Source organism: Schistocerca americana, chromosome 2 (genome assembly GCF_021461395.2).
Source record: "Schistocerca americana isolate TAMUIC-IGC-003095 chromosome 2, iqSchAmer2.1, whole genome shotgun sequence".
Lineage (NCBI taxonomy): Eukaryota > Metazoa > Arthropoda > Insecta > Orthoptera > Acrididae > Schistocerca > Schistocerca americana.
This window is the reverse complement of record NC_060120.1, coordinates 921,606,623-921,746,982: the sequence shown is the minus strand read 5'-3', so window position 1 is coordinate 921,746,982 and position 140,360 is coordinate 921,606,623. Positions and strand designations below refer to the sequence as shown.

The 140,360-nt window shown below is 40.5% G+C and overlaps 1 protein-coding gene across 1 annotated transcript; it reads right to left on the bottom strand.

Moving 5' to 3' along the window:
• Positions 1-32,440: 32,440 nt before the first annotated feature.
• LOC124593868 (N6-adenosine-methyltransferase non-catalytic subunit) lies at positions 32,441-95,761 on the bottom strand. The gene is made up of 7 exons (XM_047132216.1): positions 95,603-95,761; positions 95,019-95,195; positions 75,844-75,987; positions 65,367-65,540; positions 49,548-49,757; positions 38,103-38,275; positions 32,441-33,203 (listed from the first exon to the last, which is right to left on the bottom strand). Exons 1-7 carry the CDS (start codon positions 95,666-95,668, stop codon positions 32,945-32,947), a joined length of 1,203 nt encoding a protein of 400 aa, XP_046988172.1. The 5' UTR covers positions 95,669-95,761; the 3' UTR covers positions 32,441-32,944.
• Between the last annotated feature and the right edge of the window lie 44,599 nt (positions 95,762-140,360).

Sequence of the window (140,360 nt, the reverse complement as noted above, 5' to 3'; positions counted from 1 at the left end):
TACTGGGTTGTCCCTGCTAATGCCACTAATTTTGCCATGGGGTGAATGGTACCTTTGAAACAAAGAATATTTACATTGTAAAGCATGGTAGTGTAGAAAACTCGAAACATTTAAAAATTTATGCCACTATTCAATTTTTTTTCAAAACTGTATCTTCAAATTGAAAATTGTGACAGCGCGCTCTGAGGCATCGAAGGCCCGAACGAATTGTCGGCTAACTGTCCCCCTCCCGTTCCTATACGAATTTTTGGCAATATTCGGTTCATTAAAGTACCTCATCGCTTCTGCATTTGACTAAGGCAGCACTAGAAGTATCTTGAACCCATTGCAGAGTTCACTGAGAGGCTTATGTTTATTTTCATCCTTATATTTTGTATTTCAAAAATCCAACTGTGTCTGTCACGTTCTCCTATTCCACAAAATTTATTTTTTGCCTCCGGAATTCTACGTCAATAAGGATGGCCGATCTGATACCTATTTGCAAATGTAATGGTGTATTGTCTTTTACTCTTCTTAAACAGTTTTCTGGTGCAATAGATGATACCTTGGGGAGCACTTTAATATTCTTCAGGAGACAGATTGGAGCATACTGACAAGACGTACAATAAAGTTAACGCAAATTTTTCGAATTCTCATTTCATTATCCACAATGACTCTACCGTTGGTGCGCTAAATTCCTACTTGGGATGAAGAAAATTCGTGACTCGTACAAAAGCAGATCCTGTTGACTACCTTTTACGATTACCGTTTGTACAAGTATTTTGATTAAAATAGTGAGATCTTGCAGCAGCTTGGCGAAGTCAGCAGACCTAGACTGGAGCTCTTTATCAACTACTTTGCACTCTCGCAAAACCTATCGTAGAAATACACTCCTGGAAATGGAAAAAAGAACACATTGACACCGGTGTGTCAGACCCACCATACTTGCTCCGGACACTGCGAGAGGGCTGTACAAGCAATGATCACACGCACGGCACAGCGGACACACCAGGAACCGCGGTGTTGGCCGTCGAATGGCGCTAGCTGCGCAGCATTTGTGCACCGCCGCCGTCAGTGTCAGCCAGTTTGCCGTGGCATACGGAGCTCCATCGCAGTCTTTAACACTGGTAGCATGCCGCGACAGCGTGGACGTGAACCGTATGTGCAGTTGACGGACTTTGAGCGAGGGCGTATAGTGGGCATGCGGGAGGCCGGGTGGACGTACCGCCGAATTGCTCAACACGTGGGGCGTGAGGTCTCCACAGTACATCGATGTTGTCGCCAGTGGTCGGCGGAAGGTGCACGTGCCCGTTGACCTGGGACCGGACCGCAGCGACGCACGGATGCACGCCAAGACCGTAGGATCCTACGCAGTGCCGTAGGGGACCGCACCGCCACTTCCCAGCAAATTAGGGACACTGTTGCTCCTGGGGTATCGGCGAGGACCATTCGCAACCGTCTCCATGAAGCTGGGCTACGGTCCCGCACACCGTTAGGCCGTCTTCCGCTCACGCCCCAACATCGTGCAGCCCGCCTCCAGTGGTGTCGCGACAGGCGTGAATGGAGGGACGAATGGAGACGTGTCGTCTTCAGCGATGAGAGTCGCTTCTGCCTTGGTGCCAATGATGGTCGTATGCGTGTTTGGCGCCGTGCAGGTGAGCGCCACAATCAGGACTGCATACGACCGAGGCACACAGGGCCAACACCCGGCATCATGGTGTGGGGAGCGATCTCCTACACTGGCCGTACACCACTGGTGATCGTCGAAGGGACACTGAATAGTGCACGGTACATCCAAACCGTCATCGAACCCAACGTTCTACCATTCCTAGACCGGCAAGGGAACTTGCTGTTCCAACAGGACAATGCACGTCCGCATGTATCCCGTGCCACCCAACGTGCTCTAGAAGGTGTAAGTCAACTACCCTGGCCAGCAAGATCTCCGGATCTGTCCCACATTGAGCATGTTTGGGACTGGATGAAGCGTCGTCTCACGCGGTCTGCACGTCCAGCAAGAACGCTGGTCCAACTGAGGCGCCAGGTGGAAATGGCATGGCAAGCCGTTCCACAGGACTACATCCAGCATCTCTACGATCGTCTCCATGGGAGAATAGCAGCCTGCATTGCTGCGAAAGGTGGATATACACTGTACTAGTGCCGACATTGTGCATGCTCTGTTGCTTGTGTCTATGTGCCTGTGGTTCTGTCAGTGTGATCATGTGATGTATCTGACCCCAGGAATGTGTCAATAAAGTTTCCCCTTCCTGGGACAATGAATTCACGGTGTTCTTATTTCAATTTCCAGGAGTGTATGTCTTTACACATTTCGTATAGTGTCAGAGCGGTATAGCACTTTTCATTCACAAAGGCTTCCCTGAGATAACTCTGTTAGAACATCTACTGGTTAAGTACGCGTTCATAGACGGTCGCAATTGAGATCCATCGTGTTACGGCGATTTGCAATATCTTCAAAGGATCCTCATCGGACGAAGCATTATACAGATCATTGTAGGTCTCCTGACATCTACGAGCATGGCACCAGTCGTGTGTCTCATAAAAAACGAATTCTAAATGAGCTGGCAATTCGTCTGTACAAGAATGAGAAATATCCAACTCGATGGAGTGAGAAGAACATAGTATGAGGATTAGGTGCGGAATGTCTTGCTTAAGGACAGGATAAACTCCGTTGTCTTTGCCGGCCGTAACAGATGCGTTATCTGTACCTATACCACGCACTTTCTGCAAATACAGTTCAGTCAGATTGTACAGCTTTCACACCTTCAATAACTGTTTTTGCATCACCTGAGGCGCTCTCTTAACAGTTTTGTTTCCTGATTAGTGCACAATACAAACACCCAGCTGTTTCGTAAAAATTTCGGTGCTCCACCACTATGATATATGAACTATCACCAACATCATTTTTCAACAAAACTTTTGAACTGTGGATATATGAAATTTTTATTACTTCACTGCATCTTGTGCGATGTATTTTCGGATCATGTATTTGTTCATCTCGCTGTGATGACCAACATCCTGTATAGAAAAATGCATACTCAAAAATAATGTTCCAGCTGGAACTTTAGGTTGAAAATTCAGTTTAAGCTGTCTAACACAAGAAAATTGTTTAACCACTTTCACATGCTTGTCGAATTTTGAATGAGCTCTCAGTCCCAAATACTTGCTGTTGAGAAGGCGTTAACAAAATCGACATAGCACCTTTGTTTTATCCGTCGGCACCTTTCGAATCCAGTCTTTCAATTCTTCATCTTTTAACGATTCTCTAAACTGTTGTATACGGAGGTTTCTTCGGCATTTTTTTTTAACAAAACGTACACACGTCTAAGAAAACTGACCTCTTATTCTAATTGAAAAGACTTAAGTAGATACACAGAGAACGATTAGATACTGCTGCCAGTGAATTGCTGTAATAGCCCTACAGACTGTATTGTAGTAAGCGCGAGAGTGTTCATTCAGGCAATCCACTGTTGTCCTGCCGCAGTCTGTTACTGCGTCAGGCGTCGAGTAGTAGGCAATACCAATCTTAATTCCGATTGTTAAACAATGTCTATTGGAGGCGCCCTTCCGAAATGTTAATTCCATTATTGACTCAATGGAATTTCTTGTTTGACCGTTAATATTTTAAGAACAACATGTATTAAGTTAATCATTTAATTGTGTTTATTGTTATTATTATTATTACACATTTTGACTCCAGGAAAGCAGTTAACTTGAGTGTTACATGGGTATTCATTTTTTTCCTCTATCCTTCTTCTCCTCTTCCCAAAACCTATTCATTGTTTGGTTGTGTTCCTGTTCCCTTTATGTCCATGTTTCGCCTGTTTTCTTCCTTTCTTTTGCTTTAAATTTCGTATTCATAATCTTGTTACTGAATTTCTCTCTTTCAGTTATCATTTCAATACTGATCCCTGTTTGTTTATGTCGTCTTCTATTTCTTGAAACCAACTTTTTCTTTTTTTTTCTTTTGGTTGAACTGTTTACTACATTAAAAATCCCCTTTGTGAGTCTTGTTGTTCATTCTGTATAAGTGTCAATAGAATGTTAGTTGGCGTTTTCTAATCATGTCTGTGAGTTTGTCAATGCGTTCATATAATTTTTTTGTTAGTCTCTGTTATCCATATACCATCTCTGTGTACTATTCCAAATATTTTTCTGGGGATTTTACGTTCCATTTTTTTCTGCCTCTGTTATGCCTGATGCTTAAATTGTGGTCGTTTCTTGCGCGTAGAGTGCTTCTGGTAGTACAGTGGTACCGTACTGCCTGTACGCTTTCTTAAGTTCTGTTCTTACTATGTTGGATGCCTTGTTTGATCCTCCTATTTGCATATATTCCCCGCAATATTCAAATTTTTCCACTCTGTTAACCTTTCCATATTTTGTGTACATGGCTTGATTGTTGTTCTTTCTTTCCATGTACAGCGTTTTCTTATACAGTATATCAGTAGACCTGTTTTAGAGAGACTTCAAGTATTCCAGTGGTTTTTGCCTATTGTTGCTGAGTACAGCCAGGTCACCTATAAGTGCCTGACAAGATGATCGCCTTGTTTGCACACGTTCTTCCTAACTGAATTCGTTTTACTTTTTCTTCCCATTGTTTGATAATTTTGCCCAGGAGCACGTTGAAAAAGGGTAGTGAGAGACTGTTTTCTTGTCTGACCCCTGCAGATATCTCGAATGGGTCTGACATTTCTCCCATAAATTTTATTTTGGATGTTGTGTCTGTTGTATGAGTGTCCTAGTTTTTCTGTCTATTTCATATTCTTCTAATGTGTCAAAGAGAATCTGCCTGTATATGGAGTCGTAGCCCTTCTTCAAGTCCATGAATGTGACTACATCGTTGTTCGTCTGTCTGACCTTCAGAAGCGTTCGCAGGTTCCAAATCTGCTCAATACAGGACCTTCCTTTTCTGAAGCCTGCTTGGTATCTTTGTGTCAGGTTGTGGTTCTAGTCTGGGTAATGCCTTGGAGAGAATCTTGTAGGTAAGCGGTGATTATGAGATACCACTGTAGTTGTTAGGGTCTGTCTTGTCGCCCTTTTTGTGAAGTGGGTGAACCTACACACACTACCATGCCTGTGGAATGTTCTCTGTGTTCCACATTTCTGTGAGAATTTTATGGATTTTCTTTGTGATGCTTTGGTCTGCAGATCTCAGAAATAATTCCATCTTCTCCTGGAGCTCTGTTGTTTTTAGTTGTTTCATAATCTCCTCTACCTCTGTTACTGTGGGTGGTTTCGAATCTAGGTTTAGTACAGTTTACGTGAAGTGTAATTTTTCTTTAGGCTTTTCGCAATTGAGGAGCTTATGAAAATAGTTTTTAAGAATTTTTCAGGTTTCTTTAGTGTCTGTTTCCAGAAGCAAATATTTGGAGGATGATAACCCTTTATGTTTTCCCTGAATATTCTGTACAAATTTCTCGTATTATTTATTCATTTAATCCAGTTTCGTCGTATGTTCTTTCACTCTTCTAATATCTTTTGAAGATTGTGTTTAATTTATTAAAATACAACAATATGAGAAGTCTGCCATATTTTCGGCAGTCGGCTGAGAAGAATATTTTCCAGCTTTAAGGAATACAAATCTGCCAGAATCAGCCGTAAATCGGCTGTGTTGGCAACACTGATCGGCCGTCTTAAATTATTAAATCCAGAAAACGAGAGGGGTTAGCATGTCAGAATGGGAAATTACTTACACAGCTGAGAGGAGCAATCACTGTCAGGGCAAGAGGAAATTTCCATGTTGTTAACATGAATCGAAAATTGTTGCAGAAAGTCTAGAGTGAGTTATGAGGCGCCAGAAGCGTGTAGCCGACAGCCGTTCGAGAATAAGGTTGCCACTAAAGAATCTGCCGGTGCAAGAAAAAAGATATGAAAAAATATGTTGAAAAAACGTTCTGTTCAGTTCGCATCCGTTTTGTGAATTCCTGATTATCTTTACCGCGCCCAGCCTGATAGACAGTGATTTATAAATGTCATGACTGAGTGTACAGGCTTAGTTAATGATTTGAAGTGGCGCCTGGTCAAACATATTATGGGAAAACACTGCGGCATGAAAATTAATATTTGCTGGAAGTGATTCTTGTAGCTTTGTTCTGGAGGTTTTACTCAGCTGAACAACAGTGTTACTGTATGACTAATTTGGATGGTTGGATTGATTAGAGTTGGTTTTGAGTAGAGGATTGACAGTTGTTGGAAAATGACAGTTTATTTATTCGGTGCAAGTGAGTTGCTCTTAGGAAGTTGTGATTTTACTCAAGATTCATAACATTCAAGTTGACCCTCAGAAATTTCTGAATAGTCAGGCAAATTATTAATACAGTGCTGGATTTCTATCGTGAGATGATAAAACATATGGATATAATTATACAGGACCCATATTCATGTGGTGTCTCCCTAGACCCATACCTCGTACTTGGTGCATCTAGGTTCGTACTAGCCAGTTGGTTGGAAAATAGCTTACCCTCAGCATAGTAAGAGCCAGAAGGATACAAGAGAACCACCATAATGGCGCCCCTGGCAGATGTGACGTCTTTTATATTGTGGACAAATACCGTAACGTAAACATTGCTGACACCGCGATTGTGTTGAACTGTTCTGTTCTGTGCCGACAGAAAAATGGCATACCACAATGCTAAATGCTGTATTGGTTACTCCCTAGATGCACCGGGCAAAGCCGAGACATGCCCAGCCTCTGTCCACATGCGGTCAATACATTGTCCTCACGTGCAGTTTTTCACACCATAGCCAATTCTGATCTATAGCAATTTTTTAAAATGTTACATAGACTTAACGATTACCCTGTAATGTCAACAGACAAGACTGTCATAGGTCCAAACGGCCCAGATCTCAATAAGTATATTCTCCACATGTACAGTACTGGCCATTAAAATTACAACACCATTAAGGCAGTATGCACCAAATGTCAAATGCGAAGGAAGAGTGCTACATGCTTGGACATAAAAGTGATCGTCATTTCAGCGTGTAGGGCTACGGGTCTTTTGATTTGCCACCACACAGCTGGACATGTGGTATTCTGGCAATGTTAGGGGTGTAGCTACGTATTTTCAACTGTCAATGACGTGAGCGAGGGAGTTGACAGAACAGCATGGCGCACATTTGGCTGCACATGGCTCTTGGTAGCCTTCTTGGGTGGAATGTTGTACAATGACCACTTCTTGGGACAGGTAGTGAGAGCGAGACCATTAAGTTAAAACTTGGAAGAGAAGATAGAGATACTGTCAGTCGCTGGCCTCGGGCCAAATCCCCCCTACCAGGAAACTTAACAGATACAAATTCTTCAGTCCTTCCAGTGGGAGGAGACTGCTTATGACACCAGTTGCGTTGGCAACTTTCAAAGATTTTCAGAATGGAACAAAAGCTCACTTCTAGATGAACAGTGTGTTGTGGTAGGACCCCTTTACCAGTCTCTGCCAGTGGCGTCTGCAAATTTTCCTCCATACATTTGATTTAGAAATTTTGAGAACATTGTTACCTGCCCTGTATTTGCCCCTATTGGTTTCCACAGTGCACATTCAGTACTAGGTCAATGCTACAAACATATACAACCTAACAGTCCAATTGTACCATAACCTGTTTATACACTACCAAATTCTATGTTTTCCACCATTCACATTATTTTCTGTCGGTGCCATCATAAACCCTATTCTCTGAACTGCATTCCTGCTATTAAAATTTTCAGGTGGATAACATTTCCCACATTTTGCACTTTTGACCACTATCATATGCTTCAACATCGATTTTATAAATGATTAACATGGAAGCTACACTGTGTTCCCACTTACGCACAATGTTATGATAATGCATATATTTAGAGTTTATATCATTTTGGGCTCTGTAAGAAATATAACTGTGCAGTTTTACGGGCATTTTCAAAGTGTTTCTGCAATGTTTCATCACCTGACTGCAGTCTAAACTGCAAATAACCAAAAACAGCATTTGAATTGGTTTTTCCTCTTAAAAGCAAGTCATGTAATGCACAACATAGTGTTCAAGAAACAACTGATATCAACTTTGACTGATAAGATCATACTGACTCCCCAAGCTTATCACTGACAAGTTCTTCTACACTCTTAGTTTTGTTTGTCATTACATTAACAAAATTCATGAAATCCGAAATGCATCTTTATGCCATTTGGAATACATATGCAGTTTGGCAGAATCTGAATTTGGTCAATGGACGGCAGACTGCCTACACGCGAGGATAACTGCATGACATAATCAATTACCTTGAATGCATTTTATCACTGAGATGGTGGTGTGCAGAAAATTTAAAAACCCAAGATGGTGCTGGCCAAAAATTTAAAAATTGCAAGTTGGAGGTGGTGGGTAATTTAAAAATATGCAAGGCGGCATCGAGTAGGAGAATTTAAAAGAATGTGACATTGTTCAGTGTGACCTAAGAAAGGTGGTACACTAGGACATTGTATATTATGAAAGCCCACTCATACCAATCTGTATTTATAGACAACTAGTTGCCACCATCCAGCACAAACAAACGGCATTCCAAAGACACTGATTCTGTGAGCCCATACTATTTCAGATGATGACGACCTTCAAGCAGACTTGGCACATCTCCAAACTACGTTCACGAAAAATGGATATTCATTTCAGCAGATATAGAGAGCGATACAAACTTATGATTGGCACAACGAAGAAGAGGATGATGCCCTCAGGCAACAGCTTACCTGCCATTTACTGAAAATGTTTCAGTGAAAACTAGTCAAGTAGCAAGAAAGCATATGGTTAAAGTGATCTTTCATCATTGATTAAAATCTTGGTGCTTCTGGGATAAGTCAAAAATGACAGCTGTGCAAGGCAAATGCTTATAAGATTCTGTATGGTTAATCACGGAAAATCAGTGATACATCTCCTCCAAAGCAGCAAAACTGCTATCGTAGAACTGGTATCACAGTTAAACATTTCTACTGGTCATTCAGTGAAATACAACTAAACAAAAATTTTGGTCCATACTTTGGGCTTTTAGAACTCTGTTCTCAATAAATCAGTGGAGATGTGGCTACCCGAGGCCCTTATCAGTCAGGTCGCATTTTCCAGTTAAGTGATGCATGGACTCCTGCTTTGTGTAGCTGGTGCCGTTCTGTAGTTTTAGCCTGTGATCCCCCTGATAGTAATGAAGCAGTTTTTCATTTTGGAGGGTACTCACAGCAATGCACAGACTTGCAGCAGGTGCACAAGCACTCCAGCAGTAAAAATGCAGCGACAGCTAAGTACACCATGGACGTGCCACTAGGGTCTTAAATAAGGGAGCTCACTGTACTTTCGCCAGTACACACCTGAACATGGAAAAAGACTCTGCATTGAAATATGCGGCAGCAAATTTTGGACATCCAGCATTTCACCTGGAATTTAATGGAACAATCAGTATGCTGGAAATTTTAAATTTCAAAATAAGAAAATTATGTAGAAGCCTTTCTAAGGATATTGGAATTCTTACATGCATTTCCCTAATTGTTTTTGATGCAGATAATGAAACTCAGTTTCAACTGAATTGTGATTTATAATCACAACACAAATACCTACATTGCTTTCATACAGACATTGCCTCTCTGTCCAGGCTTCAGAACGGAATCAAGTACTCTGTGGTAAGATATTCAATATGGAAATGGAAATGAAGTCCCATGCTTCTTTACAGAGCGTAGGGGAACGATGCGGGAGAACCGCACCGCCGTACTAGGCAAGGTCCTACTGGAGGTGGTTTGCCATTGCCTTCCTCCGACCGTAATGGGATGAATGATGATGATGATGAAGACGACACAACAACCCCCAGTCATCTCGAGGCAGGAAAAATCCCTGACACCGCCGGGAATCGAACCCGCGACCCCGCGCGCGGGAAGCGAGAACGCTACCTTGAGACCACGAGCAGCGGACAAGATATTCAATAAGCCCCTGTCTAATATTAAGCAACTGAGAATCCTTACCAATTAAAAAGAAAATGAAAAACGTACCTCATAAGCCATTCTTTTATCTACATCTACAGCTACATGGATTCTCTGCAAATCACACTTACGTGCCTGACAGAGGGTTCATCAAACTACTTATCTGAATATCTAGGTTCAGGAAAAGTTTTTGTTAACCACATAGCGAGCAGCAATATTTGATATAAAGCTGTATGAAAGGTAATCAAGTACTATAAATAGTGTTCAGCATTTAAGGATGAAAAAATATTTTCTTTCAAAAATACAATTGTGATCAGGTAAATATCAAGCTACTATACTCCGTTCATCATAAGAAGAAACCTGGTGTAATCATTAGACCACGTATTCTTTCACGTTTCCTTGAATCGCATTGGGTTTAATTTCACGTGGAATGGAAGCCAAGCTGTGTCTAGTACAGTCAAGTACGATCATAAGGATACGTTTTATGGAGTGTTCACGCATACGAACTGAGCAATAATACGGGTTCAGAATGGTTCAAATGGCTATAAGCACTATGGGACTGAACATCTGAGGTCATCAGTCCCCCTAGATTTGGAACTACTTAAACCTAACTAACCTAAGGACAGCAGACACATCCACGCCCGAGGCAGGATTCGAACCCGTGACCATAGCAGCAGCGTGGTTCCGGACTGAAGCACCTAGAACCGCTCGGCCACATCAGCTGGCAATAATGCGAGACAACAGATTTACCCGCGCATTTAACTTGGACAGCACTGGCCAGTCAGCTGGCCCAACTAACTTGCAATGATGTGAGCAGTTGCAGAGACGAGCAGGGAAACAATATAGCTTCGAATGCTATTTAATTTTTAAAGAGAATGAAATAATACTCGGCAAAACAGCATTAGAGTACGCTTCTCAGTCAGAAAGCATAAAACGCTCTCATTCTCACCTGACATAGCATTCTGATTACAAACAAGAGTGATGAAAATTCTTAACTTAAACACAGGATAATTTTTCTGAGTGAGGTATGTGAGACGCAAAAGCATACTGTAGGGATTTCACCATATTGTTGAATGTTGAAGCCACTGAAGATATTAATTCCAGTCAGTCGTCTGGTAATCTCTTAGCTCCTTCCTTATCTGAATCTCATAAAGACATTTCAGTTCTGGAACTGTCACTACTACGTTGATAATGTGTCGATCAACAACAGAAACCGCAAAGCCACCCAGGCACCGCATTTTTTCCTTATTTCTTATGACGTGCCGTACTATATCCCGCCAGCGTTCGGCTGTGACTTGTGAGAAAGCTGCATACGTGAGTTCCAGTACATCTGGTAGCGTAGCCGTCTTATTTCTTGCGACAAATCCCGTAACTTCGCTCCGGATCAGTTATGTGGAGTTCTTATTGTAATGGTACAATGGCAAATGTAAAAATGCAGCATTTGTGTGGTGTGCTCGATCATGCGAAAATGATTGTGATGATGGTTTATATTTGAAATTAAGACAGGAATTTTGCGTGCAATGTGTAATTAGAAACATGAAAACGTGCATTATTCGCAAAAAAAGATGATTAATTTTACAATTATGAGATGTAGATATTTCAAATCGAATGAAAAAACAGAATGACCAAGGCGAGACTTGAATCATTGATCCACGAACTGCACTAGGGTGTCAGTCTACCACACTACCGATTCCGCGATACATACAACGTATATCTATATCTCAACTCTGTTAAATAAAGCTCCTTGGAAAATTTCAAATACGATTTTTTTTTAATTTATGAAAAACATTAAGAACGACCTGTTTCTTGGCACTTTTTAACCGTGTTCCAAACGTGTTTTTCACTATGGAGCAGGAAGCAGCCTCAGCGATTTTCATACTGTGTATTAACAGCACAATCAGAGAGCAATAATAAAGAGACTGTGACTGTACACGATTTTTTACATAAAAACCACACAATTAAAATGTGATAAACAAAAACGTTGATGGATGTTAACAAATTAGAATATCTTAAGTTTCATTTAATGAAACTTAATAATAACATAACACTGATGCGCCAAAGAAACTGATATAGGCACGCGTATTCAAATGCGGAGATATGTAAACAGATAGAATACAGCACTGCGGTCAACAATGCCTATATAAGACAAGTGTCTGGCGCAATTGTAAGATCGGTTACTGCTGCTGCACTGGCAGATTATCAAGATGTGAGTGAGCTTGAACGTGGTGTTAGAGTCGGCGCACGGGTGATGGGACCCAGCATCTCCGAGGTAGCGATGAAGGAGGGGGGTTCCCGTACGACCATTTCACAAGTGTACCGTGAACGTCAGGAATCCAGTAAAACATCAAATCTCCTACTGGAAACATGTTGCCTGGTCGGACGAGTCTCGTTTCAAATTGTAAAGAGCCGATGGACGTGTACGGGTACGGAGGCAAACTCATGAATCCATGGACCCTGCATGTCAGCAGGGGACTGTTCCAGCTGGTGGAAGCTCTGTAATGGTGTGCGGCGTGTACAGTTGGAGTGATATGGGCCTCCTGATACGACTACATACCACTCTGACAGGTAACAATATGTAAGCATCATGTCTGATCACCACTGTCCACTGTACATTCTGACAGAGTCAGACAATTCCAGCAGGACAATGCGACATCCATAATTGCCCCCCCCCCCCCTCCCCCCGGAACCAAACACTTCCACTGGCCGCCAAACTCCCCAGACATGAACATTTCTGAACATATCTGGGATGTCTTGCAACGTGCTGTTCAGAGGGGATTTCCACGCCCTTGTACTCTCACCAGTATATGGATAGCCTTGCCAGGTTCATGGTGTCAGTTCCCTCCAGCTCTACTTCAGACGTTAGTCATATCCACGCCATGTCGTGTTGCAGCACTTCTGCATGCTAGCAGGGACCCAACACAATATTAGGGAGATGTACTAGCACCTTTGGCTCTTCAGTGCACTTCCAAGAGCTAACACCACCAAGGCATGTGCACTATGGCGTCTGACCAGTCATCACATTGTGTTTGTACATCAGGTTTATTCTTATGATGAACAGATTATAACAGCAGATAAACAGCAACTACATACTGTATCAAAACTGAAGCAGCAGCAGCTTTTTCCAGAGTAGCATCTACCTTACTAATTTACTCAAATTTAGATGACCTAAGTGTGAATAGCACTTAGCAGAATAGAGATCATTTATTGTTAGATTAGATTTTTATGATGTCTTTGTTTTGTGTTAATATATTGACTTGTCCCACAATCCTCAAGGCTCTCCTTCTTGATTGAAGCTATGGAAAAAGACAAATGAATGAATCTTGAACTATCCATTTAAAAAAATTATTCATTTGCATAATTTTCTCTCTGTTTTTAGTTATTCTGCCATATTAAGTAATGAAATGTGAAGTATACCCATGATAATCTCATGAGGTGAATTCTTCATACTCTTTTTGTTTTCAATCATTCCTCCAATCGAACTCTCATTGTATCTTCTCTCAAAGATAATTTTGTTTTCATTCAGCATACTCTACATTATGCCTATTGCAGATCACTTGAAGTTCCTACTTTATCTTCAAAACTTGCCTTCTTCCACTTGAGATTTTCTTTTATCTTACTTGTGCCTGCAACATCCAAAGCTATTTGGCTTACCTTTGCTACGTATCTGCCTCTTTCATCATAGTGATGAACTCATTGCTTACTTTAATCTGGCATAAATTCCTACCCCTAAATGAATTCTCGCAGTCTATGTTTCTGCTTCTCTGCTTGATTGGTTTGTTTCTTCTAGTTTTGTGTGCATTGCTTGCTCAGCATCTTGCTGTTCTGTGACCACTTGAAGTTCTCAAGTGATTTAGGACTGTCACATTTTGCACAGTTTCTTTACTTGTTGATAGTCAATTCCATTTTTAATCTATTTGGTAATTTCCAAGCTCATTTCAACTTTTTTTCTGAAAGAATTTGTTAAGGACAAACTAATTTATATACTGACTTTGTACACAAATGTGTATCCTTTACGTGAACACACAATACATACATTATATCAATGAAAATAATCAATTTTTTAATATAAGAAGGGGGACTCAAGCATAAATGGAATCGAACTGTTGTGCATGCATGTGTTATAGTTAAATGTGTCACTAGGTAGTATTAATTTGATGTCTCCTACATCACTCAGTAAGCTGATGTCAGTTGGAGCTAAGTCGTTTGTTTGTGGTGCTGTGTTGTTTGCATTCCTATTTCAATCTTTCAGTTATTAATGACATGGACAAGAAGAAGGAGCAAAGAGTCTGTGAGAAATCTTGTCTTCTGTTAGGAAAAAGTGCACCAGAGACTATTGGCATGCTTCAGCAAGCTTTAATGTTGACACTTTGCAGGAATCACAGTTGTACAAGTGGTTTTCTCATTTCAAATCTGGCAACGTGTCAACTGAAGACATGCCATGCCCCAGTCATCCTTCAACAGCAACCAATGACAAAAACATTGCCACAATCAAATGTGCAACTGATGAAGGTCGTCCAAGGATCACTGACCAAATTTCTGAGGAAACAGAAGTGTCATGAACCACAGTCCAGTGAATTTTAAGCAAAGACTTGCAGATGAGATGGGTGTCTCCAAAATTTGTTCCTTGTATGCTCACAGATGACCAAAGAGATAACTGCATGAATGTTTGCCGCAACTTGAAGAGTGAAGTGCAGAATGATCCAAATATTCTTAAAAGAATTGTGACTTGGGATGAGAGCTGGTTCTACAGGTATGATTCACAATCGAAGCAAGCACTGAGCCAGTGGAAAACTCAAATGTCACCACAACTATAGAAAGCACAAGTCCAATCCAATTTGAAAACAATGTTGATTTGTTTTTTTTATGTCGATGACACTGTCCACAAGGAATTCATCCCTCCAGGACAAACAGTGAATGAACTTTTTTAGCTGGATGTGTTACAAAGATTACGAGATTGTGTGCAACAAAAATGGCTGTAACAGTGGAGAAATGGGAATTGGTTGCTCCACGACGACCATGCTCCAGTCCACACAACTCTGCCAGTCTGATAGCTCATGGCAAAAAACAACATGGTGCTCATGCCTCATACAACCTACTAAACTCAGTTTGGCTCCATCTTTCCTTTTGTCCCACAAATAAAGCTGACTGAAAGGAAAGAGATTCAATGATGTGGATGATGTCAAAGAAAAAAAACTAACAGTTCTGAACAATGTCCTGCTTCAACAGTTACAGAACTGTTTTCAGCAGTGGCAAAAGTGTTGGACGAGTGCATTTATGCACATGTACAATATTTTGAAGGGGACTAAAGTACTGTTAACGTAGAATCAATAAAAGTGCAAAGTAACAAAAATTCTGGTTATTTTTGGTTCTTTCCTTGTACAATGTAACGGGGTAGGTAAAAAATGTACTCACCAAGTGGCAGCAGGAGAATACACATATAAAGTTATTTAAATTTATATTAGTTTGTCTTAACACATTCTTCTCAAAAAATAGACAGAAATGGACTTTCCAAGGACCAAATAAAACTGAAGTCAAACGATGAAAAACCCAAAATGGAATAACAATATGAACTGGATAAAGTGTTGCTCACTCCAAAGATGACATGCTCCTCAGTGTGCTAAGTAGCAATCTAAAAAGAAACTTTACATATTTTATCACAATAATGCAATTGTAGATGATGTGGCAGTCCTAAATCAATTTATTATTTCAAAGTGACCACATAACAGGATGATGAAGACTAAAAGGCAGCCATTAAGCTGGAAAGGAACAAACCCATCAACTAAGGAATCAGAGACATATAACTATTGTTTTTGTCATGGTTTCCAGTCTGAAGACGCATTTGAAGCAGCTTTAAAAAGCACTCCGCCTTCAGGCCACAAGTGGCCCATCGGGACCATCCGACCGCCGTGTCATTCCTCAGTGAGGATGCGGATAGGAGGGGCGTGTGGTCAGCACACCGCTCTCCCGGTCAGTATGATGGTTTTCTTTGACTGGAGCCGCTACTATTCGGTCGAGTAGCTCCTCAATTGGCATCACGAGGCTGAGTGCATCCCGAAAAATGGCAACAGCACATGGCGGCTGGATGGTCACCCATCCAAGTGCCGGCCACGCCTGACAGCGCTTAACTTCGGTGATCTCACGGGAACCGGTGTATCCACTGCGGCAAGGCCATTGCCGTTTGAAGCAGCTTTACATGTTAGCATATCCCGTGCAATTCCCTTCATCTCTGTACACCTACTGCAATGTATACGCACTTAACACTACTTACTGCAGTCAAGCTTAGGTCTCTCTTTATAATTATGCACCTAGCCCCCACCACCTCCTGACACACTTCCCATCATTTCCAAACAAATTATTCCTTGAGGTCTTGAGACGTGTCTTATGAAGTTACCTCTTCTTTTAATCACATTGTACTATAAAGCTTTTTTCTCCCCCAACTAGATTCAGTACCTATTATTTAGTTATCCAATCTACCCAACAATCTTAAGCAAACTGTTGTAATAGTACATCTCAATAGCTTCCATTGTCTTCATGCCTGTACTGCTTACCAGTATACAATATGCTTCACTTTCATATATTGCTACAATCCAAACAAATACTTTCAGAAAAGAACTTCCTAACACTTTTATAGGGCAAATGTAAATAAACCTCTCTTTTTTGGCAATGCTTTTCTTGCTATTGCTATTATGCACTTTACTTTTCCTATTGTCAGTTATATTATTTTACCACACGCAAGACTCCTCCACTACTTCTAGTGTCTCATTCCCTCATCTAATTCCCTTAACAACATTTGATTTAATTCTTCTGCATTCCATTACCGTTATATTACTTTTCTGATGTTCCTCTTAAAAGTTTTTTTCCAAATGTGACTGAATCTGTTCAGCTGACGCCCCAAGTCCTTTGTTGTCTCTCACAGAATTAGAATGCCATGGCAAAGCTTAACGTTTTGATTTCTTTTCCCTGAAGTTGGACCGCTTTTATAAATTTCTCCATTGTGTCTGTTACTGCTTGCTCTGTGTACACATCACTTGCCCGGTGAACACTTTAAAACCCTTTCAACCTCCCTTCTAAAATAATGCCTTCCTTTTATGTCCTTTCCCTCTAATAACTGCAGTCAGGTTTCTGTACAAGATGTACGTAACCTCTTGCTTCCTCTATTTCATCCCTGACAACTGCAAAATTTCAGAATGTATTCTGGTCAACATTGTCAAAATGCTTTTCTAATCTATGAATGTACATTTGCCTTTTTTTGAATCTTTTAAAATTTGCTGTAGGTTTAGTACTGCCTCATGTTTTCCTTCATTTCTTTGGAACAGAAACTGATATTCTCCAACAACAGCTTCTGACAGTTAATCAGTTCTTCTATAGATGTTTCATGTTACTATTTTGCAATCATGACTTATTAAATGATGGTTCAATAATAATCACAGCTGTCAGAATCTTCCTCTTTTGTACTGAGGTTATTCCATTTTTCTTAAAGTCTGCGTGTATTTTTCATGTCTCATACACTATCTGATAAATAATATCTAGACACCTATTGTTGTTGTTGTTGTTGTTATGGTCTTCAGTCCTGAGACTGGTTTGTTGCAGCTCTCCATGCTACTCTATCCTGTGAAAGCTTCTTCATCTCCCAGTACCTACTGCAACCTACATCCTTCTGAATCTGCTTAGTGTATTCATCTCATGGTCTCCCTCTACAATTTTTACCCTCCACGCTGCCCTCCAATACTAAATTGGTGATCCCTTGATGCCTCAGAACATGTCCTACCAACCGATCCCTTCTTCTAGTCAAGTTGTGCCACAAACTTCTCTTCTCCCCAATCCTACTCAATACTTCCTCATTAGTTATGTGATCTACCCACCTAATCTTCAGCATTCTTCTGTAGCACCACATTTCGAAAGCTTCTATTCTCTTCTTGTCCAAACTATTTATCGTCCATGTTTCACTTCCATACATGGCTACACTCCATACAAATACTTTCAGAAATGACTTCCTGACGCTTAAACCTATACTCGATATTAACAAATTTCTCTTCTTCAGAAACGTTTTCCTTGCCATTGCCAGTCTACATTTTATATCCTCTCTACTTCCACCATCATCAGTTATTTTGCTCCCCAAATAGCAAAACTCCTATTAGTGAACATTAATATGGGATTTGTCAACCCTTCACCTTTATCATGGCTTGAGCTCTGCTGAGAACACTTTAAATTTAGTGTCTGAATGTCTGTGGGAAAAGGTAGCCCATTTTTCCTCAGGAGCTAAAACCAAGACAAACTAGTGATGTTGGACAATGGGGTCTGGAGTGAAGTTATCATTCTAACTCATCCCAAATGTGTTCCACTGAGTTCATGTGGTATGTTGGGCAGCCCAGTCAATTCAGGAATAGTATTGTCCATTAACCATTACTGACAGATGCTGCTTTATGGCAGGGGCAATGACTTCCTTATAGAATCATTGTCTCTGAACTGTTCCTTCACTGTCTGCAGTACACAAGTTGGTAATATGCATTCACACACTTCCACACTAAGGGGACCACACATGAACCACAAAAAACATCCTTATAATGCAATACCATCACTTCCACACTTCACTATTGGCACTACACCTGATGACAGGTAATGTTCAGACCCTTCCACTCACTTGCTACGGGGTATAATGTGAATCACCACTCCAAACCCCACATTTCCACTCATCCATTGTCCTGTAGCATTGTTCTTTACACTAACTCAAGCACCATTTAGCAATGATTACAGAAAAGTGTGGCTTATGAGGAAGTGCTCAATTATTGTACCTCATTTTTTGAAAATTTCTATGCACTTTCATTGTGATAGCTGGACTGCTGGCGGCAGTTTGGAACTTGTGAGTGATTTCTTATGCAGACTTCACAATTTTTTAAAATATTTTTTACTACCAGCCTCAGCAAGCTTCAACAGTCCATATCAGTCAGTACATTAGGTTTGGCTAACCTTGGTTGTTGCTTTGTTTTTCCACTTCTGAATCACATCACCAACAGTCAACTAGGACAACCCTACAAGGGTTGAAATGTCCCTAATGGATTTGTTACTAAGGTGACATTCAGTGACTGATTGATTCTGCTGTTACTGTTTCTCTACTGCCAACAGAATACTCTTGCCTCTTTTCATACTGGGAGATCAACCTCTCATGACTTCTAGCGATCAATTCTGCATTACATGGAGGTGTCCAATACTTTTGATCAGATAGTGTATGTCACACAAAAATAAATCCTGCACATGAGGTGAAACAGTTTTTCCATGGTTGGTTCTCCAAAGGATCTTAATAATTCTTCGGGAATGTTGTTTGCTCCAGGTGCCTTGTTTTGACAGTGGTGTTTCATAGCTCTGAGGAACTCTTCTCATAGTACCATCTCCCCCTTCTCAGCTTCATCCACTTCCTCTGCTATTTCCATGATATGGTCTTCATGTTACTTTCCTTTACATAACCTTCTCCTACATTCTTTCCATCTTTCACCCTACCATTCTTTGCCTGTTAGGAGCATAAGGTTTGTGCTCTTGATGTTCACACAGCTGTGTCCCTCATCTCCAAAGGTTTCTTAAAATTTTTCCACATCAAAACAGAAAATACCGATCTTGGCTTTTGACAAGATATTTACAGAATGGAAAGAAGACTAATGCAAATGTTATTATAAAAAAGTATTAGGTAAGAAAAATTTATTATTATTATTATTATTATATTATCATTATTATACCCCCCCACGAACCATGGACCTTGCCGTTGGTGGGGAGGCTTGCGTGCCTCAACGATACAGATAGCCGTACTGTAGGTGCAACCACAAGGGAGGGGTATCTGTTGAGAGGCCAGACAAACGTGTGGTTCCTGAAGAGGGGCAGCAGCCTTTTCAGTAGTTGCAGGGGCAACAGTCTGGATGATTGGCTGATATGGCCTTGTAACATTAACCAAAATGGCCTTGCTGTTCTGGTGCTGCGAACGGCTGAAAGCAAGGGGAAACTACAGCCGTAATTTTTCTCGAGGGCATGCAGCTTTACTGTATGATTAAATGATGATGGTGTCCTCTTGGGTAAAATATTCCAGAGGTAAAATAGTCCCCCATTCGGTTTTCCGGGCGGGGACTACTCAAGAGGACGTTGTTATCAGAAGAAAGAAAACTGGCGTTCTACAGATCGGAGCGTGGAATGTCAGATCCCTCAATCGGGCAGGTAGATTACAAAATTTAAAAAGGGAAATGGACAGGTTAAAGTTAGATATAGTGGGAATTAGTGAAGTTCGGTGGCAGGAGGAACAAGACTTTTGGTCAGGTGAATACATGGTTATAAATACAAAATAAAACACAGGTAACGCAGAAGTAGGTTTAATAATGAATAAAAAAATAGGAGTGCGGGTAAGCTACTACAAACAGCATAGTGAACGCATTATTGTGACCAAGACAGACACGAAGCCCACACCTACTACAGTAGTGCAAGTTTATATGCCAACTAGCTCTGCAGATGACGAAGAAATTGATGAAATGTATAATGAGATAAAAGAAATTATTCAGGTAGTGAAGGGAGACAAAAATTTAATAGTCATGGGTGACTGGAATTCAAGAGTAGGAAAAGGGAGAGAAGGAAACATAGTAGGTGAATATGGATTGGGGCTAAGAAATGAAAGAGGAAGCCACCTGGTAGAATTTGTGCAGAGCATAACTTAATCATAGCTAACACTTGGTTTAAGAATCATGAAAGAAGGTTGTATACATGGAAGAACCCTGGAGATACCGAAAGGTATCAGATAGATTATATAATGGTAAGACAGAGATTTAGGAAACAGGTTTTAAATTGTAAGACATTTCCAGGGGCAGATGTGGACTCTGACCACATGAACTGTAGACTAAAACTGAAGAAACTGCAAAAAGGTGGGAAATTAAGGAGATGGGACCTGGATAAACTGACTAAACCAGAGGTTGTACAGAGTTTCAGGGAGAGCATAGGGGAACAATTGACAGGAATGGGGGAAAGAAATACAGTAGAAGAAGAATGGGTAGCTTTGAGGGATGAAATAGTGAAGGCAGCAGAGGATCAAATAGGTAAAAAGACGAGGGCTGGTAGAAACCCTTGGGTAACAGAAGAAATATTGAACTTAATTGATGAAAGGAGAAAATATAAAAATGCAGTAAATGAAGCAGGCAAAAAGGAATACAAATGTCTCAAAAATGAGATCGACAGGAAGTGCAAAATGGCTACGCAGGGATGGCTAGAGGACAAATGTAAGGATGTAGAGACTTATCTCACTAGGGGTAAGATAGATACTGCCTACAGGAAAATTAAAGAGACCTTTGGAGAAAAGAGAACCACTTGTATGAATATCAAGAGCTCAGATGGAAACCCAGTTCTAAGCAAAGAAGGGAAAGCAGAAAAGTGGAAGGAGTATATAGAGGATCTATACAAGGGCGATGTACTTGAGGACAATATTATGGAAATGGAAGAGGATGTAGATGAAAATGAAATGGGAGATACGATACTGTGTGAAGAGTTTGACAGAGCACTGAAAGACCTGAGTCGAAACAAGGCCCCGGGAGTAGACAACATTCCATTAGAACTACTGATGGACTTGGGAGAGCCAGTCCTGACAAAACTCTACCATCTGGTGAGCAAGATGTACGAGACAGGCGAAATACCCTCAGACTTCAAGAAAAATATAATAATTCCAATCCCAAAGAAAGCAGGCGTTGACAGATGTGAAAATTACCGAACTATCAGTTTAATAAGTCACAGCTGCAAAATACTAACACGAATTCTTTGCAGACGAATGGAAAAACTGGTAGAAGCTGACCTCGGGGAAGATCAGTTTGGATTCCGTAGAAATGTGGGAACACGTGAGGCAATACTGACCCTACGACTTATCTTAGAAGAAAGATTAAGGAAAGGCAAATCTATGTTTCTAGAATTAGACTTAGACTTAGAGAAAGCTTTTGACAATGTTGACTGGAATACTCTCTTTCAAATTCTGAAGGTGGCAGGGGTAAAATACAGGGAGCGAAAGGCTATTTACAATTTGTACAGAAATCAGATGGCAGTTATAAGAGTCGAGGGGTATGAAAGGGAAGCAGTGGTTGGGAAGGGAGTGAGACAGGGTTGTAGCCTATCCCCGATGTTATTCAATCTGTATATTGAGCAAGCAATAAAGGAAACAAAAGATAAGTTCGGAGTAGGTATTAAAATACTTTGAGGTTCGCCAATGACATTGTAATTCTGTCAGAGACAGCAAAGGACTTGGAAGAGCAGTTGAACGTAATGCGCAGTGTTGTGAAAAGAAGGTATAAAATGAACATCAACAAACGCAAAACGAGGATAATGGAATGTAATTGATTTAAGTCGGGTGATGCTGAGGGAATTAGATTAGGAAATGAGACATTTAAAGTAGTAAATGAGTTTTGCTATTTGGGGAGCAAAATAACTGATGATGGTAGAAGTAGAGAGGGTATAAAATGTAGACTGGCAATGGCAAGGAAAGCGTTTCTGAAGAAGAGAAATTTGTTAACATCGAGTATAGATTTAAATCTCAGGAAGTCGTTTCTGAAAGTATTTGTATGGAGTGTAGCCATGTATGGAAGTGAAACGTGGACGATAAATAGTTTGGACAGGAAGAGAATAGAAGCTTTTGAAATGTGGTGCTACAGAAGAATGCTGAAGATTAGATGGGTAGATCACATAACTAATGAGGAGGTATTGAATAGGATTGGGGAGAAGAGAAATTTGTGGCACAACTTGACTAGAAGAAGGGATCGGTTGGTAGGACATGTTTTGAGGCATCAAGGGATCACCAATTTAGTATTGGAGGGCAGCGTGGAGCGTAAAAATCGTAGAGGGAGACCAAGAGATGAATACACTAAGCAGATTCAGAAGGATGTAGGAAGCAGTAGGTACTGGGAGATGAAGAAGCTTGCACGGGATAGAGTAGCATGGAGAGCTGCATCAAACCAGTCTCAGGACTGAAGATAACAACAACAACATTATTATTATTATTATTATTATTATTATTACTATTATTTCCCAATATATAACTTAAATTTTCTAGTCCTCTCAAAAACAAAGCGTCTATGTTACAGGTTCATAGCAAACCTTTAAAAATTGTCCATAGCCAAACAGCAAAAGATGTTTACTATATGACAGCTATTTCATCAGTTAAAGTAAATTGCTCAAATATGGTGCAATAGTGTTATTATTATTACACATTAATACACAGAATTTTGCTGTTGCAAAAGGGTGCAGTTGTGCTTATACATTAACCATGATACAGAGACTAGTTTCGTAAAGCTAATACTCCACATAAATATTTCAAAATACCTTGTTTCTCAATTCTACAAAGTACCAGGTGGTTATAATTAAATTTTCCCTATTTAACACATTAAACACGGAAAGTGATTACTATACGTGTACCAAACTTGGTAGCATTAATGTCCAGAGTATGAGGTGCATGATTTCCATGTGTTACAGCTCCACTGTCCAGTTATACGAGGTGCATGATTTCCACGTGTTACGGCGCCACTGTCCAGTTATAACTATGGCCACCAGGTATCATGATCAGTCATTGTGATTTACCGTATTTACTCGAATCTAAGCCGCACTTTTTCCGGTTTTTGTAATCCAAAAAACCGCCTGCGGCTTAGAATCGAGTGCAAAGTAAGCGGAAGTTCTGGAAAATGTTGGTAGGTGCCGCCACAACTAACTTCTGCCGTCGAATATATGTAGCGCTACACAGGCATGCTTTGCAGGCACAAAGATAAATACTGGCGCCTAACCCTCTGCGTCAGTAAATAAATTTAAAAAAAAAAAGGTGGAAGACGAGCTTTTTTCTCCGACTGCATTTTCATACATTATCCAATGAAGTAAATACAAATTCCGCATTGTGCATCTTCGAATGTAGCAGCATTTCAATGTACTACGAAAATCCGACTGGCAAGACTGTTTGAGATGTTTGTCAATATGGCCAACTCTACGTTCTGAATTTTTTCCTACCTGTGAGAAGAGATGGTTCCTTATAGGAAATTTTATGAATTGTGAATTGCATGCCGTATTCTCTTCATCATAAGAATAATACGAATATAAACATTTTGCCATGTATTCTTTCGTGTTTGCTGCTAACTCATTTAAATCCTGTCGGCCTAATAAACTACAAAACTAGAGTGAGATAATAGCAAACGTGGAAAAATATAGATATCATCCCATGTTTACATTCGTATTATCCTTATGCCTAATAGTGATACAGTCAGAAATGAAGCACGGCAATTGACTAGATTTTTAAATCTAAGATGACTCTAATTTCAGTGCAGAATGTAATGTACTAAAGAGGCATCTGCAAAGACTTTCAAAAGGAGAAAAATTTTCGATAAACTCTCGTTCAGAACATCTTCTATCATACGCTGTCTATTATTTGGTTCTTGTTGATCATTATCAAAGAAAGCAGGAGTGCAGGTAACAGCAAATAGCAGTTTCTTGCCATTGTTTCGCTAATGAGACGATTCCTCTCTCTCTCTCTTTTTAATTGTAAGCGGCAGTAGCGCCCACAAAAGCAAGGCATGCCACGAGCAGCGACAGATCGTAAACACTCATTATCAGAATGCGACAAACAATGCATGACACAGTACAGTAATGCATTTTCAGCTTAGTGTGACGTAAACACCTATAACAAAGAGAATGGCACTTATCAGATCAAAGAAAAATAAACAATCAATTCAAACCAGAAGAAGTATGCGAAAAAGGAAGGGTACTCGTATAAATACGGACGGAGTACCTGACGCATAGCAATGGCTACCTGGTAAAGCTTGACTGCTAAGCTTACGACTCGAACCAAACTACTGTAGCTGTATCATCATTCATTCGACGTAAATTGTGTCTCATATTACAATGGACCAACTCTGTTTCGATTTGGAGGTGCGGCCTAAAACTTTTCTCTCCCCTTGAATTTCGAGTCTCAAATTTTAGGTGCGGCTTAGATTCGGGAATTTTTTTTCCTTGATTTCGAGTCTCATTTTTCAGGTGCGGCTTAGATTCGAGTGCGGCTGAGATTTGAGTAATTACGGTAGTCTCACACACCTGACCAGTTGCAGTGCACTTGTTGACATGTCAACATGAGATGGACAAAAGGTGCAGGGCATTATTGGTGAAACTCTATTATCAAAACAACAGTAATACTGCAACTGCTCTTTGAACATATTGCTGGCCGAAAGGATTACAGAAGGGTTCTCTTTCTCCATCTGCTGTGCAGAGCATGATGAAGAAGTTCAAATCAACTGGAGAACTCAGTGTCGCTCCAGGAAGGAGCTGACGACCGGTTGCACCAAAGGTAGTTGATAAAATTGCTGTTGCTATGGCAGACAACGCTGCGCTCAATTCCCGATCTTCAGGCAGTGTGTGTGCTGTCACAACCGTTGAAAATCGCGTGGTTCACTGTATGGAAGGTGCTTTGAACCATTCTCCAATGGTATTCTTATAAGATCCATATCATACAGCAGGTTACACCATAGGGTGTACAATGATGTGTTGACTTCACTCCCCACTTTCTCACAAGCATTGAAGTTGATGAAAGCTGGCCCTGGACCATCCTATTGACAAAGCTAATTTTTCTCTGATGGATGAGGTGAATTACCGAGTGTGGGGATTTTCACCTCCAAAGACTGTGCATGAAGTTCCTCTGTATGGTGAACGTGTCACCGTATGGCGTGGCTTAACAGCTACGTTCATCATTGGCTCATTCTTTTTTGAACAGTTTGGCACTCAAATACAAAAAACGTGCAGTGTGACTGGCTAGTATTACTTTCATATGCTTCGACAGCATGTCGTACCCACCCTTCAGAAAAGAGACACATTGTCTCAACAGTTTTCATGCAAGATGGGCTCCCACCATACATCGCTCGTGAAGTTCACCTTCTTCTCTGAAACACGTTTGGAAATGATCGAATGATCAGGCAAACTTTTCCAAGTGCTTGGACACTATCACCTGATCTCACTCCCTGTGATTTCTGGTTGTGAGGCTACCAGAAAGCAAGGGTTTACCAGGGTAACATTCACACATGTGCTAATCTGAAGTGCATCATATCAAGAGAGGTAGCAATCCTGCACTTTCAGGCTGTTCTGGGCACTGATGGGCACCATATTGAGCACCTTTTGGAGCAGTAATGGTATGGGTATGCAGGGTGTTACAAAAAGGTACGGTCAAACTTTCAGGACACATTCCTCACACACAAAGAAAGAAAATATGTTATATGAACATGTGTCCGGAAACGCTTACTTTCGATGTTAGAGCTCATTTTATTACTTCTCTTTAAATCGCATTAATCATGGAATGGAAACACACAGCAACAGAATGTACCAGTGTGACTTCAAACACTTTGTTACAGGAAATGTTCAAAATTTCCTCCGTTAGCGAGGATACGTGCATCCACCCTCCGTCGCATGGAATCCCTGATGCGCTGATGCAGCCCTGGAGAATGGCGTATTGTATCACAGCCGTCCACAATATGAGCATGAAGAGTCTCTACATTTGGTACCGGGCTTGCGTAGACAAGAGCTTTCAAATGCCCCCATAAATGAAAGTCAAGAGGGTTGAGGTCAGGAGAGCATGGAGGCCATGGAATTGCTCCACCTCTACCAATCCATCAGTCACCGAATCTGTTGTTGAGAAGCGTACAAACACTTCGACTGAAATGTGCAGGAGCTCCATCGTGCATGAACCACATGCTGTGTCGTACTTGTAAAGGCACATGTTCTAGCAGCACAGGTAGAGTATCCCGTATGAAATCATGATAACGTGCTCCATTGAGCGTAGGTGGAAGAACATGGGGCCCAATCAAGACATCACCAACAATGCCTGCCCAAACGTTCACAGAAAATCTGTGTTGATGACGCGATTGCACAATTGCGTGCGGATTCTCGTCAGCCCACACATGTCGATTGTGAAAATTTAAAATTTGATCACGTTGGAATAAAGCCTCATCCGTAAAGAGAACATTTGCACTGAAATGAGGATTGACACATTGTTGGATGAACCATTCACAGAAGTGTACCTGTGGAGGCCAATCAGCTGCTGATAGTGCCTGCACACGCTGTACATGGTACGGAAACAACTGGTTCTCCCGTAGCACTCTCCATACAGTGACATGGTCAACATTACCTTGTACAGCAGCAACTTCTCTGACACTGACATTAGGGTTATCGTCAACTGCACGAAGAATTGCTTCGTCCATTGCAAGTGTCCTCGTCGTTCTAGGTCTTCCCCAGTCGCGAGTCATAGGCTGGAATGTTCCGTGCTCCCTAAGACGCCAATCAATTGCTTCGAACGTCTTCCTGTCGGGACACCTTCATTCTGGAAACCTGTCTCGATACAAACGTACCATGCCACGGCTATTGCCCCGTGCTAATCCATACATCAAATGGGCATCTGCCAACTCCGCATTTGTAAACATTGCACTACTGCAAAACCACGTTCGTGATGAACACTAACCTGTTGGTGCTACGTACTGATGTGCTTGATGCTAGAACTGTAGAGCAATGAGTCGCATGTCAACGCAAGCACCGAAGTCAACATTACCTTCCTTCAATTGGGCCAACTGGCGGTGAATCGAGGAAGTACAGTACATACTGACAAAACTAAAATGAGCTCTAACATGGAACTTAAGCGTTTCTGGACACATGTCCACATAACATCTTTTCTTTATTTGTGTGCGAGGAATGTTTCCTGAAAGTTGGGCCGTACCTTTTTGTAACAACCTGTATAATGGTATTATGTACCGTAGGAGCACATTAAAAGTGTTTCAATTAAATTGATTCTGCATTATTTCTCTTCCCCTATGTCCTTGGCATTGATGGTAGCAAGTTTGGTCCTCATGCAGTAATTAGTTTCTGTTTTATAATGTGTTAAATAGGGAAAGTTTAATTACAACCACCCGGTACTTCTGTTCTTTGTAGGTTTTGCAAGTCCATTATACAAGTGCCCTACTTTATATATTTAAAACAAAAGAAGTAAAAATAACACTCTGAACTGAACAGAAAATTAAAAGTTACTCATCAACAGCTGTGGAAGATTAAAATGTTGTCTACCAATATGTATGGTACAAAGAAATTATTTGAATGGTCCACTGATAGGGGACAGTAAAAGTAATGATTCAAAGCACTGTACACCAAACAGAGTAAGAACCAGTACGAGGATGAAAACGGTGGCCACATAAAATTGGTTGTAACACTGGCCAACAGTGCAAGAACCTGTTAACAGATGCCTTCAGAAAATATGTCAAGAAGCCTGTGTGAAAGTCCCATTAGTTACAAGTGCATTTCACTTACTGAGAGATTTTCTGCCATTTTCAGCATACTTCTGGAACATTGAACAAAATTTTGGATGTGATGTATCAACTGTGCATCAGTGGATCAAGAAAAGTGAATATGCTTTGTTTAGGTACCAGGTGGTAGCTGTACATGATGTCATGAGAGGACAAGCTTATCAGACCAGCAGTTATTGCAGATTACATTGGGCCCATAACACAATTTAGAACTGTGTCCCACCGGAAGTGTCTGATGTGGCAAGAATTCTTCACTGGAAGCTGGAATAAGAGAGAAGGTGATGTCAGTGCATTAGCTTTCTTTCACAACTCATCAATGTACAGCTCACCTCCAAGTAAAAGACACATTCCTAGGAATGAATGCAGCAAAATTATTTTAATAATGACAGGAGATTCTATTGCACTGCCGGTGACTGTCATTTTGTGGTGTAATGTCGACCATGACAGTGGCAATTACTGATGTGTATCAGATACTAATGAACTCTGGAGAGCATGGCGTTCAGAGCCATAGCCTATAGTGACCAAATACATTTCGTGTTTCTTCAGGGAACGCTGGAAAGTACAACATACATCGCTAATAACATCCTCCCCATTCTGCTGCTGTTCCTACAATGTCGCAGAGATAGCTTCTGGCGTGAGTGGCAATACCCAAACACATGCATCCTGTACTACCCAACTCACTCTCCAAAATGTCCATCACAATCAACTGACCTAGGCCCCTTTAAGTATGTGAGAGAAGTGATGGGGCAGTATCCCTTGATCATATGAAACAAAAGGTGCAAGCTGTGTGAAACACTAAAAAAGGAAGGAAGATGACAATTTTAACATCTTGTCAGCAACAAGATCCTTAGAGACTAAGTATAAACTCAGAATGGGGAAGGATGGAACAGGAAATCAGTTGTGTCGTTTTCAAACAAATCACACTGGCACTTATCTTTCGCAATTTTGGAAAAGAACAGAACAAAATACTGAAATTGGTATCCACAACATTCTACACATACCTTTCAGAAAATTGCTGGAAAGCTTTCATTTTTTTATTTTCCACTAGGGTATTAAGCATCATATTTTGTAGGAAACTCCAAATCTCTAGAAATAATATGTAATAACCCATCAATATTGAATGAACTTTACAGATCAAATCTGTGAATTAAACTCTTTATGTAGAGTATGACATCACTTATGGTTAATATTAAAACTGAGTCAGACATTGCAATATAGATGTATGTACATAAACTACACCTGTATCATTTTGACACAAAATATTAGAGTTTTTGAGTGCATATGATGTACGAGTGTCAGCAAAACTTAAGATATCTGAGGATGTTATTCGTTGATTATTTTAGCTAATAAGGTTGAAAAACAATAATGAAAGAGAGTTTATTTACACTGTGCTTTACCTAATGAACTATGAGGTGTATACAACATTTAAGCTCTTTTTCCTAAAGTTTTCATTAAGAAACCTGACTAACAGCCACAAATTTAATGTATTTTTGGAACTTACAAACAAAAAATACCAAATTGTTACAATCTATGTCAAGTAGTAATTATACAGGGGTACTATAAATGACCATTCATTTTCAAAGTTTTATATTTTCCACAGCATTATTAGTGCAAAAATATGACTGATGCACGAGTATAACAGTAAACTCAGTGAATCTGCATTGTGTGCACTGGTTGGCACTACGAGTGCAGTGTCTTGACAAAATGGCAACAAAGCAAGAAAAGATTTTTCATGTGTTAGAGCATGCAAGATGTTTATCTGTTGAAACAGAGCAGTGTGCATTCATAAGGAAGTATGGAAAAGAACTGCCATATACACAGAGCACTGTGCACTGGCATTGACAATTTAGGGACACAGGTTATATCTGTAAGTAGAAAATTACCGGTCAGCCAAGTGTACTGGATACAATTATGGAGAGTTTGAGAGAAAGTTTTGTATGCAGTCAAATATTCAGCAATGTAGCAACCTTCCATTTATCTGGAAAGGTTAATCGCCACAACGTGAGAATGTGGGGCACTAAAAATCCTCAGGAAATTTTGGCACTTGAACAAGATATGTGAAAGGTTAATGTTTACTGTGCAATGTCACAGACAAAGCTGTATGGGCAGTTTTTCTTCCGTGGGAAGGCTGTGACGGATACCTCTCAACTTGGTACGTAGCAGTTGTGGTTGTTTTCAAAGTCGACTGCTGATACCAAGAACGTCATCTTCCAACATGACGGGGTACCCCTCACTGGAGCTTCGATATTCATTGCTACCTGAACAATGAACTTGCTGAATTGGGCATAGTGGTGAAGATGATGTGACTATGTTTCTTTGGTCCCTAGGTTGCCTGACCTCGTGCCTTGCGAACTTTTTTCTTTGCAGGTACATTAAGGACCACGTTTACTTACCTCCACTGCCCAGAACACTGGAACATCTTAGAGAACACATCAACGATGCTGTGATGACCACAGACAGACCATTACTGCATAAGGTGCGTAGCGAACTTGACTACCACTTGAACATGCGTCATGTGACCAGAAGGGCAATTGCAGAACATTTTTAGAGTGTAAAATGTGGCCCCCTGAAGAAGAAAAGTTAATGCAGTTTTTTCATCATCTTAACTCCATCCATGAGAATATTCGATTTACTATGGAACTAGAGAAAGATGGCTGCCTTCCATTCCTCAATGTTTTGGTTAAACGGAAGAGTGATGGCTCGGTGGGACATTCTGTCTATTGTAAGCCCACTCACACTGATTTGTACTTGCATTCTTCAAGTTGCCATCACCCATCCCAGATCATGAGTGTACTTAAAACCCTTGTGCACAGGGCACATACAGTGTCAAATGCTGAGAATTTGCTTAAGGAACTTGCACATTTGAGGACGGTGTTCAGAGGCAATGGATAGTCGACCCGGGAAATTAACTGGGCCTTCTCAACAAAAGCCAGGAACCGAGAAGTGGATAAAGAGGAGAACGCGCCAGCCAAGTCCCTAGCTTTTCTTCCCTTCGTTGGAAATATCTCCTTCAAGATAGGGAGGATTCTTAATAATTTTCATGTGAAAGTGGTTTTTTGGCCACCTTTTAAGATTTCCAATTTGCTGGGATCGGTGAAGGATGACTTGTAACTGCAGAAGGCAGGAATTTACAAAATACCATGTCAATGTGGTATGGCCTATATAGGACAGACAATGCGTACAGTGGAGGAGCGTTGTACAGAACATCAACATTGCACTCGCCTACTGCAACCCAGTAAGTCTACAGTTGCAGAACATCATATTTCTAACAGACATTCAATGGAGTACGACAAAACTTCGATTTTGGCCACAGCAACAACTTTTGGGGACTCCATTATCAAAGAATCCGTTGAAATACGCATTGTGGGAAATCTAATGAACCGTGACAGTGGTTACCAGTTGAATAATGCATGGAATCCCGTCATCTCCGAAATTTGCTCGAGATGAAGACCCCAGAAGACTTCGATAGCTGCGGCCAGCAACAATACCGATGGCAGCTGAGTATTGCAGTTCCACCAGCGGGAGCGCTGCCGCTGGGCAGTGTGGCCCTTCTGTCTCCGCGACTGCAATGCATGCACGGCAGTACTATCAGCACACTATAAAAGACAGAGTGGAGAACATCTTCGTCAGTCCTCGTTCGGCTCACCTGAAGATGGCTGGCAGTTGTCCAGCCGAAATATTGTGCAATGAAGTTTATGATGACCAGCTGCAAGCCCGAAATCTTTTTGAACAAACTTGGTGAGTTTACTGCTCTATTCATACATCAGTCTAATTTGCATATGTAATACTTTGTAAAACACAGAGCTTTGGAAATAAATGAATCATTTATAGTAGCCCTGTGTGTAGTAATACACTGCATGTGTGCAATGGAAGATATTTATGCTATTCCTATTCTAAGGACTTATGAATTAAGAGATACTGTTTTGGTTGTCGGAACACACTGGTAGCACAGTATAGCATCCAGCTGTTCTAGCATTTCCCTGTTCTTTAACTGTTTCCTACAGAGAAAACTGTGATGATTAAGGCACAGGATTTTTGGATGATTTTTTCAGAAGTGAGTAGTTTGACCCTTACTGAAACAGTTCTCAAAATGTTATTCAGTATCACTACAAATTTAAAGAACTCAACCATTTACCACCTTGTAAATCATTATTCTCCATTACTCTTCACCATCTCACAGACACACAAAACACCGATGATAAAATTACCATCATAGTCTTAATACCAAACAAGAAGTTTAATTACTTATCCTGTCTCTCATGTCACATTCAATGCTAGTTATATTTCAGACAAGAAGTTATACACCAGTTTTATAACACATCATCTTTCATAGAAAGTTAATCATAAAATAATTTACAGTAAAGTCTTTAGGAAGATCATTATAAAATAAAGTACTAAAGCAGAAACTGACAAAATTATTAAATTTGTCAAATATCTGCAACACATGAAATCCATGTTAAAATCTCACTTGTATTTACTACAAGTCATGTGGGCAGTTAAATCTTGGTTTAGGATATATGCACATTAATAAAGTATTATACATTGCAAATTAGTAATTAAAACTTTAGAATCATGTTTGCTTGCTTACTACATGTATAGTCAACACACATCGCACATTCTTCTAAGTCACAGTTTTCATTATTTCCTGGTATGTTTCATTTCTGATCTCTGTGTGGCACACACATTGTTATTATATGAGAGAAGGTATGAACACAAATATTATTATCTACCCCTGCCCCGACCCCGTGAGAAACCACCCCTAGATGGCCCTCCTCTGCCTCGTCCACCAGATGATCCTTTGCCTTTTGGTGGAGGGGATTTTGGTCTCAGTGCTTCTATTCTTTCTGTACAGCCTGTTGTTGTCTGTCCATTGGCAAAATAACTAGCATATAACTCAGCATTAAAATTACTGTTAGTCAATTCAGGCCCTATTGTAAGCCAACCTGGTCTGATTGTACTATCTCGTCCAAAGACATGCAACCTGGAACACAAACACAAAAAAGAAGTACATCAGTGATTGCAGTTGATTTAGTGTAGTGTAGTCCTATCAATAGTCTAGATGAAACATTAATTTAAGAGAAAATAAAACAATTAAAATACTGTAATTTACCATAAATAAAATAAAATGTGTCTTGCTTTATGATATTTTTACATATGGTTGCTCAGGAGTTCAAAGCTTTGTCACAAGATACCACTTATATCACACTCAGAAAAGCTTACTTATAAAGTGGGTCATAAGACCTTATCTTCACTTACTAGTCAGCATTTTTATTCTTTCTTTCTTTGTTCATGTACATAAGTAGTATATTTAAACCTGATATCTAACTTGGTGGTTTTTGCCACTTATTCTTCCAAAATCTTTTCACAAATTTACTAAGTTCTTTCTTACCATTTCTTGCTAGCCTTCTTTTTAAGTTTCTTCATAGTCTTTGCTTCATTACTAGTGTTCGAGAGGCTAGATCATTTATTATAATTTCATCTGTGATGTCCATGTCTTATAAATCTTCCATAGAGTGTTCTAATCAGCTGATTTTGACTTCTTTTGAATCAAAAATACTGAGTTGTATTTTGATGAAGCTATTGTTGAGTATAATACAAAAACAATCATATACACTGAAGTGAAAAAAGTCATACGATAGTGATATGCACGTATACAGATGGAGTAGTATCATGTACGCAAGGTAGAACAGGGCAGTGCATTCGCAAAGTTGTCATTTGTAATCAGGTCATTCATGTGAAAAGCTGTCTGACACGATTATGGCCCGTGACGAGCATAAGAGACTTTGAATGTGGAATGGTAGTTGGTGCTAGATGCGTGGAACATTCAGTTTCATAAATCATTAGGGATTTCAGTATTCCGAGGTCCACAGTGTAAAGAGTGTGCCAAGAATACCAAATTTTGGACATTACCTCTCACCATGGACAACACAGCAGCCAACAGCCTTCACTTAAGGAATGAGAGCAGCAGCATTTGGGTAGAGTTGTCAGTGCTAACAGACAAGCAATGCTCCACGAAGTAGGAAAATATCTGCAGAAATCAATGTGAGTCGTGCGACGACTGTATCTGTTAGGACAATGTGGCAAACTTTGGTGTTAATAGGTTACAGTGGCAGATGACCAACACAAGTGCCTTTGCTAACAGCATGATATCACCTGGGCTTTCGACCATATCGGTTGGACCCTATACTACTGGGAAACTCTGGCCTGGTCAGGTGAGTCCCATTTCAGTTGATAATGGCCCAGGTTAGGGCCTGAGTGTAGCACTGACCCTATGAAGCTATGGACCCACATTGTCAAGGCACTAAGCACGCTGGTGCATGATGGTGTGGGCTGTGTTTACAGGGAATGGACTGAGTGCTCTATTCCAACTGAACCCATCATTTATTGTAAATGGAAATGTTCAGCTGCTTGGAAACCATTTGCAGCCATTCATGGATTTCACGTACCCAAACAATGATGGAATTTTTATGAACAATGTGCCATGTCACTAGACCACAACTGTTTGTGACTGGCTTGAAGGCTACCCATATTGCCAAATGTGAATCCCATCAAACATTTATGGGACATAATCTAGAGGTCACTCATGCACAAAATCCTGCGTGGCATAGAATGACCTTCAACAATTCTCTCTGATGCATAAAGTGCTTCTGATAAAAGAACTTTCTTTTTATGTAGTAATTCGACATTGCAAGATAATACTTTTTTGTTTGGTTCCATGTGATACTAAATGCCTTCTAAAGTTGATGGCTCCTACTGAGTTTGCGTTACTGTCCAGCTACAAAGGCATTTGGATTCATCCAGAGTGTTTGCAGGAAGATACCTGTCAGATCATCCCATATTTCATGTTTAATGGCACTGCCTTGCTGTTTTCATGAAGATTTTCTATATAATGGGTTTTCTTGTTAGATATCTGGAAGACTGCCTTTGTCGCAATCTAGTGTAGTTTTTCCATGGCATATTTAGTTTCTAGCCTGGCGATTTCAGTCAGAACAAAAACCACCAAGGAAATGAACGCTGACCATGAAATCCTGTGATATTTAGTTTCTTCTTTGGTCTTAGTGATAACTGCTAAACCCTCATCCAAACGTAACCACTTAACATTCATTTTGCATCCTGAATTTCGGATGTTTATATCTATGATATCTTTTTCCCAATCTCTTGCAATTTTGTTTAGAACCAAAGTAAAGAGCAGGTGGGAGACACTGTCTCCCTTTTGAATGTAAAAAGGCTCAGAGATTTCACCAAAGACATATAGATATAACACTGCATTTGTAAGACTGGAGTAAATTAGTTTTCTGGTCGCCCTATCCACTCTAAGTCTTTCTGGAATGTGAAGAACAGTCTCTCATTCGATAGAATGTAGGACATTTGGAAGAGGACATACAAAAATATCACTTTCTTTAAACATAAATTTAAATTTAACTACACTGTTAGTCCTGAGTTTAAAAGAAAAAGTTGGCATACACTGCTTAAAGACTCATGACATTCACAGCTTTCATTAACGACTATTATATAATTGAGGGGCCTAGTGCCAGAAAGAGCAATGGCATGCATGGCTAAATTTGAGAAAACATGGACTTACTAGACATTAAGTTTTACTACAAATTGATTAACCAAAAAAATTTTATTCCCACTCAATTTTTGGATGTTAATGTGTCTGCCACATAAGCTAACTAGCCACAAAATACAATAAACTGAAAAACAGTTCTTCACTATTTATATCATCTACCACACATTGTTTGGATAATTACATTTTTTACATTTGTCCAGCAAGGCATGGTATTTTTGTAGAATGATACTCTGTGTTCTTACCGATACGGTTCTTTGCATTTCTGTCTCTTCTCTTTGTCAGACTGAATGACAGCACACACAATCTGCACAATCAACTGGCACAATATAACTATGTGAAACAGCTGATCTGGTATCTGTGCGCATTGTTTCAACAAAAGGATTTATGAATAGCAGCAGCACCTGTCAAGTGTCGACCAGGAGAAATGCACATATGTTTTGGAGCACTATGGTCCCAGGATATCACTGAAATTCATTTCTTCATGTTCATAGTAAGGGTGATTTTTTATCTTCACTGTTATGACAACAGCTTCACATTCTGCCCCTAAGCAACATATACAGCTCTGTATACTCAAAACGATACATTCCACCATAAACAGGAATACTTTCCACCACCTTATCAGTCCCTTTCACTGTTACAGGCACATTGTAACATGCCCTAGTTCTCTCAGATAGCACCAAGAAATACTATACAGAGTAAAATCTGTGATATAGGATAAAGGACATATGTAACAATGAGTTTCTATTGGAATGAGTACTTTTAAGTAGGCATCTGCAAATCACTCTGACAAGTCAGTCAAGTTAGACACAAAACAGATTTTTCCCCTTTTTTGTAAAGCAGTTACACAAAAGTTTGAAGCATAATGATGATACGCCTTACATAGTTCACTTTTCTATACCTCTGTGAGCCATTTTGCATAAACTGGAACTTCTCCCAAAGCCAGAATCTGACTTTTATGATGACCAAGAGGACACACTGTAGCTGGTGGCTGGTCTTGCCCCCCTTTCAGGCTCTCACTTGCATTTCATTGCAATTCAATGGACAAATGCTAATTGCTGGTTTCCCTCACAAATGTGCAACACACATATTCTATAATAAATGCCCAGTAGCTATGAGCAGAATGTCTACATTGCTTTGTATCGAAACACTGAGATACAGCTCTGTTAGATGTGGTACACCACAATCATCCACTACTGACAAATCATTAATCATTTTACTTTCAGAACTACATTACTTTCCTTTTTTCATTGCTACACAATGCTCTTTTTCTTTCTTTATTTACGGTACAAGATATGAACTGTAAATGAAGCAACAATGAATTTTTATTTTTCCACCTCTCCAGCCTATGTATGTGTTCACATAACTGCATGCAAGAATCACTTGGTGCCTGTCTCCCTATTCCCCCCCACCACCACCACCCCTCTCTCTCTCTCTCTCTCTCTCTCTCTCTCTCTCTCTCTCTCTCTCTAATAATCATGTGCCTGTTCAGCAGTTCCCTTTACCTCACTGTAAATGAAGGAAAAAAGATGTTGCTACTGGACACAATAAGGACTCAGATGAAGCCTTTAAATGGAATCTTGCACAGATTTGACATAACTGATTTAGACAGAGCACAAAAAAATCTAAATGTGAAAAGCCAGATAGTGATATGGGCCCACTCCAACCAAATTTATAAAGCAACAAAAACTTAGAAATGGACTGAGTTTGTTATAATTTGTTGACAACATTGATTATTTTAGTAATAACCAATTATCCTGGGTATTGGAGACACAACATGTTCTTAAAGCAGCATGCTGCATACATGTTCTGCTTTCTAGTAGCCATTTATGAAATTACAGGAGGAATCAACTCATCAGATGAAGCTAAAGGCTGACACATATTTCACTACCTGTTGAATACATATAATCAAGTGTAACAGGTGAGTAGATGTATGTCAAGTCCGTATGTCAAGTCCTCAAACATCTCTTAAAGAGAAATGAAATAAAACAAAATAACAAGCTATTATTAAAATAACTATTTCCAATTGATCATTTATGAAAAAGAGAGAGAGAGAGAGAGAGAGAGAGAGAGAGAGAGAGAGAGAGAGACTGCAAAAATCTTTGATGGACTCTCTCTTATGAAAGAAATTTTGAAATCTGTCATTGGAGAAAGGTTAATTAAATGGCATATATTATAGTGAAGCCAGTAACAATCACTGTCAACATACCTATCTATAATACCACCAAGAAATAAAATTATGCACAAGCTAGTCTTAACTTCAACTAATTTAATTTCTCCAAATAAGTGGGACATAAAACAGAAATCACATACCTTCTACTTCCCAAACAGAAGTGTTCAATAATATGGAATATTTCAACAGGTTTTTCCAAGGACCCATATTCTGGCTCCTCAGAGATGATTAAATCAATATCCACATTTGCATGAATAAAATCTCCATCGGTGGATCGCCGAACAGTTCCTTTGATTCCCATCAGACAGTGCTCCTGTTAATGAAATTTACTGAAATGAATAATTTACAAACAGAGAAAAATGTGTTGTGTCACTATTCTATTGCAATTTGATATCCTCTCCACAGAATGTCATCTGAGAAGGAGAAGGCCATCAGTCGTGAGTCAAGTCTTTTGATCAAAATTTCCACCATCAATAACTTGGTACTCCATAGTTTTTGCTCTAGTCCCATGTGTCACCCAATCGGTCCACTACTGTGGCTCCCTAGGTACTGCATTGAGGTTGACCCCTCACTCATGATCGAGTGCAATGTCATTCCAAGGTGTAACAGGCAGGAGAAGACTTTCAAAGATTCCAATGGCCAGGTCTCCCTGGTTTGTCTGATGGACAGATTTCGGGCACTATCAGTGGCTGACAAAGATCCTGAACCTGATGCAGTCACTTGCCCTATCCCAGAGGAAGCTTCTTGGCCCACAAGGTCTGGGCATTCACAGAAAGTTGGATCACTGGTAGTTGGGAGCTCCAAAGTTAGATGCGTAATTGAGCCCCTTAGAGATATAGCTGCCATGGAGGGGAAGAAACACAGTGTGCACTCTGTGTGCATACCAGGAGGAGTCATTCCAGATGTGAAATGGGTTCTTCCAGATGATATGAAAAGCACATTGTGCAGCCCACAGCAGGTGGGGTCCCTGTTGGTACCAATGGTGTATGTCACTTTGAATCAGAAGAGATTCTCTCTGGTTTCAGGTAGGTAGCTGAAGTGGAAGACTGCCAGTCTTGCTTGCAAGATGAAGGTGAAGCTCACTACCTGTAGTGCCATTGATGGATCCAATTCTGGTCCTTTGGTACAGTGCTGAGTGGAGGGCCTGAATCAGAGGCTCAGACAACTCTGCAAGCACATATGCTGCCAATTCCCCGGCTTGCGCCACAGGATGGTGAGTTTCCAGGTTTCACTTAATACGTCAAGGGGGTCCACTACACACAGAAATTAGCTACACAGGTAGCTGAGGCTGTGTGGAGGGGACAGGAGCTTTTAGTTTAGAGGTTTTCAGGAAACTACAGAAAGGGCATCAGTCTAAAAGAGCACAGGGCAAACATGGCGAAGGTAGATCTAGGTATCTTAGTCATAAACTGTCATATCTGTGCTGGGAATGAACCAGAGCTTGATGTGCTAATACAAAGCACCAAAGCTCAAATCGTTATACGTAGCATAAGCTGGCAAAAGCCAGAGGTAAGTTCAGCTGAAATTTTTACAGAGGAGCTAATGGTGTTCAGAAAAGATAGATTAAATACAGTTGGTGGTATGTGTTTCTCGCTGTTTGAAGTAGTTTACCCTGTAGTGAAACTGAAGTAGATAGTTCCTGTGAATTAGTAAGGGTAGAGGTTATACTTGCTTGACAACAACTGGAATAAAAATTTACTGCTCCCCCCCGCTCCCTCTGACTTAGATGATATGGTTGCTGAACACTTCAAAGTAAACTTGAGTCTCACTTCAAAGAGGAACACACATAGTCGACTATAGTTGGTGGTGACTTCAATCTACCCTCAATCTGTTGGCAAAAATGCAGTTTTAAAGTCAATTTGTTAAAAATCACACAGAATGCTTTTCCTGAAAATTATTTTGAACAATTAATCCAGGAGCCCAGTCAATCAAGGAGCCCCAGTAAATGATTGCAAAAAAATACTTGACTTCTTAGCAGCAAATAATCCTGAGAAAATGGGGAGAATCATGACAGATACAGGGATTAATGACCACAAAGTTGTTTTGACGAGACTGAATACCATAACATCTAAACCCACTAAAAATAAGTGCAAAATATGTCTATTTAAAAAATCAGATAAAAATTCACTTGACACCTTCCTAAGAGACAGTCTCCAATTCTTTCAACAGGAAAAATTCACTTGACACCTTCCTAAGAGACAGTCTCCAATTCTTTCAACATGATTATGTACACATAGACCAGATGTGGTTTGAATTCAAGGAAACAGTATCAACAGCAACTGAGAAATATATAACACACAATTTAATATGACATGGTACTGATCCCCCATTGTATGCAAAGCAAAACACTGTTGCAGAAGCAACAAAAGAAACATGCCAAATTTTAATGAGCATAAAATCCCTAAGATTGCTGAAGTTTTACAGAAGCACAAAATTTAGTGCAGACTTCAATGTAAGATACTTTGAATAGTTCCCACAATGAAACTCTGTCAAAATCCGGCTGTAAACCCAGAGAAATTGTGGCCTTATGTAAAGTACACCAGCAGCAAGACAACAAAAACCTTCACTGTGCAATAACAATGATATTACTGATGACAGTGCCACTAAAGCAGTTACCAAATGCAGTTTTTCAAAATTCCTTCCCCAAAGAAGATGAAGTAAGTATTCCAGAATTCGAATCAAGAACAACTGCCAAAATAAGTAACTTAGAAGTAGATGTCCCTGGTGTAGTGAAGCAACTTAAATCACTTAATAAAGGCAAGGCCTCCAGTCCAGACTGAACACCAGACAGATTCCTTTCAGAGTACGCTGATACAACAGCTCCATTCATGCAACCGTATACAACTGCTCGCTTGTCGAAAGATCTATACCTAAAGACTGAGATGAGGCACAAGTCACACTAATACCCAAGAAAGGAAATACGAGTAATCCATTGAATTACAGATCCATATCACAAACATCGATTTGCAGTAGGATTTTGGTACATATACTGTTTTCAAACATTATGAACTGCCTGAAAGAAAATGATTTTTGTTTTGTCTTGCTGCTGGTGTACTTAACATAAGGCCAGAATCTCTCTGGGTTTTCATTGTGCGAACTATTCAAAGTATCTTACATTGAAGTCTGCACTAATTTGAAATAGCCAACGTGGATTCACAAAATATCATTCTCATGAAACACAACTACTTCTTTATTCTCATGAACAAATGTCTGCTTGTGTCTGTGAATGTGCGGATGGATATGTGTGTGTGTGCGCGAGTGTATACCCCTTCTTTCCCCCTAAAGTACGTCTTTCCGCTCCTGGGATTGGAATGACTCCTTACCCTCTCCCTTAAAACCCACATCCTTTCGTCTTTCCCTCTCCTTCCCTCTTTCCTGATGAGGCAACAGTTTATTGCGAAAACTTGAATTTCATGTGTATGTTTGTGTGTCTATCGACCTGACATCTCTGCCCAAACTCTTTGTCTTTAAATATGTCTGCTTGTGTCTGTATATGTGTGGATGGATATGTGTGTGTGTGTGTGTGTGTGCGAGTGTATACCCGTCCTTTTTTCCCCCTAAGGTAAGTCTTTCCACTCCCGGGATTGGAATGACTCCTTACCCTCTCCCTTAAAACCCACATCCTTTCGTCTTTCCCTTTCCTTCCCTCTTTCCTGATGAGGCAACAGTTTGTTGCGAAAGCTTGAATTTTGTGTGTATGTTTGTGTGTCTATCGACCTGCCAGCACTTTCGTTCGGTAAGTCACATCATCTTTGTTTTTAAATATATTTTTCCCACGTGGAATGTTTCCCTCTATTATATTGATATCATTAATTTGAACCCAACAATTACGTTTGTTATTGTCACTGTTGCATTTCGAAATCTTTTCTGTCGTCTTATTTTCTCTTTCTGTTTTTGCCAGTAGTTTCACTTTGTATTCACCTTCTTTTTACCGTAATCTGCTATACAATTTTATCCCGCCTATATATACTCAATAACACGTAACCCACTTCCAAACCATAATCAAAAAAATTTTTTTTGCCGCTTTCAACACTACCGCTGCTATAAAATCCACCATTTCTAGTTCACAAACAGTTCCTTTCACCTTTATACAACTATTTCAGCTAGTTCTAATAACTTTCGATTTATTTCCATTTCCGTTTTTCCCACATCACTGATAATTTTTAGCCGCTTCCCCCAGGTTTTAACGTCATTATTTCTTCGTCAGACAATTGTTAGCCTCATTTTCATAATCTGCCACCACAAAACCACTCCTTTTAATATATTACACGCAGTTTTTTCGAAATTTTCCCTAATTTCTCCATCCTTTAACGTGTTTTGGCGGCAACCCCCAGGTTTTAACGTCATTATTTCTTCGTCAGACAATTGTTAGCCTCATTTTCATAATCTGCCACCACAAAACCACTCCTTTTAATATATTACACGCAGTTTTTTCGAAATTTTCCCTAATTTCTCCATCCTTTAACGTGTTTTGGCGGCAACACAACCACCTAACCTTTGTGCACATCGTTGTCTACCAACCCAAGTCCAACATAGTCCAGCTGTAACCAACAGCTTTTCGCCTTTTTTCACACCAGATCTCCAGTTACTTTCCAGTTCACCTTTATCTCTCCCCATATATTTTTATTTTCATTTTCATTTCAGCCTCATGTTACACTTTCCACCTTCTAATACCATGTCACCCTCACAACACCCCCACAATGACCCCATTAAGTTTTATTTACATTCCCTCCGCAAACATGCCTTCGCCCTAGCCAGATTACACTCCCATATTCTATTTTCTCAGGCTTGTCTGACATTTGGCATTACCCCCAAAGGCCTCACACTTAAAGTTCCCATCTCTGGCTGCAACCCTTCTTTCCATCAGTCCCTATACCAGTTCCAAACTGAACAATCCATTGCCCTCACCCACCTAACCCTTCACCTACACATCAACTCAGCCAAAGTCGGCCGCGGTGGTCTAGCGGTTCTGGCGCTGCAGTCCGGAACCGCGGGACTGCTACGGTCGCAGGTTCGAATTTTGCCTCGGGCATGGGTGTGTGTCATGTCTTTAGGTTAGTTAGGTTTAAGTAGTTCTAAGTTCTAGGGGACTTATGACCTAAGATGTTGAGTCCCATAGTGCTCAGAGACATTTTTTGAACTCAGCCAATGAACACACCCGTCAACTCCTATCCTTAATAAAAGTCCTTAATCTTTCCTCTCCCACATCCACACCGGCTGTTCAGAGCATCCTCCTACAGGCCAACCGTAAATTAGAACAGCATGCCACCCTCCACCTCAAAAAACTATCCAATCTCCTGGTTTCCCACCTCCGGAAAGGCAACTCACTCACCCTTCACAACCTTTCCAGCAAACCTCAACCTCCTCTCATTGCACACAAACCCAGTCTCTCCCATCTACTCAATCTCCCACTTCCAGCTCCACTCCCTCCAAAACCTCAAAATTCCAATCAACACAATCTGGAACCACAACACCCTAATTCAGTAGTTAACCTTTCCTCCAAACCTCTCTCCCAATCTGAAACCTCTGTCCTATCCAAAGGCCTCACCTTCAGCCCCACTCCCAGATTCAACCAAACAGCCCTCGTCAAAGATTTACTGTCCTACACTCGTACTCTCTGCTGGAAATATCACTTTGCCACGAAGAAAAATGATCCTAATCCTACTCCTAATGATCCAACTCCCCAAGACACCATCCAAATTGAACCCTGCCTGGAACAGTTCCGTCCTCCGTCGCAGCGGGACCGACCTCCTCTTCCTCAAAATCACCCTCTCCAAACCTTCCAGGAATTCCTGACTTCCAGCCTTGCATCTCAGTCCTTCTTAAAAAACCTTAATCCTACTCCCAACATCACCACTGCTGAAGCCCAGGCTATCAGTGATCTGAAGGCTGACCGATCCATCGTCATTCTTCCGGCGGACAAGCGTTCCATGACCGTGGTACTTGATCGTCGGGAGTATGTGGCTGAGGGACTGCGTCAGCCTTCAGACAACACCACATACAAAGTTTGCCAAGGTAACCCCATTCCCGATGTCCAGGCGGAGCTTCAAGGAATCCTCAGAACCTTAGGCCCCCTGCAAAACCTTTCACCTGACTCCATCAACCTCCTGACCCCACCGACACCCCGCACCCCTACCTTCTACCTACTTCCTAAAATCCACAAACCCAATCATCCCGGCCGCCCCATTGTAGCTGGTTACCAAGCCCCCACAGAACGTATCTCTGCCTACATAGATCAACACCTTCAACCCATTACATGCAGTCTCCCATCCTTCATCAAAGACACCAACCACTTTCTCGAACGCCTGGAATCCTTACCCAATCTGTTACCCCCAGAAACCATCCTTGTAACCATTGATGCCACTTCCTTATACACAAATATTCCGCACATCCAGGGCCTCACTGTGATGGAGCACTTCCTTTCACGCCGATCACCTGCCACCCTACCTAAAACCTCTTTCCTCATCACCTTAGCCAGCTTCATCCTGACCCACAACTTCTTCACTTTTGAAGGCCAGACATACCAACAATTAAAGGGAACAGCCATGGGTACCAGGATGGCCCCCTCGTACGCCAACCTATTCATGGGTCACTTAGAGGAAGCCTTCTTGGTTACCCAGGCCTGCCAACCCAAAGTTTGGTACAGATTTATTGGTGACATCTTCATGATCTGGGCTCACAGTGAAGAAGAACTCCAGAATTTCCTCTCCAACCTCAACTCCTTTGGTTCCATCAGATTCACTTGGTCCTACTCCAAATCCCATGCCACTTTCCTGGACGTTGACCTCCACCTGTCCAATGGCCAGCTTCACACGTCCGTCCACATCAAACCCACCAACAAACAACAGTACCTCCATTATGACAGCTGCCACCCATTCCACATCAAACGGTCCCTTACCTACAGCCTAGGTCTTCGTGGCAAACGAATCTGCTCCAGTCCGGAATCCCTGAACCATTACACCAACAACCTGACAACAGCTTTCGCATCCCGCAACTACCCTCCCGACCTGGTACTGAAAGCAAATAACCAGAGCAACTTCCTCATCCCCTCAAACCCAGAATCCCCCACAGAAGAACCACAAAAGTGCCCCACTTGTGACAGGATACTTTCCAGGACTGGAGCAGACTCTGAATGTGGCTCTCCAGCAGGGATACGACTTCCTCAAATCCTGCCCTGAAATGAGATCCATCCTTCATGAAAGCCTCCCCACTCCACCAAGAGTGTCTTTCCGCCATCCACCTAACCTTCGTAACCTGTTAGTTCATCCCTATGAAATCCCCAAACCACCTTCCCTACCCTCTGGCTCCGATCCTTGTAACCGCCCCCGGTGTAAAACCTGTCCCATGCACCCTCCCACCACCACCTACTCCAGTCCTGTAACCCGGAAGGTGTACACGATGAAAGGCAGAGCCACATGTGAAAGCACCCACGTGATTTACCAACTGACCTGCCTACACTGTGATGCATTCTATGTGGGAATGACCAGCAACAAACTGTCCATTCGCATGAATGGACACAGGCAGACAGTGTTTGTTGGTAATGAGGATCACGCTGTGGCTAAGCATGCCTTGGTGCACGGCCAGCACATCTTGGCACAGTGTTACACCGTCCGGGTTATCTGGATGCTTCCCACCAACACCAACCTATCCGAACTCCGGAGATGGGAACTTGCTCTTCAATATATCCTCTCTTCTCGTTACCCACCAGGCCTCAATCTCCGCTAATTTCAAGTTGCCGCCACTCATACCTCACCTGTCATTCAACATCATCTTTGCCTCTGCACTTCCGCCTCGACTGACATCTCTGCCCAAACTCTTTGTCTTTAAATATGTCTGCTTGTGTCTGTATATGTGTGTTTGTGTGCGAGTGTATACCCGTCCTTTTTTCCCCCTAAGGTAAGTCTTTCCGCTCCCGGGATTGGAATGACTCCTTACCCTCTGCCTTAAAACCCACATCCTTTCGTCTTTCCCTCTCCTTCCCTCTTTCCTGATGAGGCAACAGTTTGTTGCGAAAGCTTGAATTTCGTGTGTATGTTTGTACATACACACAAAATTCTAGCTTTCGCAACCAATGGTTGCTTCGTCGGGAAAGAGGGGGGAAGGTGAGGGAAAGACGAAAGGATGTGGGTTTTAAGGGAGAGGGTAAGGAGTCATTCCAATCCCAGGAGCGGAAAGACTTACCTTGGGGGCACACTGGACTCGCATTCGGGAGGACGACGGTTGAATCCCGTCTCCGGCCATCCTGATTTAGGTTTTCCGTGATTTCCCTAAATCGCTTCAGGCAAATGCCGGGATGGTTCCCTTCAAAGGGCACGGTCGATTTCCTTCCCTCAGCCGAGCTTGTGCTCCGTCTCTAATGACCTCATTGTCAACGGGACGTTAAACACTAATCTCCTCCTCCTCACCTTGGGGGAAAAAAGGACAGGTATACACTCGCACACACACGCACATATCCATCCACACATACACAGACACAAGCAGACATTTCAGCTTGTGTCTGTGTATGTGCCGATTGGTTGTGTGTGTGTGTGTGTGTGTGTGTGTGTGTGTGTGTGTGTGTGTGTGTGTGTGTGTGTGCGCGCGAATGTATACCTGTCCTTTTTTCCCCCTAAGGTAAGTCTTTCCGCTCCCGGGACTGGAATGACTCCTTACCCTCTCCCTTAAAACCCACATCCTTTCGTCTTTCCCTCTCCTTCCATCTTTCCTGACGAAGCAACCATTGGTTGCGAAAGCTAGAGTTTTGTGTGTATGTATGTGTCTGTTTATGTTTCTATCGACCCGCCAGCACTTTCGTATGGTAAGTCACATCATCTTTGTTTTTAAATATATTTTTCCCGTGTGGAAAAATGGTAATTGACTTAAATAATGAAAAGTTCAAAAGGAATCCACTAAATTTTGGTTTCACAATAAATCGCACAAGTCTGAAGGCCGTAAATTTCATTAAATACTTAGGGATTACAATCACAAATAAATTAAATTGGAATGATCACACAGATAATATTGTGGGGAAAGCAAACGAAAGACTGTAGTTTATTGGTAGAACACTTAGACAATCCAACAGATCTACTATAGAGAATGCTTACATTACACTTGACCACCCTCTTCTGCAGTACTACTGTGCAGTGTGGGATCCGCATTAGAGTGAGTTAACGGAAGACATCAAAAAAAGTTTAAAGAAGGGAAGCTTGTTTTGTATTGTCACAAAATAAGGGAGAGAGTGCCATGGATATGATATGCAAATTGGGGTGGCAATCATTAATACAAAGGCGTTTTTCATTGCAGCAAGATATCACGAAATTTCAATTACAAATTTTTCCTCAGTATGTGGAAATATTTTGTTGGCACCCACCTATATAGGAAGATACATCTCTGTCAGCCTGTTTGAAGTTGGTACAGCACTAGGTTTTCTTCAGAGACATAAGACGCTTTGGGAAACTGACTTGGACTTATTCTATTTCCAGACAGCTGGCAATTGGTGGTATGTCATCTGCAAAACAATGCCACATTTTCGTATAACATTAACCTAATTTCAGCTTACATGTTCCACGTTTCACAAGTATTTGAGCACAAGTTGTCGTGAAAACCTCAGAATCAAATGGCTTTGTTGTACCAAGTGCAGCAAAAAATCTTTGCCCCACATTGGGACTTGTTCTGCTGTTCTGTGCAAGACAACAGACCTAGACTGATGTTATTGAAAATCAGAACTTTGATTATCAACTTTGTTGCAAACCAAGCATTTAACATCATATCGTTAAATATTGATAAAGACAATCAATTATGAACGGGTTCTAATCGAATTTGCATACCATGCAGTTCTTTCAGTAATTTTGGATTTAATGTGATGATAAATTCTGATGATGAAATGATTTTTATTTAATGATTAAAAACATAACATAGCAGACAAAGAGGTGTATAACTTCTATGGGTCAAGATGGTTGAGTATGTTCATGAATAAAGGTTGATTCATGCAATGTCCTATCCATCTGGTCACTCTGTGAATCCACTATCAGTAGAACATTAGTTTCCTGGGCATAAGGCTTCAGAATATAGTTCAAATATGTCTGGTACACTTCAGAAATACTTTATAGATTTTGAGATAACTTAGGTAGCCAAGTTCGCAGCTCGTGGTCTCGCAGTAGCGTTCTCACTTCCTGAGCACAGGGTCCTGGGTTCAATTACCGGCAGAGTCACGGATTTTCACCTGCCTCAAGATGACTGGGTGTTGTTGTGTCATCTTCATCATCATCATTCATCCCCATTACGGTCGGAGGAAGGCAATGGCAAACCACCTCCATTAGGACCTTGCCTAGTAAGCCAATGAGGTCTCCCGCACCGTTCCCCTACCCTCTGTCAAGAAGCATGGGACTTCATTTCCACTTTTCTCCTCCCCCCCCCCCCCCCCCCAGATAGCCAACTTTGTCCAATACAGTAGTACTGGGGTGTCATTTATTGCACAAACTGTGATGGAGACACATTGGAAGATTGGAGGAAAATTTAAACTCCGCTAGAGATGATTATGAGATTCATCCTTCAGTTATTCACAGAGTGTGGTTACAATTGCTAACACATGCCATATTCATTGTTATGCATGTAAAGACATGACAACTAGATTTCTCCTTGTTGCAACAACCTGAGGGATGGTACCATTGAATACTGAATCCATATACACAGAACAAAAGAATAAGATGAAGTAATTGTTAGATCATACTGAAGAAACAGACATAAATTTGATGCTTCTGTGGCAGGCTGCACAGTCATATTAGACTATTAACCATGGTGTTTTCCTACAATTTTTCAGAATCTACTAAAACATCAAGACAGAATAAATAATGCAACAAAAAATAATCAATCCTGGCCCTTTTAGAATCTACAGTAAGCTATTCTATCTGCTTCGTAAATATTTCCTGTAGAATGAATTGATCAAACAGCATTCTACATCGCAGATTCAAAAATATTTGGAAATGGGGAACCAGTTTCATTTCAAAGGAATACAGTGTTGTTCCATAAAACGCTTCCCAAAAGTTACAAAAATGAGAATTGTTGACAAGAAATCCATTGTTAACTCTTCCCAAATAAGTTATTTCATCAAAGTATGACCTTACACAATTCAGATCATTACAACATTTAATAATTTAGCAGCTACTGCTACTACTGCTCCTGCCAGCATTTTTACTGTTGAAGCTTTAAATACAAAAATAATAATATTGACATTACTTAGCTCCACGGATATCAGAGAAGCTTCTCATCACTTTGGAGAAATAAAACAAGAAAGTAATATACAGTGTATTATTGGTGGTAGAGATCTGGTGGAAACTTAAATGATAGTGTAATATTTGAATTACTGTGAAGTCAAGTAACAAAAACCTTAAATTTTTAATCTATGTAGCTGAAGAAGGTGAAGAAATTAATCAGAAAAATCTTCTTTTGTGTGAAGTACACTCCAACAAAAGGAAAAATAATGACCAAACACTCAAAATGGTAAGATATGTCTCTCTATAAGACTATATAGTGTTGTTGAACAGTAGAAATATTTCTGGTGTTTTCCATTCAAAAATAACATTACCATTAAAAGCTACAACACTTACCTTTGTTCTCTGGAAAACAGCCTTTGGTTCTAAATTTTTTGAGTGTGATGGATTATTAATATTTGTACGGATCCAACAAATGTCCTCACACCGACGAAATCCCCACTTTCGTAGGCAAACTCTGCCCATGTCCAAACCTTCAGAAGATCCACACCAAAGAAAAACAAAACTGCGTGCAGCTGCTACTTCTCCAACATCAAGCTGCATTATCTTGCAAAAACAAAGAAATCAGAATGTTCAAAGAGCAACACGTCATAATTTAGGAAGCACTACATATTCACTTCACAAAAATCTCTAATAGAAAACAAGCCTAGCAATAACAGAAATTTCTAAATAGAACAATATGTAAAATACAGAAAAGATAACTCACCTATGGCAGATTGATATGTTATGCATAGATACATGTAACAGACAACAGTGTTCACTAGCTTCTGAGCTCTGGTTCTTTTTCGAGTGGTAAGTACACACATTCACACATGACCATGGCTGCGCTAGTGTGCATTCGGCTATTGTGTGGGTTTGATTGTGGGTGTGAATGTATGCTCTTCCTCCTTGAAAAAGAGCCAGGGCTCAGGAACTAGCAAAGATTGTTTTCTGTTATGTGTGTATATGAACCACACATCAGTCTGCTGCAAGCGAATAGTTGTATTTTCCATATGTCATGTAACAGGAAATGAGTAAATGTATATCCTTTAGAAACAATTAGAAAATTATGCACATGAAAGCACCCTATGTATATTTTTAATTCAATTTTTTAACTAACGGAGAAGAGACAGGAAAGCAGAAATTATTTTTCAGTCGATAAGAAATGACAACACCAATACAATCGAAGATTTATTTTCAATAGATATGTCTCTGTTTAAAATGAAGCATATCAGAAGCTGAGAAAGCTGTAACAACTATGGAGTCAATAATGCTGAGAAAATCCTCTGTATTCATTGTTAAAACGAATTATTACAATTTCTGTTAAGAATCGAACAAAATTTCGATGGACAGTTAACAAGTATTCCATTAGGGTTGAGCAACTTGTACTCAAGACAAGAGGCCCATCATTTGTCACATCTGTGTTCTTCAAGAAATTGTGCTTACAATAGTGTCAGATTAATGTGCAGAAAAGCTTTCTTCAATTTAACATTACAGTTACCAGAAGAAAGATTACATTCAGCATTGACAAGAGAAACATTAGTTGGTGAGTTTTTCTTAATGTTTGTGAAAGCAGACAGGAAGTCAACCTGTGGTATTACCTCCAAAGTCTGCTGTATCACAAAGAATAGGAGAACACTTGCTAAGACATAAAGTAAAAATCACTTAGTTTAGTTGTGACAGTCTAATTGGTGGCTGGACTGAGGATTTCTTGGTTGGGATGGTGCAAGAATTTATCTTGGACACAGTCATCAACAGATGCAAAAGTAGCTTCTGGCATGCCTGAATGAAGCATTTTGGGATCCTTGCTGTTCATGTTGTATATTAATTATCTGACAGACAGTTTTAACAGTAACCTCAGTTTTTTTATGATACATCTATCTATAATGAAGTATTATCCAAAAAAGAAGCATAAATATCATTCAGATCTTGATAAGGTAGCAAGACACAAGAGTGGTGCATGGATTGGCAACTTGCTTCAAATGCTCAGAAATGTACAACTGTGCACTTCACAAAATGCAGAAAGATAGTGCCCTATGACTACAATATCAACAAAAAATTATACTTGAAATCAGTCAACTCACATGACTGACCGTGTGGAACAATTTGTGGGCACATGAAGTGAAATGATCACATAGGTTAGTCATATGTAAATCAGGCACAGACTTTGGTTCACTGGTAGGATCTTAGGAAAATGCAATCAGTCTTTAAAGGTGATTAGTTATAAGACTCTTGTGTGAACTACCCTAGAATACTGCTCAAGTGTTTGAGATCTGTTGCACAGCAGAATAGTATTAGGGTGAAGAATAAAATTTTTGAGCTGCCTGGAGAGACATCTAGGCATAGCATGCCTGCCCAGTATGCAATGGTTGCATAATGAGTGTAAAAGTCAGCATGGTGACATCATTGCAAAGAAAGAGGAACAATATTTTGTAAGGTGGTAGCATTGAGTAACTACATCTACAGATTATGCAAGAATGTCTTTAAGGCAGAAAAACTTGCATAAAAGAAGGCTCTACAGATTATGCAAGAATGTCTTTAAGGCAGAAAAACTTGCATAAAAGAAGGCTCTGAAGCTCTGAAACTAAATGTTTGTCCAGTAGAGAATGCTTAAAGGCTCAAAAGAACTGGAGCACATTTGGTCACTCACTTGGGGGAATCATGTCATCAATCACTGTATAAATCTCCCCTTCCTTCCACTCAGTACTCAGAATCTAGTTTTTCCATCCGCCTCACTGATACTGATGGCAAGCCAGTTCTGTTAGTTGCCAGATGACCTGTTGACATACAACAAAGTGGTACCAGACTGCTGCCAGTTTTGGACTCTACTTCTATGAGTCTGCAGCTCTCTGGCTGTGGGGGGGAGAACTTCAGTTCTGTAGGTTGCTATCCCTGCCAGCCACAACGGTGACTGACTGAAAATGAGGGTTGCGCAGATTTTATGTGGATGAAGAACTGATCTGTCTGAATGCAAACTATGTAACTTGGGAGCAGGGTGCCTGGTGCCACCACTCTGGCAGTGCGTGTACCACATTACCATCTGTATGCTGGGATCACCTCTCAAGCTACCTCCGTATCACTGTTCGATACTTCTGCCTTCTTGCTAGCACAGCAACCACCAACACGGATATGCAGATTACTGGTTACAAGCCTAAGCACGACTACAGTCAGTGAGAGCTTCAGTGGACATCCTCGGTCACATTAGGTTGTGGGGACACACTGACTGCTGCTCCACTCTCCACAAGGCTCCGAAACTGCCCATGGGCAACTCAAGGGGTTATGACAGCAGATTCAATGAAGGGCAGTGACGCACCACTCAGCATGTTCTACTGATGTATAAGTGGCATGACTACTACCAGCTGAGAAGAAGACTGACGGTAAAACTCTCAGAAAAAATGGATGTTAATTTAATACTGTTCACTGACACCCTGGGCATGACGCAGGTCTTCGTCACCACCTCTCAGCTCAAGCATCCTGAAACATTGTAGAGGGACGCATCCTGTGAACCCCTATAATTTGGAGTCAGAAGTTTTTATGTTGACTGCCGCTGTCACAGAGGAACCATACCTGCACATCAGCAGCCGTCATCAATGTCTGTCATTACATGATGCAGTGAGTGGCCAATTATTATTGGCCTGTTTTCTTTTTCCTTTTGTTTTGGAGCCATGTTGAGTTAACATGATATTCACATGAACTTAACAGTTACATTGTTTAGACCACATGAACATGCAAATCTGCTGCAGTTCTGTGGTAACTGCAAAGAGGAATATTTACGGCTGACAAAGTGCAAGTATTGTAATTTTTTGGGGCATGAATCACCTTGTAGTAGGGCAGTGCCGGTAACTTGTGATATTTGTAGGATGTCTGGCCACAAAGCACAGCAGTGTAGTGAGCCCTGCTGGAGCATGATATGTAGGAAGGATTAGCATTATAGTTCTGATTACTTATGTAGTGTCAGTGTGCTGGGTTCACATTTGTTCTACAGCATAATGGAGAATGGAGGTAACACAATGACCAGAAACGCATGCACCATCTTCAATAAGTGAAGCTATTGAAGTTCTGAAGAGTCAGGTAGCCATGTTACTCCATGGTGAAGTAGAACAAATCTGGGTTAATGAGGAGTGAGAGAAGGAACTAAAAGTGTTACAAATCATGAGTGGGCAGACACAATCCCACAGAGAAGACACCAAGACCACAGTAAACATACTTGTTTCGTCCATTGGTCCTACAGTAACCAGTCTCATTACACTTTCTCCTGGAATCTGACGATGTGTCGGACTTTGTTGGTTATGTGAGCGCAGCAGCTACATTAGGGATTTGGTCTGTGAAACCATGTCTGTATATGGCTAAGTTATTATTATTGGGTGACATAAAAATATATGTCATGTACCATGAAACCTTTAGTAAGGCACAGACATTTGACCAGATGGCTGAAGGGGTTGTTCGGTGAATCATAAGCAGAACAGTGCCAGATTTTTCAATAAAAAACTCACTGGATTAACTCAGAAGCACAGTGAATTGGGAGAGGCATTCTCTGTCGGAATTCATAAAGTGAACTCACATACTTATGAACTGATCCACAACGTGGATTAAGTCCTCTTGTAGGAGGCAGAGTACAGGGCCTTGGAAATATCAGTAAGAGATATATTATCAGAGAAGTTCACGAAACTGTTAAACAAGGTTTGGCAGAAGGTCAAATGGGTGAATACGAAGGCACTCAAATGTGAGGGACAGATCGGGCAATGTACTGCCACTATATCAAGTGGGCCAGTGGGTTTTAATGATAAACCCTTGTACACAGAAGGGAACAACAAAGACATTTTCAACTAAGTGTCAGGGGTATGCCAAGTGATAGAGATAATATCATCATTAAATGCGAAGGTACAGTTTCCAATGTCAACATTTATTATTCAAGCAAGCCAAATTAAACCATTCAATGGAACAGTAGATGCTTTGTCTCAGGTTCCATCACTGCAGGTGGTACAGAATAAAGTTGATATGACGGCAAAGCAGCAGGTAGTTAAGAATGATCAGTACACATGCAGTATGCACAAAGACTATGTAATAGTTGAACAGTGTCTAGTTTCTTTTGTCACGATATGTATTTTTGTCTTGTTTCTGAACCAGTGGTGTCTGTACTATTGTGTTTAGGGAGTTCATTTCTCGTTTTCTACTGGGCAGATTAGCAGTTAATGCTTTTACATTGTCTGGTAGTGTTTTTCTCATCTACTTGGGTTTTTTGAGAGGGGAACTGACAAGAAATTGCTTTCTCTCAGGTGGCATATCAGCACAGGCAGCTAGGAAGAATTTGGTAATCTTGCTGATCCTACACCTCATCCAGAGGGAAGTAGTAGGTGGATTGCAGAACCAGCCTCTTGAATCTGGAGTGGTGTTCTCAAGACAATCAAATGTCTTGTTAACAAACCATCGGTGGGCAGCTGAACTGACTTTCAATGTGTGGAAAATAAGAAATGAGGTGTGCAGATTGAGAGACAAGTTTATGGAACTGCAAGGTGAAGCACAGAAAAGGGGAATTCTGAAGTTCAGGAAGAATACTACAGACTACAGCTCTCTTACGGATAAACTGAACTGAGGGGGCAGTTGAAGGAAGTGACTGACCTGGTATTGATGACACTAGTTGAAAAAGAGAGGATGTGTAAATGCAGCAGAAAACTATTGAAAACAGTGTCCAATGAGGATATTCAAAAGCTGAACAACAGAGTGGGGCAGGTGCAAGCAGTATCAGGGACTACTAGGGCCAAGATAGAGTAGCATACCATCCAATTGGTAAACATGGAGCAGGCTGTACTGAATTATACAGAGCAGTACAGGAGTTACCAAGAGTTGATGTAACATGCACAAAGCACCAAGTAGACCATGAAAGTGATCTTCAGAGGGTACAGAACCAACTGAATACACTGGATGGGCAAATAGCTGTAGCCAAACTGTTACAGGTTTTGATGGGCTATATAAATGATGCAAGGTTAAAGGCAACTCTATTGTAATTCGCTGTTTACCATGCCATACACAGGCAACTGAGTTCCACAGTAATGCTGCCACAGTAGTTCCTAGTTAGACTGCGGAGAGCACAAAAGGACTTTATTGCAAAGTTACAGCACATAATGTAGGCAACTAAAGGTAATTTGGTGTTGTTTTATCATATGTCAGTAGTCAAAGCCAACATAGCTGGTGCAAGGCTGCATGTGTTGGTATATTCTCCAGTGGTAAGCTTGAATGCTAATATTAGTGTTTTATTGTACACCCTTACCTTATAAAATGGGGTGCAGTAGGAAAGTGGACAGGGGTACAAACCAGTGAAGAAGTCTAATAGTTTTGGAAAACAGCAAAATTTATGCTCTAATGTCCTTGGTAGATCTACAGGGTTGCCAGGTAGACAGTATCACAGTCTGTCCAACCAGGGTGGTTCAGACTTACACATAGTTGTGCAGTTCTTCCTGGGGAAATCTGTAGTAACAGGGTGTCAGAGGGAAATGCTAACCCCTATCTGAATTTTCATAGAATGGACACACAATGGATTTATTCAGTATCCATTCAAGAAGTAACAATTCCAAAGTGTTACAGTAAGAGGAAGCTGCAGGGTATAACAAAGATTGTACTCGGGGACAGTGGCATCCTAATAAATGGTACAGTTTGCGACATAGCCAGAACAGCCTTTTGCCTTCCAGCCATGATTACAGGTATGACAATGATCGAACTCACACACCCTTGGCTGTTTTAGCCACAGAATTAATCAGAGATATTGTCAGTTCAAAACATGAACTTTTTGAAAGAAACATTAAACAGGGATATCCTTCTCTTGTTAGATAATTTTATAGCATCACCGAAAGGGTGGATTTCCACAACAGATATTGCAACATATCCAGCAGTACCAGAAGAAACAGCATAACTATGTTATGAATATAAGTATTTCAGCTACTAGTATTGTAGAGATTCTGGTCCCTGTTTGTACGATTTGTGTTTTTTGCAACTTAAATAATGAACAACACCCGAACTAGCTGTGCACCTGTTGTCTGGGTTAGTAATATCACCAGAAGTAATATGGAATAGATAAGTTGAATCATAGATATATGTATTACAAAATAAAGGGTATGCAGTAAACTGAGAATAAGAGTAATGGATTAAGGAATTAGATGAAGGGATTATGCTTTCTGGAATTAGCTTCAATTACAGCAAAAAGGATCAAACAATGGGTGAATTAATTATGAAGATGTGAATATGTATATTAATTAGTAACAGGGATGATCTAAGTGAAAAAATTCGAGATGAATTTTATGAAGGATAGCAGAATGCAGAATGGTCCACAGCAAAATAGCATCAAATAAATAATAAAATTTCTGTGCCTTCTGGAACAACGTCAACGCGTAGTGGGCCTGACCTGTATGCAATGGTTGCTTAATGAGTATGAACACTCATGGATGCCAAAACACAAACAAACAAGGAGCACATTGCCACAGACTGTGTGAGAGAGGGTGTCAGGTATACCTCACTCAGAATCATGAAATCATTGCAAAGGAGTACTAACAATATTCTGTTATTGGGGTAGCATGGGGTAACTACACCTAAAGAATGCCAGAACACCTTTCAGGCTGCAAATCTTGCATAAAAGAATGCTCCGAAACTAAACATCAGTCCAGCAGAGAATGCTTGCAGGCTTGAAAATATGGAGCACATTTGGTAACCCTCATGGAATGGTGGTGGTGGTGGTTAGTGTTTAATGTCCTGTCGACAACGAGGTCATTAGAGACGGAGCGCAAGCTCGGGTTAGGGAAGGATTTGGAAGGAAATCGGCTGTGCCCTTTCAAAGGAACCACCCCGGCATTTGCCTGAAAGGATTTAGGGAAATCACGGAAAACCTAAATCAGGATGAACCGTCGTCCTCCCGAATGCGAGTCCAGTGTGCTAACCACTGCGCCACCTCGCTCGGTCCCTCATGGAGTAATCATGTCATCATCCACTATATAAACTTCCACTTACTGCCATTTACTGCTCAGAATCTGGTATTTCCACCCACATCACTGATACTGACAAAAGGACAGTTCAATTAGCTGCAGGATGACCTGCTAACATATGACGAAGAACTGCCAGCCACTGCCCGTTTGGGGTCTACTTCTATGATTCCGCAGGCATCTGGTTGTGCGAGGTGTTGGGGTTCCACATTTCAACTCTGTGAGTTGCCAAGCTGCCATTCTTGGCAGTCACAATGGTGACTGACTGAAGATGAGGTTCGAGCAGATCTTCCATTGATGAAGAACTTATCTGTCTGACTGCAAGATGTTCAACTTGGGAGCAGGGCACCTGGTGTCATCACTAATTGGCATTGCAGTGTACTGGTTTACCAGCTGTACTCTGAGAGGCCCCTCGAGCTCTCCTCCACATTGCTATTAGAACTTCTGCCTTTTCACTATCAAGACAACCATCAACAGGGCAAGCAGATTTCTGGGAGAAGCCAACACGCAACTACACTCAACAAGAGCACTGTGGCTTCAATGGACACCCACAGTCACATTAGGCTGTGCGGACATGCTGACCGCCACTCTGCTCTCCGCAAGAGCACAGAAGTGGCCACGGGCAACACCAGGGGCTATGACCACAAATTCCATGACAGGCACTGACACACCACTCAGCGTGTTTCTGTGAGGCAGGTGCAGCATGGCTGCTACCAGGCTGCACCAAAGAGCAGACTGAATTACTGTAAAGCTCTCAGCAATAAATGAATGTTAATTTAAAGCTGTCTAATTTACACCTTGGGCATGACACAGCTCCTCACCACCACATTGCTGTTAGAACTTCTGCCTTTTCACTACCAAGACAACCATCAACAGGGCATGCAGATTTCTGGGGGAAGCCAACATGCAACTACACTCAACAAGAGCACTGTGGCTTCAATGAACACCCACCGTCCTGTCCTCATAGTGAGTTACATCCAGTGAACCCCTCCAGATCCATACCAATGAGGACTAATAGAGAATATTGAAGGCTAGTCTGAATGGTCGCTGGTTTGTTTTACTCATAGAAGAGAATCACAGAAATGCTGAACAATGTGCACTGGTAGAGACTTAAAGAGAGAGGATAAAAAAATCCTGCAAAAACTTATTTACAAAGTTCGGAGGACCAAAATTAAATGAGAAATTTAGCAATATGTTACAAACCCCTATATATTGTTCCTGAATAGGGGATGGAGCATTTTCAGTAGTTTTAGCGGCAACAGTCTGGGTGATTGATTGATCTGGTCCTGCAACATAAGCCAAAAAGGCCTTGCAGTGCTGGTAGAATGAGTGGCTGAAAGCAAGGAGAAACAACAGCTGTTATTTCTTGCAATGACATGCAATTCTACAGTATGAAGGCAGCCATTTGGGCAAAATATTCCAAAGGTTAAACAGTTCCCCATTTGAATCTCTGGGTGGGGATAACTCAGGAGGATGCTGTCATCAGGAAAACAAAATTAGCATTTTACACGTTGCATTGTGGGATGTAAGAACCCTTTATTGGATAGATAGGCTAGAGAATTTAAAAAGGGAAACAGATAGGTTGAAGTCAGTTGTAGTGGGAATTAATGAAGTGTGGGGGCGGGAAAAACAGGATTTCTGGTCAGGTGAGTACAAAACCAATAGGGGTAGGTCTAATAATGAATGTGGGCCAGCTTTTATAAGAACAAAACAGTGAATGCATCATTGCAGCTAGGACAGACACAAAGCCAATATCCTCCACAGCAGTAGAAGTCTATATGCCATCTAGCTCTGCAGATGATGAAACGATTGAAAGAATGTATGATGAGGTAAAAGAAATTATTCAGATAGATAGGGAAAAAATATTAGTTGTGGTGGAATTCAATATTAGGAAAAGGATGAGAAGGAAAAATAGTAGGTGAACATGGACTGGGAGAAAGGAATGAAAGAGGAAGCCACCTGGTAGAGTTTTGCACAGAGGATAATTTAATCTTCACTATTTCTTGGTTTAAAAATCATGAAAGAAAATTTGCATGCATGGACGATACCTGGAGACACAGGAAGATTTGATACAAATTACATAAGGCTACAACAGTGATTTCACAACCAGATTCAAAACTGCAAAACATTTCCAGAGTCAGAGGGGGACTCTGGCCATAATTTATTAGAGAGGGAGGGGGTGGAGGGGAGAAAAGGAGAGGAAGTTGGAGGTAAGAAGCGAGAAAAGAGAAAAAGGGAGATGGTTGGAAAAAGGTTGAGTGTGGGAAAGAAAGAGTGAGGAAGAGAGAAAGAGAGACAGAGATTTACAAAGGCCTCTCCTTTAGTCCTAAATCCAAGTTCAATCATTCTGGACTTGTAAAGAACTTCTTTCCTCTACTTGTTCTCTGTGGTGGAAGCATTTCTTTGCCATGCAGCATACTGACAACAGCCAGCCAAAATCCACATAGAACCTTATTTATAACAGTTCCACCCTCCATCCAACTGTGATCCTCCTCCCTTTCCTCTGGTAACTATTCAGGAATTCCTTGCTTCTAACCTGGTCTCACCTTCCTTTCCTCAACCCTTCTCCAGCATGTCCAAGATCATTCCTATAGAATACACAGCAAACAGTTATCTGTAACCTGAAAACCAATCCAGATCTTATTATCATACCTGCAGACAAAGACTCCGCCATAGTGGTCATGAATCATAGTGCCTATGTGGCTGAGGGTCTCTGCCAACTTTCCAACATCTTGGCATACAAACATTATAACCATAATCCCATCCCAGAAGTTCAACAGAACCTTCTGAAGCTCCTCAAGGCCTTAGGTCCATCTCAAAACCTGACACCTGAATCCATTTCCCTCCAAACACCAGCAACTACCCCCACCTCACCCAAACCTACCTTTCAGCTACTCCTGAAACTCCATAAATCTAATCCATAGGTCTCCCTACTGGTCACCCTGTTGTGGCTGGATGCAATGTTCCCACTTAACAAACTTTTGCCTTTGTTGACTAACTTCTCCAAACTCCAAAATTTGTAACCCTCCAGCCTACATTCAAGACACTGCTCACTATCTCCACCACTTTTCCACAGTTCCTGTCCAGTTAACACAGCACTCCTTGGGGGCACTGTAGATGTAACATTCTTATATAACAACATCCCCCATGCCCATGGCCTTGCAGTTGTGGACACCACCTTTCCCAACGTCATCCCAACACCAAACTGACCACCACTTTCCTAATCCTCCTGGCCAACCACATTCTGACTTGCAATTATTTCACTTTCAAAGCTCAGATCTATAAACAAATACATTGTACTGCCAAGGCATCATCCTATGCCAAGTTATTTATGTGTGATCTGGAGGATTCGAACACCTAAACCACTTTGTATAATTCATATTTATGATGACATTTTCATGATGTGGATTCATGGCAGGGACAACCTTCGCTCTTTCCTCCATAGCCTCAACAACTACTCCCAAATCCACTTCACCTGGTCCTCCTTCAACTCAATGAGCTGCCTTCCTAGATGTTGATCTCCACTTCTCAGATGGCTTCATAAATACATCTGTTCATATCAAGCATACAAACGACTAACAGTACCTCCACTTTGACAGCTGTTAGCCCTTTCACATCAGCCTCTTCCCTACAGCCTCACCACCTGAGGCTGCATCTGCAGTAGAAAGCAGGAACAGTCAAAGTATACCAATAATCCTACCAGAGCCTTTATTTACAGCCACTATCCTATCCAGCTCGTCCATATACAGATCCCTCATGCCGTTTCCTCCTCTGACACCAAAAAACCTGTTAATGAGCCACTGACAAGCACTCCTCTGATCATCCAATGTCAGCCTGGCCTTGGAAAGCTCAACCACGTCCTTGACTAGGGCTTCAACTACCTCTTGTCATGTCCTGGGATGAGGGATATCCTATCCCCATCACCCAAAGTTGTGTTCTGTCACCTACTCAACTTACAGAATGTCCTTGTACATCCCAATTCCAATTCTGCTCCCAACCCTACAGCCCACGAGTCATTCCCTCCAGGTCAACTCTTCAACAAGACCTGTCCTGTACACCTATCCACCACCTCCTCCCGCAGTCCAGTCACAGGCACTCGGGGAGGCAAGGCCAAATATCAAAGCAGCCATGTTACGTATCAGCTATGCAGCAATTAAACTGTACAGCATTGTATGGGGACATGACAAGTAGCCAACTGTCTACTCACATGAGTGGCCACTGACAAAGTGGCAAACCACAAACTTGGCCATCTAGTTGCCGAACATGTTGCACATGACTACAACCACTGCTTCACTACCCAAGTCATGTGGACATTCTCTTCCAGCACTAGTTTCTCTGAACTATTGCAGGTAGGAATTGTGTCTCCAGTATATCCTGCACTCTCGCAAAATGGCTCTGAGCACTATGCGACTTAATTTCTGAGGTCATCAGTCGCCTAGAACTTAGAACTAATTAAACCTAACTAACCTAAGGACATCACACACATCCATGCCCGAGGCAGGATTCGAACCTGCGACCGTAGCGGTCACTCGGCTCCAGACTGTGGCACCTAGAACCGCACGGCCGCTCCGGCCGACGCACTCTTGCAATTACTATGTCATAAAGCTCCAGTAAACTACTTCCCTCAGTCTCAGTTTACCTTTTCCCTTCTCTCTCGTCAATATCACTTCTTCCCAATCCAGATCATGTACTGCCTCCTCCCACCACTCTTCCCCTCTCCCCCTACCATGTGTCTCTTCCCCCTTCCTCTACTCCCAATCCTTCCCCTCCCCCTCTCTCCTCTCTCTTCCATCCTACTCCCTTTCTCTCTTCTCTCCCTCCTTCCCTCCTCATCTCCACCTCCCTCTCCTCATCTCCCCTCTTCTCCCCTATCTCTTATATGCTCAACCCCCTTAACTCCTTTTTTGTTGTGCTTTTATGAAAAGAGAGCTGTCTCACATCATCCCACTACTTCTTCCTCACCTTGTGCAACCTTACCTGCCCCTCCCCAACTCCATTTGCCCTGTGAGCTACTACCGATAATCAGCAGTCGGTCTCACTGTGGCCACAGACGTGTACATTCTGGTTTCTGTGTGGTTATATGCATGAATGTGTGTGTGTACTTCAACTAAAGAAAGAGCAAGAACTTGGAAGCTAGTATCAAACATTGTTTTCTGTTGTGTGTTTATAAGGGTCACACATCAGTCAGCCATTGGTGAACAGTTGCCTTTATTTTATGTACAATGTCTGTCCAAAAATTCTTGAATATTCATAATTTCGTGCCAGTGGTGTGTTGGAGCAAAATGATGTTGGCATCCCTACACATGCCTGCGTGTAATGTGGAACTGCCAGAAGTTTCATTGTTATATGTCTGTTAGTTATTGTTCAGTGCTGTATTGAGTAGAACATTGTGTCACACAGTTTTCGAATTTCAAGATGGCAGAGTTAGAACAGCAATGCCTCTGGATTAAATTTTGCATGAAACTCAAGAAAAACTTCACAGAGACACACCAAATGATGCCGGATCCTACAGTGATGAGTGCTTAAGCTGTACTCAGTGTTACAAAAGGTTTACACGGTTTAAAAATGGTCCAATGGAAGGTAATGATGACTCTCATTTGGGGTGTCCTTCAAGTCTACTGAGGACACTCAGGAATGTCAATGACTAACTGTCCAAGAGATGGCAGAAGAATGTAATACTTCTGGTGGATCATGTCATGAAGTCCTCACACAGCATCTTGGAATGCATTGTGTTGTTGCCAAGTTCATCCTTTGGCTCAGGAGTCATGACCAGAAAGACCTTCATGTCACAATCTGTGAAGAGCTTTTGGATCATGCAAATGAGAATAAGATGTTCCTTAAGAGTATCATAACTTGTTGATGAAACATGAGACTACAGTTATGATGTTGAGACCAAGGTTCAATCTTCACAGTGGGTCGGGAAAGATTCTCCAAAACCAGGATTGCGCAGATGGATGTAGCTGTAGATGAAAATGAGTAAAGAAGACTGTCAATAATGGGGGGGGAAAAAAATAAGGATCAGAATTGCATAACTTCTCAGCTTTTGGATTATTTCTTTCATTTCATTAACCAGGCTAGGTGCATTACCTTTGCAGCTATAGAATAACAGCTGTATTATAAAATGTGTTATTGCGACAGCTATCTGAAACTGACAGGTAAATGAAACAACGAAAAGTCCAGGTTGGAAAATCAACAATTATGAAAAGGAATGATTGCTGCATACTGTATAAAGATGACATGCTGAGTTGCAGGCAGGCACAACAACACTGAGGTTTTGGCCAAAGCCTTCTTCAGAAAATAAAGGGAAAAACAAGATGTATTCACACAAACAGGCAAATCTCTCTCTCTCTCTCTCTCTCTCTCTCCCCCCCCCCCCCCTCTCTCTCTCTCTCTCTCTCTCTCTCTCTCTCTCTCTCTCTCTCTCTCTCTCCTCTCTCTTTCTCACACGCACACACGCTCAATGGCAATCTCCAGCCATTCTGGCCAGACTGCACTGTTGTGCTGAACAAAAGTGATGACTACAATGACTACCTGGCCTCTGCCAATTATATGACGACTCCACCTATGAACTCTGAAAGAGTGATCCCACCTCAGAAGTCCAACATAACCTCCAATCCCTGTTTAAAATCTTAGGCCCTTCCCAGAAACTCTCCTCACCCTCTTTGACACCCTGACACCCACCTTCTACATGCTCCCCAAAATGTGCAAACTCAACAATCCTGGATGCCCCATTGTAACTGGTTATTGTGAGCCCAATGAAAGAATTTCAGCCCTCATTGACATCCCTCATGCACATGGTCTTGCCACTACTGAACACTTCCCATTATCAACATCCCTCAGACTCCAATCCCGCAAACCCATTCCTCATACCCCTTAGTAACTTTATTGTAACACACTACTACTTCCCCTATGAAGGGAACATACAGAAACAAATCTGCAGCAGATCCCTGAGCACTACTGTGGCACCCCCCTATGCCATTCTGTTTATGGGCCATCTAGAGGAATCCTTCCTACCCTCCCAAACCTCTGGTCTGGTTCAGGTTCACTGATGATGTTTTTATGGCCATGACACCCTATCCTCATTCCTTCAAACCACAACTTCTCTCCCATCCACTTCACCTGGTCCTCCTCAACCTAGTGTGCAACCTACCTGGATTTGACCTCCTCCTCTCTGATGGTTCCATCCACATCTCTGACCACATTAAACCCCCAAAACACCAGCAGTACCTGCATTTTAACAGCTTTCATCCCTTCCAGAGCAAAAAGTCCCTCCCATACAACCCTGCCACCTGGGGACAGTGTATTTGTTGTGACAAGAACTCCCTTGCCCAGTATGCTGAAGGTCTTACGAAGGTCTTCACAGATGGGCACTATCCCCCAGACCTAGTCCACCAATAGATTTCCTGTACCATATCCCCACACACCCCCAATCCTGCCACCAACTAGCTACAAAGAAGTACCCCCTTCGTCACCACCCCAGACTGGAACAACAGAACCACATCCTTCGTCCGGGTTTTGATTATCTATCATCATCCCTGTAATGAGAAACATCTAAACTACAATCCTTCCCACCCTCCTAAAGTGGTGTTCCATCCTACATTGCAACATCATATCACTAATGCGATTGCAACAATAACAGAGGAAATGTTACAAAGAACTTTGCAAGAAATTGAATATAAACCCGATATTCTTTATGCTAAAAATGGTTCACAAGTAGAGATGTATTAATGATAAATAAATAAATTCTTTGAGGAGTTCTACAATGCGGTGCATTTTTCGTTGTTGTATCTACTGTGTCAAAGACAACTACATTAGTCACCAGGCTATTATGATGGAATTTAACTGCCAACCAGTGAAAATTCAAAAATCCTAAAATGTACCTTATATGCACTTTCTTTCAGGAATATTGAGGAGGAACAGTCAAATATTGCAAGTAGATCATGACTTAGCCAGAAGTAATCCTTAGCTTTACATGAAGAGCATGCATAACACTTTATACATTCACAAAAGAACATGTTCAAGCCAAACATTTTAAGGGTAGTTGTTTTCTACAGCAAGCTGCTTTCTTTACCAGCCATAGTTCACCACTACTTTTTTATAGTACAACAGTGAAAAATTCGAAGTTAGCTAAACATTTTCTTCCGTTATCACCACACACACACACACACACACACACACACACACACATCATACTATAAATAGATTTTACCTGATCCCATCCCCAGAACTGCATATTGGTAACACCCATGGTCCTCTGATATTCTTCCAGTGGTGGCTCTACAAGAATCACATCAAATTTGCTGTTCAGTTCCTTCATATCAAATGTCTGGAGATCTGTCTTCAGATACATTGGCGGAGATGCTGTCTTTGCTATCAAATCGTCCTGTAGATCAAATAAATTTATCAGATTTCAGATAATCATAATGATAAAACATACATCCTCAACTATCTTGCGAGAGATGTCAGAAATATACAGCAAAAATTGTACATCTCTAAGAAGCATGATTTTATAGTACAAGGCGATTCAAAATGAATGGGACAAAAAGGAAGTATTTCTGTGGCTACAGTAATGACTTTATTTCAGAAATACACATATAGACTAACAGATTAACTCCCACAGTATAGGTTGGCAACAAAGAAACAAACAACAGACAGCCGTAACTGTTGTGCAACGCTGGTGCTAGGATTCAAAATGGTCGCATCCATGACTGAAAAGGTGTGTTGTGTTCCGGAACATCCAACATCATCAATAATATGTGATCTGAGGCTTTCCCGGCATTAGGGTTGCCAACTTTCTGTGGAGGAAATAAGGATCGAGGAGAAAGCCTACATTTAAACAATTCAAATAGTGTCTTCTACAAAGAAATATATTTCAAATGTGCATACATGTTTTATTTTACATTATTGCTTGTATTTATTTACAGACTTCACTTCTTCTTGCAAAGGTTCATTTGATTTTACATATGCAAAGATTTCTCTACAGTCAAAATTAAAATTAACTGCTACTTGCACTTCTGCTTTTATAAGCTCGGTGGTACATTTGTGGCGCACCTCCGTCCATTTGTGGTTCATTAGGGAAAAAATTCTTTCTACCTCAGCATTTGAAACAGGAAAGCTTAATACAAACCCAGCTAGTTTCAGCAAATTGGGAACCTGAACATTTTTCGCTATCAAGGTACAGAAAACGTTAACCCACCTTCTGTTTGCAGTGCCTTCCATAGATATGCTTTGCTCCAAATATTCTTTACATCACAAAATTTCTTATACAAACAATCTTCATCTACATCATCTATCTGAAAAGACTCCATTATTCCTCCAAGATGCTTAAATTTTAGCTCAGAACTTAGACAAAGAGGTGTACAAGACTCATTTGATATTGGTAGTTGACATTAAAAGCTGAAATTCTTGACCACATATGTTTTCAATGACACATAAAATTCCATAAGATTATCTGCAATGCATTTTCTGGTTATGGAACAAGTTAACTTATTTAAAACTTTATAGTGCCACTTCCAAAATATCTGTCACTCATTCTTTGCTCAGTTTTACTGATCAAAGTCTTGACTGCCTCAAAAGTTTCCATTATAATAACATCAGAGCATCCTGGAAACTTATAACAATCTAAAAATAACTGCACCAAAATGGGGTACAATCATCAATACTTTTCATATAACTATTTCTAATGATTCTGTCAACTGCTTGTGTTAAAGAAAGCCACCTAATACATACATGTCAGAGAATTTCACTACATTCTACATCTACAAATTCAATAAAGGAGTTTCAAACTTCCCTTCACTTTGCAGAAATGGAGATGTGACCATATAATTTCAGGACCAAATTTTCAAGGCCTTGAACATTTGTTTGTTATCGTCATTTAACAGTTCAAATACTGAACCATGCTTTCCAAAATGAATGTTGGCATTATCAGCACAAAAAGCACTACAGTTGTTTATATCACAATTGTGGAATTCCAATGAATGTTTTAACAAATTGTGAATAGACATTTCTGTTACACTTCTCTCTTCTGTAAAACCCAGAAGTTTATTTTGAATTCCAATTTCAGGATCAAAATATCTCAAAACAATCGGAAACATCTTCCTATTTTTAATTTTTTTGAAGCATCAATTGCTATAGAGAAAAATTTACTCGACTTCTTGGGATCGTTTAAAACTGTAACCATTTCTGAAACACTTTCTGGAGCCAAAACTTCTTTCACTGTTGGTTAAGTTTTGGTGCATCCACAATACATTTTCTTTAACAATAGGATGACTGAATTCATCCTTTGTGATTTGCAGTCCAAGCTATTATAACAAATTATGTTTCACTGTGTGATACACATATGTCAGTTCTGCTGCTGCAACAGTTCTGTGTAATCCATTTGTGGTTGAGATGCCCCTAGCAGGAAAGAAGCTGGAAATCTTGGAAGACTCCTTTATGTCTTTCTCATTGTTTGTATGGCCTAATGATATTAAAGATATTTATTACTACATTAAATTCATATTTACATAATTTTAAATTGCACCAAACAAAGTAATACAAAACTGGCATAGTTTACCTGTAGTTTTTGCATGCTGAGAACAGCCAGTATTGCCTCCATGAACATGAATGGTAAACACACATTTTTAGTTCTCTTCCTTGTGGGTGATTTCATGCTATCTTCTTCACAACTCATCTTAAATCAAGAAATCACAAACTCCAAATCTGACCACAACAATATCAGGTCCACAAAAGCAGCTAAGTGCACAACTGAAGTGACCAGTTAAATACTTTGTGCCTTGGTGGCATTGAAATTGATATCACTATTAGCACTGACGAGTTAAATAGCTTTCAAAAAGTGTGTATTGGTTATCAAAATAAATGCAATATTAGAAGCAGATATAAGTGGCAAAGTTGATGACAACACAGACGACAATGCAGACAACACCAGCTAATAGTGTGCTGCACAGTTGGCAATGAACATCGGTAAATTGCTATGACATGAAATCCCCTAACAGCTACGGAGAGCCACCAATCAGAAACTAAGGAGTCCATGTGCCAAGTTACAGTTCCCCATAAGTGTATGGCCAGACGAGAGTTTATTTTATGCGCAGCACCGCCAGTGCTGGTCACACTGGTGCCTCTCTCTCGAAGGGTGAATCCCCTCGGCCGTGCCCACATGAGCATTTCTTTCACACATATTTGTACGGCAAGTAAAAAAAAAAAAAGATCATTATTTGTTTTAGTACTGCTTCGGTGCTTGCTGCGGCAACTTTTACTGCACACAGTTAGTATTACCTGTGAGTGTGTCAGGCGAAATATAGTTTTGAACTACTATTACAAAAGATAGATAAATATTGAATAAATTCGAAATAATATGGGACATGGGAACTGACAAAAAAAAATAGGCAGAATATGGGATTTCCTGGGAAATACGGGATAGTTGGCAACCCTGCCCAGCGTGTATGCCGTTTGAAGGGTTCTTGGGTGTCCAGTCGGATATAATCGTCAGCTGCACACAATATTTTGGCAAATAACCATTCCGCCACCATCAGGTGGTGCTGATACAATGCAATGCATCAGCACCACCTGATGATTGTCGCACAGTTATTCGCCAAAATATCATGGCATTCGATGATTGTGTCCGGCTGGACACCCGAGAATCCTTCAAACATCATCAATAATTATTGTTCAGACATTTTCAGACCAAATTTGGTAAAGTGACACCACAACATCACCCAATTCCACAGGAATTACAGCAGCTACGGCACCAAATAGTCACTGTGGTCAACTTCATTCAATGGGCTGCAGTGGAACAGTTATGGCAGAAAATGCGGAAGCAGAAAGATGCCTGCCATGTCACACAGGGAGTCCACATCAGATTTCCACAGCAATAGCGGAAGTTAACCTTTCTGTCTAAATGTGTATTTCTGAAATGAAGTCATTACTGTAGATAAAGGACTAGTTTCTTTTTGTCTCATTCATGTTGAATCACCCTGTACACAGAGCAACATAGTTTCTACACTCAACGATTTAACTCGGCAGACAACTTCCCCTTGTACAAAATATGTGTTAATTGAGTTGTCAATAAATGTACTTCACTGATATCCTAAGAAGAATATATCAGAATTTACAATTAGAACCATTTAATTATAGAAACTTGTTTGTTTACTTGAAGACTGGTTTTCGTTATATGTTAGGAAAGTGCTGTACAGTAACAATGTTGTAAACATGCCAAAGTGAGCCTAGTGCATCAAAAACCCAATGAAGACTGGGCTGTAGAGTGAAAGATAAAATTAACACAAAGTAACAGATCATTACATAACTTCAGTAAAAAAGAATCAGAATGTAACATGAGAGAGAGGGCAGAAATGAAGTGGGACAATCTACAAACTGGTTTATCAGCGAGATGATAAGTCTGCCTATAATTTACATGCACACATGGAAATAATTAGACACAGCTCCTTATTTGAAATCCTTGAATATAACTGAAAATAGAAACCAGTCCATGATATACTCATTCAAAATTGATGTAGTCTCACTTATTTCAAATTTCTTACACACGGACAGCAACAACAAGTAAAATATGGCACTCTTCAAACCTGTAGTTCATTGAATGAGATTTTCACTCTGCAGCGGAGTGTGCGCTGATATGAAACTTCCTGGCAGATTAAAACTGTGTGCCCGACCGAGACTCGAACTCGGGACCTTTGCCTTTCGCGGGCAAGTGCTCTACCATCTGAGCTACCGAAGCACGACTCACGTCCGGTACTCACAGCTTTACTTCTGCCAGTATCCTGTCTCCTACCTTCCAAACTTTACAGAAGCTCTTCTGCGAACCATGCAGAACTAGCACTCCTGAAAGAAAGGATATTGCGGAGACATGGCTTAGCCACAGCCTGGGGGATGTTTCCAGAATGAGATTTTCACTCTGCAGCGGAGTGTGCGCTGATATGAAACTTCCTGGCAGATTAAAACTGTGTGCCCGACCGAGACTCGAACTCGGGACCTTTGCCTTTCGCGGGCAAGTGCTCTACCATCTGAGCTACCGAAGCACGACTCACGTCCGGTACTCACAGCTTTACTTCTGCCAGTATCCTGTCTCCTAGACAGCACTTGCCCGCGAAAGGCAAAGGTCCCGAGTTTGAGTCTCGGTCGGGCACACAGTTTTAATCTGCCAGGAAGTTTCTGTAGTTCATTGTTCTGTGATATGAGAAGATACAAAAGAAAGGAAATATGGCAGGCAATATGAAAGAAACAATGAATTATTTGCATCTCTGATTTAAAGTTCTGAAAATTAATAATGTGCTAAAAAAATAAAAGAGAAAAGAGTTAACTAACTAATCATAGAGCAGATTCACAAAGGAGATGTGTGACTCCAGCAAAAGAAATATAAGAGCAGTGGGAAAATGAAGTGACATTACAACTCCATAAGGAAAGTTACAATTCTAATGGAATAAGATAAAAATACATAGCAACAGCAGTTATACAGAGATGTCCTCATATTTAAAATGTTTTTTCTTTTCATACACTACTTCACTGTTAGATAACTTTGGTGAATTTTTCTTTTTCTCTGACCTATTATATCTCGAAATAAAAGTTTTTTAAAGAATATTCGTTACACACTTTTGACAATATGGATCAAGTGAGACTGGAGTCTGTGCAACATAAGAACTGGCTCATTCTTTTTTTGCAAGTGTTATCATCCTCTGTTCATACTCTACCAGTCCATATCTTTATAATGAGTCCATCAGGTGGCTCTATCTCAATATAATTACTCGATCTGGCACATCTGGGTAAACCTCATGGCATATCTAATAGCAGAGCATTTTGTGTGGCCCAGTATAAACAAAGATTGTAAAATATGGGCATGGACATGGGAATGTTTGGCCTGCCAAAGGAATAAAGTGGGACACCACACCCATCCCTCTTTGAAGACACTTCTAGGTAGTTGTGGAAGATTTGCATATGTACATGTAGATTTGGTGGGGCTGCTACCACCATCAGAAACAGTCTGCTACTTGCTTACAATTGTTGATCAATTTACGCATTGGGCAGAGACAATGGCAAAGACCTTTTTGAGCACCCAGGTAGCATGTTTTGATTGCCCAATACATAAAGCAAATTATTGAGAGGTAGACAATTTGAGTCAATTCTATTCCAACAGTTACTGAAGCAGTATGGGATGAAGTACCATAAAATGACCAGCTACCACCCACAAAACATGGAATGGTGGAAAAATGGCAAAGGAATTCAATGCCTCAGTTATAATGTGACATGAGGACAAATGGACACACACCCTACTATTGGTTTTACTGGACATACATACTGCTTACAGGTCTGATGGTGGCATGTCTAATGTGGAAAGGGTATACAGCAAGAATATTTGCATCCAGCCAATTTCATTGAAGGTGTGATGTCCACCACAACAGGGAATGACACAATGGCAATGTTTATTGCTCAGTTACAACAGGTGTCTCAACTGGACACATTTCCTGAAACCAGACATAGAACCCGACCAACTTTTGTCCACATGGATTTAGAACATGTACCCATGTTCAGCCATGCTGCCTCTATAGCCATTCACAATTATAAAAGTGTTGCCAGTGGAAGATTTTGTGCACAAACTGACCTCTCAGTTATGTCCCACAAATGTTTGATGGGGTTCACATCATTCACTCAAACTGTCCAGAATGTTTTCCAAATCAGTCATGAACAACTAGGGCCTGGTGACTGCACGCATAGGCAGCCATAAAAATTAAATCTCCTTTTGGGAACATGAAGTCCATGAATGGCTGCAAATGGCCTCCAAGTAGCCGAACATAATCATTTCCAATCAATGAAAAAGACGAGGGCTAGTAGAAATCCTTGGGTAACAGAAGAAATATTGAATTTAATTGATGAAAGGAGAAAATATAAAAATGCAGTAAGTGAAACAGGCAAAAAGGAATACAAACGTCTCAAAAATGAGATCGACAGGAAGTGCAAAATGGCTAAGCAGGGATGGCTAGAGGACAAATGTAAGGATGTAGAGGCCTATCTCACTAGGGGTAAGATAGATACCGCCTACAGGAAAATTAAAGAGACCTTAGGAGATAAGAGAACGACTTGTATGAATATCAAGAGCTCAGATGGAAACCCAGTTCTAAGCAAAGAAGGGAAAGCAGAAAGGTGGAAGGAGTATATAGAGGGTCTATACAAGGGCAATGTACTTGAGGACAATATTATGGAAATGGAAGAGGATGTAGATGTAGATGAAGATGAAATGGGAGATACGATACTGCGTGAAGAGTTTGACAGAGCACTGAAAGACCTGAGTCGAAACAAGGCCCCCGGAGTAGACAATATTCCATTGGAACTACTGACGGCCGTGGGAGAGCCAGTCCTGACAAAACTCTACCATCTGGTGAGCAAGATGTATGAAACAGGCGAAATACCCTCAGACTTCAAGAAGAATATAATAATTCCAATCCCAAAGAAAGCAGGTGTTGACAGATGTGAAAATTACCGAACTATCGGCTTAATAAGTCACAGCTGCAAAATACTAACACGAATTCTTTACAGACGAATGGAAAAACTAGTAGAAGCCAACCTCGGGGAAGATCAGTTTGGATTCCGTAGAAACACTGGAACACGTGAGGCAATACTGACCTTACGACTTATCTTAGAAGAAAGATTAAGGAAAGGCAAACCTACGTTTCTAGCATTTGTAGACTTAGAGAAAGCTTTTGACAATGTTGACTGGAATACTCTCTTTCAAATTCTAAAGGTGGCAGGGGTAAAATACAGGGAGCGAAAGGCTATTTACAATTTGTACAGAAACCAGATGGCAGTTATAAGAGTCGAGGGACATGAAAGGGAAGCAGTGGTTGGGAAGGGAGTAAGACAGGGTTGTAGCCTCTCCCCGATGTTGTTCAATCTGTATATTGAGCAAGCAGTAAAGGAAACAAAAGAAAAATTCGGAGTAGGTATTAAAATTCATGGAGAAGAAATAAAAACTTTGAGGTTCGCCGATGACATTGTAATTCTGTCAGAGACAGCAAAGGACTTGGAAAAGCAGTTGAATGGAATGGACAGTGTCTTGAAAGGAGGATATAAGATGAACATCAACAAAAGCAAAACAAGGATAATGGAATGTAGTCGAATTAAGTCAGGTGATGCTGAGAGAATTAGATTAGGAAATGAGGCACTTAAAGTAGTAAAGGAGTTTTGCTATTTGGGGAGCAAAATAACTGATGATGCTCGAAGTAGAGAGGATATAAAATGTAGGCTGGCAATGGCAAGGAAAGCATTTCTGAAGAAGAGAAATTTGTTAACATCCAGTATTGATTTAAGTGTCAGGAAGTCATTTCTGAAAGTATTCGTATGGAGTGTAGCCATGTATGGAAGTGAAACATGGACGATAAATAGTTTGGACAAGAAGAGAATAGAAGCTTTCGAAATGTGGTGCTACAGAAGAATGCTGAAGATTAGATGGGTAGATCACATAACTAATGAGGAAGTATCGAATAGGATTGGGGAGAAGAGGAGTTTGTGGCACAACTTGACCAGAAGAAGGGATCGGTTGGTAGGACATGTTCTGAGGCATCAAGGGATCACCAATTTAGTGTTGGAGGGCAGCGTGGAGGGTAAAAATCGTAGGGGGAGACCAAGAGATGAATACACTAAGCAGATTCAGAAGGAAGTAGGTTGCAGTAGGTACTGGGAGATGAAAAAGCTTGCACAGGATAGAGTAGCATGGAGAGCTGCATCAAACCAGTCTCAGGACTGAAGACCACAACAACAACATCAGTAGATTAGTTCAAACATTTTACATTTCCTAAAGCAGGAGTGGTAAATTACATCAAGCAGGCTTTTGGACTATTGTCAAATTGTGGAATGTACATGTTTCTACAATTTCGTAATCTAATCTAGATTAGAAGTCTCACTAGCAGTCATCAACGGTATCAAGGTTGTTCTAATGCACTTCCCTAAATGTTTTTATTTAAATGAACAAATGTTTTTTTTTACAATTGTTTTCTATTACTGCACAACATTCTAATGAAGATAAACTAAATAAGAAATAAAAAATGTGACTAATGCTTTGATGTAGTGGAAGTTGTCTTCAAAGTCTGTCACACAATGACAAATGATAGTTTCAATAAAGCATAAAGCAATAGAAAAGAGAACAGAGTATTTCTAGACTGTGAATTTATCAAGAAATGCATCTCTGATATGAATTTTTTCCACACTGGAAAGCATTTTTCGGGAAATTGTCGGACAATGTATAATTCCCAATAGTTGTTTGTCATTCCAGGTTTACCAGCGGAACAGTATTCTTAAGCGTCAGTCATTTGTTCATTATTAGTTTGCATCAACACATTTTATCAATCTGATCAAGTATGCCTGGTATGAAACAAAATAGAATAATGGCCAAGATGAATTCTTACTCCATACCAGTTCTGTCTGAATAAAACAGTAATTACAGCGAAGTGCCTGAATGCATTAATTTTTTTTGTCTGGTGCCTGATGCAAGGAAACAGTTTGTTTTTAATATGACAAATGTACACAACAAATGTTCTGTGGTTAAGGTCAGGAAGAGTTGCTAGGTAACTGTGGGAAGAGACAGTTCTGTTTTTGTGGGAAAAAAAAAACACTTTCTCCAGTTTTTTCTAATCTCCTCCCGTGTTTGGATCTTGCTTTTCTTGTTCACATCATGGACCATTTAAATAAGCTATATTAGACTCTGCAAGGTAGAAACATTCTTATCCTTGAATTATATTACACTGTAGAAGCACTTATCAGGAAATTTGATCTCTTTTCGAAACAAATCAAGGAAAGAAAATCTCAGCTTTCTATTCCCAAAATCAATAACACTTGCTGCCTATGAAGTAGCAAAGTGCACAAAAAGTTGACTAATTTACAAACTGATTTTTTATAAAAATTTCAGAGAATTTGAAAGTGAGTTCAAAGCGTTATCATGTCCATTTGCCACAAACACGGGATGAGTGCCAGACACTCTGCAACTTGACTTAATCAATTTACAGGGCAATAATGTCTTGAAGGACTCTTAATTAAAAAAACACTATTTGCTTCTCCAAACTGCTGTGTATGGACACAGTTTCAAACAGATTTTCTTGATTATAGAACAGAGGAAGTATGACCTGTGTATGAGATGCAAGCACATAGCTGCTAGTGGAACCAGATTTTTACAAGCTAGTGAGCAAACTCCGAACTCCACCATACATACTAAATCCAGTAGGTGAACATCATTATTTATAATATAATCTGCTTTCAGCTTTGTTTATTCTGCTTTCACTTAATGTGGCATTTTGGTACAGTACCAAAATGTGCATATGAAGTGAGATGTGGTGGGAGGGGGGGGGGGGGGGCGAGGAGGAGGAGGAGAGAAGAGTAAGCTACCAGCCCCTTTTCCAAATAATCAGCTACCTTTCCACAGAAATTGAACTACTGATCTTTTCCGAGCATATTTAATAACAAACATGTTGTCAACCTCAGCTGCTTTCTGTTTCCCAACCCCCATGGTTCCCCTAGATCCAGCTGCTAGCATGGAAGCCATCTGGCATCTGCTGCCCCTCTGTAGCACAGGTCCTGGGTATGGCTTGGCTACAAATCCACCTCAAAGCTACGAATTCTGAAACGGTCCCATAAAAAGAAAAGTTTGCCAACCCTTTCCCAGAAAGTATCAGATGGTCAAGAATTACACTTACTTTCAACTTGATGAGCTCTCTCAGCTTGGGATATTCTTCAAACCTATCAGCCAGTCCTACATCTCTGATGAAGTTCTGTGGCCTCTGACCTGTGTCCACAAAATGCTGGCAGTAATCATTATGTGGATTAGATGACTGAGTACCCTGAAATCAAATGTTTGTGTGATACATTAAAGACATCAGAGGTAAACTTACTACAGTTAATAATGAAGAAACAATACAATAAACCATGAATCATACTGGTCATAGAAGTATTTCTATAACCTAAAAATATTATATACTCTTCTTGTTTCAGTGACATACAAAAGAGAAAATAGTATCAGCAATGTTTGAGGCTTGGCGGATACAGTTGCAGATCTATAAATTAATTCAACACAGTAATTATAACTAAAGTTCCAGTTTCAGTATGCTGTAAAAATGAACCACTGCTCAGAATGACATCAAATTTGAACATAATGTTATTAAGGAAAGAGGAAAAGTTATGGATGAAAAAAAATTAACAAAACTTTACAACTAGATGGTGCTGTAAGTGCCAGAATATGTAAAAGGAAAGATGTGGGGTACATGGCTATTTCTCAGTTTGCGTCCACGATGTTTGGCATGACTGTCTCAGTGCAGGTTTATGCACTACTGGTAAAGCTCTTTTACAAGACTGGTGGCTGTGCACCAGTAGCTCTGCAGAAATCCCAGACACTCAAGGGTATGAAAAAATGCACTGGTCTGAAGCCTGACAAGGGTCTGGAGAAACTAATCATGAAATTCGAAAAGACAGAGTCTTTTGAAATGCAATACAGCAGAGGGAGGAAAACAACTGATCTGACATCAGCAGAAGAAGTGGCCACAGTGTGGCAGGAGGGGTTGAATGGTAGTGTGCAAACATGCAGTGCACGGGGAATTACCCGACCTTTGGACATGCCTGAGAGCGTGATGCATAAAATTCTACAAAACATCCTGCACTGCTATCCATACAAAGTTACCCATTTTTAGGAGTTGCTTCATGCTGATCTGCCAGTAAGACGAACACCTGCTCTTGAATTTCTTGCTTGCATGAAAGTGGACAGCGAATGGGATGTAACATCCTGTGGACAGACAAAGCCCCTTTCCATCTCCAAGGACTTGTCAATGCACTGAATTGCATAATATGGGCAACAGAAAATCTACTCACATGTCAACTAGTACCACTTCATTCTGCAAAGGTAACTGTGTGGTGTGGGTTGATGGCATCGTTAACTGTAAAGCCATATTTTTATGAGGACTTGGGTCCTGTGGTCTTGTTACTTGTACCGTCACTGGTAAACGCTATTAGTCTTTTGCACACAAACATCATTCCAACCCTACAACAGTATAGATGTGTGGGTAGGATCATTTTTATGCAAGAGGTGATCCTCTGCACACTGCACAACCAATGCTGCAGAGCCATTTTGGAAATGCTAGAATTATCAGTCATCAGTTCCCTACAGCCCGTCCATCCAGATCACCTGATCTTAATCTGCGTGTCTTATAGTTGTGGGGTTATATGAAAGATGCTGTGTTCAGTGCTTCAGTTACAAACTTAGCCGCAATGAAGACATGCATTGACAATGCATTCTGAATGTGAGCCCTGAGACACTCCTATCTGTTGTGGAACAAACCGTTTCTTGATTTCAACTTTTGGCACAAAATAGTAGGCAGCATATTGAACATGTCTTGCACCCATCTCACGGCAATTAATAATTGATTGCATTGTTGCTTTTTACATGGTTTTTGTCTTCAGTACAATTAAGAACCAATTCTTCCCATCCGATGTGGTATGACCTTACCACAGTGGAGGGGTTTCTCTTACTAACAGTGCCATAACTGATGAAAGTCTAACTTGCACAGTCATGCTCCTTGCACAGTACAGTTGGTTCACACCACTGCCACCGTCTTGTGATTCATATGTCATTTGGAGCCAAACCCAATTACATTAAGATATTTACAGTGTTATCTAGTGGAAAAATTATCATCAGTTTTTTCCCTGTGACATTTCCCACTTCTTCAATAATATTCTGTTCACTTTTGACATCATTCTAAACAGCTGTTCTTTTTTTACAGTGTTTTGAAACTGGAATTTTAATTAAAAACAAAGCATGCCATAAAAAATCTGCATATAGTATTGACAATAACATATCACTACACTGATTAATACTATTTACACTTACATCTTCTAAATGTGAGTCTAGTACATTAGCAGGAAGTTGCTACAATGAAAAAAGTCACTGCTTCCTCAATTATATCAAATAGTTGCTACTAATCTAGTATCATAATAATTACATAAATACATTTTTAATGATCTGCGGCTGTACCAACAGAGGCCTGTGTACAATGAACCACTATTTTTTATCATGCAGATTCACAACGGACATTGCTACTAGCCATGCAGTTAACAAGATTTCTCAATCCTTGAATGTGGATAATATGAAGAATTGAATAATAAGGTATGTTTTTAATTTTGTTTTGAATTAGCATAGTTTCTAAATTTCTTAGTTTTTGATAGATAAGCACTTGTTGAAGACCTTTACACCAGAGTGCTTAATTCCAGTCTGAAGCCTACACAAAAGGGGAAAAGCCTAAGAATTTATTTATTTATTTATTTATTTTTTGTGTCTTGTGTTATGGTGGTGCAAAACACAATTTGGATGAAACTGATTTTTATTGTTAACAACAAATCCAAGTGGGATGTTAGTGTAAGGATTCTAAAGAGGCTGCTGTAAGATATGCAATGTCTACTTCACACAGTATTCTTACCCTCACTAATGCTGTATTTAGTTACTAGTATCTATGGAGAAATTACAATGAAACTGTTAATTTTATTAATTTGTGTTTCACTTTTACAAGTATGCTGCACAGGCCATAACCCTGATGTACAATACTGTTTGGATAATAAATTCTTGCAAAGCAGTTATTTCACAATGTAAAAAGCTACAGCTACACCATTCCTTCATTGATGTTTATGACTATAGGGCAGGTGCTTAGCTATGGCCTTGCTAAAGGAATCATCCCGACATTTGCCAGGAATGATTTACAAAAATCATGGAAAACCTACATCAGATCGGTGGGACAGAGCAAACTCCATCCAGAATATGAAGTCAGTTCCTTAGCAACTGTACTTTCTCATTCAACTGGTCCCAGCTTACAAAGTTCTCTTGATCATATGCAATTTGCACCAAGTATAATAAAAATATACTTTTCAGTGCACCACGGCAAACACGATGGACGCCTGCTGATGGCTCCAGGACCACAAACATGCATGTCCCCATGTTGTCCCTTCAGCCAGCAAATATTACAATTTTGAATCATCCTTTAAAACTTTGGAAGTTCATCTATATAGGTTAAGAGAAAGGATCTGGCAAAATCATAGTATACACCAACATGATATTTTTTTCTTGCTCAGCACTATCAGGATTATCTGTGAGGTTTCATACGGTTTTCCTTGTGCAGAATCCATTATGGAAGCAACATTGAGAGTCAAGTAACAAGTTATGTTAGAGAAACGAGTCATTTTTCCGTTAGAGATGGCTTTATCAAAAACTTTTGAAAAGAATGGAATGAGTGAATTGATCCATAATTAGATTTTGTTTACTTATCTCCAGTTTCTACATGGTCACTACTATAGTATATCTAAATCTGTGAGTAAATGTCCTCATACCCAGCAAGCAATTGTGAATAACGAATATCAAAATGTTGTCAGATTTTTAAAAACAAATTAATATGGTACCTGATTTTGTCTTGCACATACAGTTCAAGGGAATACCTGAATTCCAAATCATGGTACCACAGAAAATTTTCATAATATTTGTCTTTACATAATAATGTTTCCTGCTGCCATTTTGTTGGATTTTTTTCTCCTATATACACCAGTAGCTGCACTTGACCCTGATGGAGGAAGAAAACTTTGTGGAGTGAAAGTGGGATAGACTGGTGTTACATATCTCTCACTTTGTTGTTTCAAGCTTATCATAACTTATACATAAAATTCAGCGGTGTTAGCAACAACTTATGGTGTGTATGGGCACGATCAGGAGAGTGGTGAAGATTGATGATTCTATCAGCATTTCATTGATACATGCATAAATGGAAACTACAAGTAAACAACATTAAAGTGCATCAAGTGAGGTGACTGCAGTGGTAATAGTGCTGGATTTTATTCCTATCGACCATTCTGATTAGGTTTTCTGGGGCACCCCTGATCAATGAATGTGCACTTTACCTTCTTGCTTTATATGTATGTTATGTAATGTACCCGACATGTTTGGTACTACTGCAGAAATGCTCCAATGATAAAAAAGGAATGAAATGTACTCCTATCAATTCAGCACAAAATTTTACACTGGTACAGATACAATTTAGTGGGCATACTTACTGCTTTTTAGCTGCTAATGAATTTTGTAAGCCTCTTAAATACTGCATTTTTTAAACTAATTTTTGTTGCTGGTGTGTGCACTGCTAATCCTTTTGTATTTGGTTTTTTACCCTCCGGCTAGTGTTTGCTGCCACTGTGAGGAAGTCTCCTCATTGAAGCTCATGGGCAATGATTTCAATGTGTCATCAGTTTCTGCCACGCCTATTTTCTAGGAAGTTACTTTCATTCATATGGCTACTTTCATTTGCTTCTTGTATAATAAAGATCTAAAACGTTTTTACATTTTTCTTGGAGTGTTTTATTTCTTGTGCATGAGTTTAACTTTTATAATAACAGTCTGAAAGATTTAACAATACGGAGCACTGAATTTCAACTCTTGACAACAGCTTGGCATCTGAATCAAGTAAAGCTCTGCCTTCCCAGCAAAAACTACTTAATGTCAGCTGCTTTCCACTGCCTGCCTTTGCTTCTTGTTAATTTTACCCTGTGTTGATTTTTATAACCACAGGAATATGTTTAAGAAAAAGTTAAATTCTGATTCTACATAATTTGCTTTCTAAATCTCTTTCCAGTACTATTCTTGTAATTTATCTCTAAGTACCACAATCAAAATATTGTTTATTTTTCTGTAATATAACACTTCTCTTCTATTACGAGGTGCGTTCAAGTTCTAAGGCCTCCGACTTTTTTTCTAATTAACTACTCACCCAAAATCGATGAAACTGGCGTTACTTCTCGACGTAATCGCCCTGCAGACGTACACATTTTTCACAATGCTGATGCCATGATTCCATGGCAGCGGCAAAGGCTTCTTTAGGAGTCTGTTTTGACCACTGGAAAATCGCTGAGGCAATAGCAGCACGGCTGGTGAATGTGCGGCCACGGAGAGTGTCTTTCATTGTTGGAAAAAGCCAAAAGTCACTAGGTGCCAGGTCAGGTGAGTAGGGAGCATGAGGAATCACTCCAAAGTTCTTATCACGAAGAAACTGTTACGTAACGTTAGCTCGATGCGCGGGTGCGTTGTCTTGGTAAAACAGCACACGCGCAGCCCTTCCCGGATGTTTTTGTTGCAGTGCAGGAAGGAATTTGTTCTTCAAAACATTTTCGTAGGATGCACCTGTTACCATAGTGCCCTTTGGAACGCAATGGGTAAGGATTACGTTTGCTGTCCCAGAACATGGACACCATCATTTTTTCAGCACTGGCGGTTACCCAAAATTTTTTTGGTGGCGGTGAATCTGTGTGCTTCCATTGAGCTGATTGGCGCTTTGTTTCTGGATTGAAAAATGGCATCCACGTCTCATCCATTGTCACAACTGATGAAAAGAAAGTCCCATTCATGCTGTCGTTGCACGTCAACATTGCTTGGAAACATGCCACACGGGCAGCCATGTGGTCGTCCGTCAGCATTCGTGACACCCACCTGGAAGACACTTTTCGCATTTTCAGGTCATCATGCAGGATTGTGTGCACAGAACCCACAGAAATGCCAACTCTGGAGGCGATCTGTTCAACAGTCATTCGGCGATCCCCCAAAACAATTCTCTCCACTTTCTCGATCATGTCGTCAGACCGGCTTGTGCGAGCCCGAGGTTGTTTCGGTTTGTTGTCACACGATGTTCTGCCTTCATTAAACTGTCGCACCCACGAACGCACTTTCGACACATCCGTAACTCCATCACCACATGTCTCCTTCAACTGTCGATGAATTTCAATTGGTTTCACACCACGCAAATTCAGAAAACGAGTGATTGCACGCTGTTCAAGTAACGAAAACGTCGCCATTTTAATTATTTGAAACAGTTCTCATTCTCGCCGCTGGCGGTAAAATTCCATCTGCCATACTGTGCTGCCATCTCTGGGACGTACCGACAATGAACACGGCCTCATTTTAAAACAATGCGCATGTTTCTATCTCTTTCCAGTCCTGAGAAAAAAAATTGGAGGCCTTAGAACTTGAATGCACCTCGTATTTGAACCCAACTGGCCACCTTATTTTATTATTAACATCTAACTATCAAGATGAGACAATCCTACCGACTGTTATTTTATAAATCCTATTGATTATTATTTTATATCTAAATTACTAAAGGTGATTGTCAAAGCTGTTGCCCTATGTTTTTCAATACTAATTGGAAACCTGATTGTGAGAAGTAATCAAAAGTCGAATATCAGTAACCTGCACCATCCAACTTCTTTTTATTCTTTTCTTTTTTTTTCTTTTTTGGAACATATAAATGCAGGGTTGGCATCATTATTAATGGGTTTGGCACATATGCGACATCACTGCACTTGGCTTACAAATAATAATTACTTTGTGTTTATATCTCAAAGAGTTCTCCACTAATTCCGACATTCTATTCTTATCATTACTGCCTAGAATAAACCTTCTTGGTCTTCTTAACCCTTTTCTTTCTGGCTTTAGTTTGCACATTTATTCATTCATTCACATTAATATGCTGTGTTAATTAAATCCCATCATCAAGAAGAGTTTACAGGGAAAGTTATACATTAACTACCACTTACTTCTGATAAATACTAACAACAAATTATGACTGTTGCTCATCTACTCTAGATTGTGCTTCCAGATTACTTTATACATGTATATTAAAAGACAGAGCAGTCACTTGTTACTTTGGAAAAAGAACCACACCCCTTCCTCTTACACTATTCAACTGCAGTTTTCATTTAATACTTGACACAAAGCATTTATGTAACTACATGCAGACTACTACTGTGTATACTGACAAAGTCAAGATCTGTTTCATACTAACATTACAGTTATATATTTAAAAACAAAGATGATGTGACTTACCATACGAAAGCGCTGGCAGGTCGATAGAAACACAAACAGACACATACATACACACAAAATGTTAGCTTTCGCAACGAACGGTTGCTTCGTCAGGAAAGAGGGAAGGAGAGGGAAAGACGAAAGAATGTGGGTTTTAAAGGAGAGGGTAAGGAGTCATTCCAATCCTGGGAGCGGAAAGACTTACCTTGGGGGGAAAAAAGGATGGGTATACACTCGCACACACACACACATATATCCATCCACACATATACAGGTGTGGATGGATATGTGTGTGTGTGTGTGTGTGCGCGCGCGAGTATATACCCGTCCTTTTTTCCCCCCAAGGTAAGTCTTTCCGCTCCCGGGATTGGAATGACTCCTTACCCTCTCCTTTAAAACCCACATCCTTTCGTCTTTCCCTCTCCTTCCCTCTTTCCTGATGAAGGAACCGTTGGTTGCGAAAGCTAGAATTTTGTGTGTGTGTATGTATGTGACTGTTTGTGTTTCTATCGACCTGCCAGCGCTTTCGTATGGTAAGTCACATCATCTTTGTTTTTAAATATATTTTTCACGCGTGGAATGTTTCCCTATTATATTCATAACATTACAGTTATGCACAATTCATGTAACAGACCTTTGCACCAGAACATAAAACTCCATAACTCCATTCATAATCCTAGATAGGAAGGCACATTATTTTTTCTTTTAGTATTGTCATACTGAATTGCCGATTTCATCCTAAATTACATGTGTCGCTAACCAGAAATACTATTAGGGAGTATATGCATTCACTTCTAGGTGCAAGAATATCTAGATCCCTTGAGAGGCTTATGGAAAAGTCCAGTTGTCAACACACATTAAAAACTTGTCACTGTAACTTTAGAGAACAATTCGGACAATACACAAAACCTTAAAAGTCATAACACATTCGTTTGATTGTCAGTTAAAATAGAGGACAAATGTGTCAACGATTGAGCCAATATTCTTATTGCGTACTTTTGTAGAATAAATACTTTTACGGCTTCAGCTGCATTGCCACAGAAGGTTATGCTATAGGACAGAGAGAGAGAGAGAGAGAGAGAGAGAGAGAGAGAGAGTTTATAGTGTACAGGCACTCAACAGCAGGGTTAGCAGTGCCTTGCAAAAATTAACAGGAATGACTGTGGTTAAAATGGCTAAACATTTCACAAATAATGAAGAGTAAACCTGCAGAACCGCACCCACAGTCACACTGATAAGCACACTACCTCACATTCGCTAAGATAACATGAAGTCCCTTAAAACTGCTAAAACTGTAATGAAACCACAAGTAAAGCAAGGAAAGAGCTAAAATAAATAAACGGGGAAATGTGACAGGCTGACCACTTACAAAAACATGGATGAGCCAACCATGCTGAAAACACATTAAAAACTTATAACTGTAACTTTAGAGGACAATTCGAACAATACACAAAGCCTCTGGTCTAGAAATGAAACATTGTCCTTTAAAATGCCGTGCACTGTGACCTGTACACAACAAACACCACACATTGGAGGCCCTTCTCCCCACAGGAGGAAGCCATGCGTCATGCAATATGTCCTATGTAAAGATGAGTGAGAAGGAACTCATTCCGCCTGTGTGGCTGGAAGAAGCTACGCCACGGCCAAATTGTGAACTTTACCAGATGCAGCTTACTGCCTGTCACTTCCAGCCACTCTTCTCATTGACGCATGACTCTGTACCTTAACAGCGAAGTGATGGGATGTACAGGATGACACACTGAAACATCTGAGAATCATGACATGCATCCTTGACTGTTACATCTGCCCTTTCATTCACCATAATACCCACAAATCCTGGCACCCAACAGAAAGACACCTCCATCCCCAGCCTTTGTAGGTGGAGGAGGGCATCCTGAAATTCTGAACTTCTTTATCTGCTGGTTACAAGAGCTTCAGAGAGTGACAGGCACTCCGGGAGTTGGAACAGACGAATTCAACACTTGCAGCACATCTCATCTGCTCCAGTTCCTGTGCAAGACCACTTATAATTTCATGTCGAAGATAGTAAACTTTTGAGGCAACCAGATGTTGAGGACACAATAAGGAAAAACGACAGTGCAACCAAACGAGTCATTCTGTTTAGGCCCATCCATTAATACAGCCACAGAGATGTCATAAAATGACGCATCAAAAACACACACACACACACACACACACACACACACACACACACACACACCACTCCTCTAACCACTTCACAGTTGCAACTGATGAGATGCTGTTGCCTTGCTGAAGGATAGCAGAAAACTGCAGAATTGTCCACAAATAAGGAGACTGTACAGGACTCCATACCACACATGTTATGCTGTTGATGGCTGTGACAAAGAGGGTAATACTTAAAATGCTTTTCTGGGGAAATCATTCTCTACTGAAAACTATTCAACAGCACATCAACTTGGTGCTGAAAGGAACACTTTGATACGAAGGAACGAATGACGATGGGAGATGGTCTTAGAAGACCCACTGGTTGAGCTGCCCTAGAATGTTGTCTCTTCAAGTAGGGACATATGCCTTACTGATGTCAAAGAATATACCCATACAGCGATGTTTATGTAGGAAAGCCTGCTGGATAGCCATCTCTTACAGGGTCAGTCTGTCGACAGTAGATAAATATTTCCTGAATCCAACTGAGAGCAACTAAGGGGATACTTCATCTCCAACAACCAGAACAGACGACTGTTAACCATTCTCTCCAAGGTCTTTCCTTAAAAGCTTGTCAAGGCAACGCTCTGACAACTACTGGGGCACATCCAGTCCTTTCCTGATCTGAGGAAAGGCATCAAAATTGCCACCCTCTTCCCTTCACAAGTTGGGAAAGTGACCTGTCTGCCATATCAAATTAAAACATTGTAAGAGGACTATCTGTGACACTGATTTCAAGTTCTGCAGCATGCTATATCTGATTTGGTCTCTGGCAGTGGAAGTAATCATCACAAAATCATCTGCCACTGTCTAGCCAATGTCTCCAGACTTTGTTTGGAGAAACCCCTGCTTCAGCACTGTTGCTATAGATAACTGACTCCATTTACCAGAAACCCTCCTGATGGCTTCCTATACTTTCATAGAACAAGCAGAGTGGTGTAGGGAGCCTGGGAACATTTGCCATGACATTGTCTTGCTCTCATTGATTATTTGCCAATCCTTCACTCGCTTTATTTGAAAGGCTGCAAGGTTGTCCACCATGGGGGGGGGGGGGGGGGGGGGGGGGTTAACTTACACCACTGCAGAGTCCACTCATCAGTCCACCAAGGTACAGGTTGCCTCCGAAGGTAACCTGAGGACTTTGGGATGAATAAATCAGCAACATGACGGATCACTCATGTGATGTGTTCCACCCATTCCTGAACACTGCCTCAGTGTTCAGACACAGCCAGCTGCCCGAACAGTGCCTATTTGCTCTGCTTACCATCCATTTTGATGTCTTCCTTTCAGGGAGTACTGCATCCAGTAGGTGAATCCTGAGAGGAAAGTGGTCACTGGAATGAAGGTCTTCAGTAACTTCCTACTAACCCAAATTTACATCTACATGGATACTCTGCAAATTACATTCAAGTGCCTGGCAGAGGGTTCATCGAAGCACCTGTGATGGCTGGGAAGCAGAACGAGCGGTTGATGGCTGAAGACGACACACAAGCAGTGTTGAAATGAGTAGGATTGCCTGTGTTTAGGATGCACAGCTTATATGAAATCATGAGGCTCTCTAAAACTTGACCCCTAGGGCAAGTAATGTGGGAGCCACATAATACATTATGGGCACTGAAGTCTACCAGTAGGAGAAATGACCGGGGGTGTTGCTCTAATAGACCCTTGACAGCCTTGCAATTATTGCTGCCTGTGGTGGTAAATACAGAGGGCAAATAGTAATCCAGTGACCCAATGAACTATTAACGGTAATAGCCTGCAGGTCAGAAATCAGGGATAGAGCAGGGGAGTGGTGAGTGTTATTGATGACAGCAACCTTTCCTAGGCTCTCCCCTCCCTCCCCCCCCCCCCCCCCCCCAGATCTTCCTTGTGACAGAGTGTATAGCCCCATAGCACAGGAGCATCAGCAATTTAAATTTAAATGTGTTTCTTGCAAATACAAGCACAGGGGCGTTCAGTTCCTCCACATGCGTCCTGCACCCACTCATGTGCCACTGTAGTATGGGAGTCATTTATCACATTAGTTGGTCTTTCACCCTGTCTCTTCACAAGGATGGGAAGCCTGCAATGAATGGAGACACAGTCTTAGAGCAAGAGGTTACTGCAGGTAGACTTCAGATTCCGTAGGCTCTGAAGACGAATCTTGAGAAGCGCCAGACAGAATGATGTTGACATGGTCTGACAGTTTACTACCTTTCTTTGCCTGTGGCTGGAGCCTCCCATTTAGTTTTTTTAGGCAGGGAAGGCTTTACAGCAATGACCATTGCAGTGGCAGTTGCGGTGCCACACTGTTTACCAGACTCTCGCTTTGGTGGTGCTGGGAGCTGTGCAATGTTGTCAGCTGTGACTTTCTCTGACTTTCTCGAAGGAGGAGATGGGGGGCTGGGGGCGAGAGTGCTTACATTAGCCGTGTGGGATATGCTTCATTGTTTTCAGCTCCTGTACCTTCCTTTCCTCATAGACGCTGCAGTCCTTACTCCAGACAGTGTGAGCCCCAAAGCAATTAACACCCTTCAAAGCAGATGGACAGACAACCGACTCCTTCGTAGGTGGTCCTACCATATTTTCCCCATGGTGGCTTCTCACTTGCACCTGAGAGTAGTGTGCCCAAAGGGCTGGAAATTAAAACAGCATACTGTGTTGGGGACATAATGCTGCACATTTAAGTGAAAGAAACTTGCTGTGACATATTCTGGAAGCTTTATGCTACTGAAAGCAAGGACAAATGACAGTGAGTTGACTAGATTGCTATCCACCCTTTGCATTATGTACTGCATGTCCACAATGTGTCAATCAGATTTCAGTTCCTCTTTGCAAATATCTACAAGATACCTGAATGACAAAACACTTTTGCTATAGTTCAAGGTGTTGTGTAGTTCTGTTTCAATGGCATATTCCCCAAGGCATCTAGTTTCTTGGAGATTCATTGCTGGTTGTGAACTAGAAGTTCCGACCACAGGTGTCCCATTGCGCAATTGCTTGGCAGATTTTAAATTGCCAACAACGCTCTCTAAGCCCTTTTGGATGTAGAAAGGTGAAACTTTCTCAAAGCTACCCTCTTTACTTTTGACTGTTTAAAACACTTTCTGACCAGCAGCATGCATTATGTTACTAAAAACTGAAGCATTCTGAATAATTCCGGAATCAGGGGAACTGGCCACACAAGCCTTCTTGTTACGGAGGGTGTTGATACCCACCAGTAGAACCACCCATTCCACTGGGTGGTGTTATGTTTAAGTTTGAGGGGCCCATCTAGGTCCCACAAGCACCTAGAGAACTAAGAGTGCACACAGGCAGAGTCCCACTTGCCTGAGTAAACCTCATACAGCTGAGGTGTGGCAGTTTCCACAGGGGCTCCCCACTAACGACTGCTCCACCTCAAAAGGCATGCATCCCATCAGCACTTTGTTTTTATACAGACTTTCAGCATCCTCATGAACTGGATGGCTAAGCCAAGATTCCCAGTATCTGACAAACACAATATTTCACCTCTAGGCTGTACAGTGGTCACCGAAGTACACCCAGAGTTTCAATTACAGAGATTTGTCAGTGGTTATCAATCCCCAGCTCAGGAAACCCATGTTCACCAAGCCCATACCCAGCAAATGAATGCTGTGCTCCCTGAAGTATTCGTCATTTAGCTTGACCCAGGAGGGTATGTGACTTATCGAATGCTACAGACATGGCAAGTGCTACTGCTTGCTACAGGATGGTGCTGAGTAAATGTATACTTCAGACAAAATAAGAGAGATTTTTAAGTGCAATACAGATAGAACCAAACTTTTAGCTTAAGTTAGACACATGCTGAATGGAAAAACTGGTAGAAGCCAACACTCGGAAAGACCAGTTTGGTTTCTGGAGAAATGTAGGAATATGTAAAGCAATACTGGCCCTACAACTTATCTTAAAAGTCAGGTTAACAAAAAGCAAACCTAAATCTATAGCATTTTTAGATTTAGAGAAAACTTGATAATGTCGACTGGAATATATGATATGAAATTCTGAAGGTAGCAGGAGTAAAATACAGGGAGCAAAGGTTATTTACAACTTGTACAGAAAATAGACTGCAGTTATAGCATCAAGGACATGAAAGGGAAGAAGTGATTGCGAAGGGAGTGAGATAGGGCTATAGCTTATCCTCAATGTTATTAAGTCTGTACATTAAGCAAGCATTATGGGAAACCAAAGAAAAATTTGGAGTTCAGAGAGAAGAAAGAAAAGCCTACGATTTGCTAATGAAATTGCAATTCTATCAGTTACAGCAAAAGACTTGGAAGAGCAGTTAAAGTACCTTGAAGTTATAAGATGAGCATCAATAATAGTAAAATGAGGGTAATGGAATGTAGCTGAATTAAATCAGGCAATAATGAAGTAATTAGATTAGGAAATGACATATTAAAAGTAGTAGATGAGTTTTGCTACTTCAACAGCAAAATACCGGATGATGGCTGAGGTAAAGAGGTCTTACAATGCCAACTAGTTTAGCAAGGAAAGCACTTCTTGAAAGCAGAATTTGTTAAAATCAAATATAAATTAATATACATTTTTGGAAGTCTTTTCTAGAGGTATTTGTCTGGAGTTTAGCTTTTTACAGAAATTAAACATGGATGATAAGCACTTCAGACAAGAAGAGAAAAGAAACTTATGACATAGTGCTATAGAAGAAGCTGAAGATTAGATGGGTAGATCTCATAACTAATGTGAAGTTACTGAATCGAAGTGTGGAGAGAGAAAACAAATTTGTGGCACAACTGGACTAAAAGAAGAGGTCATTTGCTAGGACATATTCTAAGACATGAAGGAATCATCAATATGGTATCGGTGAGTGTGCACATTTGAAGGAGGGTGAGGGGGGGAAATTGTAGGAGGAGACCAACGGATGAATACAGTAATCAGGGTCACATGAGTGTAGGTTGCAGTAGTTATTCGGAGACAAAGAGGCTTACACTGGATAGACAACTGTGCAGAGCCACATCAAACCACTCTTCAGCTAGAAGACGACAATAACAACATCCACATGTTAGTAACACCTCAGTTATCATCAATCTGGATACCTAGAACTTCACATGAGAATCCTCCTCCAGTGTAGATCTACTGATCCCTGATTCTGGTACCTCTAAGTCAAGGCTGTTTGACTTCTGACCACTGTAGAATCAGATTCTTACTAGCTAAATACTAGGTGAGTTGTTAGTCTTCTTATGTCCTGTATTACCAAGACTACTTCTGAACTTGTTGCACTGACTGCACAATTTCATACACAGTCTAAGTATTGGAGATATTTACACTGAAGCAGACATGTAGTATTCTCTTCACATCTTGGAATGCTCATTTTTGACATTTACAAAATCTCATTAATAATTTCCATAGTTTTGCATACTTTAAAATTACAGCCTGATGAGCCAAAAACTTAATGTTCATAGGAGCTACAGCTATACTTAAAATTGAATTTTGTTTGCGATGTTAGATAACAAAGCTGTCGATCGTGTGCCCAGAGAATGTTGGAAATATGAGAAAGACTAGTTGAGAGTAACTCATGCTAAAACAAGAAATGTATTTGCAGTTGCGAATAAGGACAACCATCAGTTGTATAATGGATTGACAACAATAAAAATTTGTGCCAGGCAAGGCACAACTCACAGCCAGACCCAAACTTCCATGTGTCATCAACAGCATGCTTATTCCTTTGGACATGCATGCATCCTAGCCATGCCTAGCCAAACATAGGTGACGGCTCGTGATAAGTGGGAAATCCAGGTTAGGGTCCCGGTCCAGAACAAATTTTCATTGTCGTCAATCCATTATACAGCTGATGGTTGTCCATATTTGCAACTGTGAATACATTTCTCGTATTTTATAACAGCTGCAGTGTCTTTTTCTTCAGATATGCATGTATGCAGGCCCGAAGGAACACTGCTTCATAATTTGGAATAACATAGGCACTGCAACACTGTATCATGTCAAACCATTTCTAAAATAACAAACAAACTGGTGAAATGTGCAAAAAATTCAACTCCAGTTAATTTAACACTAAAGATAAAAAATTATATACATACAAGATGCAGAATGTGTGAATTATAAAATTATGAGACAGAAATGCAGGCCAGTACAAGTGACTTAGCATTTGCTGCTGCCACCCCTGCCCCCCTTTTCCCTCGTACACTTTCACCCATGTCAGTTTTCACTTGTAATTATGATGTGAACTGTATACAAATCTTGTAATTTGGTGCCACTCTAAGCTCGGCATCCCAAGCAGCCACTGCTAATTCTGATAGATCCTGTAAAGAAAGCTTACAAGTAAGCCTGCCACCACAAGCTGTGGCTTGCTTCTCTTGGGCTTTAAATCATTCCTGGGCCAGCACTTGCCTTGAGAAATGTTAATACTGTTCATTAACACACATAAAAGTACATACACAATCCTACCTTTTGAAACTAGTAGTTCCTTCTTTGGCGAGGAAAGAGAGAGAGAGATTGTAGAAGGTTAAAACAGGATGCTGGGCTATTCTGATCTGAGGATGAGAGGAATCTACTGGTAGTGTAGTTGAGCAATTGCACAAACATAACTGATGGATATTTAAATTTCTTTCAGAATATCTTATAAATTATCATCTAACTATATACACACCACAAGAATGGGTATGACCAAGTGAAACAGGAAGCACATGATTAAATGAACGTAACAGATGCCAGATACGGAGGTGCTGTGTAACCAACTATGTGTGAAGAATGAAAAAGGCTGCTGAGTAAAGTGAATCTGACAAGTTCAGACTGTGATGAGCTGATAATTATAAAGGACAACACCTAGTTTTATTGTACATTTAGAACTCATTGAACGCATCTCAGTTGGCTTCCATAAAGGATTTACAACATAGAAAGCAATAAAAGAGCTCATAAATGAAGTTCTGGCAGAACGAAATGAGAAACACTGTCCTATTGGTACATTTTGTGACTTCGCTAAACCATCTGATTGCGTGTACCACTTGGCAGCTAAAGTGTTTTGACATTAAGAGCATTCCTGGTGAATGGATGAAGCCTTACCTTGATAACAGAAAGCAGAGGATCACTTTGACACACTGGGCCACAGGCATGAAACTAACTTCAGATTGATGGAACACACTGAGTGATTCTACAAGGATTGACAAAGATCTTATAAAAGGCAGGAGTTTGTATTTTTCCTCTTGACTGAGAAAAGTATTGAACTTGAAACGTAAGTAGCTATATGAAGATGAAAGCAGACTGACATGTTCATACCTTATGATACGAGAGCATTCTCAAAAATTGGCATAATTTTAACAGGAGTACAGTATCTCTTCCAGGCAAGGTTATAGCTGTAAATAAATTTGGGCCTATGGAAGCCTAATGTATACTTTAAGTAAGTTTCACTATGGAAAAAGTTACACCAACCAAACTATTTATCCCGGCGGGGTCAGGGATTTTCTCTGCCTCGAGAAGACTGGGTGTTGTGTGCTGTCCTTAGGTAAGTTAGGTTTAAGTAGTTCTAAATTCTAGGGGACTGATGACCATAGATGTTAAGTCCCATAGTGCTCAGAGCCATTTGAACCAAACTATTTACTTATTCAATGACAGGTGAGAGAAGCACTGTAATCATGAACAAGAAATCTACAGGGCACATCGCCGCTCAACCAACAGATACAGTATAAACTAGGATGAGGATCAGAGAGCTGCTGCTGTTACTGGTATTGTACCCTCACAGGATCAATTGAAATTATTTTGGTGGATAATATTATTAACAAAGACAAGGGTTTCCTTTAAGCAGAGCAAGGAACCCCATTTTAAAGTGCATAAACACAGTGCTGTTTAGAGAAAGCTGGCACTAAGTTCCTGCACGCAATTTTTTGGGTCAATGGAAGTGTCAGATTCCAACCGTCTACTTTGACCCGTGACGTAAGGGTGTTGTGGTGTGTGACGTCATAATGGCACGGTGTTTATGAGTTGATTGTTTTTGTAGATGTCATGGTTCATGATGCCCTCTGGTGTGTGTGTGTGTGTGTGTGTGTGTGTGTGTGTGATAAGATGTTTTTTCAATGAGTTACCAATTTTTTTTGTTTATGTGTTTGGCATTTTCATTCAGTGTTATTGGTTTGTTGTTTGTAGTGTGGTAAGACGTTTGATTTGTGTGGGAGGGGGGGCGGTGAGGTTGAGGGGGGTCTGGCCGACCTAGTTTGCAGTGCCAGAATTTGTTGGCGGTAAGTAATAGGATTTTTTTCCCCACCCTAGTCTTCTCGAGTTGTGATGTTTTGTGTATCTATAGTTTATTGAATGTGTTTTAATCTATGTAGGGATGTTTGATTTATGGATTTTTGAAGTTGTGGTTTTGGTTTTATTTTTCGTAGTTGTGGTTTCTCGGTATCAATAGTTGTAGTTGACCTATATAGGTCACCAGAAATGACCGATTCCCATCTTCGTAGTTGAAGGTGTTGGTGTTTTGGTACCATCATCTGTGGTTGACGTATGTGCGATTCCAATTTTCATAGTTTTAGTTGTAGGTATTGTTATTTTGGTATCGTCGACTGTGGTTGACCTATACAGGTCAAGGAAAATGTCCAATTCCAATTTTTGTAGTTTTAGTTGTAGGTATTGCTATTTTGGTATTGTCTCCTGTGGTTGACCTAGGCCTACATAGGTCAAGGGAAGTGTCCGATTCCTGCAGATTTTTGTTGGTATAGTGGGATGTTGTAAAGATTTTTTTTGTTTGTCATTTTGTGTTTTGGGATCATGGTGCATTTTTTCTACTATTATATTTAGTTTGTCCTCCACCCCCAATTTCAAGTGGTTGCCCCATTAGTTCAATTGTATTTTTGGAGGGAGATTTTATTGTCTTATTTACATATTTGTTACCATGTGTATGTAGTGACGTCATAGGTGCCATATTGGAGATGCTTAGAATAGCCATTTCCTCATATTGATGATTTCATGGGTCATAGCAGACGGGTGGAATCTGCCACTTCTCTAATCCCAATTTTTTTTACTACAAATATACTGCCTTGCCATCATTCACCACACGACATTACTCATGTATGTCCTCCATTAGGAGAAACAGTGAGAGCTTTCACCACATGCCCCCATGTCTTTTAGCTACACTGAGACTTTGCATCAGTTTAGTGAGATTCATCATCAGTGCCTTATCTGAAGGTGGTGGAACTAATCATTATGTTGGGCAGTACCATGATCTTCACGTCAGTTATCATATCCACTAGAACTACATTGGTTTAGTATAAAACATGATCCAAACCACTGTGCTTCTCTCCTTAATGTGTCACTACCTCCACTAGCTATATACGGGTCAACATTCAAGTGATCACCCACAAGAACTATACACTATATTGCAAAGAAAATACACAAACAAAATCTACAACTGAAACACAGAAAGGTAAACATCACAAACACCGCCTACATAAAAAATCCTTCTTCAAAGAAATTATCAATGGCTCCCCTTGTTCACTAGTCGGACAGAAATGTTATCAAGTTGGGCACTGGCATACGGTATGAATCATCTTAAGTTTGACAAATTACTTATGACTGAACCTGGCTCTAGCCCATCACTGTATCTTATACTACATCATATGCAAGCCACAATAGTGTCTCCTAAAGTGTATGAAGAAAACTGATGTTCCAGTGTTCCTGCAGGTGAATACTTATCACTCTACATAAATATAAGAAGTTGTGGTATACAACAAGCTCACTCGAAACAATAAAGTACAGCATGACAATCACAATATGTGTGTTGTGTAAGAAACTTATGATCAGTATGAAAGTGAAATCACATTCTTAATCTATTTTATAGCTGGTTTTACCTACCTTCAGGAATGTTGATGAATCGGTGTATACCAGTTCATCTGTTGTTGAGTCTTCTGTAACTACTTTTTCCTGAACGTTTTCCTCTACCTGCTTTTCCTCCTTAGGAACTTTCTTTGGTTTAGGTTCAATTGAAGTACCAAGGGCTTGTCGGAGTTCGTCTACATTCGATACACCAAACTAAGGAGATAATGAAAACACTTTTCAAAAACGATTGGCCTCAATTTCTCAGTTGCAAACTAGAAGGTATTAGCGTTCTTGAGTGTTAAAAATATGTTTCCCACCAGCAACACATGTTAAATAACTAATTACAAGGGAAAATACAGCAGTATACTATACATATTGAACTAAGCAAATGACACCACACAGGCACACAAAACTACTTTTACAGAATGAACACAATTGATATTTTTATTCTTGTTACTTAACACGTATACTTCAAAGAATTAAAGGCAATATCGTAAATACAGTAATTTCTCGATGTTCTGCTAGTACTATACTCGCATGTCAAGAGATTTTGCGTTCCGCTTACAATAAAATATTGTTCCGTATTGCATACAATAACGTAAAATTCTCATATTACATACTGTCTGCGCCAGCAACTGTTTCCGTTTTTGGGACCGTTCTCTCCTTTCTCTCAGCACATCAGTCATTTTCTGCTTGTTGTTACCGCTGGCTCACAAATGTAAACAAAACATAATCTACGATAATACTGTATCTAGCGTCATGGCAAAGTGTATGCAATTCGACATTTAAGGATCGACTCTGGTAGCGACATGTATACAAAGATAACTTCCCGCGTTTCGTCTCTCTTGATAGTCTCTCGCGACAGTAAAACGCCTGACTGCGTTGACGTTTGGGAATCCAGCGTCATGTGACTAGCTCCTGTACACGTTTTTGGCTGCAACGACCGACGAACGGCTGACTCGAAACTCTAAGTACGAGTGCAATAGGATTGCATATTCGTGCACTTTCCCTCATTATGATCCCACAGTTATCTATATGGACTAAACAAATCACGGGGTACACTAAAATGGCTCACTGCTACTGAAGGGAAAAATATGGTGCGAATTACATTTCAGGTGTGCTTAAGAACTTTCATCGGACACAAAGTAAACGTGTGATTGGCAGTTTTGTAACACTTGTGTCTGACCTCGTTGTAGTAGTAGTCAACTTCTGTCGTAACGTACGTGGTCAAGTTAATTATCGTTTTACAATAAATATTATGAAACGTAGTATGGTATTGAAGCTTTTGTCGCCAAATTAATGCAAAATCATACCATACTCTATTGGGATGTATACAGATATTTTAAATTCAGTTATTACTCTATACCCAGAAATTACTTTAATTTTGTATAATTGTTTGTCTAAACCAAGAAAAAAACCTTCGAATATCATAAATTCTCTGTCAGCGGTTGGTGTATGACACAAAACTCGTAGTTTCCTAGGCGTCTATATCACTGGTAAAGGTTCATTCACATCTTCATCCCAGTCTAAAAGCGAAATATACGTTACTGCTGTATGTAGAGACATATCTGTACACATCACGTCTTGGTGATATTTGTTTGCTTTTGGAATAAGATAATTTTAGCGTACAGTGGTAATGTATTTAATAATCACTGATGAGGGTGGCCTATATAATTCAGTCCCATATTTAATATTCCTTTGATAGCTCTGCTTGTTTTCTTTTGCCACTGGAATACCGTTAGTCTACAGCAGGGCTTCCCAACCTTTTCAGCTGGCGGACCCCTTGTCCAGTCGAAAATCCATGGCGGGCTCCTAGTCAGTCAAGAGCACAGTAACTTAAAATTTCAGAGCGAAACCCATGGGAACTGAAAGCTACTTAATGCAAGTGCCATGTTCCCAATAACTCCCCCTCCCCCCCCGCCGAAGTATCAATAGTTTTTGGTTTAGAGACGAATGAAAACAACTTGAAATTAACGAACCAATTTGAATTCCTACTGTATCCAAACACTTACTAGTGGATTTACTCCCTTTGTTCAACACACTATAGTCTGCTTAAAATTACTTGGTAATTGAAATTTCACACGATGGCGCTGTCTTCCTCCAAGAGCAGTCAACGTCACGTCCAAACTGTTCACTGTTGACAACCTGCCGCTTATGGTCTGATCACTTCCACTGTTTGGCTACTGTTGTGTAAGGAGCATGCGTATTTTGTAACAGTCGCTCTATCCCATCGTTGACAACCAATAAAGCCAAATCCAAGTAATTAACCTATCTATTATTATTCTCTAGTTCCATTGTGAATTTAATTTTTTCATACATCGAATTAAAATGAATGTGTAACTGCTCCAGCTCCTTATGGGACCCATCTACCACAAACAACAAATCATCAACATATCATGCATAGAATCTAATGTTATCTTTAACGTCCATAACGCTGTTAAAAAAACAGGTTTCTTTTTAATTGATAAAAAAAAGTCTACTATAAGCCCAGCGAGCGGGCAGCCCATGGCCAGGCCATACAGTTGTTCATAGATCTTCTCATTAAATTCAAAATAATTGTACTTGAGCGTTATACGTAGAAGCATCATCATCTCAGTGGTTTCCTGGGCTGTTATTTTTTTATGATACCGTAGGTTTCGTTCTATGATATTAAGTGTGATGCCGACTGGGACATTGGAATATAAATTAACTATGTCGGACGACACTAACTTAGTCATAGAACAGCATAAGATAGTTTTGAGCCTCTCTACTAACTACCAGGAATTTTTTATCAAGTAAACGTATTCGAACACATACACTTCCTTTAACTTATTTTGCAGAAAACCAGCTAATTTATGACGAGCACTATGGAATCTGTCGACAATCGGACGAACTGGATGGTCCTTTTTATGAACCTAAAATTGGCTATGTGACTTAGGTGGCTTCGAATTCATGTTAATTAATGTCTTCTTTTTGTATTCGCCTATAAGGCATTTTGTGTTACGAAGAGCATCCCTGATGACTTTTTGCAAGCTATTTGTGGGGTCTACCAATGATATTCGCGTTGAAAGATTACATGGTTTTATCAATATACTCGCTAACATACGCTACAATAACTGAGTTTCCCTTGTCAGCCTTGGTGATAATGGCCTCATGTTGCTTCAACTACATATTAATGTCCCTTATAATCCTATATTCTTCATTATTTTTGCTAACCTTCTTACATTCTTTTCCTATTAATTTTGAACATTCATGTGCAATATGCACATGCTTACTTTTCTCAACTTTCTCACAATATAGTCCGAACTTCGAATCGACTACTTAATTTTCTATCGTCCGATCATCAATAAGCTTAGGTGTAATATTATATTTAAGCCCATTGTTTAACAAGTTCTTTTCTATGGGAGAAAATGTGATTTCTGTTTTATTAACAACCCTTTCATAGAACTTTATCTCACTCCTCTGTACATTACATGGCATCCTAGGTTCCTTTCTACTAACCAACTGAGCCAGTATTTTCTCATGCCTAATCGCGATTTCCTCCTTACGATTACGCAGCCATTCATTAACAAAAAGGCAGAAACTATCAATTCGAAAATTATGCATTTCCTTAAAAGCTTTTGTTAGTGACAAATACAAACTGTATGAAACTTCATTCAAACGATCCTCAATGATGTATAACTCAGGTATTCTACTCTCTAGACCCAAATTTTCCATTTCAATTCTTATGTTAGACGCCCCATAAGAACGTTTGTAGTAGAAGAAAATGTTAACAGAATAAAGTGTAGCATGTAAGCAACTGTTTTTCACTTACAATGGCTCCCAATTTGTGAAGGATGAAACCACTTTTAATAGCTTGCTTTATATCAGTTGAGTGCGTGACTGCCACATCCATTTCAGATTTAGGTCTATGTCTAGACATCTGACAGCGTACTTACTAACTCCATCCGTGAGTTTGTGATGGAAAATGTGAATATCATCAGCTTCAATATCATTTAAAATATGGATTTCATGTGAAAAACAATTAAAATTACCTATTATGCCTACTGTTTTCCCAGCTTAAATATGGATCCATGTTATGGGGTCATTTGATAGCAGCTAAGTGAGGAGTTTTCAGAATGAGAAAGGCCATTAAGATCATTAAGTATGTAAACGTAGAAACTCCTGTAAGACTCTGTTTAAGAGTTCAGATATTCTACCTTTACTGCATATTTACATTATGGGGACTCTCATATTTTTAAACTAACTTAATCGACAAGGAATAACAGACTACTTAAACAATGACAATCATAACCCTAACAGTGTTGTTGATGGTGCTGTTGTCCAAAGACTGGTTTGATGCACCTCTCCGCACTATTCTATCCTACATATGCCTCTTTAGCTCTGAATAACTGCTGCAACCTACATTTTTTCAGTCTGATTACTATATTCGTCTCTTCAATAGCATAAACTATTTAAAAGATACATAAATTCCAGCAGCAAATATGAAACAACAGAACCAAAAAAATAACAAAGAAAGCAAGCGAAATGAGAATAAGCAAATGAAGTGGGAGTAAGCAAGTGTTGCTCACTTCTAGCAGCTACTTTCAGAATGGTAGAATATGAGCAGCGAACAGTTCTCTGAAGCCAGGTGAGTATGCTCAAGTGATGTCAATTTCCTATCCTAAACATCAGCACAGCCTGACGTTTTACTGGCTTGAGACACTATCCATCTCTATTGCTCTTTCTTTCTTTTTTTACCTGGAGTCACATAAAACATATTAGAATAGATTTCGACTTTTTAAAAAGTCGTCAGCAGATGAAACCTTTTACAAGAAAGACAAAATAGTAAAACAAGGCTAATTCACCCTGGCCATCATGTCACTGCACATCCCATCAAAACATTCTGCAGTGCATTTCCAATGGCGGCATTCCTATGGCCATCACATCGCATCACATCATGTCACATCACTGTCAAGGTTTCTCGGGAAAAAAGATCTGACGGCTGATGTCATCCATCCTTTGTTGATCGCAGAACCCCAGGCTCATTTCCTCCCAATGCACAGCCATGCTCATATCTCCCTATATTATAAATAATTAAACATTCAACCTCCATACAATTTTTCTAGATGAACAAATGAACAGATCTTCTACTGATAACGCTTGTTCATTTACATTCAAAATTGGCATGAGATTTCCCCCTCAATTAAGAAAACGATTTATCTTCGAAACCTTTGGCCATACAGTATCTGGGAAATCTCAAACCCTCACGCCTGCCGCCCCTTATAAATGAACAAGCGTTTGACCACTAATCAGTTTCCACCTATAACAATCCAAAGTGAATACAATTTGAATTAACCATATTATATTCTATAAATTGCACTCTGGCCAATATCTCTTTCTTTTTCCTTTTTAGATTAATCAAAAGTCAGTGGTCTTCCTTACACTGTAAGAAGTGAGAGATGCACATGTAACTGATGAGATCTGGGAAAGTGGAAGATTGAACAATCCCAAATCATTTGCGTTTTCCCCATCAAAACTTGTTCTAGCTTCTCTGTTGAACAGAAATCTCTTTGTTCCAAAAACCCTGTCAGTAATCACTTCTTCGCCTCAAATCCAGACTGAAAGAAGAAGAATTAAAGGGTGTAACGAGACTGGAGCATAGCTGATTCTTAGTGGTTTGCAAAATACAGCACTCCTAAGTAAGGAGATTATATCTCCTCTTGGTGAAAATTCTGAGATCATTGTCGAATAAAGTAGTTTATCGTTCTTCACGAAAATTTTGTGAGTAAATGAGAAACATAAGACCTCTTAAGGCGTTCTTTAACATCAGACCTCTCTCTCCCCTCCCCCTCCTCCCCCTTTGACAAAATCATCCTTGTTGCAGTGGCCAGATTGTAAATGTGTTGAAATTGGGTTTGATGTTAATATTAATTGTTGCTTCTATGTATGGTTTCAAGCCATATGTTACAGAATACCAATACTGATGTATGGCCAACATCCAGATTTTAGTGGCAAAGATGCTATTTGCTGCACCCAGACAGTGTGAGTGGTTTGAGCAGCAAAGACTACATTCATAGTAGCCAGCCACAAGAAGAAGAATCAAAGGCAATATAAAAGTAGAATTAATTGTTAAAAGTAATAGTATTCCTCAATACTTGTTTCGTAAATGTTTCCTAAATGGTTTCATATGGGAATGGTTGAATTATTCTGGGGGTAGCGTCGATGTAGAAGAGCCCGAATGAACTGGGTATTTTCAGCACAGGTGATGTTTGAACAGCCATTGCTAGGTGCATTGGCCATAACAACAACGGAATAGTAGCACTTTCAGTGCAGACTGAACTAGGTTTTTCTTTGGTACAAGTACTGAATGGCTCAACAAAAGCGAAAGATAGATATCGCAAGCTTTGATTATAAGTTCTTAGTGGATGATTAACGTGCGGATAGTGAAGTAACGTGGGAGATCTGGATATTTGATAGTAAGGAGTGGGTAAAATATTTCATTGAAAATGAGAGTTTTATGGTGCAAACTACACAGAGACCAGACTCTGGTTAATGAGTCGTGATTGAAAATGGGGACCATATGCTGACTTGAACAGTTCTCTAATTTCGCATTGGTGTTACAGTTTTGCAAGCTCATTTATGGTTGAGTGTTGGAATAATTGTTTGCCTAGGGATTTGATACACTGTGATTGGATTGAGTGGTTGATGTGGAGATTTATGGAATTGGGAATTCAATGAGAAAATAGTGTAGTGTGTTATTGTTGTAAAAAGATGATTAGTTTTCGCTTTAAGTAAAAGGAACTCATCTAGTGGTGATTGGTATTTTTCTGGGTCTTACATGTTTGGAATTTGATAATTGATTGGTTGTACAATGTTAACTTCACTTACGCATTGCCAAGATCTTACTTTAAAAATCGATTAATAATTAGTTGGAACTACTTATTCAAATACATAAAAGGTTTACCAATACTTACAATTTTCTTTTTGTTTTGCTTGTGTGGTCAAAGATCTTTAAACTGGGGAAAGAGAGTGTGTTGCAATCAGCCACCACCTGAAGAGGCTTCATTTTGCACCAATTGTTTAAATGGCGTGGCACAAAATGGTGGTGGCATATAGGATACCTCTACGACTTTATTGTCGGTAAGAAATTGCGGTCACTCATGTACTACCATCAACTGCTTCCGTATGTGAAGACCAAATAAAGCAAAGTTGTGTTAAAACTGAGGAAAAAGTAATCCCAGCACTTAATTTCAAAGAAAATTAATATTACCTCCAGATCAAAAGCTATAGCTAAGGACCTTCCTCCCCAATGAAAGCAAGGGAAACATTTAAATTGAAATAATAAAATTCATTAAAGGAAGCAGTATAGAATATTATCAAGCAGAGAAATTCTTTGGCGCTAATACTTAAGTTTGCAAAGTAATTAAAGTTCAAAGATTATTAGTTTAACATCAGGTTTGAGATAATATTATCAAGAAATAACGACCAACTAAAGTATAGAAACTTTCAAAGCAATTTGTTTTCCTTAGTGGCAGGAAATATTAGGAAAACAACTCTGGATTATACATTTGACATGTAAATAAATAGTTATATAACAAAGAAATTGACTTCATTTTATGAACAAAACACATACTCTGTAGGGAGAGAATATTGTATCACTGCATGGAAAACCAATTACATCTCTGGGTACTAAATTGACTGCAGGTACAATTTACGAAAATTTGTTTTCTTTAATAAACCAGGGCCATGAGTAATTATTTATTTACCTCATAACTAATAACAATAAAGCATTTATTTATTTAATCGTATGGCTACTGCCCCCCATCAAGCAGACCGTTCGCTGGGTGCCAGTCTTCCAATTTGTCGCCACTTCGATGACCTGCAGTCGATGAGGATGATAGGATGATGAGGACAGCACAACACCCAATCCCTGGTCAGAGAAAATTCCCCAACCCAGCCAGTAATCGAACCCAGGCCCAGAGGATTAACAACCTGTCACGCTGACCATTCAGCTATCTGGGGTGGACAATAAAGCATTGTAAGTATATGAAAGTTGCTAGCCTTGTGGTCAGTTTGGGGCTGTGGCGAGTCTATGTCGTTGTAACGCAGGCACAATGATACAGTTGATCACAATTTTTAGAAGATTTATTTATTAAGAAGCTATCGTATAACAGTGAACTTTTTGGAAATTTCTAATATTTGCCACATAATTACAAATACTTGCTTTGAGGTTTATGTTCTATTAATAGCAACAGTGTGGTGCTCATAGCTGTGTTCAGTATAGGCAGAGAATCTATTTTAATTACTGATTATTATAAGAGCATATGTTATGTTTGTAAAAACAAACAAAGAAGCATGAACATTCGAGCCTCTCCCCAACTTATGATTTTAGACGTACAAATGAAGTGTGAAAGAACTGGTATATCTGATTGCTGCCAATTCAGATGCATGTGCATAAATAATTGTGTGTTCATAAATTAATAAGTAATATTATCTTGAGCTGGAATGGAGTAACCTTAGATTAATAATCAAATCATTTGGAAACATTTATAATTATCAAGTGCAATAACATCTGGTACTTTGTGTCACACTATATGAGGTGATGTACAGTCTCTTACTTACATTATGGGAGATATTCGTTGTAAGAAGCTTATACTGGTAACAGACTGCAATTATTAAACACTGAAAGTTAATTGCTACAAATTTCAACAGTATAGGAAGTGGCGTATTGACTAAGATCCACTCCTTCCAACAGTGTAAGAAACATCATTTACAGCCACAATCCACTTTTTTCAAATTAGTGCAAGAAGTTTAGCAGTTAATAGTATAAGTAGAAAACAACGAGTGACACTGTCCATTAAAATTGTCACTTCTACATGTCAACGATAATTACCAACAGTTTGCTACACAATTCTTCAATTAACGTCATTGATATGTTGTCAAAATTTCTCGATTTTAAGTATTTTATTCGAGACTTCTTCTGGCACTGGACGAGTGTCTGCATGGGTCTAAGGGTAAGAAGGGGCACATAACCCCCCCTTCCCCCCCCCGAAATGTGAATACAGAAGTTTTATTGATTACAAAGCTCTACAAATAACGTGCATATTTAGCATTATCTAGTGCAGCAGGAAACATTGTGGTTGTAGCAAGCAAGAATTAAGTTATCTTTATTTGGTTGTCAAGCTGTTCAAGGGAAGTTATGCTTCAACAGTGCAGCATCAGTTTTGGCATTATTTTGCGATCACAGTAGATGTGACCTTTACCTAAATAGTGTGCTAAACTATTCTTCTGTTTTCGAGCTTCAGTTCCAACACTGTGGAATAAATGGGGCACAGTATTTCTGTCCGATACCTGTCCTCGTGGCCTACAAGTAGAGCCATTTTTACCTGCGATACAACTCAGTCACAACAGTAGTTTGCTGTTTGTCTGTGAACAAAAAAGATCTGCCAAGGCTTCCTCAGACTGCATTGTAGCAGACTCTGAAGAAAATGCCCAAATTACTAGAGGTGTGTTACTCTAGCGTCAGTTAAAAGAAGAAATATGATTTTTTGCACTAGAAAGTAGGAAAATAGTGTCAACTTTCTTGGTCAAAAAAGATGTGATCTTCAGGAGCTGCGAGCTCCTCAAGCTGCATGTGATACAGCACAGTGCAACACGAAGCCGTAGAATTACGAATTCGCATCTGTCAAGACTGTACAATTACATGTTAACCTAGACAGACATGATCATCTCGGAATAGTCTTAGACTGTTAAAGAACGGTTCTAGCAACAATTTGATGTTCTTTTCGGAAGGTATCCCACATTCACCTCATTAAATACTGACATCGTAATGTAGCATTCAAAACATACTTTGTTCGACTTTTATCACACCATCAGAATAAAAAATAGAAAGGAGAATAATCAGAAATGGAATCCACAGATGTGGCATTTTGTAAGAAATAAAAGTGCTATATATGGGACTAAAGTTAAATATACGTTTTTTAAAGTTTATTTCCTGGTTTTCCACTTTGAGAAGTGTTAATTATTTGTATTTATTGCTAGTTATCTTTGCTGATACTGGACAGGATTATCTCAATCAGTGTAATGTTTTGTTTATTTCAGATTCTTAATTTTCAGAGTCAGCCAGCTATTACCGATATATGAAAATAATACCTTTGAGAATGGTTTCTAGCTTTTGTCCTTAACTTATTAGAAAGTAGGGACATTTTGGTTTAACTTTCCACTCACAACAAGGTCATCAGAGATGGATTATAATATTGAACTGGAGAAGGATGTGGAAGGGAACTGGCGGTGCCTGTTGTTAGAAAAGGTCTTCATCACTCTTGCAAAATTTCAGAAAACTGAAATTTGAATAGCCAAAACAAGATTTTGAAGGGCTGTCCAACATCTGATCTCTGGGCTCTTCACATGGTAAACCCATTGGAAATGCTGGATGTAGTTGTATAAGGATGTAACTTCAGACTGTTAAAAAAGTATCCCTATTCATATTAAAGTTATAAAAATATGTACACTGCACAAACTAATTAAAAATGTACATTCTTTAAGTATGAAAAAATATTGTGTGGATGGCTATGAAACATTGAGGATACAACAAGTTTGATGTATTTACTTTAAAATTTAGTCTAGGGCAGGGCTTTCCAACATGTGGTCCGCAGACCCCTTAGGGGTCCGTCGGCTCTATATAGGAGGTCCGCGGCCGCCTTTCACCAAATCGTGTAAAATAAACAGTAAAATTATTGAATAAAATGTCAAAATCAAATTCATCACTGTTTTTTCTTTTCGTGGCAAAAACATGTGTACTTTTACTTCAGGTCGTATTCCCAAGCAGCCTTGGCGGTTCCTAAGTAAGAACGCATACACAGTTTGTGCAGGAGAATGCGGCTTCTCTGATCGACTGTTTTGCAACAATGTGGGGGTCGTCTGTGCGCCTGCTCACGGCGCTAGATACGCTGAAACTTTTACGCATGCGTGGAGCGAGCTTTGTCGACCAATCACAGTGCTCGTATGCGGGCACAGGCATCATTAAATGTTAAACTTGCTTTGTCAGTGCACTACCTATTTCATAAGTCGATTTTTGACCAGTTTGTTACTTCTAATATGGATCGGTGGCTGAGTCAGGATCATTGAAGAAGGGTGCAGTTTCTCCATCGCCTTCACAACAAGGGAAGTTTCCAGTTGAAATGAATGAGGAGGGAGGACGACCAAAGAAAGAACTCTCACAGGAAGCTCCGCAGCCGGATTTATTATGTGAAAACGCTGCAGAGTATTCCATTGGTTATAATATCCTGTGGAAGTGGAATAACCAAGAAGCATAAGTACAACGAAAGCTATTTAGAAATGGGCTTTATGGAGACAAAGGAGGGTAAAGCTCAGTGTCTAATTTGTGTGTGAGTCCTTCCAAACTGTTCAATGGTTCCAGTTAAATTGCGGCGTCATTTTGAATTACTCATCCGCATTTCCAGGCTAAAGACATTTTTTTCAAAAGGAAGAGTGCTGAACTAGCTGCTTCTCAGCATTGCATGAAAACTCATGCAAAAACAATTAATGAAAATTCATTAAAAGTTCTTTCTCGGTTAGTTATCGAATGGCAAAAACAAGCAAATCTCATACCATTGCAGAAAATCTCATAAAGCCGTGTGCTAATGATATTGTTTCTTGCGTGCTAGACGAAAAGGCAGTAAAGCTTGTATCTTCGGTGCCATTATCAGACAATACTGTTAAGAGATGCGTTGTTCACATGTCAAATGATGTGAAAGACACTTTTGTTTCTCGCATCCAACACAATTCATTTTCTCTGAAGATAGATGAATCCACTGATGTTGTTGGATTAGCGATTTTATTGGCTTTCGTCTGTTATGAATACTCTGGATGTTTTGAGGAGGACCTCTTATTGTGCAGACGACTACCTGCCAACCCAACAGGTGCTGAAATATTCCGTCTATTGGATGATTTTTTTAATGACTAACGAAGTTTCATGATCTGATTGCATAGATGTGTGCACAGATGGTGCAAAAGCTATGATGGGTCCTACAGTTGGAGCAATAACGAAAAAAGAAAACGCCAAGAATTGCAGCAGTAGTCATTGTGCTCTCCTCAGATACGCTTTAGCTACGAAACAAATGTCTCTTTCGTTCAAGAAAGTTATAGATGAACCCATTCATATCATTAACCATGTAAAATCAAGGCCGTTGAAGTCACGACTTTTCACAATACTGTGTGAAGATATGGGAAGCCTTCATCATTCCCTGCTTCTTCACATGGAAGTGAGGTGGCTCTCATGTGGAAATGCACTCTCTCGGTTGTACGAATTAAGATTGGAAGTCTTAGCTTTCCTTTTGGAGCATAACACCGAAGTAGCTGACCTTATTAATGACGAAAATTGGCAGTGTATACTTGCCTATTTGTCAGATATTTTCTCCAAAATGATCGAAGTGAATATTTCAATCCAAGGGCAAAGTGAAACAAAGGCCACTGCTATCGACAAAGTTCGAGCCATCAACATGAAAATCAATTTTTGGGCAGAGAGTGTCGAGGAGGGGGAGGTCGAGTGTTTTCCTCTTCTCAAGGAGTTTTTGAAAAACAAAAAATTGACTCTTGGGAAGAATTTGTTTCATCAAATCCTGGAACATCTCTGAAGCTTGATTTCACTGTTGGAGAATTATTTCCCAACAGCTGAAGATGAGAAGCTTCAGAAATATGAGTGAGTGGTCAACCCATTCACTGAAACCAAAAAGCCGAACATTCTATCATCAAATGAATATGAATTGTTGATAGAAATTGCCACAGATCCTACCTTGAAATCAAGTTTTGACATTGACGGTTACTCACACTTTTGGATCCTTTTGGATAACAAGAAATACTACCCCATTGTTGAAAAGGCAAAACGTGTACTTCCTCCATTTGCCACAACATACATGTGTGAATCTGGATTCTCGATCTATGCTGCTCACGAAACTAAGTACTGAAGGTGTCTAGATGCGGAACCAGACATCTGTCTCCAGTTGTCAAGAACTGAACCCAACTTTTCAAAATTGTGTCAGCAGAAGCACCCTAAACCATCACATTAGGATTCCATTATTATTCGTACAGACTCATCTGTAGTAAAGAAGAAAGCATTTTTCTTCGTAGATGCTCAGTGAATGTACCTGAACTATAACTCTGTAGGAATTTTGTTTCTGTCTTCTATCATTTACAAAATAATTATTAATTGAATTCTGTTGGCATTGATATTTTTGTTACGAAAATTAAAATGATCTCTAAAGCTAATTTCTTTTCTTTATAATATATTCCGTCTTCTCAGTGAAAAATATGGCCTGCCTATACTTCAATTACAATTACTTGCTATTACTCTGACACTATATTGTGGCAACTGGCTGAGAACGTAAACAAATGAGAACTTTACACGTGCCACCTTGTAAAAGGTAAACCTCCTCTGCCAGAATTGTTTCCTTTGAGAAAAAAAGTCCTACGTTCTGTGAAATGCTTTGTTTTCTTATACAGAAATAAGGGAGTCTGTTTGTTTGTTTTCCTAATTTGTTTACAGTTGAGGCTCACTGCCACGATTTAGTGTCCAAGTAGTGGTTGAAGTTGTCAGGTGTGGCTAAACTGTTACAACACCACCTGCCAGTTGCTAGCTACCAACTGACAGTACACTGTTGCAATGCCTCCTGCTAGCTGCCGGCTACGGACTGACAGCTGCCGTTCAGTAGATACGCAAAGACGTAAAAATAACTAGTCTTTCCGAGCTCCCAGCTGGAGTGGCCGTGCGGTTCTAGGCGCTACAGTCTGGAACCGCGCGACCACTACGGTCGCAGGTTCGAATCCTGCCTCGGGTATGGAAGTGTGTGATGTCCATAGGTTAGTTAGGTTTAAGTAGTTCTAAGTTCTAGGGGACTGATGACCTCAGAAGTTAAGTCAAATAGTGCTCAGAGCCATTTTCTTTCAGAGCTGTTTACATGGACACGAAAATCTATTGTGGAACTGGAAAACGGCTTTATAAAAGCAGATTTCCAGAATAGATTTTTAAGTGTTTACATGACGAACCAAAACCGGAATTTGGATATCGGCTAACGAAATCCGGTTTTGGAAACGCATGTAAACTGGGTGAATGTATTCCCACACATTGCACAACAGATGTCACAATAGTCCTTTAAAGGCAATTCCTTGGCCTCTTTTCTTTCTTGATGTTTGTATCCTGAATCATGGGTCTGCCTCTTTTCTTCACAGCCGCGCGAAATGGCCGCGCAGTCTATGGCGCCATGTCGACGTGGATTGCGCGGCCGCTCCCGCCGGAGGTTCGAGTCCTCCCTCGGGCATATGTGTGTGTGTGTGTGTGTGTGTGTGTGTGTGTGTGTGTGTGTGTGTGTGTTGTCCTTAGCGGAAGTTCAACTTACGTTAATAGTGCGTAATATTAGGGAGTGATGACGTCAGCATTTAAGACCCATAGACTTTACATACATTTGAACATTTTTCTTCGGATTTCACGAAGAACCACACACACACACACACACACACACACACACACACACACGCACGCACGACTGTTACGAAATATTCATGCTCCTTACACAACAGTAACCGATCAGTGGAAATGAACAGACCACAAGCGGCAGCTTGTCAACAGCGAACAATTTGGATGTGACTGATTGTTCTTGAAGGAAGCCAGCTCCAACATGTGAAATGTCAATTACCAAGTAATTTTAACCAGGCTATAGTGTGTTGAACAAAGGGAGTAAATCCACTAGTAAGTGTCTGGATGCAGTGGGAATCCAAATTGGATCGTTAATTTCAAGTGGTTTTCATTATTATCTAAATGAAAGGCTATTGATAATTCGGGGGTGGGGGTGGGGGGTGGGAAAGGGGGGGGGTCATTGGGAACATGGCACTTCCATTAAGAAGCTTTCAGTTCCCAAGGGTTTCACTCTGAAATTTAAATCCGCCATTAATTTTCGACTGAAGAAAGGGTCCTCCAGCTGGAAAGGTTGGGAAGCCCTGGTCTAGGGGTCACGACATGTCCTCAGGATCACCATAACAGTTAGATAACAAACTGAAATTTTAAAATTTTGCCTTCTCTTGGAAAAATTCCTGCAGTTTTCCACGTGGTATAGCTAGGTCATATCCAGGTTATTGAAGTTATTTGTCAATTCTGGTCCCATATAATCCAGGCAGGATTTACTGAAAACCTCATATCAGTTACAAGTGTAAGGTGCTGGTAAAGAGCTTGGTAACATTACAAATGTTCAAATGTTTGTGAATTCCTAAGGGACCAAACTGCTGAGGTCATCAGTCCCTAGACTTACACACTACTTAATCTAACTTCAGCTAACTTACGCTAAGGACAACGTACAGATACCCATGCCCGAGGGTGGACTCGAACCTCCGGCAGGAGGGGCCATGCAATTCGTGACATGGCGCCTCAAACCGTGCATCCATTCCACGTAGCACAACATTACACACATCCCCTACCACCAAAGTATATTCTACTTTTTAAGCTATCTGCCCCTTATCATCCCTAGTTCTATCCATCTTCCTCTTCGCTATATTCTGCAAAGTTTAAGTTTTGTTGCTTTATTTATTGATTTTCGTCTCATAGTATATTTTCTTTTCTATGTGGGTTTCTTTCTTCAATATTTTGAAGTTATTTTTGTGATGAGCTACAGTATCAGCAATGGGGTTTGTCCTGATTTACAAATGGTTTCCTTTTTGTCTTACAATGTGCCTATATTTTTGGAGTACAGAATGGTTTTTTATTTGGCTAGTTCTAAGCTGAGTTATTTTTAGGAGAATATTGTTTTCAAATAAGAGGAGGAAAATATTAATAAGTGCATTGTATTTTTCGTTCATGCTGTGATCGCTGCAAACTTTCGCCATTTGATGTTTTTGTACAGTTCTTAAATTATCAAATTTCAGCCTATAAAATATCTTACTGAAGTAATATTGGTATATGTATTATACAGATCATTTATACTTAACATAAGGGACTGCATGTTATGGTCTGAGAGTCCATTAATTAGTAGTTTTGTGATACAATTATGTTCATAAAATTTGTCTATAGAGACATTATCACCACTTGTTCTAGTGCAGTTCACTACTCTACTTGTTTAAATTTACAGTAGGAATTAAAATGAATGATACTTATACTGATTGAAATAAGTGTTTAGTGGAAAAAAGTGAAAGAAAATCTATCTCATAATGAACCAAATGACAATTTCTTCATTTTTTCTATTAATCAGTTGAACAGAATTCCAAGATGATCTAAGAGTATGGTACAATTTACTGCGAGTGATCAGTACAGAATTAGTTAGAACGAATTTTTTATGAAATTCTGCTTCTGTTACACATGATTTTGCATGCTCCTTTAAGCAAAATACGTTAACATTGGTATTGTATAATGTGCTGAAAATGCTTGTCACTTATTTGATGCTTGTTATTGGTGAAATAGTAAGAGTAGAAGCATTTGAAAGAAAGTTGAACTGAATTCTTTCACAGCTATTATCAATCACTACATAACATTTTGGACACATATCCTGCATCAGTGGATCTTTCATTTTCTTCCATCATTTTGATTATGATAATGGATCTTCTTCCATGTTTGATTAAGTGAAGCATTAACAAGTCTGTGCAGAATAAACTGGAAAGCCAGTCTTCAAGGACATATTAATGTTGGCTTTCTGTTAGACATTACTGAGAGGGGATGTCTACTATGTTTTAAACAGTTTAACAGGTCAAAACTGTTGGCCAGACTGTGACTTCAATCTCAGTTTTTGCCTATGACAAGCAGTTCTCTAATCAGCTGAGCTACCAAGTACAAGTAGCAACTTCAGATTATGCCCAAAGCAAAGTACCAATAAAGCTAGCCACAGACTCAAAACTTGTTTTTAGATCTAATTATCTTCAACAGCAATTTATCAAATGAAAATAAAATCAAAGAGAGGTAGGTAGGAAAAATAATAACTGCAACTGGAATGAGAATATTATTTAATTCACAGTGCAAGTTTCTATCAATAATTGAAATCATATAACCAATAGTCTAACTAAATCCTTCTATCACTTACCAAAAAATGATACATTGTATGAAAAATTTAATATTATATGCATAAAGCAATATCAGCTTATATTATTACTAAACAAACTGCAACTAAAAATAGTTCCAAGGTTTCAGAGTTTGCATAGAACAGTTGGGTACAATTACTGATTTATTTATTCCATTAACTATCAAATTTCACACAACTTTACTGAGAAAACAAATAAAAATAGAGATTATTTAATGCTTTTCTTTAATAACTGTGGTAGCCTATTTTCCTGTAATTACATCTTCAACAATTCCATTTACTTACCCACAAAATTTACAACCATGTGCTTAATTCTTTTAACTTTGTACAATTAATATCACCTGAAACCATCTGAGCGAGTCACAATCCAATATTCAATAATGTTCCTTCTATTCACTACTTGACAGTCTCCATTGTATATTCTTCTTTAAATGCTCTTTTTAAGATAGGTGATCATTCAGATGCTACAAAAAATGGTCACATACCATCAGCTATCGTATTTTTTCCTCTTCATCTTCTAGATAGGATCTTTCAGTTCCACATGACAAAGCTGTCCCTAGAACAAAACGCTAAGAAGATCGTTGAACATCTGATTAAAGACTGCATTTAAGGACTGAGTACTTGTTTCATAGCGTTAATTGTTTAACTTCATATTTATATGTTGATTATCCAATTAACTATTATTATCTGTCCATACCTTAATTAAAATCCATGCAGTGTTGTTAAACATGAATGTCAGTTAGATCATACGTAACTCAGCTTGAAGGATTCATGACATTCCATAAGATCTCTTTTAATTTTTAGTTATTCATGATACATGCTTATTTTTAGTTATTCATGATACATGGTTACTAGAGCTTACCAGAGCTAATTAGTATGATTAAACTGGATGACTAGGTCATGAAACTAGTTGTGGAATGAGGTTTAGTCATATTGACACTTCCTGAGAGCTGAAAACTGTGTGCTGGAGCAGGGGACGCAAACCTGGAATCTTGTCTTTCAAAGCAAATGACTGAGCTATCTGATCTGCCCTGACAACTCTAGTTCCACCAATACCTCTCTTCTACAGTCATAACATTACCTGTAAAAGAAAAGATTCTAGGCTTCAGTCTCTGTCTAGTCAACAGTTTTAGTTTGCAAAGAAGTTCCAGAAGACCTTATAGTCCACTTTTGAGTGAAAGATTTATTTCAGAGGTATGTATACATATTATTATAATCAAATTTTAACTTTGCGTTGGTATATTTGTGACAATTTCCATCTACCGCTGCTCTTGTTTTATTTAAAGTTTGTTTATTTGCATCACAACCAAGTTTAGTCTGGAGAGCATTTGTCTGCAAAAGGCAAAGGTCCCAAGTTAGAGACTAGAGTGCTGCAATGCTCAATGTTTAACCGGTTACGGGTCGCCTGTTGACGGGGGGGGACCGAGCCGCTCATGTCTGGCCCCACACGACTCGGCTCAGTCACGTCCTCGCCCCATGTCTGTTGTCCGGATTCCGGACACGCGGATAACCGAGCATGACCGGTCTCCGCTGACGTCTCACCTCGCCTCGCCCCGGCTTGCTGCACTGTACTGTACAAATCCAACTCCTCCCTGTCTGTCTGTCTCTCTCCCTCTGTCTCTCTCTCACACACACACACTGTATTTATTTCTGTCTCTGTTTCTTTTAATACAAAAGTAACGTTTCCAAGAACGGGTATGTGACACAGCTAAATTCATAAATCACTTGGAAAGTAAAATGATATTTCAATACAATCGCGAATAGAAGACAAGTCTCGTTTTCAAAAGGAAGAGATATTTTTCCTTTCATTAATAGGAAGCTGAAGCATTAAATAAGCGCTGTTCCTGTAATCTAGAAGTCAACCATCTTCATAAAGAAAGCACACAAAGAACGTTTAACATTTACAGACATAACTGTCATACTTTTTGCTTGTTTGTAACAGAAACAAAATTATAGTTATTGCTGATCAGCAGTAAATCACTAACGCATTCCACATTTAATTGGCTGCGGCGATTCGTTAGTAACATCCCGGCTTTGCTAAAACATCTTTCAATAGGTGCGTTTGTTGCTGGGATACATAAAATACATCTTGTAGCTGCAGCCAGGCCTGACAGATCTGTTTCATGTCTGCTCCACCACTTTAAGATGTCATCATCATCTCCGGTGTGCATTTACTTCATCTGCTGCGGATGACCTGTTGTTCCTTCATTCCTTGAAACGATCTCTCTTTCTGGGTGGTGATGACACAGTACTTGAAGTATCTATGATAATAAACGAAAGAAACAAGTAATGCAGAACTGATGTGGAAATCATCGAAACGTTCCCGTAAAAACGAGGTGATTTACGTTATTGAAGTATTACACAAATTATAACATTCCCGTTTCTCTACAATATACTATCCACTAACTATGCAAAAACGATTCTGTTAATGATTGTATGTTGTACCTGCGTAAGTAGCACACATTTGTCGCACATTGCTAAGAATTTCCTGTTCTTCATTTATTTCAAGCATATTAAGATCACGGAAAGACGGCCAAAGAAACGTAGCAATTTTATGTCTGGAAGTGATGACAATCTTCTCAGAAACGAAAGGCTCGATTTTTAATCCTTGGTACCTCCTGTTGAAAAATACACATCTGTTAGTACACATCAATTACGCTAGTTAGTTACAAATCTATCATGTATCATAATGAAACAGTACTTTTAACTGCAGTAATTACTCACCTGACAGTCAGTGTCATTGACACTGCAAATTTGTTGCAGTTTGTGGAACCAAAGAAGAACTAACTGGATTATCGGTTCTTTTTCGCCTTCTAATTCATCTGTGGCCTCTTTAAATGGCCTCAGAAAATGCGCAGTTTGTCCTGCAAGCTCATTAACACATCCTTGCAATCTGTAAGCGTAGTCCTTTTCCGTCAGCAAAGCAGCAACTTCGTTATTCTGAGTGTGTAAGGATTCCAGCATAATGTACAAGCTGTTCCAGCGTGTGCAGACCTCTTGTTTCAACGATGGCTTCAAAGACGAGCAGGGGCCACTTTTCTTAATGTACCTTTGAATGCATTTTGCAGTATTTATTGTTGATGCGATGTTCGGGGCATGATTTAACAAGAAGTTATCTTCATCGAAAACATGGCTAAGTGCTGTGTTTATACAATGAGCAGCACAAGGAATCCTTTCATGATTTTCCGAAGCCTTTATCACATAGACACCCTAGCCGGAGACAAAAACAAAACTGTGCAACATGTCCGGCGAAATGTCCCAATCAGCCATCCTCTCTTCAATTTCTTTCATAATAATAATATAAAGTAATAGAACAAAATCAATGTCTTGATAGCAGACATTCTTTTATAGAAAGTTTGGAAAAAGCATTCTTTATACCAATTGCTTCATATTCTATTAATTAATTAAACCAAACAAGCAATAAGACTCCTAATTCAGGCGATAGCAAGGAAAGATGTTTGTATCACTCTCACGAACCGCTTTTTCGCAATAAAGAACAGCGGTAATTGTTTATTTCCTATTGTACTTCGACGAAGCGTGAGTAATTCATAGTCATACCAACAGTGTTTGTCAGTATTTTGCGTGATGTGTTATAATCCTCATGGCGTCATGTAATAAGATGAGATGCGTTATCGTAACGGTTAAGGTGTTGGGCTGCTATGCGAAAGGTTATGAGTTCAAACCTTGTGCACTGCTTAATATTTTCAGTATTTAAAAACAATATCGAAGTGCCTTACTTCACGAATTATATTCGTTTGAATGCAATTTTTTGAAATTTCTAGTGCTTTGTCTCTTCATTAACCCTTTCGCTGCTGCAGACACATGCTCGCCGTATTCTGCGCTGTGCGCGATTTTGTCATCACTGCACTGCTTGCCTGTGCAGACACATAGTGTTCCCACTGATTTGACACACTTATCATTCGATTTCACAAAAACTATTTGGCCCAAAAATTTGATTTTTACACGTCTTCTTGACTGATACCTTCCCCCCATAAATGACAATTTTGTTTCGAAGTTCAACGCAGTTATTATGCAGCATTAAATTTAGTAAACCATTGGACGAAATTTTGAAGAGTTTGCAGAGGTAGAAGTCCATAGCGTATACTTTCCGTATGGTCGATTTTAGTTGCCACAATGTTGAGAATGAAATGTGGACAAGATACCTAAATTTCATATAAAATTTACTGTATAACAATATCTCATTTAATTTAAGTACGACATAGATGTCGTATGTAATATTGAGAAATATTCCGTCCTTCGCGACTGTAATAAAAGTATTATTTACACCGGGCGCGTTTGGCTTTATTTTAAAGCGCTTCAATCAAGGAAAGGTATGGCACATACACAATGGTACTCATGTTTTCTTTCTTGTTTTTGTTCCACAGTCGCAGTTTTACCAATCGTACTGAAATATATTCCTCTTCTGCAACTGCAATAAGGGGCTTATTTAGACCAGATGCGTTTCTCTGTTTTGAAGCATCTTCAGTGGGCAGTATTTTGTCTCCTCCATTGCCAAGTCACCTTTCGTAGTTTTGTGCTGTGGTAACACAATATTCAACGTTTGTGTTGGCAGATCAGTATTTTAGCAAATAAATGATGTTTGTGTGTGGCACACATATTTGACATAGCTCAGAGCACTTCACTGATAAGACGGTATATTCAAGTCCTAATGTTTTTGTAAGTCCACAGTTTTGTTTAATGTATTTTGTCTACTTATTTTTGATTGATTGAAGTGCTTTAAAATAAAGCCAAACGTGCTCAATGTAAATAAAACTTTTGTTACAGTCACGAAAGACGGAATATTTCTCAATATTACATACGAAACCTATGTGGTCCTTAAATGAGCTATTGTTATACAGTAAATTTTATATTAAATTTAGGTATCTTGTCCACATTTCATTCTCAACATTGTGGCAACTAAAATCGACCATATGGAATGTATACACTATGGACTTTTACCTCTGCAAACTCTTCAAAATTTCGTGCAATGGTTTACTATATTTAATGCTGCATAATAACTGCGTTGAACATCGAAACAAAATTAAGTCATTTATGGGGGGAAGGTATCAGTCAAGAAGATGTGTAAAAATCTAATTGTTGGGCCAAATAGTTTTGTGGAATCGATTGATAAGTGTGTCAAAGCAGTCGGAACACGATGTGTCTGCACAGGAGGACAGTGCAGTGACAAAATCGCGCACAGCGCGGAATGCAGGGAGCACGTCTTTGTAGCAGCGAAAGGGTTAATGCGGCCGTGGTGGCTTTACTTCATGAACTGCGCGCTCCCCCCTAAACGTAAGCTTGCGAACTGTGCTATACTATGGCGCTGCTTCTATTGGCGCGTGCGTCGTGTGCAACTGGCAACGCAGCAATCTCCCGCGTCTGGGCGGGCATGCGCGTGCCGCCAAGATAAAAGAATTGAACTATAGTGCCGGCAGCCTATCCAGTTAGGGTGTGCTCGCCCCATCTCGTATTTTGTGCTCGCTTGCTCGGTCATGCAGGACTCTATTAGAGACCCAGTCTGGCATACAGTTTTAATCTGCCAGGGACTTTCAAATCAGGACACGCACCGCTACAAGGTGAAACTTCATTCTGGAAACACAAAGATGCTTTACAAACCATAGTTCTATTAGATGCAGTTCTCTAACCTTTGAACTGAGTAATGACTTCTTGACACAAATCCTGACAGGTGTTTATCAAATCTCGGAATTTCTGTTGGTACAGACTCATTAAGTAGGTGTTAATTGGTATATTTAAGTTTAAACATAGAATCCTCATCTAGTTCTTCTGCAGAGCTGAATGTGTTTGGCTGACTGTGCACTAACTCATGATCCCATTCTTTTCTTATAACTTGCAGAAATAAAATTTCTGCTTATCTTAACCATTTATTAGACATCTGTAATCAATTTTGGTGAAGCAGCTTTGTTGATATTAATCGATATTTCTCTGCTAATTGTATGAAATAGGTGGTGATCCTTTGATGCCAGGCGGCATAAGATGCTGCCGTCTCAAGTGGGTTGTCTAACTTCTTGTCACAGATAATTTTTTGATAACGCTTTTAAAAAGATTTCTCACACATCTTTATCTCTGGCACATGTCACAAACGCCTTAACCGAAAAGAGAGCACTCTGAAATTTTGAAACTCAATTTACATGACTGTTTATGGAAATTACAGCACTATGAAAGTAAATGAGATGAAACTGACAGGACAATCACTGACAAGAATCTGAAGACGATCAAGGAGACATCGGCTGATGTGCATGCGAACGTTTTTAAATGACATCATATTTTCTTTTAACTGTAACTATTTTATTTCTATATTGCAATTTCGGCATTTATGCCGTTTTCAAGCATAATATTTGATGTTTATTATGTCATAGAAATACGTTAAAAATGACATTCTTACAGGACTATGTTACTTCTGATGGTAATACAGACATTGGTTGTTATTAATTACATGAGCAGATTACGTTACCACAACTATAAATTGTGTATTGCAATGACTATATATTACCATCAAGAGTAACACCAGTCTACAGGAGCGTTATTTCTACCACATAATGTAGCCTTGGGAGAGCCAGCCCTGACAAAACTCTACCGTCTGGTGAACAAGATGTATGAGACAGGCGAAATACACTCAGACTTCAAGCAGGTGTTGACAGATGTGAAAATTATCGAACTATCAGTTTAATAAGTCACGGCTGCAAAATATTAACACGAATTCTTTACAGACGAATGGGAAAACTGGTAGAAGCCGACCTCGGGGAAGATCAGTTTGGATTCTGTAAAGATGTTGGAACACGTGAGGCAATATTGACCCTACGACTTATCTTAGAAATCAGATTAAGGAAAGGCAAACCTATGTTTCTAGCATTTGTAGACTCAGAGAAAGCGTTTGACAATGTTGACTGGAATACTCTCTTTCAAATTCTGAAGGTGGCAGGATAAAATACAGGGAGCGAAAGGCTATTTACAGTTTGTACAGAAACCAGATGGCAGTTATAAGAGTCAAGCGGTGAGAAAGGGAAGCATTGGTTTGGGAGGGAATGAGACAGGGTTGTAGCCTATCCCCGATGTTATTCAATCTGTATATTGAGCAAGTAGTAAAGGAAACAAAAGAAAAATTCGGAGTAGGAATTAAAATCCATGGAGAAGAAATAAAAACTTTGAGGTTCGCCGATGACATTTTAATTCTGTCAGAGACAGCAAAGGACCTGGAAGAGCAGCTGATCGGAATGGACAGTGTCTTGAAAGGAGGATATAAGATGAACAGCAATAAAAGCTAAACGAGGATAATGGAATGTAGTCGAATTAAATCGGCTGATGGTGAGGGTATTAGGGTAGGAAATGAGACGCTTAAAGTACTAAATGAGTTTTGCTATTTGGGGAGAAAAATAACTGATGATGGTCGAAGTAGAGAGGATATAAAATGTAGACTGGCAATGGCAAGGAAAGCGTTTCTGAAGAAGAGAGCTTTGTTAACATCGAGTATAGATTTAAGTGTCAGGAAGTCGTTTCTGAAAGTATTTGTACGGAGTGTAGCCATGTATGGAAGTGAAACGTGGACGATAAATAGTGTGGACAAGAAGAGAATAGAAGTTTTCGAAATGTGGTGCTACAGAAGAATGCTGAAGATTAGATAGGTAGATCGTGTGACTAATGAGGGGGTATTGAATAGAATTAGGGAGAAGAGAAATTTGTGGCACATCTTGACTAGAAGAAGGGATCGGTTGGTAGGACATGTTCTGAGGCATCAAGGGATCACCAATTTAGTATTGGAGGGCAGCGTGGAGGGTAAAAATCGTAGAGGGAGACCAAGAGATGAATACACTAAGCAGATTCGGAAGGATGTAGGTTGCAGTAGGTACTGGGAGATGAAGAAGCTTGCACAGGATAGAGTAGCATGGAGAGCTGCATCAAACCGGTCTCTGGACTGAAGACCACAACAACAACAACAACAACAATGTGATATTTAACCTTATGCTTGGATGTGGCACAAATGTCTAAATTTGCAGTATTGAAATAAAATAAACCGCCCAGCCAAAAAAGTGAAGCACCCAGAACGGGAGGAGGAAACGAAATGAAACTTCGCTGGTTGCGACGAACGTTATTGCTCCGATTAAAAAGTCGAGTCAAGTTTATAAGGAATTTGGCGTTATGAGCTCACTAATCAGTATGGTGTTGCAATCCCTCTTGCACCGGTGCATGCACTGATTCGGTCTGGGAAGGGTGGCAAATAGCCATTGAATCCTCTCCTGAGGCAAGCTGGCTCACAGCTGTTTAAATGGTCCCTGATATCCTGGACACTCGAACTGGGACAGAGCTGATATGCAAGCTGTTGAGAACAAATCTGCGAATTTGCTAGCCATGATAATACCTCGACATCACGCAGACTGTTCACAAACACACGTCACATTTTCATGTCGAAAGATGGTGCCGTAATACTGTCGCGTGAGAGTTAACATACGAGGACGCAGAACACCCGTGACCTACCCTTGTGTTTTCAGAGTTCCTTCAATCAGTACTAGCGACGATTTGGATTCATGCCCGATGACTCCCCACACCGTGACAACCGGAGTAACAGCGCTTTTCCTCCTCAAAACATTGGAAGAATTGCATAACTCCCGAGGTCTTCGCCATGCTCACTGACGATGGTCATCCCACGTATTGCAAAACCGCGATTCATTGGCGAGCAGATAGTGGTGCCATTCATCAGTAGTCCTTCTCTCACTGTCATGGCATTACTCCAAACACAGCCGTTTGAGTCGTGGGGCGGTAATTCCCCAGACCACCTGTTGTGGTACGGGGTGATAGATTGTTCGAGGGACTCCATTCGTCTTTCCCGAATGCAGACGCAGATGTGAAGGCGTTACGGCGTGCTTCGTGCACAATGCGGCGATCCTCCATTGTGAGGGTCAGACGTGATCAACTGGAACATTGGCGACGAGTATGTCCGCCCTTACGTACCCACGCAGTATAACATCGTGCCACCAGAAATCTGGATATTGGGCTGTTCGACCAGGCTCACAATGAGGCGCATTTCAAACTCTGTGCGGTGCTGATAACGTTGTCTCACACGTGTACAAGGCATCTCCACTTCCCTCATAGTTGTCACTCATTCTGAGACGCCCGTTACACACTCTACCACGCCTGGTAACAACACTAAACACGGACAACACTAATGCACTCTGCTGGCAGTTCTACCTGTCACAAAGAATTGTAACTCTAAATCATTTACATACCTGCCAATGGCGTGTACGTGCGCATCTACGGACCTGCATTGACATCCGACTTGCCTTCACAGTGCTTCATTTCTTTTGTCAGGTAGTCTATATACGGCTAAAGGCGAACATGTCGTTATTTAACAATTTTAGAGAAGCTGTAGAGTCATGTTTCAAGAAGTTAATCCTAGACTGGCCACGCTCGGTGAGCATTTAAATGACTACCGTGGAGTATCGAATACTGCATATTGTTTTCTGTCAGCAAAACATCTGGACCAGTTGATTACTGTGCCTAGATGATATTAAAGGTCGTTCATTTGACTAAGTATCAGAGACTGAAAAGGGATGAATATTTGACATTTGTTATCGTTTTGTGAAATCGCAGCTTGTGTTAAGACCTAGTTCCACTGCAGTGACTTTGTATATGAAAATTGTAGCCCAAAAAATGGAGAATTTGTAAACTCAGGAGTACACAGTGAGATGTAATGTCACCATTTAACGACAATCATCAGCAAGGCAGTGACAAACTGTACTCCTTCAGAACGAATCTTACAGTCTCTGACGAAGTCCGATCTCCTCTGAACCTCCCTGGGACATGAAAAGTATATGCTGCACCGGGACTCAAACTCGGAACCCTGCGTTTCGGTACTAATAATCTTACCGACTGAGTTATCCAGGCACAACTCATGACCCGCCCTCACAACCTTACATGCGCACTACCTCGTCGCTTACCTTTCACACTTCAATGTTCCCCTGCTTACCTGGCGGGACTAACACTCCTGGGAGGAAGGACCTTGCGGGATGTGCCTTAGGCACAGCCTGGGCGATTGTTTCCTAAATAGATCCAAATGAGTCAAATGGCTCTGAGCACTATGGGACTCAACTGCTGTGGTCATTAGTCCCCTAGAACTTAGAACTAGTTAAACCTAACTAACCTAAGGACATCACAAACATCCATGCCCGAGGCAGGATTCGAACCTGCGACCGTAGCGGTCTTGCGGTTCCAGACTGCAGCGCCTTTAACCGCACGGCCACTTCGGCCGGCTAAATAGATCCAGTCCAGCGAAGTACGCAGCACAGCTTGCTTGGAGTTTGGAATGTAGGGAAGAGGTACAAGCGAGATGGAAGCAGCGAGTGCGGTTACTGACCCCTATATGGTTACCAAGTCCCACCTGTTTATTTAGCTACATGAATAAAATTATTCACACTCAGATGCCTTTTTCAGTACCTCTCATCCCCATTTCGCACCAAAAAATCTAACTTAAATCAAACGGGTGGCCAGTCTCACTATAAAAAGTTCACCGCTTGAGACGAGGGTAATTATTTCAAATATTAGTCACAGGCCCTTCTGACAGTCGCAAAGACCTAGCATCCTTTCACAGGATGAGTCAAGTGTAGAGACATCAGAGCCAGAAGACTGACAATTATAAATAAAATTAGATTACAACACACATAGATTACGACACTCACTGAAAAAGAAACGCTAACGCGTAGTACCTAAAAACACTGATGTGTGAAAAGACTAACTGTTAAAAGAGCACACCAATATAAATTAAAAGTGAAAGTACTTTACAAATTTCCGTTAAGGAACTTTCTTTACACATTTTGGCATGTCTGATTTAATTTAGCCTCGGGTGCACCCTTTGACACTCCGCAAGTCCATCCTGCCAGCTAGTTAAACAGAAAATACTGCATGTTCTCCAGTCTTCTACCGAATAGAATTTCTTCTTCCACCCGCAAACGAAAGTTTCCTTCGGAATTTACCATCCGCAATCTCCACTACGTGTCTTTGCTTTCCATTGCTATATGCCGAGCGAGGTGGCGCAGTTGCTAGCACACTGGACTCGCATTCGGGAGGACGACGGTTCAATCCCGCGTCCGGCCATCCTGATTTAGGTTTTCCGTGATTTCCCTAAATTGCTCCAGGCAAATGCCGGGATGGTTCCTTTGAAAGGGCACGGCCGGCTTCCTTCCCCATCCTTCCCTAATCCGATGAGACCGATGATCTCTCTGTCTGGTCTCGTCCCCCAAACAATCCAGTCCAAAATCCACTGCTACAGGTCGAAAAGCAAACATCTTGCTTCATTTGATTCTGTTGCCTCTCGCCGGAATCTGCACTTCTCATTCAACCTTGTAGCCATGACCCCGAACTAATATCGACTGACTCCGCTCCCTTCGAGCTCCCGATCCCCGACACACATTCTTGGTCTCTTCCCTCTGTCTCATAAACAACACAAAGACGTGCTTACATTGGTCACTCTGCTCCATAACACCCCGCTTACTTTCTTGCTGCTCCCAGCTGGATTTCTAGGCATAGCACTCATCTGGAGACCACAGCTATTACCTTCAACACGATAGTATGGCCGCCCGCACATGGAGTGACTGAAAAGGAACGAAATGGGCGGGCCGTGTAAATCGGCAACTGGTTGCCGACTAGATGGCAACGCAGCTCCGCACACACCGCAACTCTAAAATGAGAAATGCAGTTGCCATGTGGTACGTGTAGGAGAGGGAGTATTGTTCGTTTCACCCGAGAATGTTATGGTTACAATCAACATCCCGAGTACAGATTCGAGCTCAGAGGAAGAAGTCGTGCTCTGTTATCAGTAGGCACCAATGAGCAAATTATGAAACCGCTAATGATGCAGCACCAAACGTTACAATTTATGCTAATTCACTGCCAGATGTGTTACGTAATTATTCAGGAAAGTACCTAATAACGCCACGCGTATTTCTTCTGTGGCAGTGGAACTACTGTACTTGAATGCTCTCTTTATGTTGACTATAGTTAAATAATATGAATGAATACAAAATAAGTCCTCCGCTTTGTCGATTACTTTTATCTTGAAAACTCGCAAGCCATTAGATTGATACATACGGAATTGTGGCGCAGATGATGTGTTCTTACATAATTTCTATGTGAACACCATTGTTTTATACATATCGGAGACTTAGATTTTCTGTTGTTTTCGCGCCATGTTCTCTGTTCGTTTGCACACGTTTTACAGGATGTCATACGCGCTGCTAATCACACAGAAGAATATTCCCTGTATTATCTACATATTTTTGTACATTTGCTCACGCTGACGTACCGATAATATTATTTTAAACAACAGATGTACAGTATACTACGTATCTGCCATAAGTCTTCTTTTCCCACCTCACACTACACTTTCTCTGTGAAATCCCGTCTGCAATAGCGTGAGAACTTCTAATCTTATAAAACAGGATATTGTTCCACATCCTGTACAAAGTTAATGTTCACAAACTGCTCGTTCAAAGTAGACCAACACGGAGATCACGACGCAACACAGATCTCTTGGCAAAGCGGACGCCGAGTCGCTGGCAACTGGTTGGTAACGCGGTGCAAGCGATTTACTGGTGAATCACTTAGCGGTCGCGCAGTCTGGGAAGCCCTATTTAACTACACATGAAGTCATTCACAATCGGCCGGTTACCAGCTCGCGTCGGCGTGTACGCAGGGGCCCTCACTTCGCAGCTGTAGGCGCACATCGTTCAACGTTTGCAAATAGCCATGAGTTCTCGGAACTGCTATGGTTCTGAAACAACTCCAGGCGTTGCACAGGCTTCGTGGTAAACACTGCCGAGAGCGAGTTAACTTTGCTGTGTCCGTCGTTTCTCGGTCACTTGTACCTGGGCGTTAGGTAAACAGACCTCCCGGGCTTCCCAAGAGACGCGGCACCATATCCGCCGTTTCCACTCTCTCATCTACATCTACCTCTACATCTACATGGATACTCTGCAAATCACATTTAAGTGCCTGGCAGAGGGTTCATCGAACCACCTTCACAATTCGCTATTGTTCCAATCTCGTATAGCGCGCGGAAAGAATGAACACCTATATCTTCCCATACGAGCTCTGATTTCCCTTATTTTTTCGTGGTGATTGTTCCTCCCTACGTAGGTCGGTGTCAACAAAATAGTTTGTCATTCAGAGGAGAAAGTTGGTGATTGGAATTACGTGAGAAGATTCCGTCGCGATGAAACACGCCTTTCTTTTAATGATATCGAGCCCAAATGCTGTATCACTTCTGTGACACTCTCTCCTGTATTTCGCGATAATACAAAACGTGCTGCCTTTCTTTGAACTTTTTCAATGTACTCCGTCGGTCCTAGCTGGTAAGGATCCCACACCGCGCAGTAGTATTCTAAAAGAGGAGGGACAAGCGTAGTGTACGCAGTCTCCTTAGTAGGCCTGTTACATTTTCTAAGTGTCCTGCCAATAAAACGCAGTCTTTGGTTAGCCTTCCCCACAACATTTTCTATGTGTTCCTTCCAATTTAAGTTGTTCGTAATTGTAATACCTAGGTATTTAGTTGAAATTACGACTTTTAGATTAGACTGATTTATCGTGTAACCGAAGTTTAACAAGTTCCTTTTAGCAATCATGTGGATGACCTCACACTTTTCGTTATTTAGCGTCAGCTGCCACTTTTCGCACCATTGAGATATCTTTTCTAAATCGTTTTGCAGTTTGTCTTGATCTTCTGATGACTTAATTAGTCGATAAACGACAGCGTCATCTGCAAACAACCGAAGACGGCTGCTCAGATTGTCTCCCAAATCGTTTATATAGATAAGGAACAGCAAAAGGCCTATAATACTACCTTGGGGGACGCCAGAAATCACTTCTGTTTTACTCGATGACTTTCTGTCAATTACTACGAACTGTGACCTCTCTGACAGGGAATCACAAATCCAGTCACATAACTGAGACGATATTCCATAAGCACGCAATTTCATTACGAGCCGCTTGTCTGGTACAGTGTGAAAAGCCTTCTGGAAATCCAGAAATACGGAATCGATCTGAAATCCCTTGTCAATAGCACTCTCTTGACAGAGTGCGTTATCCAGAGACATACTCTTCTTGCTGCCAAGGTAACAGGTTACCAACATTCTCCCTTTAAATAAAGGCTAACTGATATGGAGCGTACCTACATCTTCAGACTAAAGCATCTTAAATAAGCAGTCTCAATCATAAATAATTAAATAAGCAACTCAGTCATTAAGAACACTGCCCCGTAAAACGCAATGTTCCGATTTCGAAATCCTGTCAAGCACAATGTTCCAATCGTCCAGGAATTTTCGAAACAGTGCACCACAGGCCAGATTACTAGATATCTTCCTGTGCAATGACCCGCTTTGGAGGGTTGCGCCAACAGTCCACTATGAGCTGGAGTCTGATCACAGCCCAGTCGTCCTGAAATGTGCCAATATCGAAGAGACAATCCAGAGTATGGCAAAAATTACGTGCTTAACTATGTGGGAAGAATATACCGCTCTGGTAGGACACCATCTGGAGGAAAGGTGGACTCGGCCATCGGGTATTTGACAGACGTCCTTCAGATCTGTGCTCGGGAGACAAGCACAAGGATGACCACCGAACCTTGAGCTAGAGGCGTGCCGCCTGACATCTGGGACCTTACAGCCGCTAAGTGGCGCGTGCAGACGTATTGCAACATTACCGCGATCCTGCCAACCGTCGCTTGTTTAGGGGGAGCTGCAATGCGAGTAAACAGGGTTTCTGCCTGTGCAGCTCAATAATAACACTCGGCACGAGTGACGTCGATTCACCTCTAGCGTCCCCAAAAGTCGACATGTCGCCCTTTTGTACATCTAAGGACTTTCATTTGGCAGCTAGTCGTACACACCGAGCGAGATGAAACATTAGTAAGGTACCAGACTCGAATTCTGGAGAACGACAGTTCAAGTCTGCATCCAGATTTCCCTAAATCGCTTAAGTCAAATACCGGAAAGTTCCTTTGAAATAGGTAAAGCTGAGTTTCTTCATCATCTGTGTCTGTAATTTCTATCCACAGAGACGCATTTAAATCTAGTTCCCTCTACATGTGTGCACTGTTACCAAAGAACTCTGGGGTTCCACCAGATATCGACTTTCGAGACTGTACCGAGCGAACCGGTACTTTGGTTAAGACACCAGTCTGGTATTCTAGATGACTGTGGTCCACATTCCAGTCTGAACTCTCTGATGTAGGTTTTTGGTGGTTTTCCTAAGTCACATAAGGACAGCTCTTAAAACAAAGCCACAACCGATTTCCTTCCCTGTCCTACATTCCGAGCCTGCGTTTCTTCTTTAACCTTCTCGACAATGACGGGAAATTAGACCACAAACGAATTTCCTTCTTAGGTGTCTAACATTGTGGTATAGCTATCTTCAATCGTTTCTTCATGTGACTGTACATCATATGTGGCCAGACATTCAATAATTTCTTTATTTCTTCGCGATGTGACCGTTTTCACAAATGATATACTTTAAATATTCGCTAAAGCTCTCCGGTACGTGGTTTTTGATACAGAAGCCAAACAGAAACTCTTCGTCACTGCTTTTAATCGACCTGACACTTAACGTTATCTATATCTTTTCGAATTTCGAGTGTTTGTTTTCACGAGGCCTAATTGAGATTCTGACAGGGTGCAGCCTCCGCATGAGATCGATTTGCTTATCTGATACACATTTCTCTTAGAACTACCTTATTTCCGACATCGTTGTTCGCCAAAAAATGTGTACGCTTTTTTGTTGCTGATAAATGAGATTTCTGGAAACGGAGGATAAGAAAAGCAAGGAGGTTAGAGTTTAACGACTCGTCGATGCCATCATCCTTATAGACGAAGTGGTAACTATGAAACCAAATGAACCAATCCGGCCTTCTCCTAACGTAGTTCAGAGACGCACCGGGAAGTATGAAGCTAGTGTTTTATTTGACAAAACTAGTATTAGGTCTGCGACAACGAAATACGCATTCTGGTCCTGCTCTGAACCACAGAAGGAAAAGAAATGAGTAGCCACGCTCGTGCTTTTCTCACGTGACATCCTGAAAACCACGGATTAAGGCAATAACACAAACGCAGTATTTCTTGACTTCCTGATACTAGTTGACTCAGTACCACACCAACGCTTATTAACGCTTATTAACCTTCGTATAGAGCTTCAAGAGAAATTTGTGGATGGATTAAGGATTTCTTAGTAGAGGGGATACAGCATGTTTTCTTGTCTTAACTTCAGGTGTGCCCCAGGGTAATATATCGGTTCAAATGGTTCAAATGGCTCTGAGCACTATGGGACTTAACATCTATGGCCGTCAGTCCCCTAGAACTTAGAACTACTTAAACCTAACTAACCTAAGGACATCACACAACACCCAGCCATCACGGGGCAGAGAAAATCCCTGACCCCGCCGGGAATCGAACCCGGGAACCCGGGCGTGGGAAGCGAGAACGCTACCGCACGACCACGAGATGCGGCAAGGTAATATATCGGGATCCGCGGTGTTCAAGTTGTATATTAACGACCAAATACACAGTATTAAGAGTAACCTCACACTTTTTCAGAGGAGGAGGATATTAGTGTTTAACGTCCCGTCGACAACGAGGTCATTAGAGACGGAGCGCAAGCTCGGGTGAGGGAAGGATGGGGAAGGAAATCGGCCGTGCCCTTTCAAAGGAACCATCCCGGCGTTTGCCTGAAGCGATTTAGGGAGATCACGGAAAACCTAAATCAGGATGGCTGGAGACGGGATTGAACCGTCGACCTCCCGAATGCGAGTCCAGTGTGCTAACCACTGCGCCACCTCGCTCGGTCACACTTTTTCAGATGTTGCAGTTATCGGCACAGTATTAAGAGTAACCTCATACTTTTTCAGATGTTGCAGTTATCTACACTACCTGAGAAAAGCTGCAGTTTTCGACTGGGAAAGAATGGTGGAGGAAATTGAGTCAGTTTCCATCATACCATTCTGATATCTCCTGTGAGCGATTTAGTGAAACCACGAAAAAATCAGAGTGGGTGATTTGTACCACAGTAACTCATTAAAGCACGTCCAGTGTCTTACCATTGCGCCTGCTTCCAGGATGAGTTATTTTTTACTTACAAATTTCTTGAAAGCTGTCCTTAAGCTTGTTGTGACTTCCTCCAGCTTTTGTTTATTAGGAGACATTCTCTTTCGTTTGAATCTGCTGCCCAGATCTTCCTGCTTCCATAGTAACTTCCTAATATTGCTATTAGGCCGGTCGGTGTGGCCGCGCGGTTCTAGGCGCTACAGTCTGGAACTGCGCGACCGCTACGGTCGCAGGTTCGAATCCTGCCTCGGGCATGGATGTGTGTGATGTCCTTAGGTTAGTAAGGTTTAAGTAGTTCTAAGTTGTAGGGGACTGATGACCACAGCGGTTGAGTCCCATAGTGCTCAGAGCCACTTGAACCATTTTTTTGAACCATTTTCGTGCTACTACTCTACCATTCTCTAGGGCAGTTTAGCTACCCACAAACATACTTTAACACTGAGAAATCTGAGACTTTAATGAAAAACAGTAACACGCATCCTATTCATGATTTTCGGCACTGTCTGACTTACAGCTATTCACAAATCTGAAGAGTTTAGTGAATGAAGGACGCTTTCGGTTTTGCTTTTTGAGTTTATGGCACCAGAATACTTTGTTTGAAATAACGAAACAATTGACAGTTAGACACGGATTCGGTTTGGCGTTTCGCCACTACCCGCAGGTCCAAAATGGCAACGGCAGCAACAGGTGTACAGTTCAGTATTGAAGCCTTTCGTATATTTTCCATTAACCACGGCCGACAGAAGCCATCGTACGGGCGCCAAGCGGAGAGAGGCGCGAGAAGCGCCACAAGTGTAAGACTTCTTCACTGAAGAGCCAGTGAAACTGGTGCACATGCCTTAACATCGTGTAGGGCCCCGCGAGCTCGCAGAAGTACCGCAGTACGACGTGACATGGACTCGACTATGTCTGAAGTAGTGCTGGAGGGAACTGACGTCGTGAATACTGCAGGGCTGTCCATAAATCCGTAAGAATACGAGGGAGGGGAGATCTCTTCTGAACAGCACAGGCATCCCAGATATGTTCAATAATGTTCTTGTGTGAGGAGTTTGATGGCCATCGGAAGTGTTTAAACTCAGAAGAGTGTTCCTGGAGCCATTCTGTAGCAATTCTGGACGTGTGGGGTGTCGCATTGTCATGCTGGAATTGCCCAAGTCCGTCGGAATGCACAATGGACATGAATGGATGCAGGTGATCATACAGATGCTTACTTAGGTGTCACCTGCCAGAGTCGTATCTAGACGTATCAGGGGTCCCATATCACTGCAATTGCACGCGCCCCACACCATTACAGAGCCTCTACAGGCTTGAACAATCCCCCTCTGACATACCGAGTCCATGGATTCATGAGGTTGTCTCCATACCTGACACGTCTATCCGCTCGATACAATATGAAACGAGACTCGTTCGACCAGGCAACATGTTTCCAGTCATCAACAGTCCAATGTCGGTGTTGACGGGCCCAGGTGACGCGTAAAGCTTTGTGTCGTGCAGCCATCAAGCGTACACGAGTGGGCCTTCGGCTCCGAAAGCCCATATCGATGATGTTTCGTTGAATGGTTCGGACGCTGACACTTGTTGATTGCCGAGCATTGAAATCTGCAGCAATTTGCGGAAGAATTTCACTTCTGTCGCATTGAACTGTTCTCTTCAATCGTCGTTGGTCCTGCGCTTGCAGGATTTTTTCCGACAGCAGCGATGTCGGAGATTTGATGTTTTACCGGATTCCTCATATTCACAGTACACTCGTGAAATGGTTGTACGGGAAAATCCCCACTTCATAGCTATCTCGGAGATGCTGTGTCCCATCGCTCGTGCACCGACTATAACATCACGTTCAAACTTGCTTCAATCTCGATAACCTGTCATTGTAGCAGCAGTAGCCGATTAAGAACTGCGCCAGAAACTTGTTGTCTTCTATAGGCGTTGCCGACCGCAGCGCCGTCTTCTGCCTGTTTACGTATCTCTGTATTTGAATACGCCTATACCAGTTTCTTTGGTGCTTCCGTGTATACTGGACTTACCAGAATTAATAGCGGCCGCTTGGGGCGCCAGACTGAAAGAGGCGTGCTAGTGCAATGTTTGTATATAGTGTGTTTCATAATTAGTAGCGGAAACTGACACTGGTGAAAAGATATGAGGGAAAAGTTGGTATCAGGGGGGTGGGATGGGGGTGGGGGCGCCAAATCATAGTCTCTCACGTGGAAAAATATTCTCGAAATGTTTCTGCCACTAGCCTGCAGTGATATATGCGTCTTGCAAATCCGTGGTAGCCTTACCACTTTGCTGCTCGCTTTCACTATTTGTTGTAGATACTCTTTTGTATCTTGTGAAAAAAATCGATAGAAGCTACATGGCGACAATGAGTCACAACTGTTACGTTAGCGGCGATAATCGTCGTCCCTAACTTGTATGATAGTGCTGAATCAAACTTCTGCTTCTGTTATCTTCAGTCTCGCTGGGGAATCCATGGAATGCACTTACAAAAGAAAAATGTGATAAGCTTGTTTCTCTGTACTGGGAGCTTGGAGTCTTGCAACTCTGCAGTACACGTTTTAAATGTGCCTTCAAGTAATGCAGAACACAGGACCTGTGACACTCTATCGCTAATTTTAAAATGAAAATAACCCGTACTGCATTGTTAAATTGAAGTATGGCTGTAACTGAATTCATAAACCACAAAAGAAATGAGAAATGCGAACTCACAAACAAGCAAGCACATTGGTGTAGACGTAGCCTGTAATGGTCAGTTGCCAATATATGCCACCTACCTACTCGAGCCTGAAAGAGGTATGTAGCTTTAAAAATAATTTCAATATGGTAGCTACATTTCAAATGCAGCAATGTAAGACCTAAAATACATCAAATGTAAACTGGGCTTCAGCACTAATTTTATTCTTATTTCATTTCACTTTCCTTATACGTAAGTTTCTGAACTTACTGCTTAACGTAGTAACTTCTTAATAATGTTGCATATTTGTTTTGTAACATATCTTTCTGTTGCAGTCAATCGCGGTAACTTCGTACCACTTATTACAATTTTTTTGAAAATACTGGACACAAAATAAATTACACGTCACAATAGACGTTGTAAAATTTTACATATATAGTTACTGAGTGCTTGGAAAAGTGGAAATGTATACTAACTGTGCAGTATTAGAGCAAAATTTCAATTTTAATGTTGGTACAAAGCTACACTGCCATTCAGGACAACTGTAGACCACTTTTTTTAAAAAAAAGAAAATCTTTTCCTATGTCTGATGCTCTGGGTATATGTAGATCATGCCAGAAGGAAGTCAGATGTTAATAAGAATTAAAAACAAATTGTGTTAATTCAGTACTGCGAATTTACTTTGAAATACAAAGATATTTATATCTACCTGACATTGTCCATTCTGAGTGGTAAAAAGTTACCCTGATTGACTGTATACTCTGCTTTTCGCCATTTCGTAATTTACTCCTGTTCTAAGATAGGAATTGCGAAAGTGAAATTTGAGATTTCCAAATCTATTTATCGGATAAAGCATTAGTCAAAAGTTGTCAGTAACATTCTGTATTTTAATGGGGCGAGTGATGCAGGCAGCTGTCAGAATGGAAAGTGGGCTCCAGTACTCGATGTCCAGAGTCCCCACTATCATCACAGGCCAGAATACTTGCTTCAGGTGGCACGTGATTTGTTCACCTAATACTCGCTTGACAGAGGAGACTGCTGTATTGGATGGCGACTGTGCAACTGCTGCAGTCGCGGGGGACCTGCACGTACAGCAACCTATAGCCTGGGAGACGGGAAGCGTGGTGGGATGTCTGTTAGCTTGGCCACTAACCACGAGCCCTGTCCTAATGCCGCAGATGCCCAGGTGCGCTCGTGGCGACCAGGTGCATGGCGGATGACCGGCGATACCCACGCTAGCGGTCAGTCGTGGCCGCACATGGCAGGTGCTGCCTTCTCCAGTGGTGGTGCGCTCCAGCCATAGCAACGTAATTGTTTGTAATAAAACACTGCCACAGTGTAATTGTTTAATAAAATGCCTCCATAGCATAATTGTTTAGTGAAAACGTTTCTGCTTCAGCCTAACTTTGGAAATAAATAACACAATTCCTCCATAGCAAAATTCTTTACGATAAAACATAATGACTATTGTTTAATAAAACGCCAAAACAAGTATGCTAGATCGAAGAGGAAAGGAAGGGGCAGGAGAAAATTCTGGCAACACTGCATGGCCTTGGACTTGACTTTACTTTGACCTTTGGGTGACCCTAATCGTAACCTTAATTTAGCTTTAATTAATTATTTGTCTGTTTTGCAGATACCCCAGAGACACTAGTAGAAATCTGCCTCATTAATTCTCCAGACAGATTTCCATTATGGTATCTGGGATGGTTGCAAGGTATATGAATATCATACAGAGCTGTATTAGAATGTGAAGAACAGTTACAGTCCAGCTGTCATATTTCACAACAAACCATAATGCGAAGTATTTAAGGATGTGATATGTCACGATGATCGAAGTTTATTAATGTAAGAAGTGGCCTAGTTGAGAGGGAAGGAGAGCGACTATATTAAGAGCAATATTAAGACAGTGAATAAGGCTTGATGTCAGGTGGACATCAGATCTGCATTTTGTATGAAGTCACAACTGATGAAAGCCTGCTGAGGATGCAGTATTGACTTTAATGACCAATTGAGGACAACATCCTTAGGCACCAAGGCGACTAGCAGACAGTGACAAGCGGCCAGAATGTTTGAGAACATTTTACAAGGTTCTGGAGGAATCTTTAAGGAGATCTTTCGAAGAGTCATGGGAAAGCATCTCTATGGGAGGAACTCCCACAAAAGTCTCTGAGAAAGTAGTTTACAAATGGTCAATGTAGGGGGCCAGGGGGTCAAGACAGTGATTACCCGGCCGCTGTGGCCGAGCGGTTCTAGGCGCTTCAGTTCGGAACCGCGCTGCTGCTACAGTCGCAGGTTCGAATCCTGCCTCGAGCATGGATGTGTGTGATGTCCTTAGGTTAGCTAGGTTTAAGTAGTTCTTATTCTAGGGGAATGATGAGCTCAATTGTCCCATAGTGCTTAGAGCCATTTGAACCATTTGAGTGATTACCAGGAAGCAGCCAGGAATATAGTGACTTTTACGGATGGTTTGGCTGTTGTGCTAACAGCCAAACCATCAGTAGAAGTCACTATAGAGTGACACTTCCAATACTTCCATGCTGATGCACTAAAATCTACAAAAAGTCAGTACACATTTGAGTTTCCGATACGTATCCAGCAATAGTTATATCTTGAGTTTTCTAACTGTTAGAAAAGAACAAGCTCTCTAGAGTTTTTCTCTAGTAGTAGCAACGAGTAATAGTTGACTTTTTTTGTGTGTCAGAATATAAAGAGGAACAAGTGCTGTCTCGTTCTTGTCTCTCATTGTGGATGAAGTATTTGATTGTGTACGGTTGGAACGAATTGCAAGCAGGGCGCTTGTATGTGATAGCGAAAGGTAGAACCCTGGAATCGGAACTTGCTGGAAAGGACTAACATACAGAGTGGTAAGGTGAGCTCTTTCATTTGCGAAGATATAAAGCCACTGTAAGAAAACTTGTCCGAATAAGGCTGACCTATTGGGATATATATTGTTCTTAAATTGAATCCTTAAGTGTTTACACCCTTATTCACTTCCTACGAAGCCAGCAATTTCTCTCCATTCCAAAATCACCTGTGCTAAGCACCCTAGAAAACTTTCTCCCTTTCATTCCATTTAATGTAACTTAACAGACCTCAGCCCACGTTGAGGTCAATGTTCAGTGTCCTGATTGCGCCACTCAGACCACACCTTCGTCCAAAGGTGGTCATAGGATCTGCACTGGGATGCAACAGATGAAAATGGCTGAAAACTTGTCCTACGCCATACGATGGGGTAGTTCTGAATGCCGAAAAGTAACCTTACAGCATATTAAGTATTGTCATCAGAAAATCAACAGCGATAGGTTCAAAAAACAAAGTCTAACTTTTCTCGCAGTTTTAACTTTTTACTGCTAATGTTCAGGAAAGTGCTTGTATTGGCAAACGTGAGATTTTCCTATTCTTGATTAAGCTATTATCAACCTATTTCTCATGTCTGCTCTCATAAAATTTATTCTCAACTACATTCGATGAACTTCGGTCGTGTTGCAAATGAACTCTATGTTATTCTCCCTGAAATAAAGCTCTCTTTATTCATATATGTCTCGAAGAGGGGAAAAGTCATTGTCAGTAACCAGATGTTTCTGCTCCTTGATTCACGCTTATTCTTCTGATAAATCGAATGGGGAAGATTGTTGTGCGTGGGGGATAGTGAAATTAGAAAGACATATTTCCTGGCCAGTGTCTCAATCTGGTGACTGGTTTTAGAGTCACATGAAGGAAAGTGCACTACAAACTGCCATAAGAGCCGGCCGATGTGGCCGAGAGGTTCTAGGCGCTTCAGTCCGGAACCGCGCTGCTGCTACAGTCGCAGGTTCGAATCCTGCCTCGGGCATGGATGTGTGTGATGTCCTTAGGTTAGTTAGATTTAGGTAGTTCTAAGTCTAGGGGACGGATGACCTCATATGTTAAGTCCCATAGTACTTAGAGCCTTTTGAAACTGCCATAAGCAGTTTCCGGCACTTTCTATCCTTTTCGTTGTTGTGAGGCACGAGGTATCTCACATTAATATTTGCCACTATGTGCAGAATATGCCATTAATTTATACACACACCCTCTAACGTCGAAGTGGCTCACAAAAGTAAAATTTAGAAGCAGCATCATGCTTTGTACTGGATATGTTCGGCTTTTCCACTTTACTATACAAATTTTTCCAAGTTTTCCAGGTTTTGTGTAATCTGGTATGACTTCATTAATTTGCACACGGTGTAATGTCAAAGCATCTTACTGACTTGGTATGATGGATATGACTGATGTGTAAATACCATCACACCCTCCTATAACCAGAATGTAATCTAATGAGCCTCTAGCACTCCATTTTTAGTGGTGTAGCAGCACAGGAGTAGCTCAGACAGAGAAGCAAGATGTCCCTTGTACCTCACAGGTACAGAATTGAGTGAAATTACTCATGGTTGCTAATTTATGCACACCATAATGGCCACAGGTACTAGGTGGCATGCATTTGTTTGTTTTTTTTTTTCTTGTCATTTAACTTACTGTGGTCAGTCATTCAACGGACGATGGGTTCTTGGATACGTCTTTTCTATTCATAATATTGCAAAACAGGTTTGATGCAATGTATTGAATAGATGTAGCTGGATGCCTGTGCAAGGACGTTGAAGGGGTTTAGGGGGGGAGGGGGGGAGGGGGCAGGGGGGGAGGGGGGGAGGGGGGGGGGGAAAGGCTATTGGAAACTCAAAGTGTGATTAAACAATTCTGTGTTCTGCTCCACTGCATGATGGAAATTTTCTGGAATACAATTCTGCACACTGCTCTATAGTTACGCACTGATATTTATCTGCATGTGCTACAAATAATATCACATACGGTTAGCACATTCCTACATCTATATTGTCAGCAGAGCAACAGAAGGCAAGTGGATGGGTGTGCATTGTAACAGTCATGGATAATGCAGGGTGGAACAAATAAAAATGGTCCAGAGAACAGTTACAGGGTACAAAGAAACACAGCAGAGATAAAAGAAATACAGTGCTAATCTGACTGTAGCAGATGTCGAAAGTCACCCCATTAATATCCTGGAACTTTTGGGCTCTGGTCAGCAAGTTGCTGAAGGCGAATCGAAGCTGGACTGTTGGAATTGCTGCAATCTCATCCGAAATGTTCTGCTGCCGTTCTTGAAGACTATGAGGGTTGTTGCAATACACGTTAGACTTGAGGGCTCCCCACACAAAGTAATCGCACACTGATGGATCAGGTCATCTGGGTGGCCAGTTAGGGCCACGACCAGACTGTTGTTCCAAGTGGAGCATTCGTCAGCATGATCGACATGATATGCTGGTCTCTTGTGACAGACATCAGGTTGATTTGGTAGAGCACTGAAGCATTTTCTGATGAACTGCAGCCACATTTTCTGGTGTGCGACTGGATATGGGAATGTTTTTGACTTGTTCAAAATAGCTCCTGTCTGACGTCATTTTCGGACTAATCTTTTCATGGCGCTCTTTGCTGGCATTTTGGTACCATTAAACTTTTGAGCAAACAACTGACTGCACCATTTTCACGATGAATACACACAGCTTCATTGTGAGTACCATCGTCCACTTTGTACCACTGCATTCCCAATAACACTGCACACACTATGCTATGAACTGGTGCAGATCACATGGCAGACGTATACGTGGTGTGCACATCAAGGGGTTTGGTTATATGCATACATTCACATACAATCGTACTCACTCGTTTGGGCCACTTTTATTTGCCCCATCCTGTGATTATGGTGGAGTCTGTGCTACTGTTTTCCACAGTCACTAAGTTAGTCTTCCAAAGCCAACGAATTATATCTATCTAGGATTGCAAATAGTGTAGTTGGTCATATGCAAGGATCAAACACAACAGATCCATAGTCACCTTGTTACAACAAAATTGTAGTATGTAACTGAGGTAGAACAAACTTGAGAAACATCTGTCAATATTGTAAACTATTACGAAAATACGGCAAAAAGTAGTAGCAGTCCCGCTAGCCTTCCAAGATGTACTGATGTTCACCCACACTGCTATGCGGCCCTGGAGTGATATTTTGTAAGTATTTAAGATATGAGTATTGTCAGTATTCCATGTGTGCTTATTCAGCTTATACTCGTATATAAGTGGCGGTTTGGAGGTTAGTATTGTTATGAAATAACATTTGGAAGAAGTGCAGTTTGTTGACAGTCTTGCTGGATGGTGAAAATTTCAATCCACATCAGTAACAAGAACACACAGATTTAAATCTGGTTAGCATATGTAACAGTGGGTGGTGTGTGTGTGTGTGTGTGTCTGTGTGTCCGCTCTGTGTGTACAGAATAGCGTGGCCGGCAGATGCGCAGTCGGCAGAGCAAGTACGAGAAGAAAGGTAGCGGTGGGACTTTCAGACGGTCGGCGCACTGTAGAGGAAATGCCGACCGCTGGAGGGAAAACTGCCGTTCAAAACTGAAGCCTAAGCTCATCTTTTTGTAACTATTAATTGGAGAATCTCCAAGCCCACACTTACATAATGAGATGTACTGTTACCTCTGCTTTGCTTAGTATCTAAAAAGAATTCCGCTAAAAATGCAACAAAATCATCGATTTACTTTCGTCTAATTTGTTATCCATTTGTAGATTTCAGAGAAGCGTCATGAGTGGCAAATTTTGAGTAAAATGTACGTTTCTAATGTTGCCAAGTTAAAATTTGTTTCTTTTACCAAAACACAGCGGAGTTTACACAATGTCAGTTATGAGAGAATTTTGAAACAGTGGTTTACTGAGCGAGAAGCTGAGGACAAGTAAAGTCAATAGCTTATGAAAAGGCCAGCTATCGACAGCCCTTAAAAACTACATTCATCGAAAAAGTCTGTACTACGTGGAATAACACAGTAGATAATGAAGTGCCGCATAATAACCATATGGCAAAATACTCACCTCTTTGCATGCTATCATTTGCCAAAATCTCGTTTCTATATCTCAAACCGTTTATGAGTTATGAATAGCGTTATGGACCTATCATTCTGGCTTCATCGCGATCGCAAATGAGTGAGCTAAGTAAGATCGGTATTCTGGAGATTGGTGACAGATAGAGATCTCCTCAAGTCAAAGGAAAAATTCAATATATTAGCTAAATTTCATATGCAGCAACCTATTATGTAACAGTCACCACACACAAAATCATACAGATCCCTGTTTTTCACTGCAAACTTTTCGAATTTCGTGCGGTGTCTTGCTTAGATAAAAATATCACAGTAACTATGCCATTAACGAAATGATGGGCACTTCAGCTCTAAGTAATGGAAAAATGAATATTTTTACCGAAAAGTTTTTGTAAAATTATTTGAGGAAGATAGCAGTGAGTGAGCCTCGGTTAATACGAATGAATTAGCTTCGGACGAATACTGCTCACTGCGGACCGGTCATCATATCCTGTGTGGACTTCAGCTGTTTTTCCAGTAGCACGAAGTACCGCTGTGAATCGACTTCTGAAAATCGACTGCACATTGAATTCACGCTTCCTATGCATCGGGCGACGCAGCTGTGTGTGGTGAATTAAGACAAGGAGAGAGACGCAGAGTCTCGCAAAATACGCGCAGTACAGAGTTGACCAGAAAAAAAAACCAGAGAAGCACAGTAAAAGATAGCAACTTATTTTTTAACATTACAAGATTTTGTCACTTTTGTATATTCATAAGTTTTTAATTATAATTTCACTTACTTTCTGTACTGAAATTAGCTGGGAGGAAATGAGAAGATGTATCGCTGAAGGAGCACAGAATGGACCAGGGAAGAAAATGTACTGGATCTCATAGAAAAGCGGAAATTCATAGACGAAATAAGAACTATGTGGCACATATAAAAAGAGAAATTACTGAGATGAATAAGTAGTCATACATAAGAAGACTTAGAAAAGCAAACACAAACAAGAAGTACTAAAAAATTAGATCATTACAGCTTAAGTGTAGAATTTGTAACAACGTAGCTAAACACAAAAAAAGATAGTACTCTATTTGAGACCGACAAAATAGCACATAGGTGGAACGAATACATTAAAGAACTATATGACACAGAAAGGTGTCAGAGACGCCTCACATAACACAAGGACAATGGTAGAAATGAAAAATGAATTCATAGGACCATCAATTAGCTGGTTAGAATTGAAAAATGTTTTAAACATGTTGAACAACGCCAAAGCAACTTGAACAGATAATATCCCTCTGAATTATTAAAAATATTGGGAATAAGGCGAAAGAACAACTGTACAAATTTACATGTCTTTGCTAAGATGATGGCACACTGGCAATGGAGTTAATAAAAAGATAAAACAATTACCATACCTAAGGAAAGAGATGCCAAAGACTGTCCAAATTACAGAACCTTGACGTTACTAATCCAAGATTAAAAAATTCTGCTTAACGTTATTATGGAACGAGTAAAAGCTAAAATTTACCAACAGTTAGCAGGAGACTAATATGGATGTAGTGAAAGGAAAAGAACGCAAGGAAGCTATGATGCACTATGTAATATCTTGCAATGAACAGCTGTGATGAACACAGCAAAGTATGCTGCAATCATTGACCTAGAAAACGCTTTTGATAGAGTGCACTGGAAGATACTGTTTGGAAAACGGGAT

Coding starts and splice junctions, on each gene's coding strand:
- LOC124593868 (XM_047132216.1), bottom strand. CDS start 95,668: ATGACTGATGTGCTGAGAGAAAGGAGAGAACGGTCCCAAAAACGGAAA. Junction 75,988..95,018: donor ATTCATCAACATTCCTGAAG/GTAGGTAAAACC, acceptor ATTTGATTTCAG/GGTACTCAGTCATCTAATCC. Junction 65,541..75,843: donor GAGAGCTCATCAAGTTGAAA/GTAAGTGTAATT, acceptor TTTGATCTACAG/GACGATTTGATAGCAAAGAC.